The sequence below is a fragment of the Caloenas nicobarica genome, chromosome 5 (assembly GCF_036013445.1).
Source record: "Caloenas nicobarica isolate bCalNic1 chromosome 5, bCalNic1.hap1, whole genome shotgun sequence".
Classification (NCBI taxonomy): Eukaryota; Metazoa; Chordata; class Aves; order Columbiformes; family Columbidae; genus Caloenas; species Caloenas nicobarica.
Genome location: NC_088249.1, coordinates 18,698,082 through 18,842,260, shown reverse-complemented (window position 1 = coordinate 18,842,260; position 144,179 = coordinate 18,698,082). Strand labels below are relative to the sequence as shown.

At 40.6% G+C, this 144,179-nt stretch overlaps 2 protein-coding genes across 4 annotated transcripts; one reads left to right on the top strand and one right to left on the bottom strand.

The window, feature by feature from the left end:
- The first annotated feature begins 7,278 nt into the window (after positions 1-7,278).
- Positions 7,279-8,416, top strand: GPR65 (G protein-coupled receptor 65). Its single transcript, XM_065636753.1, has one exon. The coding sequence runs from the start codon at positions 7,294-7,296 to the stop codon at positions 8,329-8,331; it is 1,038 nt and encodes a 345-aa protein (XP_065492825.1). The 5' UTR covers positions 7,279-7,293; the 3' UTR covers positions 8,332-8,416.
- Positions 8,417-75,777: 67,361 nt separating this feature from the next.
- KCNK10 (potassium two pore domain channel subfamily K member 10) lies at positions 75,778-141,999 on the bottom strand. 3 transcript variants are annotated; one of them, XM_065635584.1, is made up of 8 exons: positions 141,929-141,999; positions 140,959-141,016; positions 116,553-116,881; positions 107,097-107,214; positions 103,703-103,863; positions 84,438-84,624; positions 81,233-81,375; positions 75,778-79,213 (listed from the first exon to the last, which is right to left on the bottom strand). In XM_065635584.1, exons 2-8 carry the CDS (start codon positions 141,008-141,010, stop codon positions 78,584-78,586), a joined length of 1,620 nt encoding a protein of 539 aa, XP_065491656.1. In that variant the 5' UTR covers positions 141,011-141,016; positions 141,929-141,999; the 3' UTR covers positions 75,778-78,583. The 3 variants fall into 3 exon arrangements, with proteins under 3 accessions (XP_065491656.1, XP_065491654.1, XP_065491655.1); XM_065635582.1 differs by lacking the exons at positions 140,959-141,016; positions 141,929-141,999 and adding an exon at positions 128,354-128,478; XM_065635583.1 differs by lacking the exons at positions 140,959-141,016; positions 141,929-141,999 and adding an exon at positions 117,663-117,711.
- Between the last annotated feature and the right edge of the window lie 2,180 nt (positions 142,000-144,179).

Sequence of the window (144,179 nt, the reverse complement as noted above, 5' to 3'; positions counted from 1 at the left end):
ACTCATAGGAGCCTAAAAGTGTCAACTTTCGAAATTCATATTTCCATCCTATGATGTGCTTAGGGCCTCCCTTTTTCAGTTGGCATAGATAAGCATTCTTAGGATACATTTTGGTGGAAAGAAGAGGATATTTTGGTGGGACTCTGAGGACTTTTATTCTGCATTAGAAATCTCAACCTTGCTTTTTATCTGTTTTCCTATCAACTTTGTCCGTGACCCAAGGACATGTGATCCAGACCTTTTGTAAACCCAAATATAACCAATAAAATTATTGAGAACTTAAAGAAAATATTCATTGCTTCTTTTGTAGGTAAGATTAATTTCCACCGTTAATGCTTTTCTATTTCCATTTTTCTTTCTTGATAGTTCTTTAATCTCAGTCAGCCCAAAAAACACCTGTTGTTCTGCAATGACTGGTTTAAGATGCTGTGTATGTCCAGATACATAGATGAAAAAAAAGCATTGCTTGCATCAGAAATTAAATTGTTCCAAACCAACTTAGCCAAGAGTTCCTCTTTACATATACCTTTACTTCCAGAATATATAAAATGCGTCATCTGCCTTCTTCCTTCCTTTGATTCTTCAGTCCCACTATCAATTGTTACAGTGGAGAACTGTAAAAATGTATCAACTATGTTCCTCTATTTCTGATAATGATAAGAACGGCTTTTTCTTCAGTGAAGTATAGGAACCCTCAACAGAACAGCAGACAGTGTTCTTAATAGGTACCATGTTAGAAAAATGCAGGTGAAAAGTGATAAAACAGATCTTCGTCTAATGACTTTTCTCTCAATGAAAATAATTATTTGGCTGAAATTTATTATAGAGATTAATCTAACCTGTCTTCCACCCAAGTTCCCTTTCACCAGACTGGAGAGGGCTATGACACTATTTCAGGAATAACCACAAGTACAAAATAATTTGATAATTTAGGCTTTAACAAACATGTTGGTAGAAAAACTGTGGATGAAAAACTCATGCTCTGGCTGGAAAAAAAAGAAGGAACCAAATCTCTGCATCCAGTAATTAAATATTATAGAGCTGCATGGTATTGCTCTCAAGGAAGTCAGCATGTCCTATTTTAGAGCTTTTAAATTTGCTCATCTGTTTCATTTCTCCTTAGCATCTGAATCATCAGTCTAGTTTTTGTGTTACCCAATAGATGTACTTTTAAAGTGAAATTGTCCCCAGTTTCTTAGAAGCAGAATTGAATCATTTCAAACAGAATTTAAGAAAAAAATCAGAGTGTACAATAAATTATTCTAATCACAGAGGGAAAAGAGAAACTATCCTCACGGAACGATTTTCCACCTGTCTAATAGAATATAGTTATCTGTTAAAATAATGACTCCTGTGAAAGCCGCATCCAACCTCAGATTCAGTTTATATAAAAATACATAAATATGCAACTTGTCGCAGTGCATAACATTCTGTTATTCTCTGTTAACTAGAACTGTTTACAAACTTCCTCCCATCAGTAGGCAAACAGAAAAAAACAGTAATACAAATTCTGAAAATAATTACTTATTTTTGCACAAACTCCTAAAGTCCTTATGATATATTTTTATGGGGTTTTCTTGGGTGGATTCTTATTTGATTCTATGATAAATTTGCTGGCAAAGGCAAGTGCCAAGTCCTTCAGTCAAAAAAAAAAAAGGCCCTATGTTCTGAACAAGTAAACAAAACGAAATACGTATACAGTCCACAGTATTTTATTTCTGTGGAGCGGTTTCTGTGCAGAATGTATTGTGTCCTAGATAAAAGGTTTGTAATGTACTGCACTGATATAATTAGGCAATATTTTCAATAAAACTTTTATAAACTTACTAAAAGTATTCCTAGATTTACCAAGGTTAGTGCCATCCTTTGTGCATTCTTCTGTATAACTACATTGTCTTTGTTCCCATGGGTAAGTTTAGATTAACAAGGTATAGAAAAAAAAAATAGGCAAAAAAAACTTAAGAGACACGTGAGCTGTTTTCTCATTGCTGTATCCAAGAGCAGCTTCCTGTTGCTTTATCTGATGAAGCCGTTTCTCTTCTCAGAAGCAGACACGGTCACACTGCGGATGGCATCACAGTGAAACTGCCACGCGGGGACACATGGCTGCAGAGGTAAGTGTTCAAAATCCAAGAAGTCAGATACACACCTTATGTTCTGGTACACATTTCAGCCTGGCTCTCCCTTAATGTGATGCTGACATTGTACAACAAAAAGAAGGGACACAAAAGGGGCTGGAAAAGATGGGTTTGGGAGGAGGAGTGTTTCACCCCCAGCACAAGTGAAACATGAAGAAAAAGGGCAAATGAGATCAAATGATTGAATTAGGAAGGACATACCAGCTTGATTTATTGTTGTAATGGTATTGTCATGATCAAAATACCTGTTGCTTAGGAGAGGGGGAAAGGAAAGAATGGAGAAGAACACTATTTGGGGGTGAGTTTTCAAGATTCTGAGCTGTCCTCTCTCCACTGCAAAAAGTGCCTCAGGTTTCACAAAAGCTTCCAGTAGCTCTTCTATTATTGTTCTTTAATAATTTATGGCACTAACAAGGTATTTAGTGCTAATTACATGAGTTTACACAATGCTTAAAACTAGCAGAAAAATAAGCTGTGCTAAAAGTAGCTTCTTAGAATACCAAGGATGTATGTGAAAATAATTTGTGAAGCATCTTTCTGTCTGCATATAGGAAAATATGATGCACATAAAGATGTAACAAAATAAACTTGCCTGTGTGGCCTACATCCTAAAAAACATAGTGGGTTTTTTTCTTTCTAATTGCTTATGTTAACAGAATTTTTATGCTCTATAAAACTGTCCATAAAGTGTATTTCAGAGTTAAAAAGACTGAGCTTTTAGACCTGTTTGAATCTTTACAGGATATCATAGAGACCTGTGAGTGAAATTGTTGCATGAGGAAAAATGCTGTTCGTTTTAAGCGAAAATGTCCACGTTACTGACAGACATATTTCAACTCTCCTAAACTGTGAAGTTTTTCAAAATTAAGTTTAGAGATCTGCTTGTTAGGAAAAAAAGATCCAGCTGTGGAAGGTTCTTGTACTTGAGGAAATCAGCTTGGCACTGTAACTTATTTTGAGAACACAAAACGATCTGCTTTGTTGAAATTGCTTTGAGAGAAAAAAGAAATCAAGAAAGCCATCTGTCCTTCCATCTTATGGCTGATATACAGTAGCACCAGTACAGCAGCTACTGCACAGATCTACCTCACACATTGTTTTCTTCCCCTGAAACCTGTCTAAAAAGCCAAGTGTTTTGCAAAAAACTTACCACATTGTAATGATTATTGCGTATAGTAACTTGCTCTTTTCTGAACTTGAATTTGAAGTAAAGGGTGAAAAGTAAAAGTTGCAGTTGTTTCCAAAATTCAACTGGTGTTTACTAGCTAATGGAAGAGGGGTTTTTATAAATTAGTGACTAAACTTTTCTGTTAGTAACACAAAATCCTTACAGTCCTCTTCATCATTTCCCAATTTCCCAAATTATAGTAGAGTTCATTCATCTGGAAAATAAAAAAGACTCTTCCATTCTTCCCTTAGAAAGTTGTTTACAGAGCAGAGTATGGAATATCATTTTGTATTTGTACTTATGGAAGTATAATTTTACACTGAATTTGTTACTTTCAAAACGTCGTAAGTGGAGAGGCCTGATAAAGTTCTCTTTGAATCTGAAATGGATACTGCAGGAATGCATCAATACAAATACAATATGTAATGAATATTTTTTTCCAGTTACATTCACAAGGTTCCTTTACAGGCTTGTTTGCATACATTGCTTGAAGCGTAACTTTTGCTAGTCCGTTTATCTAAATGTTATGTCCGACTGCTAGTTGTATTTTATTTTTTCAGAGTTTTTGTCCAGCAGGTTTTCTGTGGCAAACTGACAGACAGGCACAATGATAATCATTGAATAATGCGACTAAAATAAAAAATTACTGTTGAGAATATTTTTTATTAGAAACACATCTGATACCAAAACAAGTCTATAAAATAAGTCTGCAGAATTAGTCACAGTGAGTTTGAACCATGAAAGTCAAACCATTAGACTATATCATTAAACAGAAAATCCATGGTAGTTTTTTAGAAAAAAACAGTCAGTGGGAAAAATTATCAAACATTCTGGTTTAGGATAGCTGTAATCCAATACCATCTCCCTGGGCAAAACCAGCAGGTACACTCAGTAGCTGAGAGAAAACCTGGGAACGTTTCAGTCATGCATCCAGGTAAGACAAGTTATGTTGCATTATGTAGTCCTAATTTTTGGGAAAAAAACCTAAGCAAAGAAGTGTGACTTGGACCACTTCCACTGAAACAGGGTTCCAGGTAACTGTAATGAAATGTCTTATAGTCAGAGAAAAACACTGCTTTCTGCTTTTATGTTTCTGTGCAAGAATCTACAGCGTGCATTGTGGTATACTTCATTTGCTGGTTCTTCAGCACACTTCATTGTAGGTCATCAATGCATACCAGAATGACACACTTCTTGTTATTATTCTCATTGAAAGTATATCCTTGTATAAGTAGCATCAGTGTGTCATCAAAGTTGAGATATGGATTACCTGGGGAATTTTAGACAGACACCAGGACTTTGTTCATAGAAACTGCTTATGATACTGGTTAAAAATAAAATAAAAATAAAAGGGGGGTGCAGTGACCTGTGAACATGAAGGACAGAAAAGATTGCCGAGGAGGCAAATTTCATGTGGTCTCAGCTCTCTCTTTGAATCCCATCTTCAGTGTCCCAGCCTGCCATTATCCAGTTATATCTTAAACTGTTAGTTCCTTAAGGCAGGTGGCAGAAGACCAAAGTAAGGTCTTGCCCCAAAGAAGATGCATGTTATTCAGACGAGTGTTTTACCTTATGATCAGTAAGATCAACAAAGCAGAACTTCTAGAAACAATGAGCTAAAAAGAGAAAGCTGAAGAAAAAGAAGGTGGGTGGTACGAAGAAATTGTCGTGTTGGTCTGTGAGCAGATATGAAAGAGCTGATAAACATAGCTGTGAGAGGAGCTGTTGTGTGTAGTATGGAGATGAGTCGGGAGCTTGGAAGGATGAGTGTAATATAACAAGTCAACTAACAATGGAGAAGGAGTTTGTGGGGGAAGAAGAAGGAATTCCAGTTTCTCAGTCACACAACTCATAAATGCTGCTGCACACACTTGCCACATTACACACATGCTTCTGAAAAGGCACATTTCCCTATTAGACATCAAGAGACCTGTCACAGGAAAGGAGATGCTAAATTGTGATTAGAAGAAGAGGTAGGTATTTTATCTTTTATTCATCTGGTCAGTCTGAGCATGCTTGCTTTGCTTTTGGTGAGAAGTGGGTCAGCAAAAGCCTGGGATCTAATTTCTAGTGCTAGATTTTTAATTTGTGATGTTTATCTATCTGGTAGGCTTATGATGCCCTATTTACCGTGTGGTTTTATTAACCCACTCTGAAAAACAGTTTGTCTCAAATACAGACATTGCAATTTTTAAATTAGTTATCATGCTCAGTGGACTAAATTGGAAAGTCCTCAAGAATTTTCTTTGTCTTTCAAGCCTGTGAATGAATTTAGCTCCAACTGTGAAAAGTTAGCCAACTCGATCAAATAAAGCAGTGGCTGGTAAAATGAGATATATGCTTTGTGACTATTTCTGTCATTGCTCCTTTTTTTTTTTTTTCTTCTGAATGTGCATGAAAGTGGTTTTTGTTTGGTTTGGGTTTATGGGGTTTTTGTTGTTTTGTTTTTATGGAAAAAAAAAAATCCATAAAACAACTTCTCAACAAGGGCAATAAATTTACTAGGGTTCCTCTGACAAACCCACAAACCTGCACACAGATGCATCAAACCCATAAAGGGCAGGATGAATTTGCCTACCACATAGGAAAATCCCTGCACCCAGATTGTCTTCAGTTTGAGCTGTTTCCTACGTAGGACCAGTTGTAGATGGTGCTATCTTGCAACCTACTTGTTCTACAATGTTTTTATCTCCTCTGCTAGCAGTCTAGGCCCAAACCGCAGATGGCTTATCACAGTCAGTCTTTGAAGCAGTTGGTATATTTGGCAGTAGAACTGGACCACAACAAATATTATCCATTCTCGTATTTCCTGGACTTATCAATTAGATCTTCAGGGAAGAGAATTACTCAATGTCATTACTGAGCGTGCTATAATCAGTGAGTACCAGCTGTCTCATAGCTATGCTTTTATTCCCTTTCTTACTTAAAGGTCAGCTCTTGTAAGTGCTTCTGAGACTCACACACACAACTCCTCCAGTCCCACTGCATTAGTCAGGGCTGCGATTTTACTGGTATTTTCATGTTGAAGGTCCTGACACCCACAACCCTGGTAGTGCCAAAAGTAAACTTAATTGCTAATGATTTTAGAAACTCATGCATGGCAACTGCAGTTCTTAAAGGAGATAAATGTAAATGAAAAATTGTACTCGAACAGTCTCTGCCTCACGAGTCTAAGTGAGACCCTGGCAGATTCTCCTGTGCATGCAGGAGCCCAGTTGCCTGCCAGGTGTCACATGAAGGTTCCTGGGACATGCAATAAGCTTTGCTGGAATAGCACAGTTGGTGGCAAGTTCTTGGGCAATCACATAAAAAGGAGGGGAGAGGAAGTGGGGAAGTGTTAGGACGCAACAAGACGAGAGAGTGATTCTTAATAGGGAGACACACCAGCCACACATTCTCCTCTGAGAAGATCCCAGCCTCTAGTGGTACCTGAATCCCTGTCTTTCTATCCTTGTCTGTCCATTGGCTTAGAGGGGATGGGGGTACTGGTGATAACAAATGTGCCATATTCATATGACCAAAAGTGTATTCTGCTCACCAGAATAACAGAAAGTGCACCTCTGTTATTTGTGGTAAACTTTCTGATCTCCTTCAGCTTTCCCAAAAGAAAGACCTTGGATTGCAGGACCCTACCCCTCTGGAAGTGTCTTTGCTACTCATCCTGCTTCTGCTGTAGAAGCTTGTGTCTGACTGACCTTGACCACCTTAGACATTAGAGTTCTATGCATATGTCCCTCCAGGAGTATTTAAAACCTTTGATCTCCTACAAACACAGTTTCTTTCTTCCAAAAAAGATACCCAGCAAGAAGCCCATAAAAACAAACAAAAATGTTGTTATAGCTGACATTTTTCCTTTTTGGTAACAGAAGGCTGGAATCCTACCCACCAAGTCCTGAAGAACTGACAGATGACAACCCATCAGACTACAGAGACTTTTTTATTGCATCCAGGCCAAAACTGGCCCAAAGATACTACCTGGGGTGGACAATGAACACCACTGCTAAGTGCCATGATGATCACGCCCTGGATAAATATTTGTTTCCATTTGTGTACAGCATTGTGATGATGATCAGTATTCCCACCAACTGCATATCCCTCTATGCATCTTGCATTCAGGTGAGGAAAAAGAATGAGTTAGCAGTCTATCTCTTCAGCCTATCCCTGGCTGACCTTTTGTACTCACTGATCCTACCTCTGTGGATTGATTACGCCTGGAATGGAGATAACTGGAGGCTCTCTGCCTTGCTTTGTCAGATTTCTTCCTTCATTCTGTATATGAATTTCTACACCAGTACTGCATTCCTTGCTTGCATCTCTGTTGATAGATACCTGGCATTAGTTCACCCCTTGAAGCTCCAGCACTTGCGCACAAGAAGAATTTCTTTGCTTGTCAGCATAATGGTTTGGCTTCTGGAAAGCATCTTGAACTCAGTCATATTGGTGAACAAAGAAGTATTCAATGACCCATGCAATTTCACTAATCATACATTATGCTATGATAAATACCCCCTGGAATGGTGGCAGGCACAGATAAATTTATTCCGGATATGCTCAGGGTACCTGGTCCCTTTGATAATCATTGTGTTTTGCTACCATAAAATCTACCAAGTAGTAAGGTATAATCAAGCCACAGTAGATGAAGAAAAGAAAAAAGTGAGGAAGCTTATTCTGAATATCACAGTTACTTTCCTTGTTTGCTTCACCCCTTATCACGTTATATTGCTTATTCGCAGCATCAAAGAACCTTACACCACTGACCCAGAGCTTTTACAGTTCATGTATAAGGTTTACAGAATTGCACAGGCCTTAACAAGTTTGAATTGCATTGCTGATCCCATTCTTTACTGCTTTGTGAGTGAGACTGCACAAACAGACATACTGAATTTGCTCAGGTGTTGTTTGTGCCTACAGAAGCGTGAGGGAGACCAAGAGAAAGACCATGCTGTGTGCAGTTCTGCTACAAAGAGCAGTGCACTGATCACCTACAGAACTTCCTGTGAAATGGAGACTTTCAGAAATACCTAAGAAAGCATGTTCAAAGCAAAATTGGATAACTTAAAGAGGAAAGAAAGAAAAATTCTTCCAGTGTGTACCTACAAAATACCCCAGAAGTCACATATACTAATCTAAGTGAAACCGGTAACTGGAGCTAATAAGAACATATTGCAGGGTCAATGAAATCAATGGAACATCGAAGTGTATCTTTAAATCAGGCATGGTACATAAATCAGTGTCAACAAACAAATGCACAGTCAAGAAAAATGACCATGACATGCTGAAAAAATTACTGAGGATCCCCTACAGAACTGCCTCCTGTCACAACTTGCTGGGCATGCACGTACCCAGCTATAGGAAGTCCTCTTAACCTAGTCATTTGTTTTCCAGTTTTAACAGAAGCCTAAAACCTAGCTGGGAATGAGCCTTATGTGTGATTTGTTTTGGTTTTTTTTTTAATCAGTACTGTGAAAGAAATGAATAAAGTATGCACACACGGAGATCATTCAAATGATTGACAAAGGAGTGAACAGAGGGTGGTACATACTCTCTCTAATATCATGGTGTAATTTATGCTGCTGTGATGGTTCTGTGTTTCAGTAATGACTCAAATTCTCCTTCAGCATACCCCTGACATCAGCCAGTTCTTAAAATTGTTTACTTCATATAGACAGGTACTTACCTACTCTTAAGATTTCAGCTTTTGTTTTCTTTAGTAATGATGTGTTCTAATTGTATTGAGTTCGTGTGGCACGGTTTTGGTAGCCAGGGGGCTACAGAGGTGGCTTCTGTGAGAACCTGCTAGAAACTTCCCCCATATCTAATAGAGCCAATTCCAGCCGGCTCCAAGACAGACCTGGCCAAGGCCGAGCCCATCAGCAACGGTGGTAGCGCCTCTGCAATAACATATTTAAGAAGGAGGGAGGTAAACTGTGCAAGACCAACTGCAGCTGGAGAGAGGAGTGAGAACGTGTGAGAGAAACAGCTCTGCAGCCACCAAGGTCAGTGCAGAAGGAGGAGCAGGAGGCGCTCCAGGCGCTGGAGCAGAGATTCCCCTGCAGCCCGTGGCGCAGCCCATGGTGAGGCCGCTGTCCCCCTGCAGCCCAGGGAGGTCCGTGGTGGAGCAGAGATCCACCTGCAGCCCGGGGATCCACCCACACCAGCAGGTGGATGCCCAAAAGAGGTGTGACCCTGTGGGAAGCCCGCGCTGGAGCAGGCTCCTGGCAGGACCTGTGGCCCCATGGAGAGGAGCCCAGGCTGGAGCAGGTTTGCTGGCAGGACCTGTGACCCCAGGGGACCCAGGCTGGAGCAGTCTGCTCCTGGAGAACTGCACCCCGTGGAAGGGACCCACGCTGGAGTAAGAGAGCGTGAGGAGTCCTCCCCTGAGGAGGAAGGAGCGGCAGAGAAAACATGTGATGAACTGACCACAACCTCCACTCCCCGGCCCCTCTGACGCTGGGTGAGAGGTCAGGAAAACTGGGAGTGAAGTTGAACCCGGGAAGAAGGGAGGGTTGGGGAAAAGGTGTTTTAAGATTTGATTTTATTTCTCATTGCCCTATTCCGATTTGATTCGTAATTAACTAAACTAATTTCCCCAAGTCTGTTTTACCTGTGATGGTAATGGTGAGTGATCTCTCCCTGTCCTTATCTTGACCCACGAGCCTTTCATTATATTTTCTCTCCCCTGTCTGGCTGAGGAGAGGAGTGATAGGGCGGCTTTGGTGGGCACCTGGTGTCCAGCCAGAGTCAACCCACCACACTAATGTGTAACCATATGTCATGTGGTTTCATTACAATATCAATATTGGGTGTCAGATCATTGAAGTTTCATTACCTCAAGTATACATAAAGAAGCAAATTCTAGCCACAGGAGTTTTAACTTGGATGGGGAAAGGGAAGGATTGGTAAGTGAGGTTTTGTGTCTTCACAGCTTCAAAGGACCTGCTGTCAGCCTTGCTTATTATGACTGAAATCTGGGGTGTGTTTATATTTGCAGAGCCAATAGAGCAACAAAGTTTATATCCATTTTCTTAACTGCACATGGAGGCCTCAGCTAGAGGTTCCAGGGCTCTCAGCCTGACAGCTCAAAAAACAAACAAACAAACAAACAAACACCACACAAGCCATACTAACAAACCAGCAAAGAACGCAAATGTACCAACAAACAATAAGAGTGGCAGCAGAAGAACCAACATTTGAAAAGGGTTGAATTTAGCACAAAACAAAAGTATATCTAATTCAGGGACCTGGTCCTGCACAGGCCCTGAACAGCTGCATGGTTCCCTGGTAGCTGCAGGCACTCTGAATAGAGTTAAAGCCTTTTCAGTTCTCTTCAGTTGGCAGTAAGAATCTTTGGTTATGGTGGTTGTCCAGTTTCATAGGGAACACATTTTATTTTTTACATCAAAAAGTCCCGCTCTACCAAGTCTGTGTAGTGGAGACTTTGACCAGCACTTTCTCAGCACACTTCTAGGTCTGACATAATACTTGAAGGACGAGCACAAAGTGGTTACAAGCAATATGGAAATTCTTATGAGAAGATCCCTCTGTGTATAGGTTATAAATTTCTCCATTACAAGGAGCCGCTTTCATTGTTTTCCCGAGTTCCTGTTTGTGTCTATTTATACTTTCAATTAATTTCACATTCTGAGAGGGGAACTTGAGAGGGTGAGGGGGCTGGGCTTGTTCAGCTTGGAGAAGAGGCTTTGAGGGACCTAATGTCAACCTCGCAGTACCTAAAAGGAAGATATTGAGAAGATGGACCCAAGCTCTTCACAAGAGTACATAGTGGGAGAAGAACTCATGCACGTAACTTGAAGCAAGAAGAGTCAGAGTTGATATAAGGAAAAGTTTTGAATTATGAAGACTGCAAAGTAGTGGAGCAGGTTGCAACAAGAGGTTCTGCGTGTTCTGTCCTGTCAGGTTCTCAAGACCCAACTGGACGAGCCCCGAGCAATATGGTGTGGCCTCATAGCCGACCTTCCTTTGATCAGAAGGTTGGACTAGAGACTCCCTGAGGTTCCTTTCAACCAGAACTGTCCTGTGATTCTATGAACTCTTAAAATGTGTATGTCACTATTCTGGTTGTTGCCTTTCTCTCAAGAAAAAAAAATGTATTATATGTTCCCTTTCCTTCTTTGTTTCCATTAATCCATTTTCTGAATTTTGGTTTGGTTTGGTTTTTAGTTTTTGATTTGTTTTTTTTTGTAATACCTTCTTATATATTATGAAGGAAAAAGTATGCAAGCAGCAGCAATGTAAATTACATCACCATAGATTTGTTCCCGTGCTGATCTATGTATTTTGCAACAGAATGTGAAATTCCACTGCACCACTAGAATAAAAGCGGAACCAAGCTTCACTGTAACTTCATGGAAAAAAAGAGTTCAGTGGTTCATTTCTAGACCTTTCACATGCCAGGAAGGCTGGAAAGTTAATTCTGTTCTTTTTTAAAAAAAATCATTTCAAATAAAGAATAATGAAAAGTAAAACTAAGCAAGAAAAGTGATTGCACGTCAGAGAATGGTGAGAGGTGGCTGCTCTGCAAGGCACAGGGAGCCAGGAGCTGTGGGTGACAGCCAGGCAGGCTGGGCAGCATCCCCACCAAGAAGCCGTGCAGCCCCACAGCAGCCCAGCAAGGCACACAGAGCGGGTCTGGAGATGGTAACCAGTGTTGGCCAACAGCTCTGTGACCACCAGACAAATCCATATTGACAAAACACTTCTGAGGTCAAGCCAGGAAGCCCAGTCAGCAAGGCAATGTCAGGAGCAGCGCGGTACGAGGCCAGGCACACCCGTACCATGTCGGCACTGGCCTCTGCACAGGTGGCCAAAGCCCCAGGAGGCAGGAGAAGAGACCTCAGACTCTGCTAGGAAACTCAGGGCCCTGACCCTGTGCAAAGAGCTTAATTTCCACAAAATTTCACCCTAAGATTTTATACTTTTTATTTTTCCACCATTGCTAATGAAAGCCCTAGCTTGGATCAGTTTACATTGGTATGTGAGGATGTTCTTTTGACAGCGTCATTTCCCATAGTACCTTCCTGCATTCTGGGGTCCTGTCACTTTCTGATACATGGTGTAGGTACCTTATCCTTTAGACTGTTCTGAAATGCTCAGTTTATGTGTTGAAATCGCAGCCCTCTGGAGAAGTGAGGAAACTTTTAGTTTCGAAGACTGCAATGTCTTGTAATTCGATCATTTGTGTATTTACCTCATTATTCTTACACAGCTAAAAATTTACACTTTTTTTCATTCTCTCTCCAAAGTTGTTTGTCCTAGCTGGACCAAATTTACCATATGTAAGTGAACATCTATGTTATTTTTTAAATTACACAGTGTTACAGGGGACATCCTTCTCCCTAGGCAGAAATAACATAGTGAAAAGTAAATGTCTTCATCCAGGCTCTAATCCACACTGCGTTTTACTGTTGTTGAATATTCTACTTAGGATTCCTGATGGCTCTGCAGGCAAAAAACAAGTGCAAATTCACAGGAACTCTTCCTGAAGTAAGGGCATTCCTTATAGAACAGAGTTTATAAAATCCAAAGGTCTGTTTAATGGCAAGAAGCAATGCATGCATTCAAATTCCAGTTTTCCTCACAGACAATATTTAAAAGTATTAATGTATGACCTGAGCAAGTCACTGTAGTTGCTATCTCGCTTGCCAATCTATACCACAAGAATATGGATAATTAAAAGGGCTGTGATGGTAGTTTAGTTAATATCCACAGGGTATGAAATGCCAGTGCCAAATTATATTGTTGTCAGCATAATAACAGCAGAGGTGAATTTATATGTCAATAATTCACTTAAAGCAGAATCCATCTTCTGAAAATCCAGCAAAGATACAGCTCGGCTTCGTAAGTTGGGAGCTTTTCAGTGAACTGTGGTGACCTAGCTGGTGGAATTTCAGACTTAATTGAATCTGTTTTTTTTCCTAGAATCTTAGCCACAATCTGCATCACTGCATTCGTGATGTGGATCGTTATTTTTTTCTAACGTAACCACGCATCAGCTTTGCTTTCATAGTGTAAGTGGGGTCAGTCCTGACTCACATGGTCATAAAGCTAACAGACTTTTGCCCAGATATTTTTTTTTGAGTCTCTAACATGTCTAACTTCAGAGCCATTGAGATTGCAGAAGGGAAGCGTGAATTTGAGTTATAAGGTCAATATATTCCACTTCCTGTTTCCATTCAAGGAGAATGACGCTACTAAAGTAATTCTGATTAGTGTCAGTCTTGGGCAATGTCACTCTTAATTGAATGCCAGTAAAGAAGGGAACATTTGGGATAGTTTAGCCATGTGCCACCTTCCGTAATACTTAACAGTTTCATCAGTGTCATCATCTGTCTAGTTCTCTGTTTTCTAAGGTGGTAAAGGAGAAAACTGTTCATTTGCTCCCCGCCTCCTCACAGCATAGAGAGAGGACGTGGGTGGGAGTATTAGGGCGCTTGGGACCAGCACAACCGCAGCAGCAGAGCTGCTTGCACGGAACAGGGCTGCAGGGAAAGAAAGCAGAGTGCAGCTCTGAGCACAGCAGGGGTCAGGTCAGGGGGAGCTGCTGCACCCACACGCCAGTGCTGCCAGCTGCTGGGGTTTTCCTTCTTCATGAGACCGCAGCTCCTCGTGGTCCCAGAGCCCTGTGTGATGGCAGCATGTCCCTGCCCAAGGCCACCTGCTCTGCCACACCTGTCCCCAATGGCACTGGCCCAATGTAGCATCTGATAAGTGATGCTCCGGCACTGATAAAGGGAAAGAGACCAAAACACCTTGTGCATATCGTAAAAGTTTTTCTTTTATTGCTGCCCCACAATGGCTGTGTTACTGATAAATCACTAGCCTAAGCCAACACAGGGAGGTTTTGGCTGCTCAGCTATGAATTAAAAGTAACCAAGCTATTTCACCTGAATCTTCTAATATCCTAGAAAGACTGTTCTGGACTGGGGCTTTGGGAAAAAAACAAACAAACAAACACACCAGCAACAATAACAAAAAACAAACAGGAAACAGTAAAGAAAAGGCTGTACCGAACGACACGTAAAAGGCCTGATCCAGGTGAATGACAAAGACACTGCCCAGGACACAGTCAGGTCCTCATCTGTGCCAACCCAGAGGCACTGCCAGCAGAGTGTGTCACCCACAGCCTCTAGCCAGCCTGTGTACAGCAGAGCTGGAACATGTGTTCCATAGCATCTCTCACTGAACATCAGAGTGCACACACATATGCTGGTCACATCACTAATGTGGAACGGGAATGCTAAAGCAGTGGGAGGTGTGAAACTCCTGCCAAAAAAAAAAAAAAAAAAGGGAAAATAGGTCAAATGCTTTTTTGTTCTATTTTTAGATTAACTTTGAGTATTTTTGTGATGGGAGTACAGGCTCCCAGCTTCTTTAAATGGAGTACAGAAAATTTGAAGAAAAAAAGAAGGCTCATAACGGCTGAGGTAGCTCTCAGGAGCTGTTACTTTAAATTTAGTATTTTTAGAAATGTTATTGCTATAGCAACTACTTGGTTAAGGATTTGATATCAGGGAAAAAAGATTCTTTTCCATTGTTTTGTTTTCCTGTTGCTGGATGAACAACTGAGGTGGTGACAGATTGGGTAAAGCACACCTAGCTACTATACTAGTGTCCAATCATATATATTTATATAAACATCACATTTAGTTTTATCTTCATTACATATGAAGGTAAAGTAAATAAGATAGGGGTGCAGCTCATGCCTTATCATGGTTTTCTCTATGACTCTTCAGATCATCTAGATGTGCCACATTGCCTTTCAGATGAGATACTGAAGTTCATTTATCACAAGCAATGACTTTCACAAGCTTTTCCCAAGAGCTGGTCCTAATATCCCCAAATTTGTGCTATATTCCATCCCAGCTGAAGCTTTATTTTGATTTCTTGTAGAACCTTGACCTTACCTGTCATTTCTCACTATTTGAAAGCTTCCTCCCTTTTAGCAGCAGATGTTTAAAGTAATGGCTGTTTTTCCCACCCCACACAAAGAACTACACCCAGGAACAATCTTATTTCGAATTTCTAGCATTTTAGCACAGAGTTTATTTGTGTCTTGATCCCAGCCCTATCTCAGAAGTATACTGAACTGTCAGAAAAATTGTCACCTCAGTTACCCTCATCTGATAGCTGGTACATTAGCATATGTCACAGTCTAAAGGAGAAGTCCGTACATTGTCTTCTGTTTGACATACTTAATTATATGTGTGAGGAAACAGTGTGAGGAAAATGCAGTTCAACCTGTAAACACAGCATGAGCAGAGTCCCTTAGGCTCACGTCCTTAAATGAAATGAACTGATGGGACTGAGGAGGCACAACTGATGAGATTGTCTCCTCCAGGGAAGCTGCAGAGATTCACAGAATCACAGAATCACAGAATGTTAGGGATTGGGAGGGACCTCAAAAGATCATCTAGTCCAATCCTCCTGCCAGGGCAGGAACATCTAGGTGAGGTTACACAGGAAGGCGTCCAGGCGGGTTTTGAATGTCTCCAGAGAAGGAGAATCCACAACCTCCCTGGGCAGCCTGTTCCAGTGTTCCGTCACCCTCACTGAGAAGAAGTTTCTTCTCAAATTTAAGTGGAACCTCTTGTGTTCCAGCTTGAACCCATTACCCCTTGTCTTACTGTTGGTTGTCACCGAGAAGAGCCTGGCTCCATCCTCGTGACACCCACCCTTTATATATTTATAAACATTGAGGAGGTCACCCCTCAGTCTCCTCTTCTCCAAGCTCAAGAGACCCAGCTCCCTCAGCCTTTCCTCATAAGGGAGATGCTCCACTCCCTTCATCATCTTTGTGGCCCTGCGCTGGACTCTCTCCAGCAGTTCCCTGTCCTTCTGGAACTGAGGGGCCCAGAACTGGACACAATATTCCAGATGAGGAATTAGTGACTCCAATGGACACAAAAAGAGAAGGTAGTTTTGGAAAAGACAGCTCCAGTGAAAATGCGTCCTCCCCCCGTATTCCCTTGAACAGACTGCCTCTAAACACCAGATGGAAAACTGAGCCCAAGCGGTACAGCACCCACATAAGGTCACCCTCCTGGCTGCACAGCTCATACAGTCTCTTCCACTTCAGCTTTCCACAGTCCATCCAGACACACAACAGATGATTTCTGGGTGTGAGAGTGGGCAGCCAGTGGCCTCAGGACACAGCTCTTCCCTGCTGTTTTCCTCTCCTTCCCTTGACACCCCACTGTGCCTACTAATATCCTAGTTTGAGGCACCAGTTCTCACACATGACATCTCCAGGGTCTCACAAAGTGGGCTGGCTTATGGCAACTCCTCTTCTGACGTGTCTTTTCACCTTAGGAGACCCAAGGACTTCTGAACGGGAAGATAAAAAGCCCTAATTCATAGAGGGCAAGAGGAACTCTAGCTATGCTAAATATCTATGAAGCAGATCCTGAGATTCCCTGTATTTTCAGAATGAGGGAATAAACACATGGTTTCACCCATCTTCTTTGCTTGTCCTCATGGGGTGCAACACAATAATTAATCCTCAGTAAACAAAAGTTTCTGTTCGTTCTCAGAATGCAGCATAGCAGAAAAACCCAGAAAAGGTCAAACTGTTGATGACTGCCAACATATTTGTGATAACCCCATGCAGGCAGAAGTGAGCTCTCCTTCCCGGCCTGCAGAGAATGAGCACGTGTCACTGTCCGGCAGCTCAGTCAGCATATGCGAACCTACTACAGGTTCTGTGTAGCGTAACCAACCTAAGAAAATGCTTCACACTGAGATGTTGTGCAGGGAAACAATACCGCATTCACATTTGTTACAGAGATAGTGCCAGAAATGTGTGAAATACAGGATGTAATTTCATGGACACCTGTTTTAACGTGGTCAGTGCCAGTCTTCCTTCGCCTGGCTGTTGGTGCACAATGCGGTTTCTCAATCCAGTCTCCACAAAGCTATGGCACATCATAACATAAGTAGTAAAACACTACAATGTATTCTGAAGACACTGCCAGTGACTCGAGATTTAGTGTTACATTGAAATTTGCAGCTGTTGTAATTACCTATGTTCTGTTTGAGAAGCACATTTCATCACTAAGTCTAGTGTTCACACTTAGAGAATGATTTATTTTTGTGGAAAGCAGGAAATAAATTTAGGTGGTAGCATTTAGCAGTTTAAAATTAACTCCCTTTGGAAAGGAAAAATTCAGTCCTGAAGATTTTTGATCCCTATTACATCACTAGTAGATTCAAAATTTGACTTTAGATAAACATGGCATATGCAGTTTCAAAAAGAACTCGAAATATTTGTCAGCAGTAAGCCATACCAAGGCAAGGCAAGGGAAATAACTTTATTTGAGAGAGGAAAAAAAAAAAAATATTCTTCCTGTCTCACTGTTACTTATATGCATGATTTCTTCAGAATTTTTTCATGTGGTTATTTGAAAGTCACAGCTCTTGTATCTGGAGGTTCTTATGTATTTTCCCTTACCCGTTCTTGGGTTTGTTTCACTGCACAAAGTCTTGGCAAAGTGAATTTTACATGCCTGAAAGTGGGAGGGGGGAAAAAGGATCTAAAATATAGTATCTTTTAAATGCCATTATTTTTCAATAAAATATTAACAGTGATTTGCTATGCATTTTTTAAAAGCTTAACGTTCAGTTTATTTCTTCACCATAACAGGAAGCAACCCACAAAGGGTGTCAGGGTAGAGATAATAGAAAAGTGTAACTTCAACACTGATTTGGTAGCTCTGAAAAGTTTTGCAGACTACAAATTCTTGTTCAGTCACTCAGGTAAAACTAAAAGAACCTGGGAAATGAAGTTAACTGGAAGCCTTTACAAAAAAATTGCTAACTTGTACATGTAGGTTTATCTTTTCTTTGTTATGCATTCATTTTAATTCATTACAGATATATTGCAAGCGAAACCACTTCTGGATACTTCTTTGGTTTTTAGCCAATTATGCAATTTATTTATTTTAGCAATTCATTCAGAGACACCAGGACCAAGAACTCAGAGACCATTAAAGTGAGCACTTTAATGACTGCAGTGAGAGGTGATAGGAATCCCTGTGCTGGGTACATATTATTTTCTGGAAAATGCCTGCTTTCCTGTCACCTCAGCAAATTCATTTTTCCTTAAATGCTTGATCTTTTCTTGTCAAGTATTATGTAGCATTTTCACTCAAAGAAATGCAGCAAAATATTACACAGAGACCATTCAATTGTATTCACAGCAGTCTGAAATGAGTGAGCTGAGAGACTGTCCTCACTAGGTGGCGATTTTGGTCTGTTTAGCCGGGCTTTGTGGAAAAGCAGGAAAAAGAAAAAAATCCTAGTTTAAAGATGTGTTTCTTAACAGAAGAAAAAGGAGTCTGGGAACAGAGCTGGCCACTGAGTTTCCATGAAGCTGGGGCAAGCTGTTGGGCAAGACAGTCCTGAGCTGCAGCAGCTGTTTGGGGGTGAATCATCAGACCTGGGAGCTCGAAACAAAAGCCCTAACACTGAGCCCTGCGAGCTTTCTTGCAGCCTGCATTTATTATCAGCTGGTTAGTCCTTACTTTTCTTTGTAACAACTTTTTTTTATTTAGTTGTGTCTCCTTTCTTCCCACTATTTATTCCTGTATAGATGTGTATGTACATATACAAGCAACAGGCATCTATATTGCTAAACAAAGCAGGCTCTTCCAGCCTGTAGCCTGATGGCCCCTTCATTCCTGAACTCATCCCACCAGCCCTTTTCTTCTCATGTCCCAGCCAAGCTCTGTTCTTGGGACTGGCACCAGTTCCAGGCTACCATCCCACTCAGAGCTGCTGTAATGCTCCCCTATGCCTGCCAAAACACCATATTTGCTATATCACACCAGCATACAAATGACATGTTTCACCAGCGGTTCACACTCATCCAGTGATCGGTCAGCTCCTCTCCTCCATCATTTATAGCAGATGAGTTCCCAAGGCTACAGCTCTCTAATTGTCTGACATCAGAATACTCTTTGTATTACTGAATAGCCCCCTACAAAGAGATTCATGTTTTACCTTTTTATTTCTTTACAGACATTTACTTCTCTATTGTAACATAAATCATTCTCTTCTGCATGTTTTCTTGATGATCAGACATTCCAGTTGCTGCACTGGAGCCGTGTTCTTTCACTTAATTTCTTTAATCCCTGCAGTGTCCAAACTCACATACTAAAGAATACTAATTCTTCCCCACTCTCACCCAGGAGCTGACATTAAAATAAAGCTTTTCAAGTGCTTTATTAATCCTGCTTATCCTGTTAACTCCATTACCAGCTGTTGTGGGTTAGCTCTGGTAGGCAGCTCAGCCCCACATAGCCAATCGCTCATGTTCCCCCAGTGGGGTGGAGGAGAGAATCATAAGGGTAGAAGTGAAAAAAGTCATGAATTGAGATAAAGACAGTTTAACAGGGAAAGCAAAAGCCATGGACACAAACAAAGCAAAACAAGGAATCCATTCATCAGTCCCCGTCAGCAGGCAGGTGCTCAGCCACCCCCCGGGGACAGCAGTGTCAATCATGAGTAAGGATCACCTGGGAAGACAAACACCATCACTCCAAACATTCCCCACTTCCTTCTTCTTCCCTCAGCTTTATATGCTGAGCATGACATCATATAGTGTGGAATATCCCTTTGGTCAGTTGAGGTCAGCTGTCCTGGTCGTGTCCCCTCCCAGCTCCATGTGCACCCCCAGCTGCTCGCTGGCAAGCAGCTGTGAGAGCCAGAAAAGCCCTTGACTGTGTGAGCACCACTCAGCAGTAACTTAAACATCCCTCTGTTATCAACGCTGTTTTCATGACATGTCCAAAACCTGGCACCATACAAGTTCCTGTGAAGAAAATGAACTCTATCCCAGCCCAAACCAGCACACCAGCCCAGTTAGAGTTTTAAGCTGATGCTACTAGTTTCTCCTCCCATAACAACGATCAATATTCCTTTATCTTTTGCTATATTCATGGTTTTCTTCTTTCTGCCTCTTAAAACCAGAAAGAACAAAAACACAAGCTTCTTTCATTACAACCCCTAGTTCAGTACCCCACACATTTGTGTGTCCTCAGATTGCTTAAATGCGTCTGCTCCTTGTATTTGTGTTTTCCATAAAGCTTGCCATTGCTTTAAAACACAGACGCTATTTTGTTTTATTGCTTTGTCATTACTACCCGCAGACTAAACCCATTTTCACATTTTCAGACAAATTAAGGAAGTCAAGAATTAAAACAAGGAAATGGAGGCTTTTTGAGTTCTTCTATTTATTCTTCCCTTTCAAGGACTTTGAAAAATGTCCTTCATCCTTCCTTTTTGCAATCTAAGAACAGTCATCTGTGCCAGAGCTGAACGCGGGAAGGATGCATGTTCTTTCCTCAATTAGTATTGACTCTGTCGTGGTCTAGAATTGTAAACAATGCCAACAACACTTATCAGCAACAAAAATAGAACTAATCAATAATGGGTCAGGAGGACTAGCGGCATGTTCAGCTTCTGGGTGTATAAATCTTTGGCAAGGAAACACGATTTCAGCCTCAGGCTCTGTAACTGCAAGACTCTTTGAAGTGCTGGAACTAGGTTTAGTTTTTAATATCAGAATATATTTTGGTAATGTTCTCAATAGCTCCCACCAACACTATTATAATTATTATCGTTATTATTATTATCATTGTCATCACCATTATAATTTCCCGCTAACACAACCTTTCTTCAAGAACAAGTATTTGTGTAATTCACCAAAAGAAAACCAGACATCCCAGTCATTTTCACTATGCCATTCAAGATGGAATGAGAAAATATGTGCCAGAAAGTTTTGTCAATAAGGAAGCTATCTGAAATTTCTGGTGTTGTAGGAATATGATCAAATGAAACAGATATTTAAGTAAAGTACAGGCCTGATCCTGTGCAGAGCTGTCTGTTTATGTAATTAGCATTAGCAATAGCTGTAATTGCTATTCATACTAAGCCACATACAGGACTTTTCATTAAGGTGGAGGCTTATCTGCTAGGCCAGAGTCATTCTGTAATTCTGGGATGCTGTTTTGCTCTTTTCTAGTGTCAGGCATCACTTCTTGAGGACGCCCTGCATGCATTCAGCAGGAGAGCAGCATGTGCAGGTTTACATGCACAGTCACAGACACCTAAGACTGCTGGAAGATACTTTGCAGAGAATCACCTCAGCCAAGAAAATTCCTGAATTATGGGAAACCATGACTAGATAGATCCTGTATTGCATGACCACCCCTACCTAACCGGTATTATGTCATCTTAAACATCGGTCAGCAGCACAGTCTCTATTTTCTGATGAATATAAAAACATAGATTTTAATGGCCATTTTTTCGCAAATACCAATTTTTCTACTATATTCATTATTAGCGAGCTGCTGCCATCAATAGCATTTGAATTACCAGTTACCGCACCAGACAGTAAAGAAAGGCTATAGCTGTGCTAGTCAGTCACCACGTGTGGATATAAACCTCCTGTGGCAAATATATGAATAATATTAGTCTGGATACAGTGCAGTGAGTAGTCCATGTATATGTGATAAATATATGATGCTAATACCAAGTATTATAGAAAACTGATGCCAAGCAGATGATACAGAGGTCTGAAAATAACCTTTTTGTCCCGAGATAGTTGTATTTCTTCTTTGCTGTCAGCCATTTGTGGAAAAGTATTAAGTTTAGTATGAGGTGCTAACCCACAAAGGTGCTTATAAAGAGGGTGTTGAAGGAATCTTCGTCTTAGCACAGAATGGGAGAATACTGTTGTCTTCAACCTGGCTTTCATTTTTCTATGGGTACCACTTGAGAATTCACATAAAAAGTTGCAGCTATTAGAAATTATGAGTACATAGTGACCTTTACCTATAGTGTGCACCACTTCAATAAATTATTTCAGCTAAGTGTAAAAATAAAATTGTGTTTCCCTCAGGTATGTCAAGAGTGCTTGCCTTGCAGGGATTCAACTATCTAGAAAAACACTCTGTTCAAAAGTGAATATGAATATACAATGTTTCTTTAAAAAGCCCAGCATATTCTTATTCTAAAAAGACCTTAACTCCCTTGGTGATTGCTGTATCTTGTGAAAAAATAGCAGGGTGTCTGATCAAGCCAATTGAAGACATAAATTATGGGATGAAAGGAAATCAATATTTTATTAGAAGCTCGAGGCTTATTATGATGAAACTTGCAGACATCTGCCTTTCTGTTTATAGGTAAATCATTAGATTTCCTAAAATAGACAAGGTTGCTAGACAGCTGATTTTGCCAGCTTGCGGCAATGGGGATAATAATGTAGCCATAAAGGAAGAAGGTACAGAATGGGGAATGGAGCTATAAAAATCCTCTTGAAAGGAGAAGGAAGAAGGCACAAAATGTGACTATACAACCAACATGCATCTGCCTTCTGCTTTCAGAGCTTATACTACTGTTGACAGTGTGCAGAGGTATTAAATATAGCCTATTTTACAATGCTGTTTTTAATTACAAGCTGGTTCTGAGTGGTTCTGAGCATCTGAGACTCCAGCTGAAGTCTGTTTGCCAAGAAACTGAGACGTCCTCAAACTCCTGTGAAGTCATTAATTATAGCTTATCCAGAAGCTTTGAAGAGCAGGTTCCAAGACAGCATGGTGCTAACAGGAACTGAGGCTGCTGGGCTCCCACCGACAGGTGCTCAAGACCTTGCAGGAGCAGGCTTGTGCTACCTGCGCCGAGGAAAGCACAGCTTGTGAGCTCTTTCTGTGAACATTAAGGAAAGAGATGTCAATGTGCACAAGCCCTGTGCCAGACTTATGCCTCTTAAGCCACAGCACACCCTTGGGCCACAACACAGGCTTCTGCGGCTATCTCTTTGCAGGTAGATACGGTGGTAAAGAAAAAACCTCATAGGGCTCCAGAAGGCTGTTGAAATGACCATTCACATATTTGTCCTGCCAAACTCCCACTATTTATTGAAGCACACTTGATGAATTCTGATAGTTCCCACCTGCAGATCAAAGGAAAACAAGAAAACATAATTTTGAGTGGAAAGACTCAGTTAAGTGGACTTCCTGGAAACTTACACTGTCACCCAGAACTGAATTTTACCTGAGACCCCCTGCAGAGGGTACATCAGGTATATTTCTTTCTCAAACCCAGACTCATCTATCAGTGCAATTTGTGAATTGAACTGAAATCAGATTAGAGAAGTGATTAATAGTAACTCTAGTAAGGTATATTACTTATTTCTTTTTCTCATCTTGTCTCAGCTGGTAAATGTTTTTTTCATGGAGCAACTTCCTTCCCAAAATCAATATCAGTGTACAAAAGGCATAAACTAGCCCCTGTCAGACTGTGAGGAAAGATTCCTGGTGACTTTGGTTGAGATCTGGGCTCCATCCTGTTTCACAGAATGAGTAGCACTTATGTTATTTGTAACGGCAAGTTCAGATTTAAATAGAAAATAGTATTTAAACAGCATGATTCACTTTCCCAAAACAGTGTCATTGTTAAAGGTTTCATTTGGTTAAGCTTCTTTTTTGAAGTATGTCAAGTATTACTACATTGTTTTGAAAACACTGTATCGCAAATCTAACTGTGATCTTTAGCATTACCGAGAGCTGCCTTCTTCATGCAAATTCTGGCATTCCTATACAAATCACCATTTCTGTAGACGATACGGTATAGCACATTCTGCCATCAATGTGCTTGTCACCTCGCTGTCACTGCAGAATGACTTTTTTGACTAGTAACTGTGGGCGTCTGCGAAGCCCTATCAGTCAACCCAAAAGAAATGTAGGCACCATAAGCAGTCATACCTGAACACTTTACATAGTTTAACACTCTGGTGTACTATTCTGCAAGTAAAATGCTGCCCTGGGCTATTCTTGTGCAGCCACAGTGCTGGTGCTCACTCCAGGATACGCAGCGCTGAGAGCACGCCTGCCTTCCCAGCTGAATTATTTTGGTAATTGCTGGTGGTTGTTCAGAGGGCCAAATTGCAGGCTGTTCCTGCTGGCAAGAAATTAGCCCCATTGCTCTGTCCCAGTGTAAACCAGTATGTGTGTAGTGAACCTCACCTGAATCCATCTGCTTGGATGCATCTTTTTCCATCTGCCACCATGCTCTGTACTCTGTGCGACATTGCCTCAGAATTATGAATCATCCTCTCTATGTGCTCAATATTCAACTGTAACAGATGGACGTAACATATATTCCATAATAACCATTCTGGATATGGGTGCCCTTTGTTACGTTAATGAGTTAATAAGAAAAGAGCCAACAAGCTGACATTACTAGATTACTGACCTTTTAGGTAAAAAGGCTAAAGTCTAAGTCTTCATTAGTAACACAAGAGAAGGCATACCTGTGAAATAATGCATTTCATCTTGGTTTGACTGGAAATCAATATGTGAGGTATAATCCAAATCTTTGTTAATACCACTAAATATGGCAGAGTAATTCTGAGAGAGATCAAATCTAAAGAACAACACTAAGGCAAATAAATGGGATCTTCAACAGCTATGACTTTTTGGCAACACACCAGCGAACGGAGAGATTTTAATTTATTAGTAAGGAAGCACAGATGAGCCCACAATAGGACAGAAGCATCTCTCTGCTGCTTGTTTGGTATGATAATATCAACTCCAGGTCAAGTTTTAAAAGAAGTGAATTGCTTTGAGCAGCACAGTCTGAATTTCACAGAAATTATCTAGGGGCTAGAAAACTATACTGCGTGTCCCAAGGATTCCTTATATTTGGTTACCCAAAAAGAAAGCTGAAGAGTAATTTGATCACTTTCTTAGGTGTTTAGACATTGAAAAAGTGTGTGCGACAGCAGGCAGCTTCTCTGTCTGGCTAGCCAGAAAGGCATTGCAGGACAAGTGGCTCAGAAGGAGCCATTTGACAGTCACATGTGAAAAAGGCCAACCTTCCTTGTGACAAACATGTATAAACAGTGGTAAGTTGCCTAGGTAGCAGCACCATCACTTGCAGTCTCTAAAATGATGCAAGAGAGTTTTGAAAAAATGTATAATCCATTTTTTCCATTTTTTGTAATACATTATAGGCTGAAAGCCAGGGGAGCTGAGGCATTTCAGGATCAAAGAGCACAAGGGAGTCTCCAGGCCTCTCACTCATTCTCTGAGCTTCCAAATCTCTGGCAGTACCGGCAGCTGCTCCTTGGGCTACCAGGTTTTCTCTCAGACTGGATATTTCTGTTGGATGTGACAAGTTGGGTGTGTGCTGGCATCCAGATATGTGCCCTGAATATAGCGAACAGTTTTCAGTTTCGTTGAGGATGAACATTTCTTCAGTTACTTTGCTGAAATTTTCCTTGGTGATAGGATGTTTCCCATCAACACCCCGAAACTTTCAAAGGAACCGGTTACTGTATATTTACTTGATGGTTTATATAACACTTTGGTGCTGGTAGTGACAAGGCCAGTCTGCATTTTACGTAAGCAAATTATTTTTGAAGACACTTGCCCATCTAACTTCAGAGGATGGAGGACATTGCCAGACCCACAGCTTCCTTGCCGTGTATGTATTGATGGCATTTCCATAAGGATCTACAGTTTTAGGTCCTTGCTTCCATGCAAACACAGAACCAACTTGCTCTGAATATTGAAAACCAGGACTAAAATGTGCTTTTGTGCTATGGCTGTGGTAAGACCTAGAGTCAATTAATTTCTTATTCTTTATAAGTGAGAGAATTCATTCTCACCATTTAACAGATTGTAGCTAAACCATTTATTTTGTTTTCTGTAATCTCTTGTTTGCTTTTAATTCCACAGTGGCTAATTAAGATTCATAAGCAAATTCAGAAATGAGACAAATTCAGTAGAATTAACTGATATAACAATAATAACAGATATTTTTACAATGCCCCTTTTAGTTATGATTATCACTTAGACTGTGTAATTCCAGGCTATTAAAAATCCTTGCTATGCATTTATTTAAGACTTGTACTGATGGCTCTAAGAGCTGTATCATCATTAATAGCAATAATAATTAGATCAATGAATCATTAAAGGAATCACTTCTGCAGCAGTTCATGTTGTTCCTTCACCTGTAAAAACCTTTTATTCTCTTAAATTGCTGAAGGGAGGGCTCTGAATCTCCCTGTGCTTTGCCATTGCTGGCAATTAGCAGCACTAGCTGATTAAGCAAACCCAAAATACAGCTTTTGGCTGACCCGTCAGAGAAAATCTGCTTTGTGGTAGAAGCCTAGATAGTGAGGGACCTTCTTTGCTTTGAGATTGCTCTTAATGGCACATAGGCACAGAGAAAGACCTACCTTTTGAAAAGACACTTCAACATCATAAAGCAAAGGGACATATGCTGGCAAGACAACATCTCTCCTTGTATTCAAAGCACCTTCTTCTCATAATTCATCTATTAGGACACAGGAAGAAGAAGTTGATTGCTATCAATGATGTACTGAAGGAGAAAAAAAACCCTGGCTTTGCCACTATTTCCATTACATGCAGTCACTGTTCTTTAAATGTATTGCGCATGTGCAGGTTGTAGGAGATAATTGATCTTCATTTAGTTTCTAGGTAATAGCTTTCAAAGTTTCCCTGGAGATAGCACTATCATGATGGATTCATTCATTGAACAACCATGAGACACATAACATGTTTCAATTAAAATATGTTCCCCCTCAACCTGCAATCCTTCACCCCTCTTGAAAAATCCAGTGAAATATCTTTTGGTAGGAATAAGGTAGTTTCATACATGTACATATGTATGCACACATCTGTTCAACATTTGATGCAAGACCACCACTAGATAAACTATGCTGGACATTACAGAAGTAAAAGAGTCGGTTTCAGACTTGCTGCAATGAGATGTAAATCCAGATCATGCTTATTCATGCTCTGAATTTGTTTTTAAGTACTTCAAGGTTTAGTCCTTGTTATTTGTAGGATTAATTTGGAGATATCCCACTGATGGAAAAGTGTGTTAATTATTGTTATATCTCACTATATTTGGGTTTATAGAAGGAGGAAATATAGTTGATGTTAACCTTAAAGTGTCCAAAGGGACAGAGTTGTTTTAAAGTTGCGATGTGGAGGCCAAAGTATCAGCACAGAAGTATGTAATCCCAAGGGAGCTTGGCAGCCTGTGTAAAATTCAGCTACAGTTTGGAGACAAGTCTCGTAGCAACAAACATTTGAAGACACTGTTATGAGTTTAAAAAGGAACTTCAGTCTAACAAGAAATGGTGTTACTATTTCCATACATCCACATTGACAGACGTGAGCCACATTCAGCTTTTTTTGCCCTATAGACTCCAGCATGAATGCATCAAAATTCTTTATGAAAAACAATTTCATTATCACTTCCACAAAGTAGATCTGACACACTATAGACAGATAGATGAAGATTTCAGGACTGGAAAGACTAAGAACCAGAGTCATTTGCAGTACTTCATTCATTATCGGTATTCAGAAATTCAGTCCATGACTCTGATAGTTAGACTTGCCGTGATGCTCTCAGGCAATGGGAGAGAATGGAGACCCCCCCTCCAGGCTCAATGCTGCTGTTCCCCTATGCCCCCGAAGAGGCAGTGAATTGGTGACATGGTTATGGGTTTGTTGCAAAGTTTGTCCAGAATCTGTAAACAAAATCGAAGCTGACTGTTCTGAAAAGAGAATAATTGCCAGATTGAATTGGAAAACAGATTGTTATAATTAATTCACTTGGATGACACTTCAGTCTGTATAAGCATGACAAAATGAGTCTTCATTCAGGAACATGGATGTGAATGTGCCTTCCAATTCTTTATCTATTCCACCGTAACTGAGCATGAATAATGTGCACTGGAAGCCAAATGTTACCCCAACTAATGGCATTAAGAATGAACGAACGTCTATTTGTGTAGCTGAACTATTGCTGAACCTACAGACTTATGTAATTCTTGTTGCTAAGAAGCCCATTAGCATTGTATAATGACATGCAAATGAGTAAGACTTGTTCTGAATGAGAAATAGTAGGAAAAAAAACCCCACTACATATCAAAATATACATCTAGAAAGCTCTTCGATTTCTGGTGGGGGTTCTTAGCCAGATCATTGTGTAAGTCACTTCGTGTACGTGTGCTTCTCTCCTTGCTCTCTTCTTTTTCTGTTTAGGCAAATAATTCTCACCTGTAACTTAACAAAATACATAGCTTATGTTTGATAATGATTAGGTAAAAATGCCTACTCAGGTGAAAAAGACTAAAATTATAGATTGGGTCAAAATGAATCTTTATATTTTTACATCAACAGAAGACAATAATAGCAGGTAACAAGACTCCCTGTTCTACCTCTCCCTCCTTGCCTGGAACAAATATTTAGAGATCTCAAAATGCTCCACAGAATGAATTAATCATTTCCATTTTGAAGAAGGAGAAACTTAAGACACACTAGAGAATTCATGTAAAGTCATATGGTCAATCATGTATTTCAATAATTTTCTTCAAGCATCATATGCTTTTTAATTTCTAACTTTCAGCCCTGTACACAGCTGCACGGTCTTTTAATCCATAATTATGCTTGTACACACTCCCTTTTGTATCACTCATATCCAGACACAAATGTATATTTATACTTCATTTTCTTCCTCTGCCAGATGTGTATGCAGATAATAGTTTTGGCCAGAAAACTACAATTTCATCATGTGAAATGTTTTCAACTTTCAAATCTATAGGCAGAAAATTATTCACAACCCTAAAATCTCCTGACTATTTTTAATTAAATATTGAAAAGTAGAGTTATAGTAATGCTACTATGCAACCTAGCCTAACCTAGCCAACAAAAACAACTATGAAAAATCCTTCCAAACACTTCAAAAATTTTATTACTTACCCCCCTTATCAATAGGTGTTGATTATTAATTTTAAATAAAGCAATGGAAGCGAAAGAGCTGAGGCAGCCTGCTATCAGCCTCTTTACACTAATGATTTGGAAGATACTGCTAGTATGCTCATACCCCTTCACTGAAGAATCAAATTATTTCAGCTTTCGTACAGACAGCATTCAGCTAAATTACTGGAGGTGCCCTTTAACACTTGGTGCATCGCCAGTTACCAAATGCCATTACTTTCAAACGCAATGAAATCTTTTGGTACCACAAGGTTAAAGAGAAAACCTATTTACAACAAATGAAAGGGCAGAAAATGTCACATATGGAAACAGAAAGACAGATTGAATAGTTACAGCAGAAGTCAGAGGTTCAAAGCGTAGATGAGCTGTTTCCCCAGTAAGGTTGCTGGCTATGAATTAAATGGGATATTCACCTGAGATTCAGGAGAATCTGCACAGTAAAGGATTTTGAATTGTGTGCTAAATATTTTATGCAGGCTCCTATGAAGAAGAGGAAAGGTTAAGTATTACTTTTATATGACATTATGTTTAAAACATGTCAGAAGAAAAACTTTTAGTAGAAAGTGGTGTGCTGTGTGAGGTCAGCCTTTCCATATCTAAATAATGCCCTTTAAACATATGGATATTGTTGGGTTTGGGAGGGAGGCGGGGGGTGAAACAGCCATGGTCTGTCACACTCACAGGTTTATATTCAAATACTGCAGTCTATAGGTAAGAATTATCTTCGAGAAGAAGCCTGCCTTCTGTTACTCCATGTGTCCTTATTGTAAAAGGCATTTTGCAGTCTAAACTAAAATCATTGAAGATTAAAAGCAGTCAAAAAGTCTAGAGTCAAGTTTCCATGAAAAAGAGTCCCAGCTTGAAGTATAGATGTAAGTCTGGAGCACACAACAACAGAGCCTACTACAAATGGTCATCGTCTTCAACAGAATTAAATTATTATGTGTATAGAAAATACTGGTGGTTGTGCATGTATACACTTTGCCTGTCAAATCCAAGAAACTCCACTGGCATCAGAAGAGGCTTTCCAAATATGTTCTCCATGATCTCTCCACAATTGTAACCACTAATGAAATAAAAGTATCAAGTGCATAGTCAGGAATCAACTGTCCAAATCATTAAAAACAATTAAACCAGGTTATCTTATTTCTCATCACCCTCAAAACTTGGGTCTGTAGGACAGCTGTAGATTTTCTCTTTTGTTGTCATTTTAGCTGTACAAGGGCCTAGTCCTCAGCACTCTCACCCATTTGTCATTTCATTTTCCTCCAGCTAGTGATTTATGCTTTCCCTTCTGGCTAATAGTATCTGATTTCAATTACTTTACTTCCTTGGAAGTCCAATTCCTACAACGAACTGAGAAATTGCCATTTTCTTTATTACCCTGGGCATTTTATTTTAACACAAACATCTCCTGTATCATGGCAGCTTAGAAAGACTTGTGCCTGCCATCTGAAATTGCCTTATCTGTACATTTCACTATTTACATTCCCTTTTATGGTTTTTTTCTCCCTTTCAGACTCCTGAAACCCTTTTAAAAACTCTACTTCCAAGAACAGCTTTCTGTGACACATAAACATGTGAAAACCTTTCCATGTCCATTAAAAAGATGTCAGAATAGTAGAAATGTAAGACCAAAAGAGAATACACGAGCTCCAAAAGCTTGGCTGAGCAGTGGGGGATGCAGAAACAGCCATGGAGTACCTATTCCCTCTTACTCCCACACACCATAAAACATCTCCCCAAACTCATCTAACAGCCTCAAACCTTTAATAAAATACCCACAGCCACAACTCCAACAACAGATGGAGAAAGCAGGTGAACTCAAGGACATTCTTATTGCTCCAGGTCCTTTCCCAAGCAGGGAAGTTGTAAGACAGAACAGATTCAAGGCTGTGATCCCGTTCTATGCAGGCTTTGGGGAAGCCATGGAGACATGAAGTACAGACCAGCCAGCTCCTGCCACTTGGAGATCGAGAAAACTTCCCACCAAGCTCCAGCCACAAACAGGATTTTTCAATCAATTTGTTGTGGGTTTTTTGTTTGTTTGTTTGGGGTTTTTAAGTTTGCAGCATGTTTCTAATTGTGTATACGAAATGTTCTAATTAGAAGACTTCATCAGCTTATACACAATATCATATGAAACCTAATTACCCTGCAGGCAGTGCTGGTCGTTTTTTATCCCTGTCAGCACTGAAGGTGTATTTTATTAATACACAGTTAAATGGGAGTCTCCGCTGGAATAAACTGCAATCCCTTGCCATATATCTGGAAAACCCGTGACCCATGTTGAGAAGTGCTCTACATTCAGGTTAGCCACAGTGCTACTTACCTACAATGCAAACAATTCTTGAGGCTGCTTTCATTCAGAACAAGGTAAGCTGACTTTGAATGGTTGAAGTCCTTCACTGTCCATCCTGAATGACAGCCTTTCCACCAAGTGACACAGCTTGCTATGACAGAATATTTCAGCACAGAGAAGCAGATAGAAATACGGAGACATGGTAACTGAGGGATCTGCACTAGGGGTATTCAAAGAAGAATGAGGAGAGGACCGTCCAGCCTTCCTCTGCAGTTAAACATGCAACGAGGGTATATCTTACCAAGCAAATCCTGCTTACTAATACATCACTTAACACAACAAGCTGAGAGCTTATTCTTTAAGCCTTGTACCCATAACAGTGGCTCTCACAACCGAAGAAAAGACAGTCAAGGAAAAGTATTCAATGGCATGAGTGAGTAAAGGAGCAGAAAAAGTGGCCAGCTTGCCAAGCTATGAAGAAACTGATATAAAAGTACTGCCTTGTATAAAATCCTCAGATGTTCAGGTAAAAAGGCTTAAGACAGGAGAGGAACATTTCAGAAGCCAAATAATTTGTCTTCTTAAATCCTCTATATGCTTTTGAGAATCTCCCCAAAAAGACATTTCACATTCTAGAAGCAAAAGAGATTTATACATGTATATAGTTTCGATAAAGCTTTTAAGTGTGTAGGAGCAGCTAATATTTTGAGAGTGGAACTGAACAAAAATAAAATTAAAAATAAAAATAAAATTATTAACATCATCCCTGCCTTTCTAGAAGGAAGAAGAGATAAAACCAGTGGGGTGCAAACTGTGCATGTCAGAATTTCTCTCTCCCCATTTACTGTAAACAAAGATACTTGTGCAGAAGGCTGGACTTCGTCCCTCTCAGAAGTCAGTGCTTATTTTTATTAATTATCTACACACTAAAGATAGGCTTTATGTGATTGAGACTGAAGTCCAGAATCAACAGAAAGTGAAGGCTGTCAGTGAGATGCAGATCTATTATTAAGGGCTCCTGAGCTGCCTGCCATACCTTTGAGCCCTGCTGTCATTTCCAGCCACTCCTTCCCCAGGGATGTAAATCTGGGATACGTTCCTGAAACCAGGGAAATAGCAGGAGAGCTAAGGCTGGACTAAAGGCATGGAGAATCAGACCTGTCTTTCAAAGAGCTATTGTGGAGACAGCAACCCTGAACTGCAGCAGGTGAGGTGATAAAGTACAAAACCTTCAGCGACAGTAGAGGGAACAAAGGAAGCCACAGACAAAGCACATTTCTCTCTCTGTAAGATTACCAATTTTTTAGACTTGCTTTTATATGAAAAAAAGATCTTCTTTTGAAGTTTGGATTTTGAAAAAAAGGTGAAAAAAGAGCAGAATTTTTTGCTTTTACCCAAGCCAGTTATTTGCTCCAACTGGATATTAGGTGATTTCAAAGTCTCCTCTACAAAAATATTTGAAAGGATGGGGAAAGCACCTGTAAGTAAACCAGAGCTTTGAACCAAAAGTCAAAACTAGAAGATGTAACAGTTTCCTTACATATACACCCATCATTAAAGGGATAAGAGAGTTTGCTTATGGGAAGACATCTGATTTCAGTTTTACTCAAAGTTAATTTTTTCAAAGAATAAGAACTTGTCATATTTGCTACATCAAAACAGAGACATCCTGTAACACATCTTTTCTATATCTATTGAAAACCTAAAATCCATTGGAGCCAGTGAGTATTCAAGAAGAAAGGAGTTGGGTATAAATCTCTGAGTCTTTTCTTTCCATACTCCCTGCTGATATTGCTGGTCATTATATATAATAATTCTCTCTAATCTTTGTAGTGTTTTTAAAGAATTTCAGAGGGCTATCTCTGCCTGTATTTTTAATAAGGAAGAGAGATCATCACGCATGAGGAAACATATCTTTAAGTAACCAGGAAAACAAATGTACCTGGCTAGCCACCAGTTAATTGATGGGAATATAATCTGTAATTGTTGCACAAAAATTCTAATAATTTCCCTTCTTTCTTTCCATCCTTCAGGAGAAGGGCAGCCGAACAATCTGGCAAGCCCTGGGTGTATTAACTGATGCCCTTGGAAGCCCAGGGACCTAATGGCTCTCATGCAGAGAGCTGGAACCATCAGGCCTTACTTTAATACTATATCACATAAACCTAGGGCATTCCTATTGCCAGATCACTTCAGCTCCCTGTGCAGTCGTTTATTTGTACATTAATTCTGGGAGCAAAATGGGACTAAAATATCTCACAAGGGGCACTGAAACTTAGTTCATCAGTGTTTATAAAACCACTTGAGACATGGAGATGTAAGCTTATACATTAAGGGTATAAATACGTATTATTTTCATAACCATTCGCAAGGATTGATTTCCTACTGCCTCTTCTATTACGCTTGTATTTCAGTTGCTTTGCTAATGGTCCTCAGCAGATTCAGTCTCAGCCTTTTTCCCATGTGTGCCAGGAGAGACACTTAAATACTGGACATTTTTCCACAGCCAGTAGGAGCAGTCCTTGATGCATCATATTACTGCCATGGAGCTAGATGTTTAATGTTATTATTGTAATCTTTCTGCCAACTATTGATTGACAGCAACAAGGGTTGGGTTCAAATATAAAGGGATCGCTAATAAAATGCCAGCTGGAGCATCTGCACAGAAACCCAGGGAAAAGAAAACTCAGCTTTCTGCCTTGACTTTCTCTTAGCCAGATAAACCAGTTGGCTTAACAATGTTATCTTAAAAAGAGGAAAGAAAGAAAAAAAATAAATAAGATAAAGAAAGCAATGCACAACATCTAATTCCTTGAGTATGACAATATCAGGCAACCCTGCTCACCAGGGCAGGCATTTGCCCAGCCCAGTGCTTTCCCCCTGTAAAGACATTGCAGCTCCAGGTGCCTATATTCACAGCTCTTTCTGCAGCTCTCATAAGTGTCAAGAGCTCAGGGTAAAGGCATTTTTGGGTGCCTACATAAGGACTGTATTCTAGTCTGCCCATGTCCCAGAACAAGTGCAGGCTCAGGACAGCTTTAACTCACTGTAATGGAGAGTCCACTCTCCAGGTCCTACTATTTTCGCAACCTTTCTGCTAGGATAGATAATAAAAATGCCTAAATCTATTCTTACTCAGTAAAATGCCATAATTAGCAGGGTGAGGGGTGATCCTGGTATATATTTGTCTGATTGTGAGTTGCTGTGCCCCAGCATGTTCATACGTTCTGTTGAGGAACAGGAGAGAGCAAATGATGGACAGAGACAGGTGTACATAATCCTTCCTTGGATTGTTTTATCTGCCTTAACTCGATTTTAAATCTGTCCTGAGGTTGTTGGCTCTTTCCTGATTCTTCCACACTTTATCACAAAGTGGCACAACAACCAAAGTAGTATGAGCAAGCTTATTTCACATGGTACCCCAAGAATTCATTGGATCTGATTTCTGGTCCATCCTGGCTCAAGCTGCATCTGAATCAGCGAATTGGAAGTCAAAGTCTTGTTTTCTAGGCATTACTAGTCTTTTGAGTCATCCACCTCCTGGTTTATCATGGAAAATAATTATTCATTGTCGCTATGATTGTTCTGATCCGTAATCAAGGAAGATCAATCCTGACAGATGGTCTGGGACTGTCTAGGTACAGATAAACACCACACAAGATTATGAAACTCCCTGTGCTGTAACCTTTAGTATTAAGAAAGGATTATTCAAAACTGTATAATAATCCAACAAACAAGAAAGTGAGATTCACCTCAGCATTACTGGCTGCCAAAAGAATATGTTAAAGATATTGAAGAGTTCAGACATTCTGAAATTACTGAGAAAAATTACACCTTTCTGGACCAGTATTCTTCAGAATAAAAAGGCTAAGGGACCATTTGTTAACAGGGCAAAAACTCATCAAGAAAAAAATAGTGTTTGAACAAAGGCTATCTGGTGCTACTAGGAGCCTTTTTAGTGTTTTGAATTGTGATTTGTACACATGCTAACACTTTATAGGTGTCTTGTTTGACTTTCTAGAGAGTAGCCAGGAGACATCTAGTCAAAATTAACTATAGTCATCCTTAATTTAGGTCTGAGGCAGAAAACCACCAGCAAAAATTACTGAAGACCACGACTCCATCAAAAGAAAAAACTCCTTCCTGAGTTATTGAAAATCCTACCCACTTTTCTAATTTCTCTGCAATGCAGAAGTTGTGTTTAATATGCCTGGGTTTAGTTTGTGGTTGATATTTGGACATAAAAAGCATGATTTTCATGAGTGTCCAGAACTCCAGCTGGGCTCCAACAGAGGTGCAGTATCCATCCTTCTTAGAAAACAAGCACTTATTTGGATCAATTGTGCATCATCATTTCTGTAATTTCTGCATTCCGAGTAACCCAGCCTTCCTAGTTAAACCCTGACGCCCCGCAGGTTGCACCCATATGTTGATGGAAAGGCAATTTACTCTGGATTAGGAAAAAAAGGGTCTCGTATTTCACCTGTGACCCCTCCATCACAAGGTGTTAGTGCCAGCTGTGCAGCATTAGTGATTGCGGGGGGCTGGAGGCCAAGCAGGTGCCTCGCAGCTGCTCCAGGCCCCTGAACGTGCTGACGGGCAGAGACAAGACTGATTCCACATAAGCAAAGAAGCCTCAGAACATTTAGTGTTTTAGCTTTCTCCTCGCCATTATGCTGACAAATCTGTATCCTTAATTTTCTGTTTCTATGGAACAGTTATAAAGCGGGCGGGTGAAAGAGTCAGAAATCGGATACCCTTTTAACACGCTGCAGTGGAAACTCGCAGGCTAGTGTTTCAGATCTAAATTATATAATGAAGTTAAATGGTAAGAACAAAATAGCAGCTTTAAACCCAGCAAAACACAAAGAAAATTATGTTTATGTGATCATTTTGTTTCTCTACAAAGCTACGACTGGCGCCTGACTGGAAGGTAAGTAATACGCTTAAATATTACAGTGAAGAACATGGGGGGAAACCGATAAAGGATGGAAAAAATGAAGCACAGGGCTCCCAAGAATGTGCATGCAACTCCTTCCCAGTGCAATAGAAGGTTTCATAGACTGTAAGAGGTGGGTGAGGGGATCTCCACCTACCTTCTAGACCAGATATCCTCATGACAGAGCTCACGGCATCATTCAGAATTATTAGGCCCAAAATGAAAGAACAATTTTTTATTACTGCAAGTATTTCTTCTGATCAAGAGTAAGGCCAGTGGAAAAAAGCAAGTGTTTGTGCTGTTTACCATGCTTACCTGTGTCTGTGCTGCCTGTACTACAGGTAGCCAGTAGCTGAATTAGAATTAGGTCTTAGGTCTGTTGACACCTGAGTTACCCTCCAAGAAAGCCCATCTCAAAGGTTTTCCAGATAGGAATGCTCACACAGGTCTCCTTGCTCACTTCCCAAGGGCTGAATATTTGCAGCTGCCACTGAAACCAGGCCTTCACCTGTTGAGTATTCCTATTTGGATGGATTTAATCTAATTGCATATCACTTCCCAGTTTTGCGCACTAAAGATGTTGCACTTTGCAAAATTGAGATGTTGAGGAACTTTCAATTGTTTTAAAAGGCATACACTTTGGTTTGTAAGAAATACAGAACTACATTGATTTAACATATCTGCTTCGGCCAAACAATAAAATTCACTTTTCAGTTTCACCCATGGCTAAGGACCATTTTCATGAAAATTCAATAAACATGAAATTGATACTATTTTTCAGAAGCATTATGAAATGGAGAGATGGAAATTTCACCCAAAAGCTACTTTCGTGGTAAATGTTTCACCCAGCTCTCCTTTCAGAAAATGAATGTATTACTAAAAAGGTGTCTAAGGGGATCCAGGAAATTGGAGGATTTTATTCCTCTTAAAAATAGGGGGCAAAAACTCTCTATAAAATGTTCATAATTCTGCATTCAAGCATTTTTGACAGAATCATTCGTACTGCTTCTTAGACCAGTGGATTAAGTGACTTCCCATATCTCTTATATTTATTTTCATCTTATGCAATTTGTATATAATAATGCCGTGATTACTAATAATGCCGTGAAAACAATTACTAGTTTGGTAATCTATACAGGAATCTGCAAATCTGATTATCTAACAAATGAAATTATTTAGCAAAGTCATCTGATAGGTTTTTCAACTTTAACCTAAAACTAGGTCTTTTTGTCTCTTACAGAAAGAGAACTTAAAACATTTTTCCTCTTTTATTCTAAAGCGACATCTTCAAAAGGTGCCTAGCTAGTGTCAGGTACCATTGAAGTCTTGATCTCATGTCTGTTAAAGTTAATACGTGTCTTACAACTGATTTCAATGAGATTTGCCTCTGACTGATAACCTATATTGATTGTTACTGGCTAAATTTTTACCATTTTGTTTAAAATCATAAAGTGCTATGTTGCCAAAAGTATCAATAAATGTAAAATAAACTTGATTTCCCTGGTATCACCACCAAAATGCCTCTTATAAACCAGCAGTCATTACACACAAATCATTCAGATATTCGTCTCCATTTATCACATTTATTGCCCTTAAACAGAGATAGAGAGAAGGACAGACAAGGTGATGTCTATGATGATCTTTATGTTTCCTGCAAATTCCCTGCTTCCAACACTTAAATAATTGATCTCTGTGCCCCAGATCTCATGAAAATTCTCCTATTAATGTCTATCAGATATTTTGCCAAGGACATGAAATACTATCTGGAATTACACAGCAGTAGGTGAGGATGGTGTTGTTCATTAGTCTTCAACTGAGCCCAGAGGCACTGAAGTCGCTGGGAAATTTGCCATCAAATTCAAGTGGGCAGCTTCACCCCAATGGTTTCATAAAGCTCCTTGCAGAAGTAGGGCCCATTACCGCTTAACAAGCAATTTACATGCAACTCATTTGTAATTGTGTAGCAAACTATCTTCTAGTCTATCAGACACTTCCTCCCTTAACAGGATTTTTCCCTCAATTTAAATAGAGACAAATTGAATATTACATTAACTTTTTTTTTTAATGACTGTTTTTTTGGGCAAAGAAAACTGAATTTTAGTCTATGGCACCCAGACAATTGAATCGTCTGACAATTTCAGGAGAAAAAAATGCTGAACTAACCCTGCTGTAGATTGTTCAACTGAGTGCTTATGTATTTGCAGGTGTCAGGACCATTGAATGTATAATGCAGCATTCAGATTTGAGGATTATTCTTCTCTTTAAACATTTCTATAACAGGATCTCTTGTCTCTTTAGTGCCAGGAGTCTGCTTATGAGTGGTGCCCATTTCCATGTTCCTTTGAACCTGTCTTTCTGGCTTCTTGCACTGTCTGAAGACAAATGTATACAGAACATAAATGAAGATAAGAAGAGTGCAGGAAAAACACTGAGCAGTGATGGGAAATTTCACAGGAAAAAACAATTACCTGCATGTACCTACCAAAAATATATTTCTGCTCTTGCTTACACTACTCGGTTCCCTGTAATCTGAGCTTTACATTAAAAACATTTCAGCTTTGCCTGTTGTATTTTACCATAAACAGTCACTGTGACAACCATGTTACTTATTGCAATGCTTTTAACTTTTAGAATTGGCAGGGGAAGCTTCATTTGCCTTCTACAATTGATATGATACTTCTGCTATTTGGTTTTGCAGCCACTGAATCAAATCTTTGGGACCATTTTCATTTCAGTCCAACTCCACTGCAATGACCATGGTTCTACCAGAAATTAAATTCCATCTTTTGTTTTCAATGTGCAAAACCAAAGCAAAGTATTACAAAGTAGGAGACATACAGTAGGTACATTTAACTACCAGATACCTCTTTTGTTATTCTACACGAATAGCATTGGTGGTCCAGCTTTAAGCAGCGCTCTGGTGCCGTGGCTGTGATTCAGAGGCAGCTCGCATGGTGAGCAGCATGGTGATGGGTCACTCTCTGAGGGAGCTCCAAGAAACACCTACATGCTGCAGAAAACAGTGAGTCAGATGTCAGCAGCTTCCCTCTAAAATACCACAAAACAAATGCCTTATTATGGTGCAAGAGTGATGGATTAATATTTAAGTTAAAGCTTGAGCTAGATTATTTCAGGTCATATAGCTGCTATAGCCATTGCAGCCCAAGGTTGTAACTGGCCTGTACTGTGAGCTGTTATATAGCATTTGGCTCAGTCGGAGGTTATGTCCAGGGACTGATGACTCTCAAGCCTTTTGGATGATGGGGATGCCCGCTGCAGGTATTGTGTGAGCACGGTGTGCTTGGGTGCCTTGGTGTGACGTGGTTAGGTACTGGCCTGGGTGTCATCACCACATAGCACAGGAAACAGGATTTCAGGATTTTAAACTTGAGGTTTATGAAGCTCTGGTGTGGTGGGCTGCACCATTCCCAAGTGAAGGTGAATCTGAGGTATGAGGACCTTGTTTTTGACCAAAGATTGTTTTGCCTAACATCTCTTGCATTTTTTCACATAGCATAGATGCACCCGTGGACATGCCTGTCCCCTGCAGAAGCAGGAATAACAAGTGCAATGCCTGGAGCAAGCTCCCACTCTAATGACCATGTTATTCCACAGATTCCCTCTCGCAGTCTCAAACAGTTGTCTTCTTGCTCACAGCCTGCCTGGTGCTGGGCTGTGTGGCTGTTCATCCCAACTCCAAACCACCTAAAAATGGGTCCAGCATGAAACTCAGTTGCAGGGTTTTGAGAGACCACATTTCACAGCTACTCCTGCTATTGCAGGTGTGGAAGAGCCATCCAGCTTGATTTCTGCAATGAATTTCATAGACTCCAAAAGTGAGGGTGGCAAGAAATATTATTCATCAATCTGAGGGAAATGGGGGCCTGAATTTCAAGGGTCTTTGACACTGACAGTCTAGGAGAATCCAGGCCCCATCCTTCACACATTTCTGCTCACATAGCCTGCACACTGTAGCTGTGCTTACTGTAGTGATTTTCTTATGACCACTGAGGTAGGATGACAGAAAGGAAGGTAAAAGATCATGTTAAAGTGTTTGCATCAAATAATCCAGCTCTGTTTTAATTTGCTGGTTTACATACGCCTACTATTAACTAGAGACTTTTTGGTGACAAACACTCCTTTGAACAGGCTGCAGTCTCGATCTCTAGTAGTGTTTGTAACATGTGAAAAGATCACGATTAGCCCAAGTATTCTCCAAGGAAATTTTTCATATATTGCTGCTTTTGTGTGCACTCTGTGGCAACCTACGCTATAAATCTCATTTTACATACGTAAGGACAGAACATGACTCCCGTAACTAACCTCACACACTCAGCTGCTTATTTATTGCATCACTCACAAATCGAAGCCTGAAAATTATTCAGTAAGGAAACCCACATATCTAATAATTAACAGGCCCGAGACTTTGCAGTCTGTCAGTCAGTAATTCAGGGGAAGTGGAACTCCTCAAATTATTATTCAGTGAAAATCTTGTTGCCTTCATTGCATACAGGATTTTTTTAGTGTCACACAGCTTGAATGGAGGACTAGACATTTTTACTCCTGTTTCTCTTACACAGACTCTTCTCTTGCACTCGTTCACAAGGTATTTCTGTAAGCCAGTCTCAAAATGTCTGCAGGGAAAATGTTTCTTCAATAGCAATGTTTCTTTGCTGTAAGACTATACCAAATTAATTTGGAGGTGAGAGTGGAAAGGGTAGATCAGAGCTAAAACAGAAAAAGCAACACAGAAAAGAAATGTAAGTGCCTAATATTTGTAAATAGAAATTATTCAAAGTAATTATTTTTCTAGCAGCTTCTTACATCAAGAAAAGAGATTTAATAAAAAGACCTATAACCAAAATAAAGGCTTTTACAGGATCACCCAGCCACTGGCTGTGCCTTGTTTTCTGTGGTGAGAATACGCATGAATAGTTTAATGTGCCGGTCACAGACTGTTTGTGTTTAATGTACCTTTGAAACATACTGCACGATTCATTCATAAAGTCAACACATTCATGTGGACTTTCTTCTGGGTCTTTCATTGCCTGAATCTGGTACATCTTGTCTAAACATAAATGTTGTGTGACACTTCCATTTAGAACTGAAGGTGAAACTCCTCTTTGCTTCACCAAACTCGCCTTGCATTTCTGTCTTAAAATAAGCATAGCTTTTAGTTCACTGCATTCTGACCTCAGGCAATTATGCTTCATGATTTCAAGATATTGGACTACATGGATTCAAGACATCGGTTTTGATTTTTTTCTCCATGGAATGCCTGTCTATATCCAGTTGTGCAGTAGCCTGCAGTAAAGGGATTTCCTGCATGCTTACTGTTCTTTAATGACCTTTAATTAAAATTAATTTTCAAATTTTCAAAATACTGCCCTGCCTCACAGACCATGCCATTAGGATTGTTCATCTCAACCATTCTGTCCATAGTTCAGTCTCCAAACACTAAGAAAGCACCAAATCTGCAAAGTATCATACAAAACTGGAGAAAGACAAATGTGTCTCTCACTCTCATTGAAGAAACAAAAATGAAATTATGGAAGCCAGAACCCAGGTTTGTTGAAGTGAGCAAGAGAAAAACTGCTTTTTCAGTATACCCATTTGTGGATCAAAAAGACTTTCAGTTTCCCTTGAATAGATTATTGAATTATGCATTTGCCCAGCATCCAGGAGGTTCTCAGCTGGCTACCTTCAAGTTGGCAGAGGCAGGCATGTACAGGCTGTTTCCACAGTGGTCTTCTGTAAAAGAAATTCTCACAATAATCTTCCTATTAATCGGGATTTCATAATCTCGCAAGTCATACAGATTGCCATCATTCTAGGCACCAGACGGATTACAGATAACAGGAGATGTGAGTGGGCAGAATGGGGACAAAACAGCTAGAATAAAACAGAATGAACTTTGCAAGCCAGACATATTTGGCAACTGTACGTTTGTGCTTTTAATATTTGTTAGGAACACAATTCAGCCTTCTACTAAATGTTGGCAGTTTGGTATGTGGAGTCTCATTACAGCTTCAGTCATGACCCAACTGCTTTAGTCATGCAACAAGTTTAGATATGTGACTTCTCTTGCTCATTTCTTTTCCTTTGACAGCAATGTAAAGAAGGTATATAGACCCAAAGACATCCTTCTTCTCTCACTGCCTCCACAGTTTCCTTTGTCAGGAAAGCCCAAGAACTGTTCTGATTCATCAGGTGTTGAATACTCTGTGTGTGTATGTCCTTCAAATCATTGTTACATTTACACTTGACAGGGAATTAGGTGGTACGAGCTTCACTATCAGTTATAGGTCCTATTATGTTACAGGAATCCTCATCTGCTAAAATCCCTGGCGACCAGCATCATTACCTCTAGTAGTACTTGTCTTCTGTACGAGTTAAATAACTGTCCATTGTCTGCCATGCATTTTTGCACCTTAGGAAGTCATCATTATTCTAATTCTCTCTCTAAGAGTACAAGAAAAAAGCAGTTTTGATGGGCAACACAAGCTGGACAAGCATTCGACTAAATCAAAGATGCCACTACTGCATGACGTTGAAAAGCAGAAAAAGGTTAATTATGATCATATTTGCCCTAATGTGCAGAAGAATTACAATAATGCAAGTAGAGAGGTTCAGGACAAAGCTTACTTTTATGTCAGTATTTTAGACAAGGGAAGGAAAAGAAAGGAAGAGAAAGGAAGAGAAAGGAAGAAAAAAAAAAAAGAATGTAAAAGCTTTGGTCTTATATTACTCATTGAAAGTAGGTGAATAAGTGTCTCACAGTATAAAGCTGGATATTGCAAAACTAAATTATTCAAAACAAAAACCAAGCACTGCATGGGAACAGTTCATGGAGGGAGTGGGTTTTTTAATAAAAAGACATTAATGATAAAGACTTCAGGCATCACACAGCCTTCAGACCAGAATAAAGTAGTAAAATAGTCACCTAGTAAATAAGAGGTAGCTTGATTTAATAACGAAGTATCAATACAATACACAAGTGACAGTGAAGCCTGTGGACAAGATATACAATCACTCGATTTTGAGAAAATATGAGCTTCCAGACTCAAGCCAGTCAGAAAATGTCAACGAATTCTGGACTTTGTGCCCTCTGTCCCCCAGCCCCACCACCATTTTTCAGACTGAATCCAGCTTAAAGTGTGCTTAAAACAGGAAAGTGGATTTTTTGGAATTTGTTTGCCTCTCCTACCCATTGTTTTGGATTGTTTCTTTATGTGAGAAACCTACAATTCAGACAACTGTGACAGACATGCAAAATGCTGTATCTGCAGGGCAGGTACCTGGCATTGAGCTTGACTCACCTTATCCACAAGTCTTGTGTCTGTGTCTCTGCACACTGGAGTGGAAAGGAGGGTCCTATCAGTGGATGTCAACAGACCATCTCCAAAACCAAAACTTTCTAGAGGAGAGACTGGACTCCATCGAAGTTCAGGCAGCTACCGGTAGATGAAAGAAATTTCTTCCCAGGAAGATATCTGGCATACGTCCTAGGAGGAAAGGTGGGGTAGAAGTTGAGGAGCTGCTCACTATGGGGCCTCAGGCCCCTCCATCCCTGTGAGAGGCTGTTCCCACCTCCCAGCAGCGGCCGCGGTGCGGTGGGGACACGGCCTGAGCGGATGCAGTTGATAGCCCATTTAATCAGGTCTGTTGCAGAAAGACAGAGAGCAACTAGCTTCATTCAAAGCGAGCAAATGAGGCTCAACCAAGTCCCAAGAAGAGCACACAATTAGAAAAGCAAGGTGGAGTGGACCAGGCAGCACTAGAATAAATGGTGGATACAACACTTGTGCATGGCTTTGTGAGAGACGGTGGCTCTCGGCGTACAGTTTGAGTGTATGTGAAAGACGGTGGTCCTTAACACACGGCATAAGTATGGAAGGCTGAGATATTGTGAATTATTTGTCTCAAAGCTTGCTTGCCAGAATAATATGCTTAAGGCATGCTTGTTATGGAAAAATGCTTGTTCACGCTGCTTGCTTAATTGGGCCCGCTGTGAAGGCCTAAATACAGTGAATTAAAGTGCAAAATGCATGATCGCTGTGAATTGCTAAAACTCAAAGAATGCTCGAAGCTTAGGTAAGCTCAAGTGAAGCTCCAGCGATATCAGCCACCAACATCTGCCACTAAGTCTGCAGTGTGCTCAAGCAACGCCCGCCACCAACTGCCATAAAATGACCAAGTTACAACTTGCAAGCGTGGCCATCCACCACCAGGACCAAAACCTCTCACCTGGGACTGGCGGACCTGAGACCCGAGCGCTGCCAACACCTATCAGGACCTGGGTTCTGATACCGGCACGACCCGAGACCTGTGAACTGCCAAGCGTTACCAGGACCTGAGACCTGCAAACTACCAGCGCTACTGAGGCCTGAAACCTGAGAGCTGCCCCATAGGTGACAACGTTTGGATCCCTGGCGGTGACTATCTCTTGCTTATCTTCTTGCATGCTTGCTTCACTTTCCTCCTAATTTCTCCCCCTTTGTCTCTGTTGCTCTAGCTTTAGGTGTGAAAATGAAATACATTTACTCTGTCTTTAGGCATAAAAATAAAATAAGATTATTCAGCGGCAACTGACCTCGTTTGTGTCTTAATCTCACTCTTGGAATAAATTTTGAACCTTCCTGGGTCCAAAATTGGACCAGGACCCCACAGGCTTGCAATCGCAGGTCGAGGCACAGGCAGCATTTCCTAAGGCAGTGTAGATACAGCTTCCAACACCAGCAAGAGTTCACAGAGTACCCAACCCAAGTTATTTTTATTCTACATTGGCATTACAGTTCTTCAAAGCTGCAACTTTATGATTCATCTAGATTGACTGTCATAATAGCAAATCTTTTAAATTAGTACAGTTTGTTTGCACTGAAGAACTGGGAACAGTCGTGTAAAGGAACCTACCAGCACAATATGCGATTTTTCCTACATTCGTGCCAATTCAAACAGATGTATCCATCCTGTGCTACCCATTAACATTTTAAGTGGCAGAAAATATCATTTGCTGACATACAGAGAATATATAATTAAACAGCTGGCTAGTAAAAGAAACAGCTCACTGAAGAACATGTTGAAAGTAAACTGCTAATAAATACATTTGGAAGCATACAGTAGTATATTAACTCATTTACGTGATCCAGAGGGAACTATGACTTGCCATAATGAGATACCTTCAGGATATTTTGTTTGTTTTCATTTACCTGGCACACTACTACAATCAAATGGCAATAAGGAGGACTTCAGAATATAAATTTCTGACCAGCTAAATGGTGTTTAAATCATGAACTTAACCATGCATTTATTAAAGTCCTGTCTTCAGTGCCCCAGCGCTGCAAGCTGGCAAGACAAAACTGTATTCCATCTCATATGGTTTCTGCTGGGAGACTTTGAATACAATTATTAGGGATTGGGGGAGGCACGGGAATTAATGCTGTAATGAAATCCACCAATTTATTATGAGCAGAGAAACAAAGATCATTCTTTTTTTTTTTTTTTTTACACTGAGGAATAACTTAATGGAAATATCTATTCCATTTGCAGTGTTTTCCATTAAAAAGTCAGCATTTACCTTCAGATATTTCACTAAACCTATAGGAGCTGCTGTCAGATACTGTAAGGGCAGAGGAACATATCACATAGGTAAGCATAGTTTTATATTCTGGATAGCTGGAAAAAGTTGCTGTAGTATTTAATTCTGCAAAATATTAAGAATATATGCTTGCATTTAAAACTTGTAAACATGCAGAACCCCCTGTGTTCAGCAATGTACTGATCCTAAAGTACTGTTGAAAGACTTTCATACATGCGGTTGCTTTCCTATTTTGAACGCTACATGGGTTCTCCAGCAGTAAGCCAGGCCCCGCCTTACTGAAAGAGCAATAATAGATTTTTCCTGTGTTCAGTCTATGTTTAAGAATCTAAATCTTCGTGACATTTTCTAACACAGCTGCATTCATAAGGATTAAACTGCAAAGTATCTTATAAGCATGTTATAGACATGAACAGTAAGTTACCAGTTAGAAACAGGTATTTAGAAAGAATTAAAAACAACAATAAGTAATTTATTGGATTTCATAAGCTATCTCAATATGAAATGTCACTGAAATCTCCTCGATCTTCTCTCTTTTTCTGCTAGCTATAGATATTTAGGAATATTCTCCTGTCTTTCCGTCATTTCCTTCTGGTTTTCACAAAATTAAGTCCTTCAAACAAAAAGCAGCATGACTTATAAAACAGTGATTATTATTAATCACAAGAAAATTGTCCCCTCGCATAGTATGTATCCATTTTTTGATGTGTAAATAGGGAACTTTTGAGGTTTGAAGATCACTGTAGAAAGATAAGAACCTAAGTACCTCTAAACTTGCTGTCAGTGGATGCAAATTCTTTGCAACTTGGCCCTTGCAGAAGTATTTGCACACATTCAAACCAATAGCAAACCTGTTAAATCAGGATTGGCCAGTGCTCTCCAGGCAGAGCTCTGAAGAGTAAGGTAGTGAATAACCATGCTGTACACATCTGCCATGTCAATACTGGTGCCTGCTGAAATGTCTGTCTTTGACGGGGTTAGAACAAGCCAGAAAAGGTGAAACCTAGGAGAAAATGTCAGAAACCTTCATTGAGAAGCTAAACACAGGCAAGACTTTGAGTAAAAATGGCACTAATAAAAAACGAGATTCGAGTATGTTCAGCATCAGAGGAGATTTGCAATCACTGCTGTGCTACAAAATACATGGCTCAGGTTCATCTCACTCTGAAATGCAGCTTCTCTTGTGTTTCCTGCCTTTGCTGCAAATTTTATTGCTCACACAGCAGATTGTGTTGATCTGAAGAAACCAGATAGCATCTTGAAAGAAGTAGTCATAGCAAAAGAAAGCTGTAGTTTGGAAACAGATATCAAAAAAAAAAAATTTTAAGATTTTAAGATTTCTTTTCTCCTTTCCTGTGCAGTCTCAGCTGAAGTTACAAACATGACAAAAGAAGCAGGAGCTTGCAGTATCTGTTTTCAGAAAAGGCTGCTGGCTGCAAATCTGGATTCCTTTGTTCAAAGAAAGAGAAAATTTAGGAACAATCGAAGCATCACCGCAGTATTGATTATCAAACCATCCATCTGAAACATGGACCCCTATTATGAAGTACTGCAGAGAAATGGGGTTACTGAGGGAACAACAGAGGCCAGACTGTCACTGTTCAGTGAGGGATGGGGAATGCAGCTCGAGAAGCTGTTAAAGAGCTATTTACTATTGTCATAGTCAACTACTTGATTCTTTACCTGACAATGGAATTATTTTTCAAAACGAAATTAAGGCAAACAGGAGCCTTGAAATACATACTGTGCATTCTTTAAAACTGTTAGTTTTACCTAATTCTAGATTTTTTTTTAATCAACAGAACAACCTATTGGTTTAGGATTGCAACTGAAACAGCCTGATAAAATATGTCTCCACAATTCACAAAGATCAATGGTTAAAAGGACTGAGAAACTTCATTTTTCGTCTACTTCTTCCGGCTAGGAGAAAAGAAAAATCAGGAAAGATACATCATAATCTTCCTTTATATCAAACTTCCATTAAAGTCACTGTTACCTGCCAGCAGATACTCAAGACTATTACACTGCCGCTTATATTTAATGCTTTCTACATTTCTGATGTTGTTCCAAGCCAGTATTCTTTTACTTATAGTCAGATGCTCCTTCTCAATGAGAGCTCAGAGTAGAACACTGCTGACTACACGTGAGCAGCGTCAGATGAGAACGTAGTCCTAAATAGATTCATATCTCATCATGTGCATACAAATTATAAGGCATATGCCCCCTATAGGATTGATAAATATGAGCACAAATAAGCAGACAACCCAGTGAGTACTTCAGTTCAGAGAGTGGAAGATCCTTTCTTTCTAGTCATGGAAAGTGAGAATTCTCAGTTTCTGCTTCCAATCCAGATGAAAATGGCATCTCACAGAAGGCTGTTTAAAATTTAAGCATCTGAATTGTTTGGCAGAAAACCTGAACTTTGGGAAAATGCAGTATGTTTGCCTTGTATTTACCTTTTCATTTCATGGGGTTTTAAAATATTTGCAATAAGACTGTAGAATTCCTTATCGATCTTAAGAGCGATTTTTTAGCCTCTTTAGATGTTGCCTTAGATGCATCTGAAATAGTTTCTAACAGATCAAAATTAGCAGGGCTCTTTGAACAGCCCCTGATCACTCAGACCTGTTTGAACAACCTTGCCGGCTACACCTATGCTCAATCTGGGACCTTGATGACAGAAAGCCAGAAAGTAATGGTGGGTGGAGGACGAAAAGAAGTAACCTGCTCCTTTACCCAGTGAAGTGGTTTTGCAATTAAGTGCAAAAATTCTTAGGAAAGGAAGTATCAGACCCTGCTCTCAGAAATAAAGCAATTTGCGACCTGAGCAAGTCAATACTAGAGGGGCTTTCAGTGCTCGCTGTACTAGTTTTTCAGCTGTCTCCACCTCTGCTTCCAGCTCAGGCAGAAATATCTGCAGTTGCTGTAGTGCTCTTCTAAATCAGCCTCGTGTCAGCACACTGGTGGTCCAGAGCTGAGCTGGGATTAATCTTTCTTCTCCATTCTGCAACAATATCCCTCTGTTCCACTGGAAGGAAGCCACAAGACATTTTTTTTTTCTGGGTTGTGAACAACATAACATTACATAACGAGAAGTGGAGAAGAGAGAAGCTTATGTGAAGAGCAATGGGGTGTGATCCCCACTTCTTTTTTTGGGAGAACAACAACAAAAAAACCCAATTGTACAGGCGACAAAGAATAAACTTTTTGAAGAAGGGAGAAAGAATCACTGTCCTACATCTAGAAACTTTCCTTTAAAAGTCAAGCAAAATAGGCTTCATGGAAAAAGGAGAAAAAACAAAAAAGACATGCATCCATAAAAAATACACAAACTTCAGAGGTAGATTTCAACAACTGCTATGTAATATCCACCACTTAAGACAGAGACTCCTTTACCATATAGCCTCAAAATACTAATTTAATATGGTGGGTTTGATACAGCTAAAAAGCCATACACGACACAGCAGAGTATCAGCAAGGTCATTGCAGGAGTGTTTATATAATACAGTTCCTGCTGGTTGAGTTAAATAAGTGTAACCTGTATTTGAGTTCTTGCATCATACCAGAACTGGCTGCACCTGTTTGCCCTAAGATTTTAAATTTATGAAAATGTCAGCCACAATAACAAATCTGTGGCTTTGCAGGTATGCCAGGAGCATGTGCTCATAACAAGACTTTTCAAATGAATCCTTACAATGCAGTTCAGCTGGACTTGGCCTAAGGGTAGAATATTCCCGCAGTCATTTATCTTGTATTAAGTTTCGCAAGTCGTTTCAATTTAAATTTTATATGACTACTGTTTAAGTACTACGGATCCACTTCCTGGGAACTACTTACCATCTTAGATGAATGGATGAATCATCATCTCCACAAGATAATTAATTCTCCTTTTCCTGGTCATTATTAAAAACAGAATACATTATCATCAAAGTAAATATAGATATGAATCACCATTCAGGAAAGGCTTGGGAAGTGGTTTTTTTGTTTGTTTTGGTTTTTGACTGTGGTCTTTCAAGCACTTGTTTCATAAGAACTTGGTCAAAACTGTTGTTAGTTGTGCAATGTGCGCAGCCACTTGATGAAATTGGGGAGAAATTACACCAATGCCTGACTTGAACACTTCTACATAGACATTAAATCCACAAAAATACCATAAATTGGTTTTAATGTAATTTATTACATACATAAGAAATATCAGTTCTGCATATATCCATCCTGCTGGCAGCCCAATCCCTATTTGGGTCTAAAGAATAGCTTAGAAAAAGGATGAGCAGGACTCGGCTGCTTCCATTAAGGAAATATATTTCTGCCCACTTCCTCAAGGTCTCCTCAGGTCTGGTTTGTATGTCAGAAGTTTTACCAAGAGCCCAGGACTAGGAATCACATCCAGACTGACACTCTCTTAGGCTGGCATGTGTACACACAAATCTATTTGAGGAGCATCAAGGGGAAGTCCACAACACATTCCACCAAATAGCACAAGGCACTTCCATACACCTTCAATTAAATTAAAATCTGTGGTAAAGACCAAAAAAATCACAACTACGGTGTGCCACAGGAAATTATAAGGAGACATCAGTGCTATAGCTGATGCCACAGGTCTGTAATTGAGTTGTTGATATTATAAATGAAGATGTATCTTGATGTCCCCAAGCACCAAGGGACACAAAGCACCCATGTAGTTCTCAGGTCAGTAAAATCAGTGCTCTAGAAGAAGTTCACACAAAGGAACTGACTCTAGAAAATAACAATTTCCATCACATATTTTTTCCCCATCAGTCAGATCCATCATCTGTGGCACAACTTCAATGCTTTTCCTTTAAAAATTATTCTCCTTCCATTACTCCACCCTTACCCTGAAATATTCTTAAAACAACTCATTCTAACCCTCTGTCTGGCAAATTATGCTAAACAAACCATGGTGTGCTTCAAACAGCAGTTCCCCAAAACATCTTAGTGAACTTATTTGCATCTATTCTAATTTAAATTCCTTTATTGACAGCAATATGCAGTATTGCAAATCAAAGCTTACTGAATGTCAAAAGTGGGTTCGCATCAACTAAAATTCCTTTTCAGAGACGAACCAGCTGAACGTTTCTTAATCATCATCCAGTCAACCCATCCGCCCAGACTTTTCTCCTATTCTTCAAATTGGCAAATCCACAGTTTAGAGCAAAAATTGTTCTTCTTAGTGCAGTAAGTGCATGACCTGGCATTTTATGCAAGTGAGCTCCAGTTAGAACTCCATCTAATTCTGATTATAAAGGAACTTAGTCCTTCTGTTGAAGCCAAAACCCCTCTACAGGGTGTTTCAAAAAGATGGACCCGATTTTGTGGGTTGAATTTGTCCCAAATGCCTCTCAAAGTGTCTTCTTCCACTGAGGTCACCACTGCCTGTTTTTGAGGTCATCCAGATTAGTCACTAATGGTGACTATCTTTGACATATACCCACAAGATGAAGTCTCAAATTGGGTCTATCTTTTTGAAAAATCCTCCACTCTGTTTCTTTCCTCTGTTGACCAGCACAGTTGCAGACAAATCATATACCTATCAAAATTTCTCATTCTTGGTCCACCTTTTTTTTTTTTTTTTTTAAAAAAAAGAATAATTCTGTAAGTCTAAGAATCTCTTTTATAAGAACTCTGCCCATTTGGCTCTGGAAAGCTAAAGACTATTGGCATGTAGTCTTTCATTCTGGGGAGATAGACTCAAGTTCAGGGCTTCTGAAGGAAAAGAAATGGGTAATGGGTTTCAGAAAGTTCAATATTGCCTCCAAAGATGAAGTACACATCATCATGAAGCTCTAGCTGTGTTCTTCACCTCAGGAAGCATTACAAGAAAGCCCAACATGAGTCAATCCTTCCTCTGCCTAACCCTTTGGCTAACCACTGAACTATGAGTTTAGTGCAATTTTTCTTGTGCTTTGGTTTCAGGAGGCTGGCAGTTTGAATGCATTATTATGAAACAGTATTTTATGCTCCATAGTTGAGACTAAAAATGGGTACATTTCATCTGCATTTCTACCCAATTAGTTCTCCAATCCAGAGAATAGTGGGGCTTAACTTGCCACAGAAAGGCTCCCAGGTGAATACAACAAACAACAATGTAAATTAGAAGTGATTCCATAGCAGTGAGCCTGGGAGGGTCCTTAGCTGCCTGCTTCTTGGTTTTTTAACCTATTAAAGTTTGAGAGTAGCATGGAAGGGCTGTTACTTTCTTCGCCTCCACCCTCCAACTGAAGGACCCTTGATGGTGGGAGAAGAAATAAAAAGCAAAGGATGGTGAAATACTGCAAAGCTTTTCAGGTTAATAAAACAAAAAATGGCCTCTCATTCTGCAAACTGTCCAAGGTAATGTTCAGACTTGGGAAACCTAGAAGATATTTGGTAGATATCAGCACATTTTTTAGTCTAATTACCAAATCTCAGTTTGGTAATTTTTAGGTGACAGAGGCAAAAAGAAGGTATCCTTGCATTGGAACGACTCAACATCAAAACATGAAGAAAAAACAGCCAAATTGTCCTGTCTGCCTTCTAGTAATTGCAGAAGACTTCAAGTCTGTTATGAACAAATTGTTATGGGAAGACTTTTGTTGGTCTGTTTGATTTTCCTGCATTATGACATAGATTTACAGTTCTTACAACCTACGAAATTTGTTTCGCAGCATAGACCCAGCTAGGTATAGATCAGATGCCTTCTTGCCTAAACAGGCTCTGCTTGTGATGTGAAGACATGCCAGAGCAGAGTTTAAAAAAAAAAAGCTCTGGGGTCTGCACTTACTCTCCATCTGCTCTACACTTTTGGCAGAAATTAGGAGCCCAGGTCACAGGCTAGTGCTTTGTGCAGCACTTCCCTAGGAGAGTGCTGCTCCTAATATGAATGAAGTAGGAAATACCACAGGTTATGTAGCACTGACAGACCTTGTAAAGTCTCTTTTTTTTAGGCTGCTTTGCAAACTAAGGCTTAATAAGACTCTCAGCTTAAGCTTTATCATCTCCTTTTGACCTGAGAGGAAGGGAAATGTTCACAAGCAAGAAGGAGCACTAGAAGTGAACTTTTCACCTACACACTAGAGAGGATCCCAGAATGAGATCTGAGTAGCTTAGGTAAGCACAGATACAAAAATAAGCCTGAAGGTGAGGACTAGTTTGCTTATCAACACTTGGATCATCTAGTTACACCCACTTATACCTGTATGAGCTCTCCATTAGTGGTCAGCTAATAAAGGTGGGCTGTGCCCAGGCACAGCATTCCTGTGGTCCTGGACCCATGGTCCGTCATGCTCAGGCTCCTGCCCCTGCTACCTCTCAACTTAGCAAGACCAACAGCCTGGGTGAGGTTCAGCACTAGTGGTCTAGTCAGATATTAGCATTTCTCAACGTTGTAAAGTTTATAAGGATTCCAGCATGAAGATGCTTATCTTCATGTGTTAAGTATGTATGTGATAGTACCTTGAGCATTTCTTTAATGCAATATCAACTTTACGGTATTTCAATTTGTCATTTTCAATGATTAACTTTTTCCATAAATTTCTCATAAAATCAGTTCTATGGGATACTTGGGAGAAAAAGGGCACTGATTTCTTTCATTTTGGTCCCCAGTTCATGTCTGGGATCAGCAGCGTATTTCAATTTTGACAAAAAAAAGACACTTGGAGGTGGGTTAATAACTGCCTGCAGACTAGGAAAAAGAAGTCCAAAACTTTGAAAAGCTGTTTAGCAGTCATGAGACAAACAAATGAATGAAAAACCCCAGAACAAATCTTGAACATCACAGCTACCAACATGATTCTGAAACTATAGGCCGATAAATTCCTTTGGGCAGGTTATCCAAAGAAAATGGGTGATATGTGGGTAACTTCAAGCATAATTTTTTTTTTCTTCATTAGCTTAAATTAAAACCAAATGCAAATAGCATTTTTTTGCTTGTAATGATCATATTCAAGCAGAATTCATCTGCTCTTTATTTTTTAAGAAAGATTGTTTCACTACACAGATTTCCCCCATAATGATTCCCTCTGCCAATACAGCGAGACTTCATTACATTTCCACATTTCTCTCGGGAGGAGTTTGGAGGGCTTTTTTCTTTTATAATATAGTTGTACCTGCTTCTAATAACTTGCAAAACAGCTAAATTCTAGCTACGCTGAGTTTCCCCAAATTGCGGCACTGGCTCTCCTGGGAGAAGACTCAAATAGGTCTACTGAAAATAATTACTGGTTACGATGAGTTTCTATATTTCAAAAAAGAGAGATCTTATTTTCTGTTTATACTAAAGTCTCACTTGCATGAAAAATCAGAGATAAACAGTGTTTAGCAATCAAGTGATTAACTGTTTTCATTAAGCAATCACAGGATTAACTGTTTTCCTTAAAGGCATCTACATTCCTAATTATATTTTGAAACATAAAAAATGTGATGGGAGTTTTCTCTCCCATATTCAAATATTCATCATGTTTTGAAAAGTCAATTTATTACACATTGGGAATTTTTGTATTTCAACCATCAGACATGTTTAGACCCCTACTGTAATATTATCTCCATTTTCAAAACAGGTGATCATGACTTTCCTCCATCACCTCCACACCTAGTGAAGATGAACATGCCAGTATTTACCATTTCAAAGAGACCAGCCTTTTATCTCTGCTCACAGTGCTAGAACTCAAATCCCTCATAACTTCTAATCTCTTGTGCACGGGTCATTGCAGAACACAGTTACAAAATCTCTATTCCCTCTGGATAAAACACTCAACCAAAAACACCCACGCCCTTCAGTACGAGTCCTTTGTACTGTAATATCTTCTCGGATGTCACCTTTTCAAGCAGACAAAGTATAGTTGTGTTTCAGCCTTACTGGCTTTGTCCCTTCCCAGTTATCTCGCGTAGCACACTAACCCACATACGGGTGCCCTTCCCTCCTCCCTGCCAACACTGCCAGCTCATCCGTCTATCTGATTTTCCCACACCCATATGCCCTTTCTGCTCCACATCACCCATACACCACAAACAATTGAGGACTGTGACAAAATAGCCCCTAAATGTTGTGAGGAGGAACAAAAAAAAAAATAGTGAAAAGAGAGCAATGTCCTTAATTCACACCAGGGGAGCGGGCCCAGCTCCCTGAGGTCAGGCAGGCCTGCCCTTCACAGAATCACAGAATCACAGAATGTTAGGGATTGGAAGGGACCTCGAAAGATCATCTAGTCCAATCCCCCTGCCAGAGCAGGAACACCTAGGTGAGGTTACACAGGAAGGTGTCCAGGCGGGTTTCTCCTCTGTTTGCACATGTGAGCAACATGGTGGGGCTGGAAAGGTGTGCTCAGGTCTACTGCAGCCATCCCTTGGTGAGCGAGGGCCTGGCCGCACGCCCTGCTTTTGGAGAGCACGTGGGGGAGCTGTCTGGTCAGGGACAGCCTGCCAAGCCAGCCTTGATGGGATGTGAACTCTCAGATAGCGGGTCCCGATCAGGACACTTACCTTTAGGTGTCTACTGGAGCACTAAACACCGGCCGTTGGATAACCAGCAAGCACAAGCAACAGAACAATTCATATCACCGAGACCTAAGCAGACACCTACTGACTCCTCACCTCAGTACTCGCCATAGCGTGGAACATGAGCTGGGTGTCTAAACTCTCACCTGATGAAGGCTTCTAATCACAGATGTCCCAAACTTGAAACGAATCCCCTGCTTCACTTCCCCACCTTTCAGCCATCTTACGCTCTTATATTGTCCCACTCCTTGTAGTATCTTGCCATTTATAACACCCTGATGGAAGTCAGAGACATGAAAAAGTAAAGCAAAAAAGTTGTGGCAAGACAAGAAATTGCACCCAGATTTACCCAGTGCCATGGTTAATGCACAGATTTGAGGACTGTCATTTGGCCACTGCAGGCTTTCTGGGCTGGAGTCCGTTCAGAGCAGGCGTCTCCTTCAGAGTCTGGGCAAGATCTAACACAAACAATACAAACAGAAGTTTTAGACGTTTACAACAGTCCAGAGTGATGGAGGCTGAGGTTTCAAGTGCATTTTAGGTTTTTGATATTATTTATGTTCACTTATGGGCCCCTCACTACAAGAAAGACATTGAGGTGCTAAAGAGAGTGCAGAGGAGGCAACAAAGCCGGTGAGGGGCCTGGAGCACAAGTCTGATGAGGAGCAGCTGAGGGAACTGGGGCTGTTCAGCCTGGAGAAAAGGAGGCTGAGGGGAGACCTTATTACAACTACCTGCAAGGAGGTTGTAGCATGGAGGGTGTTCATCTCTTCTCCTACGTAGCAGGTGATAGGATGAGAGGAAATGACCTCAAGTTGCACCAGGGCAGGTGTAGATTGGATATTAGAAAAAAATTCTTCACGGGAAGGGTTGTCGAGCATTGGAACAGGCTGCCCAGGGAAGTGGTGGAGTCACCATCCCTGGAGGTTTTCAAAAGACACATAGATGAGGCTCTTAGGGACGTGTTTTACTGCCAGTTAATGGTTGGACTCGATGATCTTGGGTGTCTTTCCAACCAAAATGATTCTAGGATTGTATCTGGCTTCCAAAGGGTTCACAAGCAGAGAGAGCTTCCCAGAGGGAAGACAGCTTCCCAGATAGAAGACAACTTCCACAGAGCAGCATATTTCTCTGCTCTCACCATGTTTCACTTTGCAAGCAACAAGCTGTATCTAACCCTGATAAAATCTTGGCTGAGGGAAAAAAAAAAAAAGTACTAAAACTGATCCCATAGGTCATTAGAATAGAGAATAAGGGAACATATCTTCATAACAAGCTTGTGCAAGACACAAGAAAATTTAGGCCTGCCTGAGCATGTCTGCATACATGGCTGCAGGTGCGTGGCAGCAGGGATGCGCATCCTGCTGCTCTCACCTTGCAGCACAAGTAGCAAGAGCAGGGACAATGCAGCCATGTGCACTCTCAGACAGTTTTGCAAGGCAAGCAGACTGCAGATTTCCAGGGTTGGAGTTGTTCTCCTTCTTAGAACCAGCTAGTGAATATACTCAGTCTTGTGGACCTGTAACAGCCCCCTCACCCCCACTTTCTATGTCCATTCTTATTTACTTGTGCTAGATGTTATGAAGCTGCTACTGGGATACCTAGCTGTCCTGAAATTGCTTCTGCCATATTTTTTAAGCACTAAAAGGATCACCATCACTGTGTTACCTTCCAAAGTTCCAGCTCCTTCTAACTGTGACATCAAAGTCAAAATGTTTCATTATTAAATCCAGAAAGGAGCTAATTTATTTTACATTTTTTTTCTATTGTATTTTACACCACTGCCTTGAGCCATCTGCATGATAAGTAGTAATATAAGTGATTGCTTCAGTTATTAACACTGGTGACCTTTGCTAAAACACAGTAAGGTGCAGAAAAGCATAGTCAGGCTGCTTTGCTAATAGTAATAATCAGTATGGAGGTCTCAGTAGGAAAGTAAAAACGTGGAGCTATATTGTCTGGTAGTCTGAACAGCGAGGCGGAGGAGAAGCAGCAGCAGGAGGAGGAGGATTTGACGCATGTTCCACTCCTACCTCTGTATCTCATGGTACTGTCATGTAAAGGAGTTTAGTGAGACATAGAGCTAAGATGGACACGCAGTCTGGCCCAGCACAATATTCTTACTTGGCGTGGAGAGCTAAAGCACATTTCTAAAATGCTCTATGATCCTCAAATAGACAACTAGATTCCCAGTAGTGTTCTACAGTATTTCTTTTCCTTGGATTGAACCTCCAAGGAGTGCACTCCATTACTAACCACTTGGGTCTTGTCAAGATTATTTCAAATGTTTGGATTTGCCACAATGCTCAGGCAAGAGACTGAATAGGTAGGCGACCTTCTGCCCCTAGGGATGATAGCCCTAGTTTGTGCTATGTGCAGTGCTCCGTCTTTTCATCTTCTGATTGCAAACTCCATGCTGAGTGGCAGGTGGGGAAGCTAGTGCAGGGGAGACAACAGCAGATTTCCCTCCCATATCCACCTACATTCACTTCACTTTGGGGGTGAATGCTGTAGCTCTGTCTTAAATCTCAGTCAGTGAACAGCCTGGAAAACACCAGAGAGTGAAGATTAGCAAATAAGAGCCCATTATGGCAGTCCGCTCAGGCAGAGAAGCTGCTCAGCTCCCTGGAGAACTTAGTAATTTACCATCCAGTTGTTCTCCAGTCCTCAGTCAACTTCAGCTACGTGGTTTCCCCAAGGCCTATCACAGTGATTAATGCTGATTTTCTCAAGTGGAGACATTGCTGCAGTGTTATCACTCAGTGGATGAAGTCCAGAGTGCCGGCTGGAGCAGGAATGGCTTGGGTGAGCTCTGTGCACTCGCCCTGAGCATTCGGGTGAAGGTACGAATTTGCTCCCCTCTGCATAGAGCCCCGGAGCCCTGGTAGGTCAAAGTAGAACCTCGGTGTTTAGGTAATATAGGCCTGTGAGAGACTCAAAGGCACCTTATCAAATGTGCTTGAGATTTCTGCTTTGCTGTGAGAAAGATAAAGCACAGTGGAAAACTATACCTGCATGAATCCTTGAAATATAGGTGAAAACATCAGGCTGGGTGATCTTCTAGCAAGGACTGAGCTCTGCTGTACCTGCATTCCTGCTTGTGTACCTCTGCCCAGGTGCTTCGGTGCTTTTTCGGAGATTCCCTTGTTAGCGAGGTAACGAAAATAAATTTCCTCTTTGCATTTCGTCCATGGTTTGTGCTTGTTTGGGCAACCTGCCTGTGTTGGCTCACACACTCACCACCGGTAAGTCAGTGTGTTCTCTGAAGGACTCTGACAAATGCCTGAGAAAACCCTGTTAATGTTACCCTGTGATGCTTTGGGTTTCCCTCTCCCATGGGCTTGTGAATTAAAGGGGTGATGAGTGCCAGCAGCCCACACAGATGCCCACAAGCGCATCCTGGCAGAACTCCCTCCCCTTCTAAGCCAAGCAGGGTCTGTGTCCACACACAAGTCTGGCGATCAGTGACCTTCCCTGGGAGCAGGTGGCAGCTCTCTCCAGCTGCACTTTATGCAGCACCAGCCACTGCAATTAGCTGTAATGTAATTAGGAGTGAGGAGCAGAATATACTTTGCAGAGATGGTTTGGGAGCCTGAGGCAAAAGGCTTTTGTCCATCAGCTGGTGGGCTGAGTAATTTAAAAGTCCTCAAATAAGTGACGCTGAGCTCTAGCAAGTTTCAGATGATCAGAGAAGGAATTTCATCTCTGTCTCATCTGAGAATACAAACAATAAAGGGAGGGAATAAGTTCCCAGTGCCTTCTTTTAAAAGGAGTATATAATGAACAACATGAAGTAATATCAAAAGCTTGTGTATAAAAATCCACATAATCTGGCACTTGTTGACTAGACACTTTTTTTCTGAAAACAAGATAGTGAAAAAGCCTCTTAAAAGGAGATAAGGACTCTAAAAGGTAAGACCAAAGGAACGACGGCTTCATTGCTGTGCTTCTGACAAGTCCAGGCAATGGCTGCAGTTTTCCCGCAATGACAAAAGAGGTGTTTTTCAGTGACTAGACGAGCATCCGATATCCTCTCCCACCTCATCATAGGAGTCATGAGGACAGAACATAGAAAGGGCAGGTGGGGAGGAGCTGCCACCTCAAGAAGGGGCAGAGGAGGAACACAGAGCAGACATGGCATGGCATGGCATGGCATGGCATGGCACAGCTAGAGGTGGAGGAACCACCCAGGACCACTCTTGCCAAGGGTTTGCAATAAAGCACAGAACCACCCCAGCATGTGGAAGGATGAAATCACGCAAAAATTTTCATGTCATCTTGGTAAGTAGATTCTGCTCTCCTACCATCTGCTAGTCGTGTATTTACTGTACAGTGAAGATTGAAATGTATTAGAATAAGTAAGCAAAAGACCAAGCCATATGTTTTCCAGTAGTCCTTTGAATTATCTGCAGGCTCATCAGGAATCACTCAACCATCTATAATAGCTGAACACCGAGACCTCAAGGAGCCAGTGACACTTTTGCAGACACAATTTGATCTCTCTCTCCCTTTCCTGTGGGTCCCTTGAGCTTAGAAAGAAGCCAGCATTTATTTCTTCAGTGTTGGGGAATCTCACGCTTCAGAGCTACAGCTAATCACTGCAGAGCAGAGGGAGTACCAGGCAGCTACACACAGCACTAAGCAATGGAGGGCAGAGCAGGTTTGTCATCTCCTTGTTTGCTTAAAACCACTTTTTCACAAAGCATCTGGCATGCACAACAGCATTGCCACAAAGGACGGCTGGTCCCAGGTGGTATGCTGGAGTCCACCTTCAAATGGGAGTGCTCATCCCCACTCTCCTGGCTTCTCACTGCCTTTGGTCCCCCTGACAGACAGTCACGACCTGCCAGGCATGGCGACAGTACATCCCCCCTGGGTGAAACGGCATAAGCCTTTTTTTGAAGTCAATCTTCAGTAAAAATGTATAAAGTCACAAGAGGGGGAGGGAGACAGGCAGCCCAGTTGGTCTGGTTGAAAGAGGCAGATGTGAACACCTCTGAATGACATTTGAATTTGGCTCCTTTCATTAACCAAAGTCCTTTGTTGCCTTTATACCTGCTTAGGAGACAGCATAAAGGAGGTATTGTTGCCAAGCCATCCTGCAGCAGGCAGGAATCTACATTAATCACTCCATAGTGGTTGCTGACAATCTCAGGAAAAAAGGGCACATCCCACTTTGAACTACAGTGACAGTTAGAAGCCACTTGCAAATTAATGCAAATAACCTCAGAAGACTGTGGCTGGCTAACACAAATGTGGTGACTCGCAAAATGAAAAAAGAAAAGAAAAACATAATCAATAATTCAGAAGATTTTCTGAATGAGATATTAAATGATGCAGTGTGCTCCAAACCCTCAGCTACCTCTTTCTGCTTCAGTGAGCTGTAAGCAAGTTAAACACTTTTTATTCCTGTTTGATGCATATATAAACAGATAATCTAATTGAAGTGGCATGGCATACTAACATGGATTGATGATACTGGACATGCGCAGCCCTGTTTTATTTATCTATTACCATTAGCAAGGGTCCTCAGAGACATACTGCTATATTGAAATGAAGTCCCCATCCTTATCCAAGACACGACACTGTATACTTATACTGGTATGTAAATGCAGCAGTGTCATTTTGGATTTACACACCTAAGGAGTACAGGAGCTAGTCTTTAGACGGTACTCGGGGACCTTGCTTCTTGAAAAGAAGAAAAGCTTTTCAAATAGTTCATTCTATACATAGCAAAGACTATAAATTTTTTTTATTTCTTCCCAGTCCTTACCTGTTAGCCACACAGGAATATTTTCTGAAACTTAATTTAAAATCCATATTTAATTTTTTTCATTTTGAAATATGCATTTTCCTATTGCCTTACCTACTTCTAAACTCTTCAGTGAAATGAGTACGGTGCTGTCAGCCAAAGGAATAAGACAGACCTGTGAACACTGGGCATTGGAGAGAGCTACTTGGTTGGTAGGATTTTTCCCCAGCCACTGCAGGACCGGTTCTAGCCCATGCTATGCAAGACCCTGTCCTCCTCCCAATTTAAATTAATCTGACTCCCGACATAACCCTGCAGGTAAGCGAGGCTGCTGTGTTTCTTCTTTGGCCTTAATACGTGTTTCAGAATATTTCCTGATAGGACCGAAGGGTGAATTTCCATTTTCCCATTCCTGTTTGCTCATACAGGCCCACAAATCCCTGCATTAAACTTAAGCGACTTATATAAGTAAAATTCCAAAGATATTTACCCCCCTGCTCCCTCCATGTTGTTCATAAATGATTGAAATGTCCTTTGGTAATATTATGCCTAAGCCATTTCCTCAGTTTGAAATTGAACCAAACATTTATTGTATAGAAATTTCTAACTGGAACATAAATCAGAACTCTTTGGCAAAGCCTTCTCTTCCATGATTAATAGTCTACTGGATACAGAAATAAAGGTTTTCAAAACACAGTCTGTCAGAGTTGGGTGAAAATGCAATCCTTTTTTCATTTCAAATCCTTTAAGTTACAGTACCTGTAACAGACATTGAAAAGTTACAGAATGAGCCTTACGTTTTTTCTCCTTGCAATTTTACGGGGGATGTGTAACATGTTCTACCCTCTTCATTTGAGAGAACAAGATTTTTGCACCTAGAAAGGACTAAATTGATGCATAAGTGACTCGATCTCAAAAGCAGCCAATAAACATCAGGCTGATAGTGTGGTTCTACTCTGACAAGCTGCTACATAAAACTGGTAATCGAGTTTGACCAATTTGCAGTGTGTGTTCAAAGCCATAGCAAAGCAGTGCCAAAAGTAAATACTTTCTGCTTCTTACTCTTGTTATTGCAGCACAATTAATGCAGTCAAATAAGAGGGAACTGGACTCAGTTTTTTTTCTGTATTTTACTTGAACCTCACTGAGATCAATGGAGTGGCTCAGCCATCAAAGGAGTTTCAGCTGGAAGAGGTAACAGCCTCTTTTAAGGCTGATAGAGCTTTCAAAAATAGACCTTCACTACGGCTGTTGAAGTAAAGAATTGACTCTGTGTGATGCTCCAGATGAAGGACTTCAGGATCCCAGCCTGCAACAGCTTTGTAAAAAGCCATATTTTCTACAGAGTCACTGGAGGTGACAACTGGGGTGTTTTATGGTAATTAAAAAAAAATACAAAACAAAAGCCGAATTAATCACAGCCTGTAAAGGAAGAGATGCATTGCATTAAAAACACAGATTGTCACTGTATTTGGAAATAATTATGTATAAAGAGAAGAAAATACAATGTAGTATATGCAAGCGTGGCAAAGCATTGCATTTCCAGTTTCAAAGCAAAGTGTTGCTGTACTACTTAAATTTTTTCCTGCAGATTACAGAAGAGCAAATCAAATCCAGTGCTCACTGAGGTCTGTGATTGGAATTGATTTGGAAGAGAAAGATACCTTCTACAGGGCCGGAATGCTATTTTTCCTTCCTTTGGAGAATGAAACAGCAGAAAAGATACTGGGTTAAGTCCATCCGAATTTATCAACTACCTACAATAAAGGAAGAAAAGGAAAGGGAGACTGCTGCTCAAAGTAAAGCAGTTGCCATAAGGGCATAGCATCATAAGGGACTTCTCTGGGATGGATGTAGATGGCTAGGTCTAGAGGCTCTCAGGAGAGCTTTGAATATCAAGCTTAGAGGGAGGTGTTCTATCCAGAAAGCTCTAATCTGAAGAGCCCACTCCCTAGCTCCAGAGTGACTGACCAGATTGACTTGGGATGGCACTTCTCATAGCCTATTGTAATCCTTTCTTCTGCCAGAAGCTCATATCCTTTCCCTCTTGCCAGGGCAACCAATCATGACAAGTCAAAGTCTTGTATCAAAACCAACAGGTTCCCACAGCTTCTAAGTCTCAGGTTCACCGCATGGCACAAATTGAAAGGAGTACTTTCACTCTTCATTGGTAACATCTGATATTTGCAAAGGCTTGGGGGGGAAGAAATAAAAAGGAAAAAAAAAAAAAAAGAGTACTGCAAAAAATATTGCACTTGGCAGGACAAGAGAAAAAGCATTGGCAAAAAAAGAGACTGGACACTTGTGTAGTAAGACTCTGGAGAAGGGTCCTATTTCAAGACCTCTCTGGCTAACTACTCACTTGCTTCTCAGTTACTTCATTGGTTCGACTAGCCTTCACAGGACACAAAGGGGTAGTCATGAAAAGATGGAACCGGTAATAGAGATGGAGACAGAATGTTAAGAAATGTTAAGGGCTCAGTGCATTGACTGTGTGGAAGGGAGTTCAAGAGTTAGTTCCAACACCCAGCCACTGTTTCCACCTTTGATCAAAGAGTAAATAAAAATCCACAAACAACTTGTGAAACACTTTTGGAAAAACAAAAACAAAACCCTGCTGCTTTCTAGTTCCAAGGCCGAAAATAAAGCTCTGCTTGAAGAGAGAGGAATACAAACTGTACCGTTTCTGAAGCTGATCTTTGTGGCTTTGTGTAGATGCTCACTTTAATGTCCTTTTAGAAATCTGAAACCCCATGACTTCCTGAATACTTCAACTGGAAAGTAGGTATATTTTTTCTTATTGAGCTTTTCATTAACTAGCAAACATGATCGGCTTGTGGAGCCTTTTGCATTCCATTAATAATGCACCATCTACTGTAAATTTAAGATATTATACAAGGACTTAAAATGAACCACATGCATGAAGCATTTTCTGAGGCATCCATGGCCTTATCTATGTATGTGTCGATTTTATTTGGTCTTATCTATGTATGTGTCACTTTGATACAGAGTTTATACAGCAAAGAAGGAAAAGGTAAAACACTCAATAACTGTGCACAGTGCAGACCACGCGGCATGAGACAGAAAACCCATGACAGATATGCAATTACATAAATCAAAGGTTGTCTCAGAAAGTAGATATAAGAGGAAGTAGGGTGCATAGAAAATCTTAATTCTGGTATTTCCTAGTTTTTTGAGTGCCTGACTACAAATTTAACAATGAATTTTAAAAAGTACATGGAATACTATCAAATTTTAATCCAGCACTTTATTTATAGGTGCACCTGTGAGAAAGTCACAGTGTAACAAAGAGAGGAAAGTGGCGTTGCTACTGGAACACACAGTAGCAAGTCAGAGTTAAAACCATGGCTCGGACACAGGTTTCTTTCTAACCTCAGATAGTACATTTCCTGTGCTATAAAGTATGAATAATTATATTTCCTACGTATATGTGACAAGAATTTAATTTTTATTCTTGGCACATGAGATCTGTCAAGGAAGTTTTCCACTGGGGAAAAAAAAAAAAAAAAAGAAAGAAAAAATTTTAAAAAAAGAAAAAATGTATGTAAAAGTAAAACATATTAGTCATCATGTCTCTATCACCACTGAAATTCATCATAGATTTCCCATTTTCCCATCTTCTTAGCTCTTCATGGAAATTCTGTGACTATTAAAATACAATGCAGTACTTTAAATATGAACCTGAAACAAGTACCTCAAGGAAGAAATCATCCTAAATTCTACTACATTTCCCAAGCACTAGCTTGTCTTTGCTCGTGATTTTGCCCCATGCACACTGGTGAGAACAGCCCTCAGCACCGCTCAGGGATTTGGTGAGCAACAGGACAGCGGCAGCCTGCTCCTGCTTGAACCAGACATGCCTCCTGCTGGCTACACCGTTTGACTCCCGCTGCTCACTTGGCTTGACAAACCGAATTCAAGTTGAATAACATGTTGAATTATTTCATCTGGAAGAAAAAAAAAATGACAAAGCATTTTTTTCACTTCATAAGCCAATTTTTTCATGTGAAGTAATAGATGGTTCCTTTAACTTTCAGGGAAAAGTTAATTTTAAATGGAAATGTGACGTTTTGGTTCAGGTTGAAAAGATATTTAATGCAAAAAGAATTTGGCTGGAGTTTTTTACTGCTTTTATATTTCTCAGAGATGATAATATCTCATTTTGGTTTGACGCCCAAATTACCTTATTGTCTTCCAGAGTTTATATTTGAAAGATCACTAATTTCAGTTCCAGTTTTACCAATATTTCATCTCTTTTCCAGTCTGTTCTTAGCCCAGTGACTGAGGTTCTCCCATAGTATTTCACTAGCCTTGTGCAATTTTGCACTCAATGCTTGATCAAAATCCCTGTTTAAAGTCTGATTCAAATATAGTATCCCTTAATCCAATCAACTCCCATTTTTCTTTCCTACAATTGGGGGGGAAAAGATAAAAAGAAAAACAAACAAACAAAAACAAAAAACCAAAACCAACCAACCAAACACACCACAAACTCATTCTTTAGCAGAGTTTGCTTCTCTGGAAAACCATTGCTAGTACCTGTCAAGATATAAGGGCATTATTTTTACAATGTAAATGAACTGGTAAGACTTTGTTGATTATGATCATGAAAATACTGAGAAACAAAGTCTTTCTGCCTCTAAATGGACCAGAAATGCCACAGAATAAGTCTCCCCAACACGGAAGAAGAAACCCCACATCCGACTACTCTGCACTATTTCTCATTTAATGTTAGCACTGCAGTGTCCTAACATCTGCCTGTTTCACAGCTGATAACACGTTCAAATAGCTTCCCAGCCAAGGGACACTGACGTATCTGAGTTTACTGCTGAACAGCTTGACATTTCAGCCAATGTTTTCTGACCTTCTGCATTCCAGATGCATATTGATTGTGACACAGGCTATTAACAGTCACATTAATGGAGAAGAAAACCTCCTACGAAGAGTCTGCAGGTTCTTTCTACAAGACTATTTCCATTTCCAAATGTCACAGGGCTGTTAAACAAAGCTCTTTTTCTGGGTCCATAAGCACCTGTAGGTCTCCTTTTAATTCTTAGTACAAACTGACCAGTAAACCGACTAAATAACTAAGCAATACCAGCACACACAAAGAGGAGAAGTTTTAACTATTTCCTCTTATTGATCTACATTTTTGCACATACCACACTATGTTTCTTTGAAACTTTTTTCAGCACCTGAGTGTAAGCCCAATGTACTCATTTTCCAATAATCTGGGTGCTCCATGGGAATTTACTATGCATGTTAATAACAGATAAGTCCATCTAGGCCAATACATAGAGATCCACACAGTGACTGAGATGGTCATTGCTTAAAACGAATAGCCTCAGGACCAAAAATATGATAGTGAGCATTGCATTTATAAGAAGTACCTCAGTTTTCTTGGCCTTTACAGCTACCCCTCACACGACGAAAAACATATATCAGCAACTGCCTTGTAGAGAGCTTGGATTAAAATTGCTATAGGTCGGCCCTTGCTAGGGGTGTTAATGAGGAGCAGATGAGAAGGAATAGGAAACCAAGGGGGGTGTGTGATCAACGATGGGCAAGAGAACTTGCTAAGCACTGCCTGAACCTGTTTTGCTGTTGCTTTAAATTGGCTTGTTTGGGAACTGCCAAATAAGATCTTATGAGATTAGACTGCTTCATGCAGAATTTCAAGTAGCTGTGGCTAATTTATTAGTGCTCAGCCTGAGAAAGGGAGATCCAGTCTATAGAGAGGAAACCACCTATTTTAATAGACCAGAGCAGACTTAGCAAGGTAGGAAACTTAAGAGACGAAAAGCAGAAATTAAACTATTTATTCAAAGCTCTTGCTAAGCTGTGAAAGGTAAAACTATCTCCTGCTGAAAAAGAATTCATATTTGCAGGGTGAGATAGTAAGAATTTTATTTACCAGTTTATTTTAAGACAAGCCTAGACTTTCGGGGTGGTCCTTCCTCTTTTCCTTCCCATGAAAAACCCAGTCATACACCTTCCCTCCATAAGCAAGACTCTGCTGTTTGCTATAAATCATTCTCAGCAAGCAGCTGTGCAGAAGGGATTCAAGGGAAAAAAGTTATAATTGCAGCTTATAAGGTTTGGTCGGTTTTTTTGTTTGGTTTTTTTAATTGACTTTTCTTTGGGGTTTGGGTTTGGTTTAGTTTTTTGTGTGTGTGGTGTTGTTGTTTTGCTGTGGGTTTGGTTTTGGAGTTTGTGTTTTGAGTTTTGTTTTTTTTAACCTGACATACGATGCTTAGTTTATCAAATTGAGCTACAGCAGGATGAGAAATGGAAATAAAACAATATAATTAGCTTCACAGCACAGCATGCATTCCCCTCAAGATGGGCCTGCTCTGGGAAATAGGCTGGGCTGAACAGCTGAGCAGGCTGTTGTCTTTAAGACCCCTGCAGCTGGAGGATTAAGAACTTCAGTGTAAATCTGACAGCACAACTTGTATCTTTCTGCACCTAAGGCTCACTGGAAATCTTGTTGTTGCTCAGATGGTGCTTATTTCCCTTGTAATAAAACGTGCAGTCATCGTTTGTCTGTGCTTAATCCCTCAGAAGCCTGCTGCTGCGTTCACTCTGCAGAGGAGCATCACTTCGCCCAGCTCCAACCTCTCAACACACTTTAACAGATGTGACAAGGATTGCAGGAGCTCTTGTTTCTCCTGCTGCAACATCTTGAAAGTCATCCCCAGGTCTTAAGGTGACATCATAAAAAAATGACGTCATGAGGTTCCTGTCAGCCTTTAACGACTCTTTGTGAAACACTCTCACTTTACACACTGTTTTATCCCTTTTTCAATTCTTGCATTCCCAGTTTGTGCTCTGGAACATGCTGGTACTTTCTTTCCCACAGACCGTTGTAGGAAGAAGAGATTTGCAGGCCAAATTCTGTCCTTTGTGGAATTTTATGTGTCTCTGTGTTTGTATGTGTGTTAGTGACCTGCTACACCACTTGGACACCCACAAGTCTATGGGGCCAGATGGGATACACCCAAGCATGCTGAGGGAGCTGACGGAGGTGATCACTAAGCCACTTTCCATTATGTATCAGCAATCTTGGCTAACTGGGGAGGTCCCCGTTGACTGGAAGTTGGCAAACATGACGCCCATCTACAGGAAGGGCCAGAAGGAGGATCCAGGAAACTACAGACCTGTCAGTCCAACCTCAGTGCCGGAGAAGGTCATGGAACAGATCATCCTGAGTGACATCACACAGCACATACAAGAACACCATACAATCAGGCCCCGTCAACATGGGTTTATGAAAGGCAGGTCCTGTTTGACCAACCTGATCTCCTCCTCAACAAGGTGACCTGTCTAATAGATGAGGGAAAGGCTGTGGATGTTGTGTACTCAGACTTCAGTAAAGCCTTTGACACTGTATCTCACAGCATTCTCCTGGAGAAGCTGGCAGCTCATGGCCTGGACGGGTGTGCTCCGTGATGGATAAAGAACTGGCTGGATGGCCGGGCCCAAAGAGTTGTGGTGAATGGAGGCAAATCCAGTTGGTGGCTCGTCATGAGTGGTGTTCCCTGGGACTCAGTATTGGGGCCAGCTCTGTTTAATATCTTTATCAGTGATCTGGATGAGGGAGTTGAGTGCAGTCTCAGTAAGTTTGCAGACGACACCAAGTTGGGTGGGAGTGTTGAGCTGCTGGAGGGTAGGAAGGCCATACAGAGGGATCTGGACCAGCTGGAACAATGGGCTGAGGCCAATTGTATGAGGTTTAACAAGGCCAAGTGCCAGGTGCTGCACTTGGATCACAACAACCCTGGGGAAGTGCTACAGGCTGGGGGAAGAGTGGCTGGAAAGCTGCCTGGCAGAGAGGGATCTGGGGGTGTTGATTGACAATCATGGGATATGATCCAGCAGTGTGCCCAGGCGGCCAAAAAGGCCAACAGCATCCCGGCTTGTATCAGGAATACTGTGGCCAGCAGGACTAGAGAAGTGGTTGTGCTACTGTACTCAGCACTGGTGAGGCCTCACCTGGAATCCTGAGTTCAGTTTTGGGCCCCTCATCATAAGAAGGACATTGAAATACTAGAGAGAGTGCAGAGGAGGGTGATGAAGCTGGTGAGGGGCCTGGAGCACAAGTCTGATGAGGAGCAGCTGAGGGAACTGGGGCTGTTTAGCCTGGAGAAAATGAGGTTGAGGGGAGACCTTATTGCTGTCTACAACTACCTGAAAGGAGGTTGTAGCATGGAGGGTGGTGTTGTTTTGTGGTGTTTTGTTTTGTTTTGTTGTGGTGAGTTTGTTTTGTTTTGTTTTTCCCCAGGAATTACAATATTCATGTTTTTTCCTGATTTTGGTTGAACATGGAAATCAATTGTCCACCTCAAGAAATATTCAGATTTCTGATCAAAAGCAGGACTATTTTACTCATTTTACACTTTGTTGTTGTTCTCATAATTCTAAATGAGTGAAGGACTGCGGCTTTTGACCCCCACCAATTAATCTGTTCAGCACATTGCAGTGCAGTTTAATAGAGAGGATAATGCAAACAAATTCTTTATGTGCACGTCCAAGACTCACAGTCCCAACATGCTCTGGAACATAATGCAACCTTATTTTACTGCTTTATTCTTTGTCGTATACTAATGCTTAGAAAGAAATAGTGGCAAATTTAGGTAACTGCTTCAAGTCAGATCTATGGTGTCCATCCATCCTTTTTAAATTTGGTTCAATAATGACATTTTCCCAAAAGAGACCAGGGGGTTCTGCCCGAGAAATGGCCCTGTCAAGAGAGCACCATCCAGAAAAACATCAGCACCTATGCCAGAAGGGAAGGAAGGGATGACCCAGAAGCAGTCTCCTGCAGTGGAGAAAGTCTCCAGTGTCCTCTGTGGAAATTATCAAAAGCTTTTCTGTAAAGCAGCTTGACACTTGCCAGACCAAGCAATGTGCTGTGAAATCTTTGTGGGATCCTCCTTCCTGTGCTATTCAGTTTTAGCATGTTAGTTCCAAATTTATTATTTTTAACGCAATTTTAATCTCTTCTCTACCATGTAACAACTTGTTTCAAAAATGGTGTTACACAAAACAGCAGATTGTACCGAGAAAATTGTGTTTCAGCAAGAATCCTAGTGCAACCCTTATCATCCTGCATAGAGATTTTGGAGCAGAAAAAGTATTTCACATGTCACACATCCACCCTCTTGCTCTTTTTTTTTTCCATTGTCTTCTTTAGTCATGTCTAGGGACAATTACTTGGGTCAGCTGGCCAGATAGATTATCTGGCTGGAGGACTCAAAGTAGCCTTCTTTATATCCCAGGCAATAGGTAACAAAGTCAGAGCAGACAGCTGTAGCGGATAAGGTCAGGCCCTGGATATGGAAATCAAGTGAACAAGCAGAATGAGAATGTGCATAAACTAGAAAATGCAAATAGCCGTTTGCAAGAACAAGTGATACAGAGTAGCTAAAGTAGGTCTGATTTAGAGACACATGCTCATAGGGGAAGACAGATAATTTGGAAATAGGGGATGTAGGGGTTGGGCTTTGAAGACATTTGTCTTGACCTACGCAATTAATACACAACTAGCAAGAACCAGTATGAACTGTGTAGCATAAACAGCATCTAAAGAGTAGCACAGAAATGGGAGGTGTTTGCTTAATCCAGAGAGCGTTGTGGGCTTTTTTTTTTTTCCTTTCCCCTCAGTGCCAAGAAAAGGCTCAGCCATGAGGAGTCTTTATATACACTATATAGAAGTAGCAGCCATGCTTGCAGAAATTTTTTGTCATATCCATTTACTGAAAAAGGAACTGTAGTTCAAGGGTTTGCATCCTCTGTGAGTGTACTATGACTGGTGTGTGTTGCAGCTTCCCAAGTTGATGGAAAAATAAGGCAGCAGGGGAAACTGAGGCCTCACATAGAAGGTAGTTAACATGAAGACACCAAAAAAACTGCAAAAAGACAAAATCATTAACAGTAAAAGACAACCTCAACCTTGTCTGTGCTTCCCAAGCTCAAAAAGCTTCACCTTGTCCCTCCTCTCTGCATTAGTAAATTTTTCCAGACATCCTGGCAGACAATTTCTGTGGAGAGAGACTAGGAAAGAGAGATGGAGCCTCCTCAAAGCTCTGCTTCTTCCTTCCCTCCTGACTGGTAATCATGTGCGGAAACACAGCTCCATATGAGCAGATGTATGGCTGGAGGTTTGTGCCTCTCTTTTGAAACCAGCCCAGCACCACTAATTCCCAATTTAGAGACCAAAGAGAAAGGGGGAGGGGGGCAAAACCTAACACGAATGTCCGCCAACAGTGAAATAGCGATGCACTGTTTTCCACAAGGATACACAAAAGAGAAGATTAATTACAGCTTCTCTGCCATTGCTGGATAATAGGACAACAGAGAGAGAGAAAACAAAACAAAAAACAACAACAAAAACCGAAACAAACAAAAAACAACAACAGGAAAAGCGTTTTCATCAACCAGGTCTTTGTTGTAATTTTTTTTTCCGTCTTTGTAAAACATACATCATAAAATAAAGACAATAGCAGCAAAACTTATCAAGATGGTACAAGCACATTCTGCTCTGTACCCTGGTAATGACATGTATGAAATTGTCCCTTTTCTGAAAATGCATTTCTAAAGCACCATAAAGTCTTACAGAGAGAAAGAGGGACAGAGACAAAAGAGTAGACAGAACATCCTTGCAAGTGGATTTACTGATTGCTTATAATTTGAAGTTAATCAGGAAGAAATAGTACATCAGCATGCCACTGAAATGTTTCCCAAATTTTAAGAAAGTTGGTTTTGGTTTTTTTTCCAAACGCAAGGCTGAAAATCACTAATCACGGTTTCTCAGCCCTGTCCACAAGGTCCAGATCAAATTCTCTTCGAAATGAAAAAAATTCATCTAAAACTACATTAGAACACTGGCCTGAATAAATTTGAATTGTTGGGAAGCTGTGATTCAGATACAAATCCTGCCTTTTTCTAATTATAGCTACTACATGACTCCAGGATCTGAGAAACTGCTAAAAGGTAGGCTGAAAGCTGGTATATTTGGCTTACATCTCACAATAGGCACTGTAAGCTTTCCTCTTTAAGCACCCAGCTCTCACAAGGAAAAAGAGTGTGTGTGTGGAATATATTTGGGAGACTAAAATACCCTCTCACATGCCAAATATCACCTGCCTGTGATTTGGTCTCAAGGAGTTCAGCCAAGGAAAGCAAATCCTGTTTGCCTCCAAAGGCCACCTGCTAGAGAAATCTCCGCTTTCCCCTAGAAACAGCAGCACTAGTTTTTCCTGGTGATAAGACTCACCTCAGATGTGACCCATAACCAGAGACGATGGAGCACAGAGGTTCACATCTACCTGCATGGGGGTGGAAGGGGCATCACCACTAAATCTGTGTGCCAGAACCGGTTGCATGTGTCATGTGCGGGGTGGGCATGTGCCTGTGTTTGCACGGGGCCTTTTTTCAACCAGTTCCTGAGAACTCACCAGTGTTGTGGCTGGGACCCACCTTTAGAGTGACCTGCTCAATCCAGCACGATCCAGCTTGCTGAGCATGTACTGGCTACATCAGAACACCCCCAACTTAGCTTTTGCAACTGCTTCCTCAGTATTTGATTTCAACAGCATGAGTCAACAGAGTTTAACATCATTATGTACTTCAGTTGCACTGGCAGGAGGAAAAAAATATGGTCCAGCTCAGCATTGCTAATAAGGAGAGTAACTGCTACTGGTAGCAAAGGAGATGGGGACCTCGGGAAGAATTAGGTAACTGAAAGGAATTCAGATCTGCATTTTTTTGATGATATATTTCAGGCAACTAGTTTCCTACATTAATCTACAATTTGAGCTTCACAGATTTGTGTTCATTTGCATTTGTGTTTTCATTGATATTTAATTGCCTAGGGAACTGTTTCTGAAGCTGGGCTGATTTGTATTTAGTACGGATATAATGCCATCCCACTAAGTGTAAATGGCACTGTAGACATGAGTTAAAACAGCAGGTCTTTGCTCTAAAAAGCTTAAAAATAACAAGCTAGCTCCACTTTACTGCACTGACTTGATGGGGGCAGAATTCAGCCTTAGGTTAGAAAAAAACACAATTCAGAACAAAGACATGTACAGGAAGGACTGAAGCAGTTCCCAGTCACCTTTTAAACTCGTATCTGTTTAGTAGAAGACTATTAGTTCTAGGTTAGTACGCCACATAACATAAAGCTTGATCTTTGCCTGTTATTTATTTTTAGTGAGAGTAGCAGACATCATGCAGCCTGACAACACAAACAGGCCCCTGAGAAAACCAAAGCTGGCAAACAAAAAGCCATGTACAGTATAAACACAAATTCTTCAGGAAAATCCAGTTTTTTTAAGACCAGGGTTTTTAACACCCTGAACTCACAGACACACTTCCATTTATTATGGGTTAGAGAATTTTGCAGAAAGTCTCTGGCATTGCCCATTAATGGTTTGGAAGAGGCAGACTTGTATTAGAGACATCATAAAGCCAAACAGCAGAAGCTCAGATAATTTATAATTTCACAGCAACAACCAAAATCAGATTTAATGAATATAAACCACTGGGGGGGTTTATTTACTATTATTTCTAATAACATTTATTAGAAATAATGTTCCCTATTAAAGGGTAACGACATTCACAGACAGACACATGGATGAAGCTACAAACCTTTTCAAAACTACTCATGCAAAATCTGCACAAGCTCAGTGGTTAATGGTTCAGGAGGATCTCCAAAGAAGCATGCCAGAATTCTCCTGCACAAGACAGTAGAAAGTGGGACTGCAAAGCTGAAAGCTGTAAGAAAACAGAAACTCAGTCTTCCTCTATGTGTGAGGACGGTGGCTACAGAAAATCCATGTTTCCTTTGCTCTTTCAGGTCCCAATTCCTATGTCAAGTCATGTCATGCTCAGTGCAGGATCTGAGAGCTAAAGTCAGTAAGTCACCATTTTGTTTGACTTTTTACTTTCAGGTTGCTGTGAAAGGGTGTCATTTAGAGCAAGGAATTTGGGATATGGTTCAGACTACCTTTTGCTAAATCTTTCATTAATGGTGGAACACCCTGACCAGAAATAATATCACAAGTTGTTTATAGGTATTATTAAATGCCAAAGCATGAAAATTTTAGCCATAAAAACACTTGATATTTGAACTGAGATTCACTCCCAAGCTGTTGCATACAACTAAAACCAAGGGATGGCCTTTACAAGGAGAGAAGTAATTTAAGACATTAAAATGTCATTTTAGTTGTCAGACATTTTGGCCTGGCCTCCTATGCAATACACTATTTGCACTTCCTGTATTATAATAACAATTATGTGTACTGAGGTATTTAATAGGCAATCATAAGGGAGAAAATATTTACTCCAGTAGCAGATGGACACCTTTCTCAGCAAGTCTCACAGACACAGAAATGGATGGAAATGAAAGAGAGCATTTTTCTTTCATGTAAAAGGTCATCAAAGGCTTTGTTCAGTATCTCGCTGGGAGTTAATTCAGCATCACCCTTTGTCCCTGAAACTGTCGTATTCCAAACCAGCAGCTGCTGAAGACACAGCTGATAAAATGTCAGCCAGGGACTCCTGCATGGCATGGCCAGGCAGAACCTGGAGACACCGACACTGCCAGCGAGAATCTGGACAGCACATAGACTGAAAATCCAAAAACTTTAGAGATGAAGAATATGCCAAGATTGCATTGCCCTTCTATCCCATCAGAGCAACCAGTTCTGAATTTGGCCACTAAACTTTGCCTCCTCAGTCACTTAGTCCATGTTGACCTGTTTTCCATGATTTGCCCGCTGCCCAGCTCCCTTCTCACACAAACAAACCTACAAGACACTGACTTTTGCCTTCCTGCACTGTAATCAGCAGAAATGCCATGGCTGTGACTAAGCCTTATATTTCACATACAGGAAATGCATCTCCCATATCCTTACAGCTGCCTGTGCATCTGTGCAGGACTTTTCCACTACGGGCAAGCATTTCTCAGAGAACAACTGAGTTGAGGAACAAATAACACTGCATGGATGATGTTGTTTTGGGGATGTGGTAACCAAGGAGAATTGTTAGCCCAGTTGGTATGTACTGTATGCTTTCAGAGTCAGATGAGATGCTTTAATGCGCTTGATCCTTCATACAAGCAAAGCACAGTAGTGTAACCAGGCACTACTTTAATTCCCAGGACCCAAATCGCATGCCTGAGAACTTCCAAATCTTGTCTGGAATTCAAATGCAAATCAAAAGCTGCTGGAGAGTGTCCAGAAGAGGACCACAAAGTTGGTGGAGAGTTTAGAGCAGGAGCCATATGAGGAGCCAATAGAGTCACTTGGTTTGTTCAGCCTGGAGAAGACTGAGGGGAGATGTCATCAAGGTCTACAGCTTCCTCACAAGGGGAGGAGGAGGGGCAGGCACTGATCTCTTCTCTCTGGTGACCAGTGATAGAACCCGAGGGAATGGCAGGAAGATGCGTCAGGGGAGGTTCAGGTTGGACATCAGGAAAAGGTTCTTCACCCAGAGGGTGGTGGAGCACTGGAACAGGCTCCCCAGGGAGGTGTCACGGCCCCAACCTGACAGTCTTCAAGAAGAGACTGGACAACACCCTCAGACACATGTTGTGACCTGTGGGGTTGTCCTGTGCAGGGACAGGAGTTGGACTTGATGATCTTTGTGGGTCCCTTCCAACTCAGGACATTCTATGATTCCATGATTCTATGATCTAAATTGTAGCTTTTGCTTCCTAACTGCCCACTAGGCCACAGTAAAACCCCAGATCTGAACAACATAAAACCTTAGTGCATCCATGCTGGCACTACAGAACTAGCACAACATGATTTGCTCTATTTCTGAGTGAGACTTCAGAAGATTAGTTCACATGTGGCACTTGAGGCTAAACTTCATCCCAGGCCTGCTGAAAACCAGGAGCATCAGGAGGGATAAAGGACTTTGGTGCTCAAGCAGACCTGCATCTTGCTGGTGTCTGCCCATGGTTTGAGGACACCGGGATCTGAGGATGGCCACAAGCTGCCCTCTGCGTCCCTGTGAAGCGCAGCACAGGGCTGGGTGGATCAGAAGCCTCCAGGAGCCACAGCGGCTCTTGAGTCAGATGAAACCTCCCAGGGGATGGGGCTCACTGCCCTGCCTCCAGTGAGCTCAAGCCAGAGCACAGCCCTGCACCTTAAGAGATTAATTTGTGAACTAAGCACAATTCAATTTCTGTTCGATCTTACTGAGTTTAAGCAATCCCAAATGACTTGAAATTTTTCAGACTTTTTTTTAATCCTTAATTTTCACATAACGAAATTAGAAAGATGATATGATACTTCAAGTGAAGTGAACCAGCAGACAGAACATACTAAGAATTTCTTTCCTCCTCTGCACTAGTGGTATTTGGCTCGCTCCTGCAAACTGTGCAGACAATTAGATATGCAAATATGGAACTCAAAATTTGCATCTGCATTGCCATGCTTCTTTTCATAGCCATGGCAATCATGTATTCCAGTGACCACTTAGATTTTGAGTTGGTACATTGTGCATAAAATCTCAGAAGCTATAACAGAAAATGAAGCATGCATTTTCGCGTATGCAGACATGGGCATGCAGTTCCAAACGTCTGTGTCTGGATGACTTGTGAGTGTCTGTATGTTTGACCAGCTTGTAAGACTTGGTATGTCTCTGCCATCTACATCCACGCTTACTTTACCTATAAGCCTACAGTTAGAATTGCAGGATATTTAAGATCTTGTGAAGGCGCAGGGAAAACATCACTGGTACAATCCTGTGTATCTCATTTCCAGCATGCAAAATCTTCTATCTGCAATGGCAAACACAGTAGCCCACAGGCTGAGGCTACCAAAATTAGTGTCTTGCAATTCCCATTAATTATTTTGCAGCCTTTTCTTTTCATATTTATTGTGAAGTCTAGGGACATTTGTACTTCTTATATCTGTACCTTCTATTTCTTATATCCATATGTCCAGACACTGCAAAAGATTTTTTTTAAATGCTCACAGTTTGGTTACATTTCACTTTAGTCTCAAAATGCAGAGAACTCATGTTTAGATTTTATCAAGAGATGGCAAATGACAAACAAAGATAGTACCTGAAAGGAAATAAAACAAATAATTCCAAATACCTGTTTAAAAACTTACAAAATATGATAGCATTAATGGCACTTAGAGCTATAAGCACTTAAAAGATTACCACCATATTTTTTTCAACTTCTTTTCACAAATTTCTGTTTCTTCTTTTTTCTGAGATTATGACTGCAGCTCATGTCTAACCCACACTCAGCAAAAGGGGCAGAGAGCCCTGAGATACAATGGATACCCTGGCCCTCATTTGAATAGTGTATATGCTCGTATGTCTATTGTTAAAAATTCAGATTCAGCTACAGAGAACAGCAGTTTGCTGACATGCAAGAGCTATAGCTTTCCTTCTGTCCTCATAGTCTTACAGCATTAAAATTGAAGATTTTTTTCAGTGGTAGAAAGTGTGAATGAGAAATTCTAAAAAATGGTTAGCCCACTGTTTTATACACCTAGTTAATATCATTAATGTCCTCTTCTTTTAAACAACATAGCACAACATGTTGCATTTACTTCATATGCACTTTCTTGCTGTGAGTTTACATTGAATCATTGAATATTTCCTACACAAGAAAAAAAATCCATTTGTTTCTTTTCCTCTTTTATGTCACTGGTTAAGATAAATATCCACTGAGAATTTTTTTTTTTTTTTTAATGAAAAGAGCAATCCAAACCTTAAATATGTCTGTGTTGATTTTTCAGACCAGCACCCAGCTGGTGGCTGTGTCCATGGACATTCTTTTGGAGTCTAGAAATATAATGCATCTGATTCAAAAATGGGAACAAAAATCTAGCTTGGATCACGTGCCAAAACTTAAACTAAGCCTTACTGAAAGTTTCTAGTTCACTCCAATCATTTCTCCTATTTTTTATCACCAGGGGAAGGATTTATGAATGCATACTCCATGACAAAGCTACACTCTTTTTCATCCCTTTCAAAGGCTCTTATTACATAGCTGCCTTTTGTCTGATATTATGCCATGATGAAAGCACCCTGGTGATATTGTCATGGTTCAGCCTCTTTGTGTCTTGCCCTGGTAATCTTATACAGGTTGAAATTTCCATGTGCGTAGCTTTCTGTTGCCATTTTGCAGTGTTGTGTTCCTGAACTGTTTTGGCAGAGCAAGCTTGAGTCTTTATGGCACAGTGAAATATTCTTCAATGCTATATAATTCAGACTGAATAAGGAGTCTGTATAAGGCACGTGTCTCAATATATATATGTATATAAAAACACTAACATTGTTAATTCAAGTCAAGCATCTTTTACATTTGATTTCTGTCTTCAAGTAACGCTTTGTTTTCATGTTCCCTTTCTTTGGTTTTATTTGGGATCTCTCCATTCTCCAGGTCTGAGTGCTGCACGATGCAGTTGGTCAGGACTGCAGTGCTAGAAGAGTTCTCGGAATTGCACATCTTCTCTGTCTCCTCTTCCTTCTTTTCTTCATCCAAGGAGTAGTTTCGGAAGGTTTCGTAAATTTTACGCACATCCTCAGGGATGGTCTTTTTGAGGTCTTTGTTTTTCCTCTTGGTCATCTTAGCAGATGATCCAAATTTGTTAATGATGTTGTCCTCGGATGCCCCCTGCCCATGCTTGTTTAGCTGATCTGACCCTTTAAGGCGCAGGTTGTTAGGCCTGTTATTGATGCTTTCCTGAGATGAGGCCTTGAAGCGTCCTGATTCCAAGGCATTAAAGACAGACCGCTTCTCTGGAGACAGCATGTCTAAGGAGTGGGCTCGCTGGTCCAGGCCCAGGCGCCGGCGCTCCATGCTCCGGATGGTGGCTGCCCGCTGAAGTTTGTCGTGGATCTCCACGCTGAGCCGCCTCCGTGTCTCTCTGAACTCCGCCGTCACATTTGCTTTCCACTCCGCTGCATGGGCTTTTATTTCTCCAACCTTGACAACAATAAGGAAGAGAAATGAACAAAAGAAAAAATATATCAAAATGAAGTGACAGTCTTTCCTACAGAACAGCAGCACAAGCACTTTCTTCTCTGGTGTAGAATCAGAGACCAGTCCCAGCTCCTGTGCATACATCTGGACCCAAACTTCAGCAGCAAAGTGGTTATACTGGGCAAGCTCTAAGCATACCAACTAGTGACTAGCTAATGGCTTATGCGGCATATGACTTGTCTGCCTGTTTCACATTTTGCCGCCCCGCACATTTTATAACTGTGTTACATGATGGGAGATGTTCATGCTAACCTGCCCTTGGTTAAGAACAAAATTCCTGATTTATAATGACAGTGGGAGATAGTCAGGAGTGAGCAAAATTAATCACACATAGTTATACCAATATGCCTCAGAACAGCACAACGACGAGTGTAGCAACAGACTAACATATCTTCCTGTATTGCTCATGGATAGAGCTGTTCAGTCCCACTGAAAGTTCTGTTCAGTGCCATAGAGCAATTAACATTGGGAATATCTATTAAATAATTTCAGGTGGACCCCTGACTGATCCAGTATAGGGTCCATTCTCAGGGACAAATATAGCTGTCTTGAATAGAGATTTCCATTGTGTAACTGTCCAAATACCACCCTCTCAAGCCAGCTGGAGGAGTTTTCAAAACACATCAATGTTCTGTGTGGGTACCAGGAGCATGTCCTTAAATGCCTCACTGTTTTGTTCTAGTTTACTCCTTTGTACCTGAGAGCAGAATAATGACTAAGAATAAAGCACTGACATGGCTGCTGTATTGAATAAATATTTATTCTGAAGTGAGAAAAAAGGAGATAAATGAGACCAAGCAATATCTCAAGCAATGCAGGTCTTTTTCAAAGTTCAGGTAAAGGAGAACAGATTGAGGAGCACGACGTCTGCAGGAGCCCACCAAGCTCAATGGTTTGCTTGGACTGCTGTAGCCAGAACTTAGTTTCTGCATCCAGTGATCCACAAGGAAGTCATCTTTTGTTCCTCAGGCTAGCTGAGTAGATCTATATTCAGAACGGTATTACTTGTGGCAGCAGGCATCTCACATCCACCATGACAGATCAGATTCCCACCTGTGGGTGCCTGCTGATGATCAACTCGACAGTCAAACCCCTCTGTGAAGCCCCCTTCATTCACAGAAATGCACAGGGGATGCACTAGGCCTCAGGTAGCACAGCTGCCTTCATAAATGATAAACAGTGGTACTCCTCTGTCAAACTTTGTGTATGTCTGCTCTTTGGCTATCCCAGTCAGGTTAGCTTTCCAGTAATGCAGGAGATTGCCTTAAAAATTGAAATTGTATTATCAATATCCTCCACAATAGGCTTCAGCTCTAGAGTCATGGAAATTGCCTTCTGTTTTCCACTCTCATTTGAGTGAAGCATTAGCAATACTGTCTTTGAATCACAGAGGGCATGTTCTGAGTGAATTTAATCATGTTCTCCCTGATGCTGACTACTCAGTTTCTTCAATTTTTAATAATATGGTACTCAGTAAGGGGCCTGATTCTAAAGTCTTATTCAGAAACATACTCCCTGATGTAGGGAAAAGTGAGAAAACTCAATATAAAACCCTGGTTTAAAGGCAGATTCTTGTTTCATAATGAAGAGAGCCAACTAATGTCTTTAAAACCTATGCATCTCCAATTTTTAAAGGGAGAACACTGAAATTTTTATTACAATTTTGTAGATAGTTTCAGAGTGAAGGCTGGCCTCTCTTATTCCATAATTACAATCCTACTGATGTGTTCTGTATATTTGGTAGTACTGACAGAGGTGTAACAACCTAGGTTGTTTCAGCTGCGTTTTTTCCTCCCTTTGTGAAGGAGCTAAAGATAAGAGCTAATTGGATACCAAAGGCAGCCAGTTGAGTAAACTACAGGGAATATTGAGCACTGGTTATGCAGAGGAGCATCCTTCTTTAGACAAGCACTTAAAGCTCTCTTATAAAATGACAAACCACTGTGAAATTACTCATCATACCTCTTCTTTTGTCTTCTTGGATAGGACTCTTAACCAGTCTCCAATCATACTCAGCACAGCAGCAAAATAGGCAAGGCCAACAAGGATCCAGAACCACACTAAGGGTTTATACCACTCCCGGTAATGGATGTCAGCATTTCCTCCTGAAATAAGCATATACTTATGCTTAGGAATTATGAGATGCCAAAATTATGACAAAATATCTGCAATTCTGAGAAATTCGTGAAAGTATTTCTTGACTCTTGTCAACAGTGCTGTAATTCTAATAATAGATGAGAGGCCTGTAAGATGGGAGAAACGCAGTTCTTAATTTAAGACTCTCTAAAATTACCTGTCATTCTGCTGCTATGTGACCAGAGCACCTAGTAAACACTTTATATTGCTCATACTCTGAAGCAAGTCTGAAATTCCTGCTTTTATCAAAGCAGCAGCATGATCACATTTCCAAGTAAAAAGTTTATTACAGCTATCCTTCCTTATTCTCAACTGCCTGAAGCCTGGTAGCTGAGAAACTTTACAGTTCAATCCCCTCACATTATAGAGTTTCTAGGGTTTTTTTGGTTTTAACTACAGGATTCAGAGACCTATGTGCAAGAGAAAGAAAAGCAGCTTTGTCTTCCTCTACAACTTAGGATATCTGACAGGAAGCCAACTCTGTATCTGCTCTGATAATAGGGAGATATCATCTGCTTGGGTATCAGTTAAAGGGATGCATTCTCTGGCCAGTGACTTGAGAGGAGATATGGATCAAACGAAGCAACAAATATCCTATATTGTATATGAGGCATTTGGCAACTGTAATGGACTATAAAGAGCCTAAAATAAATGCAGCAGCAGCCAGGCTGCTACCTACCACAGAACAGAATAAACTTTTCTGAAAGAAAGCAACCACAACCTTACTTTTGAGACTCCCAGTCCTATCACAGTGCTATGTGAACTGTAATAACAAGAGACAGTGAGAGGCAAGAATGGCCCTGAGCTGAAGAGAGAGCGGCAAAGGGGCTGCACAGTCATGTCCCTCAATGCAGGTGAAGAAGCACGACCCTTAGTGGTACCTGTGTAAATCTCTGCCTCAAGATCAAGCCTACCAGGGGACTCAGGCAGAGAATTGCATATTTCCTGGACTACAGTCTTGGTTAGACAAGAGCTGGACACCAATCTGTACCTCTGTATAACTACAGAGAGCTTTTAGGATTTTCCCCCATTAAAATCACCAGACAACACAGTTCAGAGTTCCCCCCATAGCTTTTGGCAATCGGAGACATTCCTGTGACTCTTTAACTTTAGTATGAGCATACACACAGTGATTGAACATCCCTGTGGAAGCTCAGACATTTGAGAATTGGCAGGGACCCAAATATTGGTTTTGATGTTAATCTCTCCCCGTGCACTGCATGAATCACTCTCTTTCTTCCAGTCTTTAAGAGAGGGAAACAACGGGAGGTGGGACCTGTTGTTGCTATGGTACAGCAAGGATCTTCTGATCATACACGTCCCTGAGGAAACTGGCTACGAAGCAGATTGTCTAGGTCTGTCTTTTGGAGTAATCAGGCGACTGAGAAAGTATGAGACTGCTTTTTTCAGCCTATCAGATATTCTGGTTTTTTCAGGTTCCATCCACAGTTGTATTTCCAACAGAAGGACAAAAATTTTCCCAGTTTGGGAAGAGCTGGGACATATTCTAGGTGGAATAAATCAGCACAGCTCCATTGATGTGGTTTTACCCAATGCAATGTAGTATTTTCCCTTTGATGTTGAAGGGACAGAGATACAGAGAGATTGAAGTGACAGAAAATCAAAGCTACAGAAAATCTGTCCCAAAACCAGCAATAAACCCCAAATCTCCTGGTGATCACCTGCCTTAAACTCTTATGAGATCACCTCTGAAGTTTGCTCATTCAAGGTCCACCATTTGACTTTTGAAAAATTCTGGTCCTTAGTAGCCACCCAGCTGTGGATTATATTCTCCTAATAATGTTGGATTTAGACCAATCTAATGTAATATTGAGGGCTTTTTAACTACTATGTTATTAAAAAAAACCAATATTGAAGCGTGATATGCTTAAGAAAAGTATCATGAGACAGAATATCAGTGAGCTTCTCTTCACATTTAAGTGGCTAAAATGGACCAAGCTCATACAATCACTTCTGTACCTGAATGCTCATAAAATGCTTCGTTTTCATATCTGGAGCTCCCTTTGTTCAGTGCCTTTTTTTTCTCAATAATTCATGTCTTCTATACCACTGTGTCATTAAAACGAAAGATCACAGTGTTGTCTACAAAAGACTTGTCTATAGCTTTTCAGCAAAGAAAACTTTATATATCCCTGTAGTTTCATTTGATGTTTTTAACTCATTCACATTTCACTGATTTATAGAAAGTAACAAAACACTACCATAATAGGGCTGTTTGTAACACAGGCATCTTAATGCCTTTAGTTAGGACCACTAATAGGAATGAGGAGTAGGGGTCATGTACTAATGGGAAAAAAAATCCACTGATTTTAACCACCTTTTTGTTAGCAAAGCAGTAGAGTGAAAAAAAAAAATCTCTCATCTCTCCAGCCAACAGTCTTAACTCCCTCTTCATAAACTGAAAAGGATGGATATTTATAGTTCCTGGTAGTACTCCTAGCACTGAGATGCATACCCCATTAGTCCTTCTCTTCCTACATCAGTTTTCCTTAATAGGGTACACACAACATCAAAATTTCTGCTAAGGTTAGAGAACAAAATTCAGCTTTTGAAATGCTGCAGTTCGTGTAGTAGCAGCCCAGTACTGCATGCAACCAGAGATTTCTCCAGCTCTAAGGCTCAGCGCTACTTTGTAAAAGCTTCATCCATTCATCATTTTGGCTACTTGCTTCAGGAATCAGCCTCAGACTGAGACCTAATGCACTAATACAAATCTTGAATTAAATGGGAAAGTCATTTAACTTGTGCATAATTCATTGCAGAGTAAAGTATAATCAGGACTTTCCGAGCTCCCGTTATCCACACTGCTGAAAGCTTGCAATCTGCAAGATGGCAAGGCACCTGGATATTAAATCAGCCTCGTGTCCTATTGCACAGTAACCCCAACAGAAACACCTGGCATCATTTCACTGGAATATAACGCACTGTAAAAAGCCTCCCCTCCACACTGGAAAACAAATTCTAAGAGCCAAGGCCCTCGTGCACAGCACCTAGGCTCAAAGCTGCTCACCCGCTACAAAGTCACCAAAGCCAACAGTAGTCAGAGTGACGACCACAAAGTAGGTGGACTCCAAGGCTGTCCATCCTTCGATGTGTTTGAAGATCACTGCAGGAATGGTCACAAAGACAATGCAGCCTGCCAGGATGAAGAGGATTGTAGAGATCACCCGGATCTTCGTTTGACTCACTTGCTTTTTCTAGAAAAAGGAAATAGCAAGAGAAAAAACATATTTTTGAGTGGATTTCTGGGACTTTATACCTTGTGAATGGAAGACATTGTTCTGGTGTCACTCAGCATTTCTCTTTCTGCCTGTCATGAGCTTATTAGATAGAAAACAACCCTCCCTCCTCCTTAATGAGAGCCCTCCCCGGGTGATAGAGAACCTCTATGTCTGGCCCCAGAAAAATGGCAATTCCCATTTTCCATGCGCTATGCAGTTACTTACCTACCAGAAACACAGCCTAGAAAAACAGTTCTGAGCTCCAGAAAGGCTTCAGTACACTCCAGTTTGGGTTCGATGTGGAAGAAAAAGTGCACATTCACACCTCCATGCATGTATATGTACACCCACATTGCCTCACCAGCCCCAAGCATTCAACAAGCAAGACCAAGATTGAAATGAAAACAAACACTTTTTTCTTCTAAACTCCTGAGATTTTATGTAGAAATAATTAATGCTTTGGGTTTTCTAGACTTCCCTCTGACTCAGGATTTCCAGCTTTCATTCACAAAGGTTAAATCTCATTTTCAAAAATAGATAGCTATATTATTGGTTCAGTCCACAAATAAAGGATTTATGTCAAATACCAAACAACCTGAGATAAAATTACCTACGCAAATCCACACTGGAAAGCTCTTGAACAAAGAGTATGTGTGTTACCGGCTGCTATAAACCAAATACAAATAATTGCAACATTTGACACTCCTAGATCATATAAACTCTCCCTTTATTTAATATAAACTTACATTTTGCTTCCAGTAATACTGATGCAAGTCTGGACTAACACAACTGATGGATTTATTTCAGGTTTTCTGTGCTGTAAGTAAGCTCAAAATTCAACAGAGTTTCACGAGAAAGCTGGAAATTACTCGAAATCTTACTGTGGATTAATTACAGTGGCAGTGTAAATTCTGCATTTATCCTGGAAAAGGAATGTGCAGGTCACTGCAAGTCACATATTTCCAAATCAGTTTTCCAAATCAAGCATCTCCCTTAAATGAGATCTCATTTCAGATTAGGACATTGCCTAGACAGGAAATAAGGTCTCAGAAGTTATCATTCTAATATACAGAAGGGATATTGCCTGAACTGGTTAATATCTAACCAGTTTGTGAGCAGTACTACTGCTTCCACTAAAGCAAGAAAATTTCTTTTAGAGGTGCAATGTCAGACCCTCATTAGCCACTCATCTGGCCTGGGATGCTCTGCAGTTAGAACGCAGGTAGCTGCATAAATACACCATGTTTCAGAAATCCTTTTATTTCTGAAACTGTTTGAGATGATCTCTGTGCTTAATTTCTTTTCTTTTTGTGTGTATGCGTTGTTTTCTGTGTCTGGCTGAACAAAAATAGGTAAATAGAATTAGTAATATAATCCCATAAATAAAGATTAATCAAATACAAGACATGGAAAAAACTGCCACTGAAGTACCAAGAAGAAAAACAACACAAAAATATAAAACCTGACTTGGCTTTTTATTTCCTTTTTTCCTGGGAAGCCATTATAAGCAGGTTGCTAAACTACTAAAGGATGATCTAACTTCTTTAAGAGTTATGGACACACATGCACAATGCCAGGATTTCAGAGCTACTTATATGTAATGAAGGGAAAGCAACTGATCACATGGATGTTATATGGTGTTTTAGACTGGCAGACGTGCTTTTAGTTGTGGAGGACCAGGATTTAACCAAGTTCTTGTTTATTTTATGACTTGGCCAAGGTGACTTATTCAGTTCTACTAAATGCTTCAGTTTCCTGATACATAAAAATGAAATGGCAGACACCTTACTACAGTGGAAGTTATAAGGTACATGGAGTAGTGTATAGCACTGGGAATCCATGGGCAAAATGTACTTTGAAGCTGCCAAACACTACTAGTAAAGCAAAGTTATGCATAATAATCCTTCCTCCAGTCCCCATATAGCAACATTGAATTGCATTTCAATATGTGTCAGGATTGTCATATCTCACGGTAGAAACAGGAGTGCAAAGAACAGCCTACAAATCAGTACCAAATATTCAGGACATCCACTTATTCGTGAGCGATAAATTCAGCCAAAGTTTGTTGGGTTTTTTGTGTAAAAATGGAAATGATGTTAATGAGAGGCTCTGCAGACAGGCCTGACTCATGGTTATTGTGCACCTCAGTTGCTTGCACAAAAGCAGAACAGCAGAGGGTCTATTTATTCCTTACTCTTCCACTGGTACAAATGAAGTCAGAAAGCAAAGGTGAATCAGACATAGCATTTTCAGAGCTACTGACAAGAGCACAAAAGCAAGACTCAGAAGCAGAATTACTTAATGGACAACACATTCAGGATACATGTGAAAAGGGGGTCTTTTTACAGTTAGACATGCATTCAGAAGATATTCACAGTAGAGCAGAACTGCTACAGATCAAAAAAATACTAAGGCATCAATATTGTTATTCATGGAATATGTACAAAAAGGCTGGTTTGCATGTTTTATTTGCGGATGGAGTTGGCCTTGCTATTTTCTTACAAAGAACATTTTGTGCTGCCCAGGTTCTCAGGAATAAGGAAATGCAACTTTTACCTTCCGGTTTTGCCACAGTTGTATCAAGACAAGACTAATCCACTGCAGTAGTACACTGTACCAAGTCATTATTAAAAGAAATATAAGAAATATAGATTATATCTATATATGGTAGAGATATAAAAATGCACTAAAGGCTGAGAAATCTGAAAAGGTTAATACAAACTTTCCTTTTAAACAGTATTTGCAATCTGGAGCAGTACACTGGCAAGTAGCTGAGCAACTCCAGCCAGGTTAACACATCCTGTGAGCCCATTTTGTGGCATAAATATAGAATTTCTATAGGTGTCAAAATGAAATAGTAAGAGAAGCCTTTCTCCAGAGAAAGTAGTTCATTTCGTAACAGTTTAAGTAAAATGAAAACACTTTTGAAATAAATGTTTTCTACTTCTTTTTATTTTTTTTTTAGTTTTGTTTTACCAACAAGTTCTCTCCAGGTTGATGAAGCAGATAATTTGTGAGACATTCATCAAATTAAAATAAATTAGTGCCTGCTAATGAGAGAGGCCTCAATTTAAATTCTCCTAGAGCTAATCTGGAAAAAGATTAAAGGAGGAATCTTAGAAGAAATTAATGGAGATTTTTCTGTCATATGTTACAATAACCTATGAAGGGTCATTTATAAATTTCTGAAATTTCTAAAATTTCTGAAAAACTAAAAGAGGGTAGATTTAGATTACATATAAGGAAGAATTTTTTTACAGTGAGGGTGGTGACACACTGGCACAGGTTGCCCAGAGAGGTGGCAGATGCCCCATCCCTGGAGACATTCAAGGCCAGGCTGGATGGGGCTCTGAGCAACCTGATCTGGTTGAAGATGTCCCTGCTCATTGCAGGGGGGTTGGACTAGGCGATCTTTGGAGGTCCCTTCCAACCCAAACTATTATATGATTCTATGCTTCTATAATTTCCATTTACTAATGAAGAAGCTGATTTTACTTTTAAGGTGGTTAAGTGCCAAACATGCAACATCATTGCATATGACACCATCTTGCTCATATTAATTCAAACAACTTAATGTCAGTCTGCTCCAGTGCCAAGAGGGGTGAGAACATTCTGACTGAGACATCTTTATCAGTGGAATTTAGTTCCTATGCAACTTTTCCATCAATAATTGTAACATTGCTTCTCCTTTATTTTCTATTACATACATGGTGGTCTTATCAATTTTGGTCTTATATGATAATTTCAGGAGTTAAAAGAAATCTTTTTTATTTTTTCCCCTCTCTCTCTGATCCTACAGATCGAAGCTGATGAACTGGATTCTTTCATGGCTTCTGCCATTTTTCTGACCTGACTGATGACAACAAAAGGACCAAAGTTCCCAAGTTCCCACACTGAGGCCACAGGGATGAAACATGTTCCTTCAAAAAGGGAGTAGAAGACATTAAATATAGGATTAACAGATGCTAGAGGCATTCATCAGAGTAGACTAAAAAATATATGGAACATATTTCCATGAACATCATATTTCAAATATGTTTATTCCAATATTTTGTAGTGTCACCTCCCATTTCACAGAAACTCCCCCAATATACAGTACTACTCAACCAAAAATACCACTGGAACATTTGCTGCTTCACAGTGAGCTCAGATGGTTCCTTTGTCTTCCAAACATTTTCTTTTCTGAATTCCTGACAAATATCCCCAAGACTCCAAGCAAGCTGTTTACCTTTTTGGCTAGATGACCAATAGCATACTTTAGTGCTCATATACTGTGTCTTCATGGAACATGCTGTTGTCATCTCCTCACAAGGCTCCGTATTTTGGAGCACTCCTCCAAAGAAAACATATTTCTTTAACATTTCTTTTGTCTCCTTCAATTACTCTTAACTTAATGACTTCTCCAATGCTGCCAGCTATTCTTGGAACAGATTGTCTCTGCCCATGCACTAATTAAACAGCTTCTAAATCACTTTCTCCAGATCAAAATATTTCAACAAGTGGAAAGCCAGTCTTTGTACTCAAAGCATAAAATAGAGTATCAGATATATCGGTTCTACTTTTTTCTCTGCCACAAACATTAGGTATGTCTTCAGTCAAAACATTTTTGCTAGGCAAGTGCAGACAGTGCAGTTAGCCACAGGGTCACACTGCTGTCCTTTCAGACCAGTCAAATATAAGCCAGCCCTGGCCCAGAGCCTGGCACACACCGCAGTAAAGTGTGATGCCCATCTCAACGGGCTGTATGGAAAGACTGGCCCAGCACTGGGTTGACAGAGCTCCTCAGTGATACGGTGGCATCAGCCTCACTGCTGCCTACGCCTGTCACTCTGGATTTCTTTCTAACTTCTGGCTCCTTCACATTCAAAATTAGACTGAAATGAAATGTATTTTGAATATCACTGGCTTAGAGATAACATCTAAGAACAATATATGAATCTTTTGTTCTTCTGTGTTCTCTGTACACAGCCGACACCAGCCAGCTCCAACAGACCCTCCACAGGACACCGAGCCCCTCAGCCAAGACAGTGACACCTCTGAGAAAGTATTTAAGAAACTGCAGCAATGGTTGACAGGCAGAGGAGGAGGGAAGAGCAATGGCAGGGGATGGGAGGTGATGGATGGCAGAGCAGGTACTTCCCTGAATGACTGTGGCCCATGTAGGACCAGTGCTGGAGCAAAGGAAAAGAGCTGAGGAGGAAGGAACAGCAGAGAGAAGCCGCTGCATCCTGACCCCAACCGCTGTGCTGCTGCCTGCCGCACTGGGGGGACCGAGAGTGACCCGCAGCAATAACATGGGCAGAGGTGTCTGGGGTGAAATGAGCCTGGGAAAGGGTGAGAAAGGTATTTTGAATGTTTGTTTCTTCTTTTTTTATTTCCAAATACCCAACTCAGTAATTAAAATTTTATACTAATTAGCAATAAATTAAATACACAAGTCAAGTTCGTTTTGCCCGTGACAGTACTTGATAAGTGATTTCACTGTCTTTATTTTGACCCATGAGTTTTCCCATTCTTGTTTTTCCTGTTTTCTCCCCATCCTGCTGTGGGCAGGGGAGTGAGCAAGTGGTTGTGTGGGTGCTCGCTGCCAGCCAGGGCCTATTCACCACATCCATGAAGCATAACAGCAGAATTTTAAATAACATATTTTAAAATACATACATTTCAGACACCTCCATGGGTTAAGAAAAATGGTTTGAACAATTCCACTAGAGACAGGCTTCTCCCACTCTAACTAGCTTTCTTGGTGCCTCAGTGCTATTTTAATTCTCATGTTTTATAAAGAAAGCTGCTATTGCTGCATAAGAAGATGCAAAAACCATCCCCTATTTCTTAACTGTAGTAAGTACCATAGGAGAGTCAGATATATAAAAAGCTGTAAGTTCTCACATTTGTTACTAAGCTTGGGAGAGACAGTCCTGAATACACGCAAGGCACAGGTCAGAGCAAAGAAGAATTTTTTTTACATTGCAGTTTTTCCCTATAAAAGCACATCTCTGTGGGGTGTTTGTCTAGACCCAGATGGAATATGCAGCAAGCTTCTCACAGAGCAACAGCCCTCTCTAATGTTATTTTTATAAACCTCTAGGCATGGATCTTGCTGCAGTCATAATGTAAGTACTGATATTGTGTTATGAAAATACAGAAACACTGGCTCAGAAATTTTCTAGGCTTGATATACCCCATTCCAATCTTCTTCCTCTCTCTAGAAAGCACACACAGGGCTTTCTGATATGCACCAACTAATTACTGCATGTTGTTTGTTATGCTACTGAAGAAACAAAACCAACAATAATGATCCCAGAACAGAGCTCTGTTCTGGCTGAGCTGTATTCAGCCCAAGAAAAAATACATGTGGAATGAGAGGGATCCATATATATATATGTTTTTCTCAGCCATGAGACAAAGCACAACAGAGGCTCACGGCACAGACTTAAGCAACTTCAAAGGATGCTCTCAGAGGCTGAATTTGGAATGTATTGCTCCTTCCTTCCTACAATTCTCTTCTGAGTCACACCTATATTCCCCTCTCCAGGGAGTGCAAGAATGGGTTAATAACAGATGTTCCACATCACTTCCCTGTACCTGAATGGATTCTACCTTGCCAACCCTGGTAACCCCGATTTTGATCAGTGTTGAGTCAATGCTTTCATCTTGTTCATCAGTTAAAAATAAAATGCAGTTATGGTGGTGCAAAGTGCCACATAGCAGCAAGGCCAGGTTTATGAGTATATGCTCAGCATCTAATTAACAAATGCACTGAGACAGAGAAAGACAATTAATGTAGCTAGATCAATGAGAGATCTACTTATCTGTTGCATGACATGGCCACATTCTAAGACTCAGCAAGAAAAATGAAATTGAAATTCTTGTTAGAATTATCTCCACTTAGTAGGGCAGATAAATTCAATATTCTTTTTTTTTTAATCTCTGTTTGGACTTTCATTTCTTGTTCTATTATTTTGTTGTTTCATTTTCTTCCTCTCTGGTGGAATAAAGCATCCAGATTCCTTCATACTGTTGAGTTTGCAGAATGTTTCCCTAGTGATTAGCAATGTAACATCAGCATTTGTAAGGTTAGAGTGGAGACTTTGTTGGACTAGATATTGAAAGGTTTAACAGTGACCTTTGGAAACAAGGAGTAGATCTTCAGGCTAGACTCCTTGTATCTGTTTCTGGCCTGCAGTTTTCTATGTCTGCTTAGTTTGGAATAACTGGCTAAGCAGCCTTCCCTTTTCCCTTCTCAGGTACAATAACATACATCATTCTCTACAAGAAATTCTTGCAGAAGCCTCCAGAGCATATTTTGTATTCACAATGAGATTTGTCATGGCTATTAACAGTATAAAGACTGCAATATTGCAGTCTTTCTACAGAAAAAGTCTATTTGTGACTACCCAAGTAACCACAGAGTGTTCTCTCAGGTAACTCGCCCACAGGGAGTGAGTTTTACTCTAGGTGGGATACAGATTCCAGAGAAGTGCAAGGAAAGTAACAGGTGCAAGACAGAGCAGCTCCTCCCAGGCAAAAATGTAGAAATGGAAAATGTGTCACCCCTAGAAGTCTCCCTCCACAATATAACTCTCCCCCTGCCCCTCCCAGACTTCTCCAACACTTTATAGGAGCCGCCACTGCTGCCTGCTTAGAGCTTCTGTGTCCAAAGGTAAAAAGAGGGCAGTGTAAGGTGAAGGATGCATCAAATACTTTGTCCCATGGCTTAGTCCGTGTTGCCCCAATGGCACATGTATGTGCCAAGGGAAAATATGAACATGTAAATATGATAGCTTGACAGTCCTGAAAGGCGAAGGCTGAATACATAAAGCAACATAGCACTAAATTCAGCCTGCACAGAACCTTGAAGCAGCATGTCTTGAGTAAGAAAGTAGCACAGTCCTCATGCCTGGGATGAGGCACCATGTACAGATACACTCATGAAGTAATTTCTACCTATTGCCTTCCAAGATCCATTTCCCCCCCTCACACTCAGTCTCTGACACTTCCCCAAAAGTTGCCCACAGGAGTCCTGGGGTAGACTCTGAAGAACACTAACTAGAATGGCTTTGTGTATTTGCTGAGAGAGAAGGAAGATCAACAATCACTGTATGGTGAGTGATGTAGTGTTGCAGCTGCTTTTCTGTCTTGTTTTTCCTTTACTTCACATATTGCAAATCTAAACAATCTTGAGTTTAGGATTTTCTTTAGGATATAAAACAGGTTTTCAGTTATGGCAACACGCAACACACAGGATTTGGTATTTCAGCACTTCATCATCAGGAACACACAGAAGTTTCTACAGTAAGATGACCAAAACTTAAGGCAATAACAAAAGGAGGATATTCACTATCAGTGCTTCGGAAAGAGCTTAACTTCCTGGCTGAGGGTTGAAAATTTCACATGTACTTCGGCATTAATCAGCAGCTTCCACTGAAGTATCTTATTTTTTAAGCTTCACACAGAGTATTGAAGGAACCCTAGCTGCTCAGCAAACTCTTAGTCATGCTTTCAGCTCCTGTTTGTCTTGTGTTTTATGGGAGATAATTGCTGGAGACTCATGGGGTTTATTTCCAGTGCACTTCGCTGCAATTAAAAGTTATGTCACTAATACTAATTTTAGCACAAGGTGGACAGGTATAGTTTTACCCTTTAGAATAGTGGTTCCCGAACATTTCAAACCATAAAGAAGGGCTGTTTAACTTCCTTAATAAGAAAATTGGGATTCAGGTTCTACACAAAAATGCAACTCCTTGCCACTGTTTATATTCAGATCGTTCTGCATACTAACCTGGTTTCAAACCAAATGAGAGGCAGCAAACACTGGGCTTTGATATCGAGAAAGAAATAGTGCTCATATTTTTTCACCATAGAAAACAGAAAAGAAGCACATAGAAGGAATAATAGAATAGCTGGAAAAGGACAGAGGTCATATTGCAGAAGAAGTCCCTGATGTGCATAAAAAACAGCCTGAGCACGTTAAAAAAGTGGGGAAAAAAAAGTGTAAAAAAAACCCTTCCTGAAAACTTACTTCGTCATTACTCTATTGTTTTTATGTTATTCTTAAAGGATGAGAAATCATCACCCACAGATCGATCCATCATCTATAGAAAGGTTTGGAAACCCATATACTCAGTGTCATTTGCCACATATTCTCTTACCTTGCACTTAAATCAGTTTTTTAGCCACTGATTGCCTCCTACACCTGTACTTGGTTTATTAATTAATTCTGTGTAAACATTCAAATGGGTGCTAAAACGTTAGGCATCCTACCAAAAAAAAAAAACAAAACAAACTAAAGTAGATGAAGAAAAACCCTGAACACAACAGTGGATCTTGGCTTCGTATACTACAATAGCTGCAGTCTATCCACGATGAGAAAGTAATGCAATGAAAATTGCTTCCCAAATGAAAAATGAACTATTGCAAATTACTGTAATACAGACAGATACCTGAACAGTGATAAATAAAGCAGTTCTATTAATTATGGATTCCTGTACTAGATTTTGTACAATGTTCTAAGAGCTGTAAAATATTATGAGCACTGCAGTTCAGTGACAAGAGTATGAATCCAGTAAGAAGAATTATTGAAGGTTTGAACCTCTAATAATTTTAAATAATGAAGAAAAAAATAATGAAAATACATTAAAAAGCCTCACGTAAGCAGGCAAAACAGTACAAGATTCCATCTGAAGCACCCTGTAGTCAACAGCTTAACACTCACAGAATAAGGTGCTACAGGAATAACAGTGATAATTACTTTGGGGGATGGGCTTCAATGCACATTAGGTTTCAGTTTCCATGCACTGAAGCTGACTTCAGATTTCCAGATAACACTAAACTCTAGATTTAAGCTAGTTTTAAAGACTAGTTTTGGAATAGTTTTTGCTCCTCTGTTTATACGATCATCTTTTCAGTGAGACTGCTTTGATTCTAAAATTGGAGCAATTACTGTCTCTTCCTGGTGTCACCATGTTCTCCCTTCTTACAGCTGCTGCCTTCTCTTTCTAGCAACCCCCGGAATGCCCTTTCAGCTGCTACCAGGCTCAACACCTCCTGGGGTTCTCTTCATCATGATCCTCTCTTTGAAGTTGCCTCAGGCTGAGGCTATACTTCTGGCAAGCTCTTGAAGGCCTAACAGACATTGTTGATAAACCCAAATGTTTAAAAGATCTTTCAGAGATGTCAAGATCTGAATTTAACTGTTCAGGTTAATGTTAACCCATAAATTATATGCCAATTTGCAAGAGGTTATTCCTTGCTGGATTAAAGAAAGACATGCTCCACAGACAGCCCATGTAAGCTTTAGACTCTAAACTTGGTCTCAATAACAAAGACCAGTGAATAAGAACAAATCAGCAAAAGGTTTGCTGCACGTGAGTTACTTTCTCTAAAGCAGATTAGTTGTAAGCATCACTAACTGAATTAAATATCCACTTATTCGAAAGAAAATGCCAAAAGCTGGAATCCATAGATTTTGTCATGAATTTTTTAGCACTGGCATACTATCTCGGCAGTGTGCAGAAAAAGAAATTTTCCTGCAGTTCAGATATAATGGAGGAGGAAAGTGATCCAAAGGGTAAAACCAACATATTCAAGACCATACCATAAGCCAGCAGTTGAACCTAAAATAGAATCCAGAGACAAATTTGGCTCTGGTGGATGAAGAGTCACTGCATGTAATGAAGTCACAGCCTGCACCAGTAGTTGTTTAGTTCACCCATAGGGTTATCATTTGCCAGTATCTTCTACTGACCACTGGAGCACGAGGACTACTAAAGCTTTCACCACCTGTGCATTTCCTTCTGGCTCTTTAGTTTGACTAGCAGGTCTCAACTCAGAAGTGCCAGCCTTCCTTTCCTGATTTCTTACACCTGGGGATCAAGAGCTCTTGTGCTCTATGGAAAGTGCTTTAAAGATCTGCCAGCTCTGTTCTACTCACTTGTCCCTGATGGTAGTTTCCCAGGGGGTCCTGTTAACTAACTCCTTGAACAGCTGATAGCTGGCTTTCCTAAAATTCAGGCTCCTGACTTTACTCTTGAACTGACCCACATCCCTCAGGACTGCGAACTCCACCAGTGCATGATCACTGCAGCCCAGGCTACCAGCTGATTATCATCAGCTAATTTACAAAAAGCATGTCTTCAGATTTAAAACAGAAGAACTGAAAATGAAATTAAAATATTTGCTACATACATAAGGCACTATGGCTGTATTGCTGGCAAATACTGAAGAGTATCTAGATTTTTTTTATTTTCCTTATGTTGTAAACTATATTTTTAGCCAAATATGCTTTATGAGGATTATGAAGGATAACAGATTGCCTGCAGACCTCTTCTGTTGGTATTTGACTATGCGTGCATCCATAAACTCGGTGTTAACTGCAAAATTCAGATCTGGATCTAGATTTTGTTTTAAATCACCCCTAAATTTCATGATACTGAGATCTGAAATGTACATTCAAGTGCGGACCTAGTTGAAATAAAGACCACATAAGTATCCACATATGCAAACCAATCCTCTGCTGACCTACAAGCACCCCTTTTTAAATCTCGCTCAGGAAACTGTGATTCTTGGGTGCACCTTTAAGGTATTATAGGCAAAAGAACAGATAGTAAGGTGAGATTGTTTACATCCATTTTTTATTGATACTACTCTGGGTTTGTAAATCATTGCTCTAAAACACCTCTCTTCATACCTGTACAAGCTCTCACTACACGTATTATTTTTTTCCTGAGCAAGTTATTCTGCTGCAAAAAAACAGAAGCAGCTTCAAAGAACCAAATTCCCAACTAGTGAGAGATGCACAGAATCACAGGAATCAAATGAAAAATGTTTCAGGTCAGCATACTTTATAGTCTGCATAGTGTTTCTCTTCAAGGCTATATCACCTTTGGTCTTCCAGTAACAAAGTGATCTTGTGTATGACAAAAGTGTTTGCATCATTTCTTCCTCAAAGTTTTCCCGCAGGTAACTTACCGAGTATGAAACATATGAAACATTTTTTTTGCTGGGGAAAGTGAATTAAGTGAATTGTGAAGGAAAATTTCTTCTGCCGTGTAGCAAGTGGCTGTTTGCTCCTACTCTCCCTTTCTTCTTGCAATATCTTCGCAATAGCTTCACTTATCATCCCTAACTACTTCTTTCAGCCTCTCAGCCTCACTTTGTCTTTAATTTCCATCTGGCTTCTTCCCTTCAAAACTTTCTGCTTCAAAATCAGCCTGCTATTTGCTACTATCACATCATTTTCCTGACCATTTAAAAACGCCATTTACAAATTAGTGTTTCCACAGTCTTCGTACACTGAGGCCCTGTTCCTGGGTAGATTCCATGGAATCAAAGTGCTAATAACCAATAACAGAATGTAATGGTCTTTATTGCAACAAATAGAAATCCTTACTATATCATGAAAACATAGGATTCCTTTCTGCTGACTGATTTTTCATATTTCTCAGACATTTTGTTTTGTTGGAAATGACCTAGGAAATTGTTTGGCCAAGCTCTGGACACTGAAAATTCAGCTCATAAATCTTCTGTCATTTTGGAATAATACCGTGTACATGCACCACTAGGTTGAATTTCATGCACCATCCTGACAATTCTGTCCAGAGACAGGATTCCAGCAGATGGCAGATTGATCATTGTGCTGGACTGTATCCTTGTGAAAGTTCTTGAGTGATTTTTTAAGTGGCTTGCAGTGGCTTGCAGAAAATCATAATGAATGGTACTATATTAAAAAAATAAAAGGGTATTAATATCTTCAGTGGGTTTTTAGCAGCTGGTGTAATAATACACTGATGTTGGCTAGTAACGAAATGTAATAAAACAAAATAAAAGAGATTGTGTTGATTTTTGATGTATTTTCATTAGCTAACAGGAAGCAGAGAGGAGACTTTTCCATCAGTCTTCCATTAATTGAATCTCCTCAGAAATGCAGGTGTCACATCATATGTTCAGAACTACAAACAGCTAACATATCACCTAGGTTATAATATATTTTTCTATTAACTGTGTGCCAAATTTTGAATTCAGTAGCAAGACCGCAAATCTAGAATGCTTTCACAGGTTTGCCTAAGCAATGAACTGGATTTGAATGTCTGGCTCTGGGAATGGTCTCACCTGAAAGTTTCATTCAGCTGCCAAAAATCAGAGGAAGTGATGCCAAGGTGGGGCTGGAGGAGAAAGTGCAGGGTGGGGGCTGCCTGGCAGGAGGTGGATGGGGTCCCTGGGTATGGCATTGCCCCAGGGCAGCAGAGGTCAAGGTGGTAGGTACTTCAAGGAACCTTCCAACAACTTTGAACAGAAAACTTTGTTGAGAACTCACTCACTGGTCCCACACTGGTATCAGGTATAATACCACAGGTTTGATGTGAGCCAAGGGAAAGAAGAGGAGGAGAGAGAGCAAGGGGACAGGTAATAGAGAAAATGGATGGGCAGAGGGGAAACAAAGAAAAAAGACCGTATTTTTAAGTATTCCTCCTCCACACAGCTACTCTCTCATAGGAAGTTTCTTTCCCAGCATCTGTTTTCCACTCATTTTCAGATAAGGAATCTGTAAAGACAATTCCTATCACTTGTACAGTAACAAAAGAGATCAGAGAAGACAAAAATCTCTAAAAATAAGTTGAATCTTTAAGAGAAAGAGTAGCTAGGGTAGATCAGATGTATTCAGAAAGACAAACTACTAAGTTTAGGAAAGGCAGAGCTTTAGCAGTTGCTAAAATAAAGCTTTTCACCAACTTAGTGGGACTTCTCTTACTCCTGCCCCTGCCCCAGCCTCCAATTAAGAACAACTTTTCCTAGGACCGTTTCAAGGTTAAGATAGTGCCTACTGCTGTCTTTCAGAAAAAGAAAAAAAGATGTATGTCATTTTCATAACACGTGTCTCTCAGATCTAAAGCGAAGAATTTCTCACAAGATCAACAGCCAAACAGGTTCTCTAAGCTGAAAACATGAAAGACAGGTAGCAGATGTCTGTTCCGACAATTCCCTCGTTCAGTGGAGTTGTTTACAGAGGTATTGCATTTCTGCACCAAGTAGTATATACTCTTGAGAGCTGAGCTCCGGGCGTGCAGTCGTGCCACTGTCCATGTCTCTGACTGCTTGCTCACATCCCCGTATTGCAATTCACACCCTACTAGCTGTGTTGCCAGACCTGACCTCAGCGTCACACTGTAAGCCAGAGGAGTGGAACCTGTAACCAAGTCCAGGAACTGCTCACAGTGGCTTCACCTTAGAAGCCAGAAAATCCTGGAGTGCTCTCAGGAGCATGTTGTGCGAAGGCTGAATGCCTGCGTCTGTTCTGAACTGCAAGATGAGGGAAAAGCTGTCAGGTTACGCTCATCCCGTCAACTTCGAGTGAGAATCTAAACACTCATTACAAGGTTTGAATAAAGACTATCTGTATCTAGCTTATACTTAACTCACGCTAATGACATGTGCTGCATTCTGTAACTCTGCACTCTGCCTATGGAGTGCTTTCCTTTCTGTCTTTAGGCGCTTGCAGTCTCTGTGCGTACAGGGCAAGCCAAAAGAATGGAGCTTGTTCTGCTGTTTATTACAGAAACAGTCTCAAGTTGTTCATAGGATCCCTTACATGTGTAAGATAACAATACTACTTTTATGGTTTTAAGTCACCTTGGAATGCATATTTCATTTCTGTAGTGTCTGGAAAGCTTTGCCAGGTGAAAATTATTTGTGAGAATTATCAACTTTTAAATTAGATTTTGAGTGTGTACATGGTTTTCTCAGATGGGCTTGGAGAACTGATTCATTACGGAACTCAGATACTGAATGCTTGTGACCAGTGCATATAGTGAATCTGGTGACCCCGTATATATCCATTGTCTGGGGAATCATAGTTGTATGGATGTGAGAGCAGACTAGTAGCCAGGTTCTGCCCAGATTACTGAAGATGGGACATACAGGAATAATCAGTAGCTGAGTAGGTAGGGCTTGTGTGGGGGATGCTTTTGTTTACGTCTCTGACCTGGTTGATTTTGACTTACTTGTACCATACACGATTACTCCAGTAGGACAGATGGCAGAATAGCCAATGCGTGGTGTTTGGGATACCTCCTCGTATCCCAGGCAGCATCACTCTGCCAGTGACTCCCTTTCCTAATACAGTACATGAAAAGTTCCTGTCTTTACAAAGCCTTATTTTGCAATTAAATACATCCAGTCCTACTTAGTCACAAATGAATAGTTGTTTCCCTGCTTATCTACACACTGAAATAGGGGCAACACTTTGGATTACAAGATGAGCAGTGGTATGTGTCCAGCTCTCTTGCTGAAATATTTTGTCAATACTGTGGGGGTAGTGTGTCTGATACGAACAGATCTCTTTCCCCCTTTATGGAGTTAAGACTGTTCTTAAAATTGCCCCAGCGTGCGTGGGCTGATCACTGCAATAGATAAAGGAGGCATTCTCAGGCTCTAATTTGTGCTGCTAATTAATGCAGGTTTGGTGGGGCTCCACACAGGTCATGTCAGAGGCAGCAGAAGTGCACTAGCACAACTCCTCTGGGAAGAATCCTCCATTCATCTTCCCAGCTATGTGGGGGGATGCCAGGGGCAAGCTGTCCCTCGCCTGGTGTGGGCTCATGCTCACAGTTACGCTGCTGAGTGGAGCATGAGACCTGTTAAGGACATGAGTTGGGTGAAAAGACCGCTGTGCCGACAGAGACTCCTTCCTCTCCTTCCTCCCCTTCCTGGCTGCCAGTGTGTGCAGACTGCCTCTTACCTAGCTCCAAAAATGATCCTGACCACAATGCAAGATCCAGTTGCCTTCAAATCCCATCCACCCGTACAGATGGTGAAAAAGTTTCAAGGGTTTCAGGAACTTTCTGCTGCTCTGACACCAGCCATGTAACATCCCTAAGAGTGAATGGGATAAGCAGAGGCAACTGAAGACAGGCAGAAGCAGAGTGTCGAGGCATATGCATATGGAAACTTGCTATACTACAACATCACAGACTCATGCAAAGTTTCTTCCCATTCTCTTCCCCAAGGGTACGAGCTGGACTGTCCCAAATTGCCCTTGAGGACCCACTAGAAGGCAAATAATACAGGCAGCTAATGAATGCTGCCTTAGAGACACAGCTACAAGGCCTGTGGGGGCAGGCCTAGCACTGACTTTCATTTCTGTTAATTGCTGCTCAAAATGGGATAACTAGAACTGCATGCAATATTCATGGTGCAAATGCACAATGGAATTGTGCGATGATAAAATGATCTTTTGGTTTTCAACCCCTTTGCTGACAGTCTTTCTTCCTTTTCTAACTGCTGCTAAGTTTCGCAGTGTTATTTTGAGAGAACCATCCATAATAATCCCAGGTCCCTTTGGGAGTAGTGAAATTTGATACCATGCCTGTATGAATATAGTAGGATTTCTTTCCTCAAACGCAAGAAATACGCATTATTTTGCATTGCCAACATTGGATTTAATTTATCGTCTTATCACCCTCTTGCAGCTTCCATTTTTGCTATCCTGAAACATCTAGAGATGTAATTTGCAGACTCTGTCACTTACGTACTCATCTTCTTGTATGAACCATTGTATGCCATCCCTATCAAAACAGTAAGACCCCAGAAGGATTCCAGTAGAATCACACTGATAATGCTACCATCTATTCCTAATCTCCATTCACCCTTTAAGCACATACTAATGCGTGAGACCTTCTCCCTTACCTCATCGGAGTTTCATTTCCTTATAGCCTTTGATGACAAAACCTGTCAAAAGTTTTCTGGAAATTCAATTTGTTGTATCACTAAATGATTGATACACACTCAATGACCCCTTAGCTAACTCCAAAAGATTAGTAAGGCATACCACACCACCTTGTATTTTATTACCTCTGTCGGTGTCCTTTTAGCCTACATTTGTTCCTTTTATTTTCCTCCTAACTGTTCTAATTTTTATGTCCTCCCTATAAAGGTTGTAGCAGGTTGCTTACACCCACAAACATGCTGAATTTGAGTTTATTATGGAGACAGTTACAAAGTAAGAAACAAGAGTTACACATTGAACTAAATTTTGTTTACTGCTTAAGATTAAATCAAAAACTATTACTTGATTTGTGGATTCTCTGATTAAGTCCGAACATTTATGGAGTCTAACAACGTAAACACAATGTGCTAGTTATTTATGTAGTTACTAAAATTATGATTATTATATTCTGCATGATAAAGTATATATCATGTATAATGTATTAATGATCACTTATAATATGTCAAATATGTAAATAATCATATAAAGTGAAACCACTGATACTAAGACTAGTTACTAAGATGCATGTAAACTGTAAACTATATCATGAATATTTCAAATAGCTGAACCTCATTACTAGGAACATTGAAGGAAATTATGTATAACCTCATCCACCAAATCACAAAAAAATGTTTACAATGGATTTATGAGAATCAAAATAAAATTAATAAACCTGTATCTTGGCTAAACAAGAGGATCACAGATCTCTAAATTGCTTTGGAAGCTGACAAAAGGCCAAGAGGGAAAAGATAATTTTGATTGTTACAAACAACAAGCAACTGCATTAATTCAAGAAAAGGAAGGAATCCTTTGAACATCAAAAGAACTCCCATTATGTGCCAAACAATATGAGCAGTCATCTAAGAATCTTAAAATATTTCAAGTAGAACATGTTTTATTTTATTCATAAACTATCATATTGACAGTTTAATGGTCTTGACCACATCACCTTGAAAGCCAGTAGTACAGCTGACAATTAATCAAAGATTTTCTGACTCTCGATTCATATAATTACTACAAGATTGTGGTTTTTCTTGGGCAGAAGCAGGCTGGAAGGTTCAGATATTCCTTTGAGGTGAAGCAGGTACAATAAGAAGCTAGATAAGAAAAAATCTAGTGATCTTATCTATTTTTGGTTTTGCAGGCCCAAGCTGAGCCACCTTTCAATAACCTTATTTGCATTTCACGAAAACATAGGCCATTTTCAAGTGTCCTCCAGTCAGGCATACACATGTTCACTCACCCATAACCACCAGTTACCTTTCTCCACATTTAGCCTGAGATACTCCTCATGGCTGGTCTGGGACACTTCACAGTGATTTAATCAGAGAGAAATTGTTCATATTCCAGTCTAATACTCAATTACTTCTTTTCAAAAAACAGTCACAAGTAATTTGCTCTCATCTGTGGGAATGTTTTAGAAATAGATGCCTATTAAACTAACCAGCTTGGACAGCTTCTCATCCATTCTGTCCCTGGAAAGACTTACCCCCAGTTATGCCACCTCCGGGAGAACCTCACACAGGTCACTTCTAGAAGTTCTGCTTCAAAGAGAATCCCTGAAGTGAACCATTGGCATATTAGCAAAACAGCATTTGCCAGGTCTGTGGCACTGTTTGTTGAAGAATTGCTTACAGGCTCAAAAATGGAGAGTACTGGCAACATGAATTGAAATTACATATGAGGACACCTCTACAGAAATCTAGTGCAGGTGGTACACATGGTGGGTAGGGCAGGTAAATACCATGAAGATGATTCTGGTCGGTGGCCTTATGCCAGTTTTTGCAGCTGTAGGTCTACTCGAACACATCAGTCCTCTCTCAGTGAAGGTAAATCACTCAGCCATCTCTCTTCCCAAGTTCACATTCACTTCAGTAACACCACTTTCCAAGTCTTTAGGCTTTATTAGTAACACAGTCAGGACCTACTCTGGATACCTTTTCCTCCAGTTCTACTACCTTCTCTCTGTTTTCAGTGAATGGACATATGTGTCTAAAGCAACCTGAAGGCTGTTTTGCAACCAGTCTTTGCAAGGAACCTAGCTTAGGATATACATTCTGCAGAGATAGCCTCAAGAAGGAAATTCAGAGCTTGATCTATAATTCCTGCAACCACCATTTAGAGAAGCCTATTTCACTTCATCGACCAGAGGCCCCTAAGAAGACTAAGCATCATCTCAACTAGGCATGTCAGTATTTCACAGTGCCCAACATGTAAAAAGTACTGCAGACAATAGCAACAGCATTAAAAGCAAGTTATGTAACACAAGCAAAAAATTGACTGTGAGCTTACTCTGAAAACTTTTTCCACCCTTGCGATACCCTTCCCAAAGATTGTTCCAAGTTGGTCTCCAACGCCAGCCAGCAAGAAGCCAAACAATGGAATCCCGAAGATGGCATACAAGATGCAGAAAACCTTGCCTCCGACAGTGCTTGGGGCCATGTTCCCATACCCTGAGGAGAAAAATCATTGTCAGAACCTATAGAGGACTTTTTAGAAAAATTAATGGGCTTAGAAAAACTGGTGTTCCTGCAGGTATATCTTTTTTCCACATGTAATTCCTATTTACAGACTTTCCATGGCATGATGTCATTTCCCAGGCAAGCTAGTCCCTGCAATTTGGTTCTTCTTGCAGCCTCAATTACTCATATTTTATAGATTCACGTCCTAACTGAAGTTGTTGTTTGATTAATTAACCTGGCTTGATTTATCATGGCACAAAAATCTCCCTGTGTTGGCCTGGTGCCTGCACATTGCTGCTCTTCTTGGGCTGTGCCAGTGACCTCCTGATGGGACCATGGTTCACCTGACAAGGCCCATTTTCAGTGGGTAGCTCCTAATTTCCTCAGCCTCTCATCACACTGACTAGTTACACTGTGACCACCAAACTGTACCCACATTCTGTGAATCTGCCCTTGAACTATTTATTCAGTTCCTCCTTCAATTTGGCAAAAAAGAGCCCAACATTTGTATTTCATGAGTGTTTTCAATACCTTTTAGAAATGAAGTTCTTAAGTCTTCTCTCTGAAGATCCTACTCCATTTATATTTGAAAAATATTGCTGATGTTGTAATAAAGGCACATAGATGCCTGCCTTCCACCCTCTGTTGGGGTAACCTGGAGCTGTCAAACTGATCACAGATTCTGACCAAGACATCCGACCAACTGCACATTCTGACTGAAAACTCTTATTTTGTCCCAAGCATGTGTGGCCATGTTTGGTGTCAATTCCCAGCCTTGTAACTCCATATAAAATATTGGGAATACCCTATACTGGCAGAAAAGGTCTAATTATCAGCACAGGGCATATAAAAGATGGACTCAGAGGTCTATCATGGACAGTAGATCTTCTGTTAACTATTCCAAAATACTGTAGTCCTCTTTACTCTGATCTTTCTATAGCTAGAGAGCAAATAAGCAGCAGGTCAGGCAATCTAGGGAGAGGGAGGTGGAAAGTATGAGCAATGGGACCTTCACGCCTTGGAAAGTAGCAGGAATCTTGTTTGGACCACTCCTCTGGGGTATTCTTAAAAGCCTAACATACTGATGACTGCACTGGACAGCTCTCCACCTGTCCTGTGCAGTAATCTACATGTAGTCACCCCAGTTCATTCAGATACTTCTTCCCTTCCCTGCACCACCCGTGTGAATTTAACTGTAGAAATGTATGCAGAGCACTAAGACTAGCAGCCATGGTAATGCTGTTAAAACGTTAACGTTAAAAGGAAGAAAGAAGAATTGTGGTAGTAATATTTACACCTTTTCAGTTAAGATAAGGTATCTTTCCTGAAATGTTATTGAGATTTGTATTTTGACTATACATAATTACACAACCCTGTCTCTCTCCCAACCCACAGTCCTTTTCATGGTTGCATCCATGATCCCAGATTTCTCCTCAAAGTCCAAGAAAATCCAGGCTCCACAGGCCAGTGGACTGAGGTTGACTGGGCAGCCTGTGGAGTGTCTGCCTAATAGGAGCCCTAACAGCTCTGGTGGATAAAATAAAGCCATTTTCATGCCCGTACAGAATACGAAGATTTTATGCAGCCTATGAAAATCTAATTCATGGAGAATTTAAAGCAAATATGGGCAGAAATCCAAGTTCTTTTCAATAAGTTATTTAAATAGCAGATGTCAATGAATATGCCTACATAAACTATGCCTACATAGTGGCATTTATTTTAATGAGTATTTTAAAAGCTTGTTACTTGGGTTTACTGAGTAAACAAATATTAAGGGAGGGTTTTCTTACATTTGATTTAGAAATGTTCTCTTTTTCTCCGCCCCCTGGTTTTATGCTACCATTGAAAGTAGATGGTAATGTATATGGAGGAAAACAGAGAGGAGTACGCTCTACACAATTTCTCCTTCGCCCACACACAGAAAAGGCAGAGCCAAAGGCACAGACTCCACTGTTTGAAATTATCACCACAGCAAGTCTTGTAACTGCCACAGGATTTTCTTGTTGTTGTTGCTGTATTACCTGCATAAAGAAGTTGCGGAATTCTGTCAGATTCTCACATTTTAATGAAGGGGTTATGTGATTGTGAGATTATTTGTCTATACAGTCACCAGTGTCTGCATCACAATTGTAATACAAAAAAGCACTTCATCCCATATTTAAATGAGAATACTCAAAAGCAATGCAAATAAAAAGCAACAATTTGCCAGTGATTTCCAAATAATCAGATCTCTTGACTGCTAACCATGACAGCACTGAAATCTAGCTTAAAATTATCAAACCACTGATAATTATCATCAGATTAACTTTATCATCAATGTTATCAGTTTATCATTTTTTTCCCCCTCAGACCATGTTCTGAAATCCCAGCTGCCTGAAAAATCTTCAAGAGAAGAACTGGCTCACAGAGAAAAGGATAAAAACCTTAGCATATCTAAGGAGAGAATTCAGAGACCAAGAGACTAAGTACATTGGACATGATGTATAGGGGGGACAGATGATAAGGGCCTGAATAACAAAATTACTAAAATTAGTGGTTCAAGAAAAATAAATTGAGCCGTTCAGTATACCCTTCATCTAATATAGAGAAATGTGTCAATATTTCAAGGCCGTAAGTTCTAGAATAGAAAAAAAAAGTGGTGGGTTTTTTTTACACTATGTACAATTTGTGGAATTCCTTCCAAACATTAGTATGAAAACAACGAAGGATTTTTCAAGGGACATGATATTTATGTGGAAACATTTCCAGTTACAAGCAGTAGGGTATGAGAAGAATTACTTATATCAGACTTAAAGAGCATAAGCCAAAAGTAATTGATGTACTTAGGAAGAAAGTTACCCTTATGGGTAAATAATCTATAATATTTAAATCCAAATTCCCAACAACTGGAGAACAGCTATTTAATTGGGTACTGCTGCTTGGTTTTTTTACTGAAAATTAGGACCAACTGTATCTACATCAAGAACAGGGTTATAAAGCCTTAGCCGCATCAGTGCTACTTGTTTTCAGTTCAGCATTGCTATTCTACCCTGATTACGTAAACAGCTTCTGATATTTACCCAGAGGATCAATGCCCTTGAGACATACCAGAGGCATGACTTCTGAGAATTGAGAGAAATACAGTTCAGCCACTTTATTTCTTTGTGATCTACCTTCCTCAAATTTATTTCATAACCCTGGTCTCAATGTGACTATGTATTTTAAAAGATAAACAATACACATACCTATTGTTGTGATGACTGTTCCAGCAAAGAAAAAGGCACTTCCGAGGTCCCAATGACTGCTGTTGTTAGAGGAATTTCCTATGGGACTGACTCCAGCATTATCAGCATCAATAGCATGCTGCAAAGAAAGAGACAACAAATCAGCCTTACGCATGCCTTACCATATCCTACAGAAGTCGGTATAGGCTCCAAAGGGAACTTTCCAGAGAACTTGGATTTAAATTTTTTAATACCTGCTGAAATGATAGTAGCATCCTCCATACACAAGAGCTGAATATATGACTGAACTAAATAGCTATGAAGGTGGAAGAAAGATACAACACATAGACAAATTGACGAAAGATACAAAGGAATTGCGAAGTAGAGGACCAACACCACAGAGATCCATTAATATCATTCTTGCAGCAATAACTGCCAAAGGAAAAATTCCCCAATGGGTACAGCTGATATTAGAAGCAGCAAGAAGGGTGGTAAATACAAATAATGTTTGTGAAGTCAACTGAAGCCAGTCAGCCAAGGATTTTAATTCCCAGACAATTAATAATTGATGAAGTTATTTATATTTTATGCTAACTAAAGAAAAAAAAAAAAGAGATATCTATATATCCCATTTGAAATGAACAAATGGGATAGCTATGGAAACACCATCAAACAACTTTGTGATCAGCTAGGACTTCCCAGTTGCCACATTGGACATGGGCACTTGTCAACAAATGTAGCATGGTACAGAGACTTACAGCTAGTACTTGAATGAACTAAATCCAGAAGAGACCCTGAGGTAGCTGTACTGCTTTCAGGTCACTGTCTTATGTCTCACACAGCATTGGACCAAACCAGGCACACATACCAGCCAGCTGCAAGTTTTCTTGGGAATTCCTAAAAATGCACCATATTGCATCATGGGGACATGCATTTGCCTTTCATTGCAGCCTCACAGTCCAAAGGAAGATAGAGCTAAATACATTAGCGTCTGAAGCTCAGAAATAAATCTCTTATCAGCATCTGGCACCTCCCACTGCAAAGGAACCAAGCTTCTCTCTTTCTGTCTTTCACCATTTCCAGCTCTTTGCTTTTCTCCCATTCTTTTTCCCACCTCACTTTGTGTTGCTGTTATCACGCTACTCGTGCTGTTGCCAGATCTCCTCCTTCTCTCTCACTCTGATATTTGCTTCTCCTCCTAAATATTGCCACCAGCCTTTAGACTTGGTTATTTCAGTTAACTTATTGCCAGGTTCAACAGGAGAGGCAAAGTGCTGCTTTTTACATCCTATCTTTCTCTGACTTGTTCAGCACAGAATTCTCACCTATCAATCTAAGTTCATTTAGACTTTTCCATTTTTTTAACCACTTGTCTTTTCCTTCTGACTCTTATGAACCATGAATTGTCACTCTGTGACTTTTAACTTCATCTTTTCCTATACAGTTCATGTGCAACGCAAGGTTAACCATTCTATTTTACCACTGCCCAGCTTCTAATCTGTTCATGTGTATGATTTCTCTCCTGATCTTCTCTCTAACCTCATATTCTCTTGTGCTTTTAGCACTGACTTTTAAATTCATGAATTTAACACCTCTTTCATCCCTGGCTTTCATGATACACTTTTCTTCTCATTCACCTCTTCCCTCTGATGGCTCATTTATCACATCTTTTCTTCTCCTTCCATCTTGTACTTTTCCTCACTTATTTTTGCCTGTATTTCCAATTGACTTCATCATCACAAATGTTCCTCTACCACCTTTTTTCCTTGGGCTAGTTTCTGCTAATCTGCTCCGCAGTTATTAGTTATTCATCACATTGCACCACAAAAAGGGAAAGGAGAGGGGAGAAGAGGCACAGTGGCAAGAACAGAGGCCAGGTGTATATAAGGAAATCGGTACACAACAGCCTTTTTTAACGGCAGCGCTGCTACATGCCAGGCTCATTTGATTGTGAAATTACAGCATGAGCAAACTCCAGACTGGACTGGTGGCATTCCATGTGGGCAGAAAGCCAGGGTTCCTCAGCACCCATCGATCACTGCAGAAACAGGGATATAGAGAAAGGAAGTGTTGAGGACCAAGCCCTTTGAAAGGGCTTCTGTACCAGTTGCTGGCATATTGCAGGTGGTGTGAAAGCAGAGATCATTTTTTTGTTTATCCAGAGTAACATAAATCAGTAAAACAGACAGGCTGTCTGTTTAAATAGGCCATGACACACTGTCAGCTACCCCAGCATGGTACTTCTGCCAAGGAATGCTGCTTGCCTTCCACATGAGTGTGTGAATGTCAGCGAGCTAATTACAACACTTTAATCATATTTGAGTTTCCACAGTTTAGCAAGTCTGTTAGGGCCAAGCACTAACCCCTGAAGTGAAGGATCGTTCCGTTGCCTTAGGTAGCTTTGAGATTCTCAGGTTCCCTTCATATCCAGAACAAATTAATTTTTTTCTTTAAAGCTTGACTGACATCATTCATATATAAATATCCAACTATCCAAATGCTATAACTTAATACACAGCATTTTGCATACAGTGACGGAGGACAGAAAGGGAGCAGTATGAGGAGAGCAGCCCCGTAGTTAGCAGCACTTAAATGCGCCATTGTGTAAAGGATGCCTTACCGCCACCACCCCAAGTCCACCTACACAGATGTATCCTGCTAGATGAAAACTGACACAAAACTCAAAGAATGACACTATCAATGGCAAGACTCTCCTAGTTCACACAGATCATGAAATTTTACTTTTTCCCATCTGTGAAACTTCAGATAGGCTTTGCAGCATGACCTGAAGAGCTGCATATTCAGTTTATCTTGGAGTTGGAAAAGAACTAATTTCCAGAGTGCTAACTGCTCTGTTGGCAAACCCTTCACATTTATGACATTTTAAACTAGTAGTTTCAGGTATTTTTAGAGTTGAAGTATCATCAAAAGTAACAGGTCACCAAAGTACCCATACCTGTTTCACTTCTACTCCTTTCCTAATCCCTTCTTTTCAAGAGGAGTTACTTACACAGTGAACAACTTTTTTTTTTTTTTTTAAATTTAAAAAGCATTCTTCTTTAATGAACAATTATGAATCTGTGGTAATTTGTCTTTTGGATGCCAGATACACAAGGAAGGTAATAACTTGGAATATCTCAAAGGGCTGAAATGGTGTTTCTTTCTGTTCAAGTAATGGACCTAAAGCCAGCATGCAGATGGGACTGAGGGAAATGACAAAACTACGTAAGCAAGCCCAAGTACTTAATTTAAAAACAAACAAACAAACAACAACCACCACCAACAACAACACACTGTATTTCTGATCACGAATTTCAGTTTGCTTCCCTGCCGTTGTACAAATGTGTATTTTAGTCTCAGCGCCTTCCGCATCGGTACACTACAGTCAAAGAATCACAGAATGATTAGGGTTGGAAGGGACCTCTGGAGATCACCTAGTCCAACCCACCTGCTAAGGCAGGATCACCTAGAGTCCCTCTGTAACCAAGAGGACCTGCTCTGGTGAATCTGCATGGCACTGAAGGCAAACTCCACAGAAAAAAGCCCAGCATATGTGGAGATATTGGGATGACTGAGTCCTGTATTCCCAAAGGGAGTGCAATCCAGACTCCATCCCCATCTGGAATAGGATTTACCAGCTCCACCTGTCGATATTCAGGCAGAAATACTTAAAGGCCACAAGGCACGGACCAACCCTGGGCTGTGTGATTGTCAATGTATAGAACTCAGAGTTCGAAGAAGGGTAGAGTGAACACTAACTTGTCTCATCAGGTGTCAAGAGTTCTTCCCCACAACGGAAGATCAAAATAGTATCTCTTCTCTATGGATAAAATCAAGGATATTGTCCTTATACCAAAGAGAAAATAGTGGAGTTTCACCATCACAGTCCCTACCCACGGGCTGATGTCCTGACCCAGCCTCAGCCTGTCCCTGTCCCCAGGGAGGTGCCTGACAGTCTGTGCTGGGGGATGCCCCCAGCTGCCCCGGCCAGCCATGCTCTCTGGCTGGTGGTGGTGTGGTCTGCAGCTGACAGCTCCCCATGCCCTGGGGTGCAGGTGGTCCTCACCATGCCCCGATGCTCACATATCTGATCCTCCTGGGCACGTGAGTGAGTACATGCCAGCCTTCACTACTGTATTAGGTACCTTGTTCACTAATTAAGACAATTACATCAAGAAAAAATCTAGAGTCATGCCCACATGCAGCAAGATGGTTGGGAGCTAGTGCAGCTGATGAGGAGACAGGAATCAAACAGACGTTTTCTCATTTCTCTGGTAAGAAAGGCTTTATCTAGTTCACTTGTTCATGTTTCTTTAATTTCTCCAGTAAGATCCCAAGCATTAAGAAGACAAGTCTTTTCCAAGGACAAGCATAATACCCTTCTTGAATGCTGAGCTACTCAAAGGATACACCCCATGTGTAACCAAGGATAGGAATTTGATAAGAAAAGAAAATTCTTGTCATCTTTTTTCTAGTTCCATTAATTCCTCTCCATAGATCATGCTAATCCAATAATTATTATCTCCCTCTACAATTCTCTTCCAAGCAGATTACTATCAAGCATACAAAGGGTTGTTCCAATTGCCTTTCATGCTCAGATGTTTCTCTATTACGATTATTAAGATGCTTCTCGTTAGCAAGCAGCTTTTAAAGACTAATTCCTTAATAACTTTTCTCTATACTCCCTACTTGTCTCTTTATTCTCACCACCCCTCATACAGTGATTAAGGGATGCTCATTATAAACTCCCATTTACTCACTTTTCTACAACAGCATTTTCAAAGGACCAAGGCCAGCAATTGTGGTTCAGGTATAATAAAAATTAATAAGCTTTGAAAGCCCATCCCTTAAATATTTCTGCCTATCCCATAAAGGTCTTTAGGTGACAATTAGCCAGACAGTGATCTACCTACACTTATAGTGATTTGATTGTCCTGCATGCACTGTGTCTGAGGGCAGACCTACAGCATTCAACAAGGGTCATGCACAGAGATCTAAGTCCACAGGGCTGAGTTCCCTGCAGAAGTCTTAGCTAGGTTCTGGGAACAACGTTAACTACAGGACAGCTGCAGACTTTTGCAGCATCCCTGGCTCAGTCTGCCTTCTATGCAATTGGAGTATCTCTGGACTGAAGCTACAAACCAGGGTGTCTGCACCAACTTAGGCAGGACCCAAGAGATCTGAATTATTTTTTCATATACATTTAGGGGGAATAAGGTAAAACAAAGATAGGGGTGGACATGGAGAAGACAGCCTCCAGAGGCAAAGGAAGAAGGTTCAATAATCAGGTATTTACCATTGTTTTTCTTTACAGCCCAAATAGACTTTTCCTGTCTTAAGCAACAGGCAAGTGTCCCCCATAGTTAAATCAAAGTACTCCTTTTTTTCCTGCTCCATCAGAACTTTCTTCTAGCACACGAAAGCCATCCAAGTTCTCTTCATTTTACAAGGAAACACTCTGTAAAGACAGGCTGGCTCATGACACTAGTGAACCCACCAAGCAGCTGAAAACTGAAACATCTTTACAGGATGCTCCCTTTCTTGCTTACCTGCAGCAGGAAAGTAGTTCAGAACACTAATCAAAAGTGCCTATTCACAGTATGAACTCTTACTAACATAATTAGCCAGTAAAGCCTGACTAGCTTATTTCCAGCTCTGCTTCCTTTTCAGCTTATAGGCTAACTCATTAGAGTTGCTGTAGTCATTAGTGGACATTGATAATATGACTTGGTTCCCAGGTGGGTGATTTTTTTTTATACTATAATCACTCACACTCCTAAATTAAACCCTGAAGGAAAAGGAAGAAGAAAGCAGCCTGCCAATAACCTAAGTAACTTCTTACAGTAGTGAGCCACTCTATCTAACATCACTGTGCAGTGCGCATTACGGAAGTTTTTACTCATACATGGTTCATAGGCTACACAGACACCAAATATTAATTACTTTGCCAAAACACGTTGATGATCTTCCTGCCTGCCTCTCCTAATGACAGATAGCATCTGATCTTTCTGAAAGGCATAACCTCCCCATTATGCAATCTAAGTGTGCATTATTACCAAGGCGACTTCTTTTTGACCCCAGCTACTAATAAGCTTATGCCATGACATATGAGAAAAAAAAATGTAATATCATGTTAGCACATGTAACTACCAATGTTATTTCTCTTTTCAACTGCATGTCCAGTCACTTGAGCCCTGCTGCCTTCTGTTATTTGTTCAAATGGCTACAATACAGCTAAATTCACTTAGAGCAACTGAAGTTTCATTGTCTTCTGCCATATTCTAGATTGCAATTCTTCTAACTCTGAAGATTTCGGCTTCAAAAGTGTCAAGATAAAGCATCTGATTTTGTCATTTTCTTATTCTGGCATTCATCATTGTGCCAAGTTGTAGATCATATAAGGAATAAATAATGAACTTGCTTCACTGCAACAAATGTCTTGAGAAGCAGAAATGGGCTTTAAAAATGTATGGATAAGAACTTCCACTTTAGGTGACTTTGGACAATACAGAGTGCATTTGTTATTGCTAAGAAAATATTATCTGTCATTGTGTTAGTATTAGACAGGCCTGATCCAAAAACTAAGAGAAAAATACAAATTTAAAATACTTTGAATCTTCCTAGGGATTTGCACTGCTTTCATCACTTCTGAGGTCTGTGAATGAACTTCACAGTCTGGACTCAGCAATTCACATTTGCGCTACCAGTGCCAATATTTGCAATGAGTTATTGGAGATCAAGTTGGAAAAGATATCCCATCCACACTAAATTTTAACAGCTTCCTCATATAGTGCTGTACATCTTCCTTGTAGGTTTTTCAAAGAAGAATCCTTTGGAAGACTGAAATTTAAGCAACAGGGTAAATTTTTCCATCATTAGCCTTGTGAAGACCATTATACTCCTCCTTAAAAGATTCTTCCAGCGCCACCCCCACAGTAAAAGGATACAAGCCAGTTCTTAGGTCCCCCTTTTTGTACTTTTTCCATATTCTTCAAAGCACAGAGGTGAATCAAAATAGTCATTCTGGAGAGTATGACCTGGGTTCATCTAAAGGCCCTCAGGTAGTCAGACTACATTAATAACAAACAGCTCCCCTGGCAGTAGCCAGGTGCTGACAGCACGCAGCACAGCAGCCAGGACCCATGGATGTTGCCACATCATTCTGAAATCACAGTTGTAAAGGCAGATGCAGCATTTGGTGCAATGCAGAAATGCCTTGCGCCAGCCAGGGAGATGACACTTTTGAGATCATCGACATGAAGGCATCAAAGCACAATATTAACCCCCCAATTTCATCTCCAAGCAGTGGTTCACTGTTCTTCTGTCCAAGTCAGTTACAATCAGAGTTTCCTGTATCAGCACACCCAACTACATCCCTGGAGCCAGTTTCACCTCTAGACATTTAGAAGAATCCAAAGGAACTTGTTCTTTATTGACAAATCTGTTCCAATATTTCACATCACTTGGCCTTAGGACATTCACATGCTAAGCTGCTAAACACGTTTAATTTACCTTTGCAAAATGATTTCCAGTTACCCAGTATAATGCCTGAGGACATACTGAAATCTCAGGAGATTGTAAGATTTATTCGGAATATCTGCCTTCTACTAACACAGTATGACTGTTTTTTATTTTAGTGTCACCACTTTTGAGGTTAAAGAAGGAAAAGTGTTGTGTAAAATAAACATAGCTTAGGCTAAAGAATAGGGGCTATTTAAAAATCATTGTACTGCAGTCAGTATGCAAGACTCTACCATCCTGTTGAGGTGCTTTGCTTGTTGCACCTATTACGTATTCTGCTTTCTGCTAGAGAACAAAGCATTTACATATCTTCTAATAGTGATATTCCCATCGAGGGAATATGAATTTCTTGCTTTTAGTATTTTTTAAAATTCCTTTAATCAGCCGGCACGCAACCTAAGGAGCTGCAAGAAATACAGATCTTTGCAACACTGCCATGAAACACATCTGAGCCAGTATGCCTGAACAGAATCCACCCCGCCAACCAAACATGTTCACCTGTCTTTTGCAGACAGATGAAGGATGTGATCCAAGCCAGGCCTGACCCGAAAGTTGTACAGTCACATCAGCACAATACCGCTTCCTGAAGCAGTTTTGGCTTCCTAGCTACAGTACCGGGCTGCCCAAAGGTCCGGGTGCACAGCTTCTGACTCAGAACTGACCTGTCTCCTGTGAATACAGAGCACAAGCAGGGAGAGCCCACATCTATCTGCAAAGAAACAGATTTTGTTTTGCTTGGGAGAAGCAGAAGAGCGTTGCTGTCTACACACACAGGCAAGGGAGAGGAATCAGCTAAGCAATGGGGAGGGGTCTGTGGAAGAACAACTACAAGGAAACTGAATGAGTTTAGGTTGAAAACTAGGAGAATGCTTTTGCCATCATAGCAATGAGATACTGGAACGGCTTCCTAAAAGAAATACTAAAGTTATAAGTTTGATTCACTTACAAAAAGGGCTTTGTAACATGGTTGGTTAGACCAACAAAAGGATCCAGGGGATAACTTCATGTTCTTTACAGCCTGAAATCACAGTGGAGCTCTGGTATCACATCGCAGAGGGAAACACAATGTGCTCTTGGAACGCTCAGACACAAATTCAAGTCTGAAATACGAGGCTGAAGTTCGACTTTGGAATATATTCCTTAGGTATCTCACATTTCTTATCTAATCACCATTTTCTCCAGGCTAAGTCATAGGTTTCTACATGGTATCCTAGAAGATACTCTACTGAAGTCTTGTAAGGTCCATACTTTCCTTGTGTAGAGTAAAATACAATTCTAACCTTGGTAGACATTTCTTGCTTGTTATTCCTTTCTCCACTGATAAGAGATATCTAGACAGAGATCACTGATAGAGATATCTAGACATCTGATGTTTATTTCAAAATTTATTCTGAAGCTTTGCATACTAGACCAGACTAAAAATTCAATACATCCTAAATGCCAATTATTTTCTCTTTTTAATTGTATACCTTTGCCATCATTCATTTACCTAAAATTCACACCAGTAAACCCGTAAACCAATGTGCCATTAAGTTCAAAATTCTCGGCTGAATATTTTTTTCAGAATTCTCACCTACCATTTCTGTTGGCTCTCTGGGTTGCTGTGTTTAATTTTGGAGGAAGAATTAGACTTCATATAATTTGAACGTTTAAAGAGACAGGCAAATATCTTGCAAAACTGTCACCTCTCACAAAAAATTATCTAGATTTAAAGTTTTTATTTCCTTCGCACACATTTTTCAATACTCTAGTTAAGACCTTTGATGTCTATTTACAATGTTCTATTTACAATGTTTTGGAGATACAGTTTCTGTTTCCAGGGCTTCAAAATGACTATGAAAGAGCCTGCTCTTCACATTGCCTATTGCAAGGGCTCTGAACGATTTTGTTCACCTACTCAGCTGATCAATGAACTACCAAACTTCCAAGAAATACTGTCTTCATCACATGGCCTACCTGAATCAGCGTCTCCAGCTCCAGCTGGGTTACACAAACGTGCTCTCGAAGAAAGACAGCCTTCTCTAGCGCAATCGTGTTCTTCTGCTTGCTCTCAAAGGGCTGCTCCAGGGCACGGAAGACAAGTCCTCCTGTCACCAGGTAAACCACCACCACCACAAAGATGGCCACCACTGTTTTCCATTTCATGACTGTCTGCAGACCCTTAGAAGGGGCTTCCATGGTAGCAACAACAGTGGCTCGGGAGGCAACAGAGAGCCGTGGAGCTGGGTAATGCCCGTTAGTTTTGGGCTCAGGTTCACAGGCTGGCACTGGTGAGGGAACAGCCACTGAAACACAAAGTAAAAACCCTTATTCAAAATCAAATCCCTAAGGGTATGACTTTGATCTTCATATACTACTTTCCTAAATACCATTTTCAAGACAATCGCATAAACCATGTTATTTACATAGATGCAATTCTTTTTATCTGGAAGGCTCCATATGCATTTTGTCCATCCCTACACGAATCACCTCAAGGGTTTGCTTCACCCATTACCTCCAGAACTGGACAGGCCAGTTGCACAAGCGAAAATTTCAGAAGGATGCAGAAAACCATTTATCCAATAAGAACACGAAAATGTTTACTAGTTAGGATATAAATTACACAAGATTATGTTTGGTGAGGGATCCTGGCAATGATTTACGTCTTTAAATCATAATACTAATAGTATTAACAGTGTTAGGAAATTGAACTGTTAATGATCAGTAATCACCACCTGGCCTGGTATTGACAGGAAAATGTTTGGCTGTTTGGCTCGCCAACATAAGCAGGGCCATATTATCTACATAGATTCACGAAACCATCACTTCTGAAAATGTTCTTAAAGCCTGAAAGCTTCACAACTTTTAGCATAAATGGTTCTTCAGCCAAAGCATACTAGATATCTGAGGTCAAAGTCACTCAAATGTCAAGCACAACAGCGAACGTCCCAGCTTTGGACTGAGATACTGTACAGCCCACGTGTCCTTAGCAGCCCATCATAGCTAATAAGCCCTGACTTTCAGCCAGACTTATTTGCCCAGCCACTGCCTAAAGCTACCAAGGCATCCAAATCAAAGGTGGCTCACCTCCAAATAATTCAGGTGTCTCAGCATCACACTTCCCCACGCTCTGTTGCCAGTGTTAGCAATGGCAGGATGAGGCCGGGTTCCTCAGCATCCACTGGTATAATGGTACCACATGCAGGCTTAAAGATGCTGAATTCATTTTAAACCAAATCCATGCTGTAATCTTACCACGGTGCAGCTGTCACTGGCCTGTAATTTCTTTGAAACTGGATTGATTTATTTCATATCAGACCTACATCAGATTACAGTTAAAATACAGTCACTTTAGCTGCATTCTCTGAACTTATTCCAAAAGTGTCTTTGCTGTTTTGCTCAGAAATTAAAGCAAAAGAGTTTACAACATCTGATCAGAGTGACACCATAAACTTACTCTACACAATCTGAACATACAACGTGATTATATCTTGAATTTGAAGTGGGCTACAACTCTTTCCCAATAGAAATCATTTTATGCTATTGAATAATTTAAGAACTCAGCTGTTTACTACAGACATGTTTTCCTAGAATGAATACATCTCTGAAGCATTGTATCAAGGATAGAGCTTCCAGCTTAATTGCTAACCAATAAACTACAGAAATCTGCAGATGCTTTACACTTACAGTTAATATTTTTCATATGTGACTTGGAGGCTCCAGATACTAAACAGATTAGAAAGGATCCAGGATCAGAGGAAAAGCCTCTGTGGTTGATTCTCTTTGTGTGTATCTCAGTTTTGCAACACTCTGTGGCCCAGCTGCTCTGTTTGAACATCAAAAGATCATTATGGTTCCCAACAGTTATCCGCCAGGATGGAGTGACATATAACTTAAAAGGATACTTTCTCTTACCTCCGTATACATTTCACATAAGTTCTAATAACTTGAAGTGACAACAGGGAGAAGAGGCATAGTATTAGAAAGAAGTCGCATTTTTTGCAAAAGAGATCAATTATTTCATTCTCTAAATCTCCTGAAAGGATTATTGTAATGTATAATGTTTCAGCATGAAATATCCGAAAAGTGTTCGAAGAAACATAAAATAGAGAGGTTGCGTGAAGCAGTTAGAACCTTCCTTCCTCTATAGGCAAATATCTTAAATCTGAGTCATGACATCTTCTTACCAAACTAAATAAATTTGAGTATTCCCAGAAGTGGCTCAGCTGATGTAAGTCAGTGTCACATAACTTCCATGGATTCCATGGAATTCAATCAATTTAAATTAGTTAGAGCCCATAACTACTGTGTATATTGTTAATCAGCAAAAAATCTGCAAGCCCAAGGGCTGATTTTATGCCCTTGACATTACTCAGCAAAATAGTCCTGGCTTCCAAGGCTCACATGGTAAGAAGAGAGCAGAATTCATATGACAGAAACAGCATGCTACCATTTTTTGGCAATAGCTATCTACCTTATTATGACTGGTATACACCAGTGTAGGCTGGGTGAGCCTTTCAGTGGAGAGAGATGCCTGACTTCCATATCCCACAAACGGTAAGTCAAGAGGAAGAAAGTAAAGAGCTAGTAGAGCTAAAACATCTTTTGTGACTTTTCCTCTGTGCTAGTATAAATGTTGTTTCTTATTGAAATCATATTTCTGACAAAAAGTTAATAACAGCTTTACAGTAAAATCATGGCCTGATTGATTCTGTCTTCAAGGGAAAATGTGTTGCACTGATTTAAGAACAAGACAGGAAGTTCGGGTAGGGAACATAAAATGTTCTTATAAATATTGTGTCACTTAAATAGCTCAATGAATTACTGTGCGTGGCTTGCTTATCCCTAAAATAAAAGATAACTCTTTTCCTAAGAAGAACTGTGTTAAAATCTTTCATTTTCTGCTGTTAGTAATGGCTACCCTAAATATATCTAGAAATGTTGATTCTAAAGTATTTTGTATTATACAAATTAATACAGAGGAAGACCCTACTAAAGCACCTAGTTGAGCAACTGATGTATAACAGAGACAGTCTTCTTACAAAGCTGATGCAGAAGGCACAACTGCAGTCAATACCCCAGAGATGTTTCGTGGTACATTTTAAGCAGCAGTTAGGTATTGGAACACCAGTGTGGATACTCCATCTAGCAGACATCTCACTCTTTACAACAAGAGGGCAGGGCTACTGACTTGAGCACATGGCGAGAAATTAGAAGTCCCGATTTCTAATTGGAACTCTGCCTCCATGAACGTGTGCTCTCAGAAAAGTGCTACCAATAGCCTTTAAACCATGGTGTCACAAACTATTAATAGAAAAAAAAATAGTGCTAACATGAGTGTCCTGTAAGAATCCATGTCTGTACAATTTTTGAACAAACATGTGAACATAAAAGCTATATAAAATTCCAGAATTTTAACAAGAAGTTTCATTAAAATCAAATGATGGACTACAATGGCAATTCAATAAGGTACAGAGGTATACAAACGGTTTAAGAAAATGACAGACTACATAAATTCTTGGATTTGTAGAGGTAGCTTAGACTATAGTTTAGGACAAACAGAGCAAAAGAGAAGAGGATATGTTTAGAATAAATGCAGAGCAATCCTTGGTTTATTTATCCATGTTGTTTCAAAACAAGCTTCTGCCAGAACAGGCTTTTCCCAGAACAGAGTCTCTTCCATGTGTGCTTGTTACATTATATCAAAGAATTAACCTGCCTCGCTGAAAGCAAGGATGAATCTCCACTCGCATGCACTAAATTAGTGCCCAGATACCCTCAGAGGAACTGGTACCCTCAAAGGAACACAACAGTGTTTTGACACAGGCCTCACCCCAGTAAGACGATGCCAGTGGGGAAAGGAAGATGAGTTCCTGTTTGGATAAGCTTGAAAATAAAGCTACTGAGGATATCGATGTTACAAGTCAAAATGTTTGGATCTGTACAGTTGCTCCCCTCCAAGAGTACAGAACTACCTGCACCTGAGGTAGTGACAAACAGTACAACCAGGCCTTCCACTGGTACGTGAGGAGCTTAAATACCTGAGATTTCTGTTAATAGTGATGAGAATTAAGGAATCAAAACTGTTACTCACTGGCCATAAAGAAGACTGGGGCAAAGCTTAAACAGCTTAAGCCACTGGCCGTTGGAGCTGGTGACTGTTGCAGGTTCCAACTGAAACTTTCTGTTCTAAAGCAAAACGCTGTAACGTAAAACACTGGAGCTACTGAAACGATGCACAATAGGACATTGCTTCGGATTAAAAATTGTCCTTTATTACTGCAGGTATGCTTTACTTTAGGAGACTAATGTTTCTAAGAACAGGTTAGGCTAATTTCTGCCAGAAATATTTAGGTATAGTTAGCCTTGCTTTACAGCAGCAGGGTGAGCTAGATAACCTGCTATGATTCTGTGAAAACAGTTCTAATTTAAAGGGGAAATTAATTTAAAGGGGAAATCTCCAGACAGAGAGGTTCAAAGTACAGTTGCCTCAGAAGGAGTACAGAAGCTGCACAGAAGAGCTTCCAAGGACAGCTCCAAGTCAGAGCCAAAATGCTGAGAGGATGTTCTACTTGAAAATGTTACGATGGCTCTGTCCCACTGACCTATATCCTGGCAACTATCTTATCCAATATGCCAAGAACATATGAGATACCAAAAAAAAATGGTTTTAGAGGAGAATTTCTCAACTGATTTAAACCAAATATATATATACTTTTTAAAATTAACACACCCCCCTCTGTGGCATGGCTGCCGCAATTTTTATCTTACAAAAATTTAAGTCAGGTTTAATGGAGTGTCTTATTTAGTACTTTCCTTTCTTCCATATTCCTGTGTTACAGGAGCACACAGGAATGTATGTACATTTTAAGGAGACTATAAATCTTGACACATCTAATGCAAGTGTTGCTTTCACAGATTCAGCACAGAATTAGGTTGAGGCCATATATACTCACACATTCATAAACCCAGCAGCTGGCTTTAGGTTAAATATATGAGTTGATAAAAAATGAAACGGGACATTTCATCTCCCATTTTAGTGGGTTCATCCAAGGAAGGCAGCAAAGTACTTTCAGCCCAAGTAAAAAGGTTCTTTGACGTGTATCTGAAGGCAACTACTTGTATGTTCCCCAAAACCCTCATAATATGATGGGAGGTTTTTCTAAAGAAAGGCAATTATGCTTTCTTCAAACATTTACACAGTTAAGCACTCAAAACTTCCCATGGAGTCTTCCTTTGTCTTAAAACTAGAAGATTAGTTTGAATTATAAAGTAATCTTATCACACAGCCCAGTTTCACTGGGAAAATGAGCAAATAATCCTCCCTACAGCTTTTGCAAGATCCTACACTGGGTTATCAGCACTTGTACATCCTTCGTGTAGCCCTACTTAATAAGCCAGCATCCCCTCCTGAAGTAATTTAGAAATACGATATTTTGTCAAGTGTTTAAAGTTGCAGAACAGAGACCTGGAGCACCAAGGCTCAGAAATGTCTGTGAAATGCTAGCCAAGTCTACTATGGCTTCCCTGAACTGGCCACTAAACATGGGTGGATCTCCCTTATCTAAAATGGATTGTAAAGCACTAGGGGGTGAAGGGACTCCACTGACCATGATTGTTTTGGCATCCTAGCAGGAGCCTCATTTATTTTGTTTTCACTTGACAGAGTATTCTAATTGTTTGGGTTCCTCCTCCACCCCGTTTCCAAAATAGCCACACGCTGAAGTTACGATCAAAAGGCTTCCTGATTGAACGGTGTGGAAAGGCAGGAAAATGAGCAGCCCACCAGTGGATAACATACGATCTTGCACTTCAAGGCTCTGGCTCATCTCCAACCTGAAGTTCCTGGGGGATATGGGTATCTAGCATTTGCTTCCAATCTCACAACCTTCCCACAGACTCCCGAAAGTGGTTTCAGCTACTGGCTGCTTGGGTTAAGATAGCATGGCTGTGCCTGGAAGTCAGAGCTAGGATAAGAGGCGTGTTAGAGGAAAAGCTCAGGCAATTAGTGTATTAAGCTATCAGCTATATGAACGTCTCATGAATATGCCACAAACAGAATACGCACATGGGTTTATGGATGAAGGGAATTCCCATGTCCAACAGGAAGCGGGTGGTTGCTATTTGCATGATGGAAGTAATGAAACGTGGAAGTTTCTGTCCACGTGTAACCAAAAAATCATTATGCCATTAAAATGTTGCATTATGAGGACACGGCTAATCATTTCCACCACCTGCTTTGCTTGCTATTCCAGCAACCTCCCCACCCCCATTCTTCATCTCTGTCTGTCGTGAGTTTTTAACAGGTTTTGTAAAGTAGAGAGCACCCATTTAACCAGCACAATGAATGATGGACTTTTACACACTCAAAAATCTGATGCTGGTTTAGAAAGTCTGGCTTTTAGAGCAAAAATCCCAGCAGACAATGACTGTGTCTGCCTTTGTGTTTGTGCAGCATCTTTGCATGATGTGGGCTAATTAACAGGTGACATTGCAGCTGTGATCAAGAAATAGGAGACAAAATCCTGCCTGCAGGCTACGATTACATATGGGGCAGAACACTAGTATCCCTGTGGCTGTTGTTCGGGATTGAGGCATAATAATAAGCACTGCTGTCTGGGGACCACGGGATCCATACAGCCAAGGATCAAGAAAACTGCTCTCAGCACTGACACGTTTTACACTGGTTTGGCCCTGGTACCTCTGCATATCCCCAAGGTGTTCAACCACACGACTTGAGCAGTGAAAGTCATCACGAGCCTGCCACACAAGAGGAATTTTACCCTACTGTTTGTACAGCATTTTTGCTGCAAACTGCCACTGAAGTGAGAAGCATTGCTATTAGATTTACTGTTCGTGAAAGCAAAGCTTGACGTATTGTTTGTTTCGAAAATGCAGAGAGTGCCTCCGAGCACATAGCTTTTCACTGCAGCAGTACCCCACTGGTTAAATCTAACGTTGTTTTCCCTGAAGTGAATTCTCTAATGCAGTATTAGCGCTGCTGACTTCAGCAAGATCTCAGCAGTGTGCTGCAAATGCAGTCATCAGCGGCAAGGCATTCAACAAAGTACAGAAAGAGAGACAGGTAAAGGCAGAAAGGGCAATATGCATTAAACGCACAAGACTGCATGTGCTGTTAGAAGGCAAGTAGCACTGATTGCTCCCAATGGCTCCTTTCCCAGAGTGGGGCAGGGAGAAGGGAGGAGTATGTTAGATTACAAAACTGCATATGCCATAAAGTCACTGTTTGCTTCCATTTATAGGATAATACTAGTGAAATAGAGTAAAAGTTCACATACTGAGTTATCTCCATTGGTGGGGAAAAAAATGTCAGTAATATGTACCAGAGGGAATTATGTCTAACCATTGCTTTGCCATCCCTGGCAGCAGCTCTGGGGAAAATGTCAAATAAAAAGGTTTCTGCAATTTTTGTATCATTTGTCATCTATTCCCAGCTAGTGCTCAAAATTACAATTCGCAGTAAGTTTCAAAAAAAATCTACATAATTCTGCTTCATCAGTTATAATTGAAACATACTAATTAATAGCTCCTGCTTATTTCATTTAGAAAACAGTTGTTAAGAGAAAACAAAAAAACACCGTTTCATAACATGACTTTCGTTCTTCTTCATTAGAAAACTATAGTTCAAGCAAAAATTAAAAAAAAAAAAATCTAAACAGCCTAAATTGGAAGATGGTAGAAATTAAAAAATCAGTGTGGTCTGGCTTATGGTCTCTCTGTAGAAAGAGAGGAGGGTGAGGAGGAGGAAGAGGAGTCTGGAATGAAGGAGTGAAGCTGGACCCAGGAAACAAACAAAGGCAGGGGAAGGTATTTTAACCTTTGTCTTTGTTTCTCACCATCCAAATCTATTTTAATTGGCAATATATTAAATTAACTCCCGTCAAGTCAAGTCTGGTTTGCCTGTGAGGGTAATTACTAAGTGATGTCCCTGTCTTTATCTCGACCCACGAACTTTTCCATCTTATTTTCTCACACTCTCCTGTTGACAAGGAGGATGAGAGAGTGGCTGCGTGGACATATGGCAGCCAGGTAAGGTCAACCCACCACAGGCAGTTTGCATGGGGGCAATAAAGGTGAGGACACAACTCAGACTGTGTTGTTCGGCACTGTTTTTCCTCTGAGTCTCACCAGTCATGGAGTGCATATGGATTTTGCTGAAAAAGTAATCAGTCCATTACAATCATGCCCTAAGAATATCAATGTATAGATCAGGACTTAAACTACAGTGATGAACATGAGTTAGCTACAGAAAGAGAAAGCAGCCTTCCAACAATAATGCCTTTTTCTCACTCTCTACTGGAGTTGGGTCAATATGGAACAAAAACATTAATTTGTCTTGTTGAGTGAATTTGATTTTTTCACTTTGTATCATCTCTCATTCTCATTTTTCCTTCCTACAAACAGGCATTTTATTTCACTCATTTTCTATACACATTTAAAAAAACAGATGCTAGCAGCATCCGTTTTCACTTAAAGCTAAATGTTAAATTTATTAAATATTTCATGCTGGCAGGAAGTGTATACACTCTTAACCAATGAAGAAAATGTAGCAACACAATGTGATATCTCTGACTGACAATTTTTAAAAATATAAGAAAATCACAATTTGCTTGCACATGTTAAATGGCTAGAAATTGGGCTCTGGGTAAACTTGGCTGGTTGGATTACTTATTAATCTAGTTGTGATTAGTTTTACAAGGATGTAAAGGATTGAAAAGTCTAAGCAATTACCATTCCCCTGAGCTATGCCATGTCCCTTTTCTTTGTTCTCAGTGGATTTTGTGAGGCTGTTGAAAGACTCTCCAGTATTCTATCATTTCACTTTAGCAGTTCTGAACCTACTCTCCCTAAAGAGGTAGAAAAGATGTACAAGCTAATTTAATTTTAGTCAAGAAAGTACAGTGAGAGAGTGAGGAGGGTCTGAATACCACTTTTATACTTATTGTGTTTCTGAAAGGCACTGCCATTTCTAATTGTAAATTCTTCAAAGCACAAAAGAATGGCAGTTCAAGCACCCATCTCACAAGGAGCTTTCAAAGTAGAGAAAGGAAAAACTCACAATGGCTGCTTAGGAAAATAAAAAGTCTGCAGGACTAAAATATCAGTGCCCTTAACCATATAAAACCCAGAGAAATCTCATTATGCCAACAAATCCAATCCTGATTAATAGTTACATATTATAATTCTTTATTTCATAGAGTAAACTCTTCAGAACAGGGGCCCTAACATCAGCAGTGTTTAGAACAGGAGTGTCACTGCCTTGAATATATTACAAATAGCAATAATTACTGTATATCACTGTCTTTCAAGCAATCCTGGAAAAGACTGATGCCAGACAACAATAATTTTCCTTAACCTTTCATGTGAAGAATTCAAAAGTATTTTTAGGCTCCTTCTTGAAGACTGATCCAACTTGCATTAAGATTGCACAGAAACCAGGTTCAAGCCAAGAAAAGCTGAGTAGCATTGTTAGCATAGTGCTGAGCTTCTGTTTATAGGCCTCGCCAATTAGCAGGACATATTTGGTTCAAAACAGTGCTGTACCACAGAGGTTCAAGTTCACGGTTTCCTTGGGCTGCCCTAGCTCAGGCAGCAGCATTCAACTCTCGCTGAATAGAGCCATGTAGGTATAGCCTAGACAAAAAAGAAATTGCTTAACCAAGATCATGCAACAAATGACAAGGCCGGAGTAGAAATCCACTCTCCTGCCCCCAGACTTGTGTGTTTTAAGACCTATCCAAAAAGAGCCACTCCTATTTTGGACATCTGTACTTTATTTCTTTAAAATTTTGCCTATTTTTGGCTCCCGCACAGCTTTTCATATGACTGCATATAGTTAGCAACCAGTGAAGATGAAGATACGTTTTTCTTTCTTCAGGCTAATAGAAAGGGGAAGCAAACTCTGAATGGCACAGAAAGGCCTGCTCTATTCAACATCTTTCTCTGCTTCACTTATCACCAAAATATTGAATGGTGACTAAATACTGACATGCTTCATTGAGAGTACAGGAATAGAGGAGAGCATGTGTTAGCGAACTACAGGAGGCAAACACTGGATCTGCATTTAAATATGGGAAATATCAGTCTCTTCCTTCAACCAGTTTTGACAGATCTCTTATCTTGGTGTGAACCACAGTAAATCAAACTCCACCACATATTCAAATGTCATTTGTCCATGACACAAAATCAACGCAGTCAAATTTTCAACATCCCACTTTGATTTTCATTGCAACTTTCCAAGGTATTATCTTAATATAAATAAAGATGCTATTTGGACTAAGTGTAAGTATGTGAACTGTAGTCTCACAAACTAAAGTAAGACACTGAATAACTGAAGACAATGACGAATTCTTCCCTAAATCCCTTAAGAATAGGGCAAGAAATAACTGATTTATCTGTACCAAGGAAGTAGGGGATTATATATTAGGAAAAAAAAAAGCTATTATTAATACAAGGATAGTTAAGCATGGGAACAGCAATTGAGATATTGAAATCTCCTTCATTGGAAGTATTTAAGAACAGGGCAAAATCATCTGCCAGAAATCATTTAGATCAGTGTTTTCAATTTGTGCCCTGCATACTCCTATGGACCCAAGAAGAAAAGCTATCAGTGAAGGGTAACAAAGAAAAACAGGCTAATGTTGTAGGCTTGTATTCATCATCCAGGATCTGTAAACAAATTTGTGAAATGTTAAGGGCATTAAAAAAAGAATAATCCAAATCATTCATCTTGATATTCTAGTCCTGACTCACAGCAGGAAAATGCTCTTGAAATCCTTTCCCTCCTCTTCTATGTAAAACAGCTAAACACAGCTCAGCATTCCTCTTTGCATCAGTTATGCCAAGTCTGTAATAATCTTTCATGATTATCTAAATATCTCAAAGCATTTCACAAATAATACATAAACCCCTGTGACACTGAGGAAAAACAATACTGTATGCGTTCACAGTTTGTCTCAAGTAAACACTGCCACAGAGATGTTAGCAAATTAATTACATTCGAAAGTACTTTCAAAAGTTGATTAAAACAAGGTCTTTTTCATATGTACATCAAACAAGCACAATGATTTGTCACCAATGTATTTGCAAATCTCCAAGTTCTTTTAGGGGACATGCTCCTTTCCACTACACATGACAAAATGCTTGTCTGTGTGTTACAAGATTATTTAACAGACAGCCATAAATCAGACTCCTTTCTTTTGTTGATTATCCAGGAAAAATAATGGTACCCATGTGTAAGCTGCTCTTGCTGATCATTTACAAGAGCTTCCCGATTCTGACCCAGCCTCTCTGCCGTCAGAACCACAGTCAGAGCCTGCCCACAAACCTAAAATGGACTTCCCAATAGTTATTCTCCTGCAATCACAGCCTCAGAGCTCCTGCCTACTGAGGCTGTGCAAATGGCAGGGAAACAAGAGGAAGCCCAAGGCTGGCTTGCGCAGATATCAGCCAGAACTTATCCACTGACAGTAAAAAAATCTCTGCAAAAGTCACGGTCATGGGATGCTGGGATACTTTCCCCTCCCTCCTCCCTCTGCCAGGCACTGAACTCTTCTAAGGTATATGTGACAGCTCACTGGTCAAAAGTATGGATGTGCTAAGGCAGGACATGAACTCCAGGAACAGCTGAAAGCATCCTCGTTTTTTTCTTTCTGGTTTGGCCTCAGGACAGCAGTCCTCAAGCAGTTCCTATCTAACACTTACTGGCATTAACATGAAGATGCACTGCTACTGACACCATTTGTAGGACTACTTACAGAGCTGCCAAGTCCAGACGGATACTTGAGGGAGATTTGTCTTGTGCTGGAGTGAGATTGTACACTGCTGGAGGGCAGTTCGAATTTTGTTTCCCTTGCTTTGCTTTCTCTTTCTCCTGACCTCTCTTCCACCCTGCCCTCCTCCAAATCCATCCATCTGCTCTTGTCCCTCACTCCTCTCCAGCCGTGCTGGCAGCGTGGGAGGCAGCAGACCCGTAACTCACCGCTCAGTTCCTCTTGTCAGGACCTGGCACTCAGCTGCCCTCCCACTGCCTCTGACACTTGAGCCCAGAGCAAGGAGCCAAGTACATGTTCACATGTGACGGGACTCGTCAATGAACTCCAGGTACTGGAAAACGGAAAACAGAGTAGAAGAGCCTTACAGTGAGGAGTAGGAAATGTTGAGGGGACGGTAGAAGTGACTGCCAGGGGAAAGTCCCAAATAAGGAGCCCTCCTGCTTCAAGATCAGTGACTGTGTTTGTTCCAACACACTCACTGGCAGCAGTGATATCATCAGGTTTATGAAGCTATTTATAGAGAAACTGAATACAGAGAAACCCAAGAAAAATTCTCACCTTTCCCTTTCTGAAATAAGGCTAAAAAAACTAGTTCCCTGATAAAAAACTGTTTTCCTAACATTAGATTAGTATTTCTTGCCCTTGCTAAAATTGGGACTTCTAGTTCATGCAGGTGTCTGCTCTGTCAAGAGCCAAATAGGAAGCAAGTGCTTTTGGCTCCAGATCTTCGGGTTTAGACATGACTTCGCAAAAAAGAGTTCCTGTCAGAAGAGATGAGCATTCCATTGTTTGGCTTTATTAGGTAATAGCTAGAAAAACTGCTTTCTTGTCAGTATGTCACAAGCCTTGAGTACAAGCACCAAGGAATAAAGAGCTACTCTCTGGTTCTCTGCAGACTTCACCCTTCAATGAACAACAAACAGGTAGAAGCTGATGCTTATCCATTAAAAAAAAATCATTGCACCATGACATGCTATTGGATGAAATGGGTCAGCTACATTTTCCTCACCAGAAAGTATCCCTGGATTCCAGTAACATTTAGGAGGAGTCTGAATTGCCCACCACAGGACTTGAAGTTCTGCTTCAAAGTGCTCATAGGATCATGTAGGGTCAGGGTTTTAGTTGGTCTGCTGCTTCTAGAGCAGCTGGACTGCGATCTTACAAATAACCTATCTCAATGATTCACAAAAGAAATTCAGCTGATGGTCTCATGGCCAGACCAACCACTGATGGAAACCTAAGCCTTGCAACAATTTAGCCTAAGAAGGCCTGTGTACATTCTTACTGACAGAAACCTAGTGGTAAGCCAAGCAAGTCGGGAGACAAAACCAAAGCAAAGCCTCATGCTGATCTTCGTAGCAGGATATACTCTACATGTGAAATGTAATTGATGCTGCTGTCTGCCAGGGGTACAGCCTAACAGTGGAGTGACAGAATCTCTTGATCATCTCAGTCACACAAAGGGGACTTCAGCAGCACCAGTGACTACATTACAGACTGGAACTGTGAGAGACAATACATTGCTCAGCCAGGGCAGTACAGTATCTCCCGCAGGATTCTCCTCGGTTAAAAACCACCGAACAGACCTTCCACACAGGAGTAAGGCCAGAAAACATATGCAATGTAAACTCCGACCCCCAAATAAGAATAGAGTCAGCACTAATTCTTCCCCTTCAAAGATTTCTTGGGTCATCCTTAGGAATGTATCTGCACATTACTGAGCCTATCTACAGAGCTCAAACTGATGCTCTGTAAAAATAAGAATTAAGAATTTCTGTATCAGTCTAGTGGTGTTTTCCCCAATCTGGCTAACGATTGGAATTCACAAGAAAATACTTTGAATTAAAGCAAATCTCAGTAATAATCCACCACTTTAATTAGGTGATAATTTCTCAAATTTTCTGGGCAACAGCTGTAAAAGTGTATCTTTCACGTGGTAATGGTCAGAAATCTTGTAAGAAGCACACCAGTTGGGCTACTTTTCAGTTCACTGGAACTATACTATTTGTAAATCCTGAGGATCCAGCCTGTTTAGAGAGTCTTAAGTTCCTATACACAGTAATAGTGTCTCAGTTGAAGTGAATGAAAGCTTCTCTATACTTTGGAAGCCTATTCTGGAACATATAAGATAGCTATTACAAAACTTCTCTGTGCAGAAAAGAAGAAGGGGCTTCTCTGCACAGAAAAGGGAAGAGAAAGTTGCTGTTTGAAATGCACTTGTTCAGTGTTGCCATTTTTATTTTCTCTTATTCTAAATTCTTTATAACACACGCATTTTTCTTTTACAATTTTGATATGTTTTACCAGTAAAGCCACAGTCAGAATGATTTACCTGTCCCATTTGCATATAAGATAATTATTAGAAAGTGTGAGTGAAAGAGATCTCAGGTAAGCAAAGGAAGCAAGTTAAAGAGACTTCAGATCCGTTACGCTGCACACAACATTATATATATAATAAACAGATGAACAGTGTCACTAGGAGGCTGGTCAGGCACACAGAGCTCCAGGTCAATGCCAGGCTGATTCTGGTTGCACAAAGCTGGCTTGGAGTTCACTATATGATATATAATTTAGGGTATCTTAGATAATAAGGAGTCTGGTACAACAACTAAATTACACAAGACTTTTCTTATCTCATGCTCAGGTTCCATTCAGATGATCCCGTAGAAATACAGTTGTAATTTGAACTATGATAAAACCTTAGACCTACACAAGGATGGCATCTGCTGATATGGTATGGATTCTAATACCTTGCAGTACTTCACAGAGTTGCCATATTGCATCACTGACATGGAGCTACAAGCATTCACAGATCAGACTTAAGAAAGAGACAGCTGTGGCCCTCTTATCAGTTTTGCCCACAATTAAGCTTCACCCAAGCAAAAGTATGCCTGCACAGTGATAGCAGGTGGATATGAATTCATCCTCCTGCACTCAGAGCTGGTGAAGACAAATGAAATCACTGCCAATAGTGCCAAGCTCAAAGTAGCATTTTACAACTTTCAGCAGAGCTTCACTAACCATGATGGTGTAACGTCTTGTAACCCCAAAGCATGCACAAACTGAGAATGAATCCATCGGGGAAAAAAGTGGTGCCCTAAATCCTCCTGGTGAAAAGCTGCCCAAAGCCATTTGAGCAAAATATGACCAGGATTGACCCTTGTCTGATTGCTTTCCTTTGCTGTAACTCAGAATACAATCCATTTGAGTCAATACAGATGTGATCAAATTGATTAGTGCAGCCTGGAGAATGATTCTGCTGAGCCTAAACCAGACAGCTGCTGAAAGTTCTCCAGGCTCCACCAAACATATGTGACTGTATCTCCCCTAATCATAGCAGGTCCTTAGAACAACTCTGCATTTCAGATACCTACCTATATTTAGGTGTTTTATTCTCCAACTAATTCACAGTCGAATAGCATAACCATGCCCAACCATATTACATAACAGCAAGTGAGAGGTCCCAAGATCACAGAATCACAGAATCACAGAATCACAGAATGTTAGGGATTGGAAGGGACCTCAAAAGATCGTCTAGTCCAATGCCCCTGCCGGAGCAGGAACACCCAGATGAGGTTACACATACCCTACCTGGGCTTAAACTGTTGCTCCAGAAGGGCAGAGGTCATCCTTAGGTCTGTTATCATACGTACCAGGCCTATGCAAATGTCTCTGCTGTCCTACAGTCCCTTAAATGGCAGCAGATGCCTATTTTTAGAAAACTGAATCAACAAATAATGTCTGGTAGCAACAAGAAATTCAGGTTGCAAGCTTACATGTCATTGTAAGCCAGTAATGAACTCTGCTTCTCATGAAGGCAAATTAATACGGTGGCTGTGGCATCATAAAGAGGCTCTGGTGTTGTTTCTGTAGCTGTCATGACTGCTGCTACCCAAGGCCTCTCTGCACAACCCTTTCTTCTGTAATTTAAATTTGGCAGTCTTAACATTTAAGTAATCGGTGATGGATCTGAGTTAACCTAGAGGAATGTCTCTGAGATGTGTGAGCTGCTTCTTTCATTTCATCTGGGAGTTTCTGCACTACCATTTCTTTTATAATTCTTCCATCATTGAGGTTTTTCACACATAGTAGCTAGTGACTGCCTTTTGTTTCTCTAAAATGGAAAGCTGAAATTTGAGAGGATAAAAGCCCCAGACAAGCTGTCAGTATTTATTTGCTGTTTGCACATCATGCCAGTCCTATTATATCACAGTATTGGGTAAGAGAGAAATAATCCAAGCGCCCTTGAATAGCATATCACTGCATCTTAAGAATCTCAGTGGCACAAGTTTAAGGTGCCAAAATCCAAAATCCTCATCCAGTAAAGCCAGCAACATGTTTTTTCTTTGTGGGGAAGAAAAGATGAGTCAGTCCTGCTGAGATACGAACATATGGCTCTAACAAATCTAGATTCTCAAAGCCTGATGCTTAAAGCACTGTGATGATCCTGTAGGATAGTGATACCAAAATAACTTGTACTGCTTTGTAAGATGTTTTTAGGGTGTTAACTTTTGTTATCCCCTACTAGTTAAACAGTCAATTGTCTCCAGCAAACAACAGTCACACGGTCGTGCATAATCTATGGGTTATCAGAAAGAGAGAGCACTGAAGCAATTTAAAGATCTATTGAATGCATCTCTCTGGGGGCTGAATTGAAGAACAAATGGAAGAAAAGTAAGCATGTTTCTCCAATGAAGGACTAGCCAAATGAACAGATCATCATCTATTAAAGACACTTCATGAGATGAAAATATTTTGTAATATGTCCATAAGATTATTTATACCGTGCTTTAGTTTTGCTCACAGAGGAAGACCCTGATACATGCCTGAGGAATCAACAGAGAACATAAAGTTACTTCATTTTTTTAACATATGCCCTAGGTTACATGCTTCCTTCTAAAAGGCAGGAAGAACATCATGTGCTTGAAAACAGCGAATTCTAGTTGGAGGCAGCCAAACTTGTCTTCATGTCCACTTTTTTTTTTTTTCAGATCATTTTCAGCCTTACCACAGGTACACTCTTTTCATTCTGCATGTTCTGCACTGCCGGCAGCAGATTTGACACTCACACTTTGGGTCCATTGTTTTGTAATCTACATTACCTGAAGCAGCTTTCCTTTGTCTCTCCTTGTTAGGTCTTTATTTCTTTTCAAACCTCTTAAATTTTAAATAGCAAACTCAAACAAAATACTAGACCTAACTACATCTGGACTTCTAAAAAAAATTGAACCCACACCCAGACTTTGCAGCTGATCACTATTCCTATTCAGGACACCAGATCCTAGGTGCAACAAGTTTCAATCCCTTTCATATATTTTATATGTCATGCCCCTTGTCACAACTCCAGCTGTCAGCAGCATGTTCCACTAACATTTTAAAAACAGAAAAATAAAATTAAGCCAGGCTTGTGTATTGTCTTCCACCTTTTTTTCCCCTCTATACAGGTTTTGATAAAAGATTCTGTCTCCTTACTGACTTTCATTTCCATTTCCAACACTAAGACATGCCCACACTGAAATTTCCAGTCTAACCTCAAAATCTTACCAGTGATCTCCTATGCTTATATTTTGGGACATCTGAATAACACACAGTAAAACACGCACTTGGAACACTTTGCCAATAATAAGATTTGTAATAGCATAAGAATTGTATTAGCAGTTAAAGAAAAAGAAGAAACCTGAATTCTTGGTCTCAGCATTCCCAGACCAAGGAAATATTCCCTAAACTCTGTGGTTCATTAACATAGTAAGAGATGCATAGTTCACTTCTGAAATATCATTTTTGTTTAAATAATTTGACTTAATATTTGATTATAACTGTGAAAAGTGGCTCAGAAAGTATGCTGGGAGAATAATAATGTTCCATGGACTAAAAAGGATTGGTACTACCACCCCGAAGTACAAGGGTATATGATATATGCTGTTCTCATTTGTTCTATCTCATTGGAGTAACCGGTGAGAACTGCATGGCAGGTTATTTATGAAAATCAGTGGGTTCATCTTAGAGGAAGTTTTCCACTATAATTAAAATTGGGTTTTTTATATACATGCTTTATAGACAAACAATAGAAGTATAAGCAGTGTCTCAGGAACTAGAATATGAGCAGCCTGTCTGACAAAGGTGAGGACCCAGGAAGTTTTCAGTTTCTCACAGAAAAGAAAAAAGAGTCATTCCTATAAAAAAGGTATTTAAAAGGTAGTATTTAGGCTTTTCCTGCATGTCACCTCTTTTACATTAAAATTCTATAAAAAACAGAGCACTGTTCAGCATTTATATTCTCTGCCTTTTGCTGTTACACTGAAATTATTACAAAGTAAAGGTTAGGCATTCTCATCACACTGAGTTCTGTAATAGTCTATGTGTTGAATCCTAGTGCATTTGTGACCCTTTTCTTATCCTGTACTCCTCATTGTTCCCTCTCCATCTCACTCCAGGTACTTACCCTATTTACAACACAGCAACTAGGGCCCCTGTTCTCTCAGTGATTTCTGGCACTACTTTACTTTTAACTCAGTAAAGCTTGTGGGGACAACACAGGTCTGATACTTTTAAAATTAAGAATCTCATGTTGCTTGCACTGGAGTGAGTGGTAAAATTCATAGCTCTGGATTAAATCAAGAGAGTAAGAATTAAACTGTATCACCATATATATGCACTCTTCTGTCCGAAGGTGATATAGTCTACACACTAGCTACAAAAATCCACATAGATGCCAAAAGCTGAACCACAGCCTACCCAATTACAGCTGATATCATATATCTTTCTCCCAAAAGCAAACTCCATCACTTCAGGTAGCATCGGTTTTCAAGAGTTGCCCAAGGGACTGTTCAGTCCAAAAGCCTATTAATGGATAACTCTTCTACAAATGTAGCAAAAAGTAGTATTGATATTCTTCACTGAAATAATAATTCTATCTTAACTTCTCCCACTGCTGACAATTCTACTGCTCTCCCTGGCTTAGATTTACAGCTTCATACTGCCTTTGATTCTTTTCATTCTCCTTTTCTCACACTGTCGATGACATCTTAATGATACCCTATCTGCCCTTCATCTTTCTTAGCTTTACTGGAGTTCAGACTTTCCTCACTATTACTAAGAAAGCTGCTGTCCAGTCTTCCACTCTGCCACCTTTTATTACTAATTTTAGATTTCTGAATCCTTAGTGTTTCCATTTCCAGGGCATCCTAAAGATGATGATGATGAAACCAATAGCTCTCCACTGTCTTTTTCCTCTTCTGCTAATTTGGTCGGATCTTCCTATCTCTTGCCACATTAGGGTCCACAGTATTCATCTGCCTCCCTTGCAACCTCCACATAGCCTTTTGTAAAGTTCTGATTTCTTCATTTGCTTTTATTTGTTTTCCAAACTCTTCAAATTTTCCACCTTACTGTATTTTCCACTATTGTGTCTATATACCATGCACTTCCAGGAGTGTCCTCCTGTTTATCCAGTTTCTATTCTCCTTCAAATCTGTCTTCAGAAGAAAATCCTCACAGTTGTTCTCCAACCCATGCTTATTAGGCACAGCAGAGTCCTGGTCTATCCGATGGGTCAGTGACACAAGTAGCACATGATCAGTACTCTGCTGACCATGGGTCATTTGGTGGGATCAGAGCTACTTTTTAACTTCCATAGCAGTCTTGTTAAATGAGCTACTAAAAACTGACTTAATAGTGCAGAAAGATATTGTCTAGCCCACGGTTTCACTCCACTTATTTTCATATATTTCTTGAAAACAAAGGACAGAAACGAACGCCCTCATTCTATTCATCTAATCAAGCCTACCTTCTGCAATGGTCTCTTTGAACAAACGGACAGGAAAAGAAAGAAAGGCAGCAGTTTGTAAGACTCTGCAGGCAGTGTCAGTTTAATTTATACTGAGTAGAGGATGCTGAAGATTTTTTCTAATAGTCATCAAGGGATGATCCAATCCTGATATCTGCATGAAGGCATTTGGGACTCAGCTCAGCTGCCCCACATACAGGTGTCCAGTGCTGCTTGAGGTGTCTCAGCTGAAGTGAGAAATCCTATGGCAGGTGACACAGGACCTATGGAAGACTTGAGCCCCTCTGGAGCAGCAGCTGGGGAATATTGAAGGTCTCTAGATACCTCTAATGGGAAACTCACTTGAGTCTTCAATGTCTGCAAAGAAGCGCAGGTAATACTAGTTGCCAAGTGAAGAGATAACCTTATTTCTTAATTGATGTGATCTGTGCATGATGACAGGCTGTTTTGCTCCCTCTTAATTGTTTTATCATTTGATTGCAATATATATGCTCTTCTTTCAATAGCAGATCTTAGATTGCTCTAAACAAGTTAATTATATTTCACAACACCCTTGTGCATTAAGGAAGTATTAATATTCCCATTTTGCAGTCAGGGAAAAAAGGTGGAAAAGAAAGGGTAAGTGGCTTACTGAAGGTTAATCAGTAAGTCAGTGGCAAAATCTGAAGAGGAACTCCAGACTCACAACCACAGCTTGATGTCTCCACGGACCACTAACTCCCATGTTAAATGTAAAGATGATAATAAATGCATGATTTTAGGGTTCCAAACTGCAGAAAGTCATCCTACACAAACAATGGCTTTGTGAAAGGACATAGGAACTTGTATCAAAACTTTAGAGTTCCAAAAGGTCAATATACAGATGAAGATCTATCTGGAAATTCAAAAGGCATTGACAATCCATATCACTGCAATGACAGCAAAAAACTGAAGGCACAAAGGATAGAATAAGACTGAACTCCATTTTCTGCCTGCCATCATGAAGATGGACACCCTTCTACTGGAAAGCACTTCTCACCATCACCTTTCAATAGTGATGCCCGGGGATAATATTTGACCATATTGGAAAGTGCCTCATCTACCCTTCCTTTCTACAAAGAAACAGCCATTTTAAGCAGATAATTAGTAGAAAAAACCAATGATATTGCTGTAACATCCACATATCTCAGTTAAGATGAGGGATTCACTGTGGTTTATATACTGTATAAAAATATATATGCAAAGAGTTTATAAGCCAATTTAAGCACAGAGAACAGGTGGGTGTAACAAACAGCAGGAGGAATGTTGGAAAGAGGAGAGATGAGAACAATTACAAGAATTAATGTATTCATATGCTGCTATAAACCCAATCTTATATTCTGAGAAGTTTAGATGGGAAGGTATGAAGGTATGAAACTAAAAATCTGGTCTTTCATTTCAGTTTGTATTGCATTACCTGAATTGTACCAAATGGGAGAAGCAAAAATCAGTGATAGGTAGATCAAATGTTTTATGATTGTGTAAATCCAGGCTGATTCCACCAATAACACAAATGCCAGGCTTTTTTTTTTTTAAATGAGAGGCCAGATAGTGTGAGATCCTGCACCCCTCCTTAATCAATGCATCCAACTGTCCCTAAAACAAATATACTCTTGAGGTGCCTGCTTGGGTTTTTTACTCATTTATTACCCTATTCACACACTGTATATGAACAGTATGTTTTTTAATCAATATATATGAGATTCTAGGACATATTTCACATTGGAATGTTAGGGACTTTTGGGATGGAGTTTGATGTGTTTATTAATGGGATTATACAGTTTGCTTGGAATAGTAGGGGACTTGACTTGGGGAATCTGAAGCCTGTGTGGTTCCAGGTTTATGAAATATTTGGTTTATCTAGAAGACACACTCAGCATTTGCAAGGAACACACAGGTATACTCCCTACCCAAGGCCAGTGAAGATACTACATGATAGGATAAAAGCACAGTTCAATCTCCATGCCCTGTTTGTTCCAGTTTAATGACTGAGACATCAGTGTCCAATTAGCTGTCTGTCAGACACCATCCCTCAGGTCAATTCTATTCTTTTAAACTTGTTCTCTCCACAAAGTCTTTCTATGATATATTGATCTTCGCTGATGTGAACTGAGAATACCAGTTTTATGCCAGATGAAAGTTACCAGGAGACTCTAATCTATTTATGTATGTAAATATTTATAGTTCAGTCAGCATTAGGAGTTTGAGCACCAATTATTTTCAATTACTATCATTCTGACCTGGGTTTAAACCAGCAACATCATCAGTCCCAAGCCAGCCATATCTCCACAGCAAGAGCCCTGGGCTTCAGGAATGTGTATAGTTTCTAGAAAATATTGCCTGGAATAATCAGATCTAAACAATCTTTGAGATACCATAGCTGTCACTTACATCCTTGGAGTGCTAGCTTCCTTGCCAGGAACATCAGTGGATACATTTCAAGTACTGTTAGTACAAGTTAGCACAATTCCTACTAGACAAAACTGTGGAAACTGCACGTTCTCTGTCTGATGACTACAACAGGGCACGATCACACAATACGCACTGAAATGAGCCTGGTATTTGAGTGTGAACATTAAGTGGACATAAGCTCTGCTTTTAATACTTAGGACTCTCTGTATTCTTGCACCGCCAGTGTTCTACATGTTGATCTTTATATGTGAGAAAAGCTGCTTCAGTGCTTAACTCCAAGAATATCACATAGGACGGAACACATAACAACATTCTTCACATATACGTGCAGAGAACTGACTACATATGTGACTGTAAATCAAAATAACTTTAGGGCTCTAGGTGATTTTGTGTACATCTTTGCTAACATTTATATTTACATAAATAAATTTTTGTTTAAAATAGAATGGAATTCTGATCTACCCCGTTTTAGACCCACATCACTAATTCTTCAGTGGGACTGTGTGAGTACAATGTCATTGTATTATTCCTGTATTGGGTAAAGGATTGGGTCTTAGACAACTTTTCCTTACCACTTTGCCTTTTTCCATTCCATCAATTTTTATCTATTTCCTGAGTCCCTTGGAGAATTAGAAATTAACATTTTTTGCTTCCTTCCTGGCTATACAATTAGCATTCTTGCTGCCTGGTTAACAAAGTCAATACACTGAGGAGTAATAACAGGTAGAATTCTGCAGTACTTAGGAGGGATTCAGCTTGGCAGAGAGGAAACCTGCTGGGTTTGTGGTCTTTTATATGTTCAGGTACTCTACTGTTTTGGAGACATTAGTAAATTGTGACGAACCACCTGTTGAATCCACATGCTTTAAAGCCATTTGCCAAGCAAAGGAGCTGCATACAGAATACCATGGGTACAGCCTCCTGCTTGCCTTGTCAGGAGGTGAGGGGAAAGGGTTTTTTTGCAGCAAAAGACATATTGCGATATATAAAATGAAGGAAAATGAAGCAACAGCAAACACAAATTTAGCAAAGCACCTGGGAAGAGCAAGTTTTAACCACACAGAATTTTGACCATAGGATAAGGAATATGCTGTTATTAAAATAATCAAATCTCTTTTAGTGCCACTATCCATTTGTTCACTATGAAGCTAAGGGTGGAGGAGGTTGATGTGTCGATTTCAGCCTTCATCTAATTAAAGATGTAGCAATGCTTAAACTAAAGCTTAATTGTATATGCTACTCAAACAGCACATCAGATCTGCTCAGCAGAAAGATGTCTGTTCTGCTGTGTTCCTCCTACACCAAGAGAAACTGTTTCTAACGTTTCATTTTGCAGACATGAGGGCACGGAGGATGACAGACAAATTGTCCACTAAAACCAAACCTGCAGAATAAAGATGAATAATCAAAGCCCATGCTATCACTTTATACTTCCTGCAAGCACTGCTGTACAGCAACTGGCTGCCAGCGGTTCTGCTGCAAACCTGAGCATATGGCTTCAAGTTGCTCTGCTCCTGTACTGATGCACAGAAATATGACACACCAGTGTACAAATTACCAGTAGGGCTTTTTCAGTCACTTCTTCTGTAGGTTGCGTATGAACCTCCTCCCCATGCCAGGAAAAGAGAGCATTTCGTTATGATTTATTTTAAAACACCACTTGGATCATTTTATTGAAAACCACTGCACTGGCGTAAATCTCCTTCCACCATCACACAAGCACATCCTCCAAGACAGACTCCAAACCTAACTATAGAGTTAATCGAACTATTCACTCAGGCTGACCAATTGTTAGCAGGACAGAGTAAAGAGTCTAATGGTCCCTTTGGGCTCCATTATTTAATGTGTCTTTTTATACCATCCACACTATGGCTTATATTGCAGTAGCATTTTGCTCCAGTTACTTGACAACATACATTTGCCACCAAGGAGCCCTGAGCAAGCAGTCACATCTGTGTCCACTCCTGTACCACCCATTTAGCAGAGACAATGATAACTAGAAACAACAAAGGAGCCACAGATAAAACAAACAATGCTGTGAGCCAGAGATCACTGCCATCCCAGGCAAGTTTCCCATGGAAATACTCAAGAAAAAGGGAGGGGAGGGAAGAGAGGTATCAAATATAGAACTAGAAAACTTACACCCACAAGAGGTTTTACCCATGCACCCACCCAACTCCACATCTGAGGAGCATTTTCTAATGCACTGCTAGGATGGAACAAGAAAGACTGAGCAACGCACATGGGCACCAGACGAGCATCACACGTCTCCTCCCATTTGGAGTCAAATAGTCTCCTACGAGTAACTAGACACAAGGAATAATAATAATTGTTATTATTATAGTAATGATAGTAATAGAGAATCACCAACCTTGAGGATCCCAGTTCACCTGTTTTCTTGGAGTCTCGATTGGAAATTTCATCGCTTCCTTTTTGCACAGGGAGGAAAAAGAATTAAATAAATTCCCAACCTTCCTGTCTCAGTGCTGCAGTCAAACAAATTAATTTCAAATTATAGGGAGCCTGCGCTGTTTGTCTGAGGGGAACTGGTGGTTGCCAAGGAAAGAAATACACAAATAAATCAAAGAAGGTGGGGAGAGGCGGGGAGGGGAGTGGAGGGTTTGTACCGGCGAGGTGACTGAGGGGTGCAGGCACCCCAGCAGAGAGGGGAAGAAGGGATGCAGTGAGGACCGGGGAGGGTCTGGGGGGGGAGCGGGAACGGAGCCGGCTGAGCTGAGCAGAGCAGCAGGTCCAGGATGCTGCTGGCTCCTGGGGAGGCTCCGCAGCTGGCTCGCCCGCTCCACCTGCAGATGTCAGGGTGGCGGGGTCCCCGCTGCAGCCCGGCCCCTCTGCTGCGCCCACCTGAGGGGGCACCCGGGCTGGCGAGCCCGCAGCCTTGCGGAGATGGGGGAGTCAGCCAGCCCCCCCCCGCACGCCCCCGGGACACCTCCCACACGCACACATGCTCTCTAGTCTCAGCCACTCCCCAGAAATGAGCCCACCTCAGTTCAGCCCCGGGCACTAGAGGGGTAACAAAAGTCAGCCCATGGGGAGTGAGCCGCAGCGGCATGGCTGTGGCGAGGCTGGGGACCACCCCCGGCTGAATGAATGCAGCAGCAGCCTGGCTCGTCGGGGAGAGCCGGAGTAGGAAAAGAAGAAGACGGAGGAGGAGGAAGAGGAGGGAACCACCCTATAGCTTTGGGGGGAATTCATGGAGCCCCTCTCTGCACTGGCTTTAAGAGGGGGTGGGGTGAGGAAGCGAGGGGAAGAGGCTGCGAGTCCCTTTGTACGAGGCGGCGGCGGGGTGCCCTAGGGCGGGGGCAGCTCCGGCTGGTACTTACTGGGTATCCTTCCCCGGAGGAGGATGCAGGCTTGTTTGGCGGAGTTTGCAACCGGAGACACGCTCGGCTAAGCTACGAGCAGCGGCAGCAGCACATGGCAGGAGTACGGCAGCATCCAGAGCCTCTGCAGCGCAGTGGGAGGGGAAGGGCCGGCGATCGCCCGAGCCCCGGCAGGCTCCGAGGGACCAGGACCGAGCAGCCCGAAAGGCAGGGGACTCCTGCTTCCCTTTCTGTCCCCGCTGTGGACAGGGTCAGACACCTGGCGTCAAGGAAAATGCTGGCACGGCGGAGCTGAAAGATGTGGCCACACTGCGGGGAGGGGGTGGGAGGGCTGGGAGGGAGGCTGGAGGCCTCTCGGATCGCCCCCAAGCCTCAGGGGTCCTCGGGAAAACGGGAGGGACACTTGGCTTTACCTCGTGCAATCACCAGACCCTCGCGACTTGCCAAGTCTGCATTCTCTTTCCTACTCCAGGCTTTCCATCAGACCCAGAGCAGGCTGGTAGCACCAGAAAGGTCTCCAGTTCCAGTTACAATGCATGCCCCAGCTCCCCTCCCTCAGCCGACAAGACAAAACCCCAGCCCCTCTGGGGGCCTGAAGGAACACTGTGCGAGGTTAACCCTGTCCTGCCTCCTCTCTTCCACAGTGGAAATCAGCTCCTTGTGTGAAGGGGATCATTGGCTGGGGATGGTGTAGGGGAGAGATCCACAAATTCACGTGGGTCTTGGGTCAGAGACAGAACCACTCCTTAGGTCCGTAGCCATGATCTTCTGAATTTTCAGGACACATGGTTGTGACTGAACTTGGTGCCTGAGACAATTTGTCCCTTGCTTTTTGCCTCGTACTTTTTTTGTGCAACTACCCTGTCTTGCCTTCCTATCTGTTGCTCAGATGCTAGTTAACCAAAGGGATAAATCTACCCAGGTTAAAAAAAACAACAACAACAGCAAAAACCCAGTCTGAAATGTGTGGCTCTCCTCCAGAAACTCTTACTGTGGAGGCTGGCACACTCTTTTCATATCCATGTTCAGGAAGCTAAATAAATAGACATGTTCACACCTGTCCCCAGTCTTTGTTCAGTCCTAAACTGGAAGGGGAAGGGGAACAGTAAATCAACATTTGTGAATCCACCGCCTTCATTTAGTGGTGGTGTGCAAGGTCCTAGAAAGCAGTATGTGGTTTGAAGGAACTAGATGGAAGTATTTCAGCAAGTTTTCTTGGGGGGAGGTGCTGGGTGTCTCTCCTTTCCCTAATCCAAGCGCCCCTGTGGCTCTTGTTTTGTGCTGTACAGGAGGAGGCGGGAGAGGCTGCTCTAAGGGGGGACATGGTGAGAATGATAATGAGCCTGCTCAGTCAGACTTGAATTTGAGATTATTGCAATGATGACATCAGGAGCACAAGGTATTTCCTTTGCAAGCAAACCACGATGCATTCTGAATAGGCTTCGGGATTCCTGTTGACGTTACTTCTGCAAACTGAATGGAAACAAAAGTGAGAGTAGGCTTTGCTAATTGTACTGTGAGATGACTTGAATCACAATTAGGAAATCTTTTCATTATTCTAATAACCAAAAAGGCTTAAAAGAAGGTTTCTGAACCCCACAAAAGATCACTTATCAAATATGTATCAATAAACAACTACTTACATATTTATACACACAAATATATCACCTATATATGCATGTCTATAACTTTTCCTCTGCATTCAAAACAGATGCGAGTTTACTGGCATCTTTCTTGTACATTACTGGGAAAAACTGACATATAGATATATATTACTCAATTGTGATTTGGAGCTCAGTCACCCTAACACAAGCACTATTTTGTCTTTGTGCCATAACCATTCACTGATGACATTAGTATTGTGCCACAGACACCTGTTCACTGAGAGCTCACCTAAGATCACCAAACATCAAACAGGTTACTAAAAGGCCAACAGCAATAAATTCCTGCTAACATACACAGGAAGTCTGTAGTCTAGAGGTGAAATTTTCAGGTACTTCATTACCAGAAACAGATCCTGATTGTTGCTGTCTAAAGAAGAGGAATTTTCATGTGGCCATATGAATCCTCTGTTATTAAACTGATCTTAGAGGGACATCTCATATTTGTTTGATTTACAGTAACACTGAGTAGAGAATAATGACACAATACCATATTCCTGTTTCTCGTATTATCTTAATGTTCCCATAGTATCAAAAAGTTAAAAACTTTGTGGCAAATCAATTGTGATCTGTCAGGTACATAAATGTGT

Bases quoted from the DNA above. Each gene is read 5' to 3' on its own strand.
- GPR65 (XM_065636753.1), top strand. From the start codon at position 7,294: ATGAACACCACTGCTAAGTGCCATGATGATCACGCCCTGGATAAATAT.
- KCNK10 (XM_065635584.1), bottom strand. From the start codon at position 141,010: ATGAAATTTCCAATCGAGACTCCAAGAAAACAGGTGAACTGGGATCCT. The intron at 103,864-107,096 runs GTATGTGTATTG...TTTTCTCCTCAG, and splicing joins AACAGTCATCACAACAATAG to GGTATGGGAACATGGCCCCA. The intron at 84,625-103,702 runs GTAAGCTCACAG...TCCTTTTTCTAG, and splicing joins GGGTGGAAAAAGTTTTCAGA to AAAAAGCAAGTGAGTCAAAC.